The sequence below is a fragment of the Apostichopus japonicus genome, chromosome 19 (assembly GCF_037975245.1).
Source record: "Apostichopus japonicus isolate 1M-3 chromosome 19, ASM3797524v1, whole genome shotgun sequence".
NCBI lineage: Eukaryota > Metazoa > Echinodermata > Holothuroidea > Aspidochirotida > Stichopodidae > Apostichopus > Apostichopus japonicus.
In genome coordinates this window covers 13,809,753-13,910,748 of record NC_092579.1, presented here as the reverse complement: position 1 = coordinate 13,910,748, position 100,996 = coordinate 13,809,753, and the positions used below count along the sequence as shown (strand labels likewise).

At 38.1% G+C, this 100,996-nt stretch overlaps 4 protein-coding genes, 1 long non-coding RNA gene and 1 pseudogene across 7 annotated transcripts in view; 3 read left to right on the top strand and 3 right to left on the bottom strand.

The window, feature by feature from the left end:
- The first annotated feature begins 15,856 nt into the window (after positions 1-15,856).
- LOC139959902 (axin-1-like) lies at positions 15,857-51,420 on the top strand. Of its 2 annotated transcripts, none has more exons than XM_071957825.1 (11): positions 15,857-16,007; positions 21,088-22,317; positions 26,297-26,452; positions 30,762-30,864; positions 31,215-31,352; positions 31,824-32,431; positions 32,687-32,794; positions 33,011-33,244; positions 35,804-35,932; positions 36,679-36,888; positions 47,003-51,420. In XM_071957825.1, exons 2-11 carry the CDS (start codon positions 21,485-21,487, stop codon positions 47,133-47,135), a joined length of 2,652 nt encoding a protein of 883 aa, XP_071813926.1. In that variant the 5' UTR covers positions 15,857-16,007; positions 21,088-21,484; the 3' UTR covers positions 47,136-51,420. The 2 variants fall into 2 exon arrangements, with proteins under 2 accessions (XP_071813926.1, XP_071813927.1); XM_071957826.1 differs by having other exon boundaries at positions 15,882-16,018.
- Positions 51,421-56,008: 4,588 nt separating this feature from the next.
- Positions 56,009-56,086, top strand: LOC139960736 (U2 spliceosomal RNA; annotated as a pseudogene).
- Positions 56,087-59,381: 3,295 nt separating this feature from the next.
- On the bottom strand, positions 59,382-69,120 carry LOC139960701 (uncharacterized). 2 transcript variants are annotated; one of them, XM_071959277.1, is made up of 12 exons: positions 68,727-69,120; positions 67,711-67,813; positions 66,912-66,971; positions 65,333-65,479; positions 64,938-65,081; positions 64,483-64,626; positions 64,028-64,171; positions 63,567-63,710; positions 63,105-63,248; positions 62,639-62,782; positions 61,945-62,229; positions 59,382-60,591 (listed from the first exon to the last, which is right to left on the bottom strand). In XM_071959277.1, exons 2-12 carry the CDS (start codon positions 67,781-67,783, stop codon positions 60,170-60,172), a joined length of 1,851 nt encoding a protein of 616 aa, XP_071815378.1. In that variant the 5' UTR covers positions 67,784-67,813; positions 68,727-69,120; the 3' UTR covers positions 59,382-60,169. The 2 variants fall into 2 exon arrangements, with proteins under 2 accessions (XP_071815378.1, XP_071815379.1); XM_071959278.1 differs by lacking the exon at positions 64,938-65,081.
- A 7,199-nt stretch (positions 69,121-76,319) lies between these two features.
- LOC139960547 (galanin receptor type 1-like) lies at positions 76,320-77,658 on the bottom strand. The gene has a single exon (XM_071958993.1). It carries the CDS (start codon positions 77,389-77,391, stop codon positions 76,408-76,410), a length of 984 nt encoding a protein of 327 aa, XP_071815094.1. The 5' UTR covers positions 77,392-77,658; the 3' UTR covers positions 76,320-76,407.
- Positions 77,659-82,330: 4,672 nt separating this feature from the next.
- On the bottom strand, positions 82,331-86,751 carry LOC139960206 (uncharacterized). Its single transcript, XR_011790417.1, has 2 exons — positions 86,585-86,751; positions 82,331-85,238 (listed from the first exon to the last, which is right to left on the bottom strand). It is a non-coding gene; the product is annotated as an uncharacterized lncRNA (long non-coding RNA).
- Positions 86,752-92,799: 6,048 nt separating this feature from the next.
- Positions 92,800-100,996, top strand: part of LOC139959489 (leukocyte receptor cluster member 8-like) — a 15,851-nt gene continuing 7,654 nt past the window's right edge. Inside the window, exons 1-9 of the mRNA XM_071957143.1 lie at positions 92,800-92,940; positions 94,316-94,590; positions 95,614-95,753; positions 96,436-96,793; positions 97,513-97,693; positions 98,177-98,203; positions 98,710-98,853; positions 99,797-100,141; positions 100,714-100,974. Of these exons, the coding sequence (XP_071813244.1) occupies positions 92,876-92,940; positions 94,316-94,590; positions 95,614-95,753; positions 96,436-96,793; positions 97,513-97,693; positions 98,177-98,203; positions 98,710-98,853; positions 99,797-100,141; positions 100,714-100,974 (1,796 nt within the window). The 5' untranslated portion in view covers positions 92,800-92,875. The remainder of the gene's footprint in view (positions 92,941-94,315; positions 94,591-95,613; positions 95,754-96,435; positions 96,794-97,512; positions 97,694-98,176; positions 98,204-98,709; positions 98,854-99,796; positions 100,142-100,713; positions 100,975-100,996) is intronic.

Genomic DNA, 100,996 nt, shown 5'->3' with positions numbered 1-100,996 from the left:
CAAACGTCCCTCAATATAACTAAGAGACCAGTGGATATAGCTTCACACCCAGCTAGTTGCTACCAATTTAGTTACATACCCCTCCCCAACCTCCATCGTAGGTCGGGAGACAAAAGTTCAGTGGGGGAAGGGGTAGGGGGCATTTTTTAGATACAGTTGAGGAAAAAACTTGTATGAGCACAACCTTGCATTTAAAAGTAATTATAGACCTCAATATCCCTCAGAGTGCACCATTTGATATCCTCACACCCCTACATTAGTGTCGGCTTCACGGCACCGAAGTGCATACCACTGCCATGATGAAATAATTTGCTTCTGGCTCTCTCTACCTACATTATTCTGAAGAAATTAGAAGTTGCCCATTCCCACCATCCTACCCCTCCCCTCCTCTCCTTCAGTACCTTGAAATCCCCTGCAAGTCACTGTTCTAATTTGAGTCTTAGCGATAGGTTTCTCTCTTCTCTACCTCGGGTATCTACTCGCCGCAGTTGCACGGACCTGTCATGTACAAGCAATGTATGACATCCGGGAGGTTCAGGAATATCCAATCATGTCGAGGAACGTTAACGTGCAAACCATTAACCTTCATGATGTTAAAATTTAAAAGAAGCTGTGTTGTACCATTAACTAAATAACTCCATGGTTATATATATACACCTCCCTGATTCTGGTCGCTAGGGGTGGGGTGTGTGTGTGGGGTGGGTTGCACTATAACGTGTCCATCTGCTCATTTTTATGATACGATCATCAAGTATACGATCCCTGGAGTTTGGCTAACAGGGGCATCGTTTTAATGTCTCCCATAGAACCTATATAACCGAATGTATAGCTGCATGTCGAGCCTTTATTGTGGACATCTTCAACGATTTACGTCAGTACATAAGGCAAACACATCCCTTTCCCTATGTTAATGGTTCGACATGTCATTGAACTCAGCGTCCATTATAGTAAAGTATATTGGCTGGTCGCCGTGTAAACGGGTCGAAGTAAAGTATATGTGCTGGTCGCTGCAGGGTAAACCGGTCGTTTAAACTACTACTGCGGATTCACTTATTTCCAAGGGAATCGGCAAAATGATGAAATCAAAGACGGACTTATGTTGCTAATGTTATACTGACCAAATTATTATATTTTCCATACTGATATTTTAATCGTTTGAACGGACTGTGAAGTAGCGGAGGAGATGGCATGTGCCCTGGTCCACCCTTTTTTGAGACAAAAAAGGAGAAGTGCCCTCTTTCGAACACGTTCCACTGTCCATCCACGTTCTCCACATTGGATTTATTTTTCTGGCGCAGGGACCCCAAGACCCACCCTACATGGGAGCCGCATTCAACGACCCCACAGCCTCACTCCTCATTAGCACCTTTGAAGTCCTGGCAAGTCACTGCATTATGGCTGCTCTCGAGTCTGGTTTTGTACGGGATTCCACGTATACAGTATTAGTGATTTTCTTCGGCCATAATTTTCGAAAGCTGCGTGTGCAAAACGTCATCCTACAGTGTAGGAAATATTCGTCTTAGTCCTTTTCCCATATGACACTCGATGACAGTGTAGGATATATTCGTCTTACAGTCCTATGCGATATATGACAATGGATGACAGTGTATAGGAAATACTCGTCTTAGTCCGATACCTTCATGACACTGGATGACAGTGTACGAAAGACTTGTCTTAGTCCTATGCCCATTTGACACTGGATGACAGTGTAGGAAATATTGGTGTTAGACCTATGCCCATATGACACTGGATGACAGTGTAGGAAATACTCGTGCTAGTCCTATGCCCATATGACACTGGATGACAGTGTAGGAAATACTCGTGCTAGTCCTATGCCCATATGACACTGGATGGCAGGGTATAGGAAATACTCGTGTTAGACCAATCAGTGCCCATATGACAATCGATGACAGTGTAGGAAATATTCGTCTTACAGTCCTATGCCATATATGACACTGGATGACAGCGTAGGCAAAGCTCGCTTAGTCCGATGCCTATATGACACTGGATGAAATACTAGTTTTAGACCAATGCCCATATGACACTGGATGACAATGTAGGAAATACTCGTCTTATATCCTATGCCCATATGACACTGGATGACAGCGTAGGAAATACTCGCTTAGTCCGATGCCCATATGACACTGGATGACAGAGTAGGAAATACTCGCTTAGTCCGATGCCCATATGACACTGGATGACAGTGTAGGAAATCGTCTTAGTCCGATGCCTAGGCTATATGACACTAGATGACAGTGTAGGAAATACTCGTCTTAGTCCTATGCATACATATTACACTCGATGACCGTGTAGGAAATACTCGTGTTAGACCTATGCCCATATGACACTGGATGACAGTGTAGGCAATATCGTGTTAGACCTATGCCCATATGACACTGAATGACAGTGTAGGCAAAAATCTCTTAGTCCGATGCCTATATGACACTGGATTACAGTGTAGGAAATACTCGTGTAGACCTACGAACTCATTCGGTTTTAATGATCAAAATTTTAACCCATACAATTTACCCTAAAAGTTTCACAGTCAGGCGGTGAGAGGAATAGCATTTACCTATACTGACAAATAGTGTACAAAGTGTTATACTATACCTCATGACTCTGACGATATAGTAACGCAGTCGTAAAGACAGGGGCAGGGGAGGGGGAAGCTGTGGGGGAGGAGTATGGTTCTGTATCCACCCCTGTCGGGGTTTTCTTTTAAAATTAGGGATGCACTCCACCGAGTTGATTGATCCTTCAACTAGATTATTTGAACTTACAAAAGGAGTTTCAGGACGGTAAATCAGATGATCTTTTTCCTTTCATATAAATATATAATAACTCTTGCTTAGATATACCTATCCCTTTAAAGGCGCGTATATCCGTGTCTATCTATACTATCTACTTCTGTGTTCATTTTACCGTGAAAATTTAAGTCTGCACTCAACTAAAGTAAGTTATGTTTTAAAAAAAAAACGGAGAGAACTCTTCCACTAGCTTTAACACTCCCTTTTTTATCCTTTACCTGTTTTTTTTTTTTTTTGACCATTTTTCCTGGTTGGTCTATTTTATCCATAACATCAAAGAACGATACCGCTCATCGAGTCAGTGCCATCATTCAAACTAATCCATTGGATGTTTGATTAATTAGTCAAACGACTTCTGTGTGCTTCATGGAGTGGAATCGTGTATGAAATTTTAATGCTTATAACAGTAAATGGAGAGGAAAATTTGATTTTTTTTTTTTTAAAACAAGTTTACGCCAGTATAGGATGACAAAAAGTTACACCTAACTATTGTATGACATTTACCGGAATGTCGGCATTTCATGAAAGGTTTAAGCAACTCCTTGGTATATAATAATGGAAAACCTCTTTAAAATGTTTTTTTGGGGGGGGGGGTATTGTTCAAACTTGTTACAGTTTATACATTAAATCCCTTTTAAAGAGAATGTAAAGCCATGTAGGTTCGTCGAATTATTCACACATCGGATTTCTCCTCACCACTTCCTATTCACCGCTTTTTCTTTCCTTCTTCTTCTTTACCTTTTTAAACCTCACATCTCCCTTTTCGCTGTTTTTGCTAATAACGGTGTTTGTCTTTCGTTGACTGTTTCGTGATGTTTGAATCTCCTTCGACACGGGACCGACCTGGAATTTTTCCCCCACATGCCTCGTAATTAGAGATTGTTTTAATTGAACACCATATTTTTAACTTCCAACTTTTCCAAATACATTCGGATCCATTGATCTCGATTGGCAAATCTTGTTTTTGCTTTCTCTCTCTCCACCTCTCTCCGTCTCTTCACTTCTCTCTTTCTGCTCTGAAAGTATAATATTTCAATTTATGAAATTTTGAACAGTTCCTGTCATGTAATGGACGTGAAATGGTGTATCTAAGTGAAGATCAAAGAACCTCGACAAACACTCGATATGTTCATGGGAGATATCACAGCCGCGAATAGATTGCAACAAATGTTCCACAATTGTACCGACAAAGACCCGAACAGGTGTTTAGTTTCACTCTTATAATAGTGTAAAGGACATCTTTTGTCGCGAAAGGAAACATTAACCATATATACACGCGCATTTATCTGAGATGCGCAACTGCAACATGCTCTCTGAAAAAACATAGGACGGAATTGGAATAATAAGAAGAAATAATTTGCGGGATATTTTTTACTTTTTTTTTTTTTGGTATGTCAATTTCATTTTTTGGTTTGAAACTTTGGAATGAACTGCAAAGTTAATGGGGGGAGTGAATACAAAGATCGGATAAGAGATGAAATACGTCGGGGAGGGGGGAGGCCGGGTAAAAGGTTGGCAAGTTGATAGAGTGACAAAATGAAACTATCTGCAGTGGTGAAGACTGACGTCGAACCCACTGGAATTTAGTATTACGCTTGGCAGGGATAGCGGCACCGAACGTCTATCATTTGGATCAAGGTGTATAAAAGTCCTACTGCGAACAGCCAAATATACTGCACATGTGCTAAATGTTGAACGAAAATGTGTTGGGAGTCAGTGTCGCTAAACATGCCGTATTCATTATGATTACCCCCTCCCTAACCCCTGCCCCCCACCCCGTTCCTTACTTGAAATATGTGCTATATATATATATATAGCCTATATATATAGCCTATATATATAGCCTATATATATATATAGCTATATATATATATATATATATATATATATATATATATACATTAGTTTGTCTACACGAATTTTATATGATTGATGCGAACTCTACTCTATATAACCGGGAAATAATTAGTACTCGTCACATGACTTGCATATCATTCCTTTTGAAGTTGACCGCCGACGTAAGCATAATGAGGCGGCAGATATCAAACGATGTTACTAATAAATAAACTATGTGAACCAACCTATTTTCTGTGTAATTAACAAGATATCCTTTACTTCCTAAATCCATTTTCCTCAGCTTCTCATTGCCAGAAAATTGTAATAAAAATCACTCAGAAAGCTCAATGAAACTAGGCCGACAATTCTATCTTGCTTTCGAAGAAACTCTGAGGTTTTTGGCTCAAACTCATGACAAAATAACAAAGTTGACAAAAAAGCCCCAAAAAAAAGGAAAAAGGAAAAAAAGAGCAGAAATAAAAAAAAAAAGTGGCAACTAAGGAAGAGAGACAGAAAAGAATGAAAACACAGATTTATAATACCTGACTTGGTCCTTTCATTTCTTGCTTGAAAATCAGCCAATTTTCGTGAGAACGTATGTTTTGTTTTTTAAATTTGATAACCTAGTTTTAAGTCTTAATGTGGTTGCCAAAAGTAGCTGAGCAATTTGATAATAAAATCGACAATGAACGAAACATGTTTAAAGCAATATACGGTTACCACTCTCTCTTCGGAGAAAGAGAGAGGTGGGGTGGGGGTTAAAGGAGGGACGAGTGGGTTGAGAGGCTTCAAGTTTTCCAATTTAACCTCCCTGATGAGAAACGATACAGAAGCTTGACTCCCTTGAGAATATCTGATGAACTCAAAAGCTGCTTCAACGGAAATATCAACAGATAACTAATGTTTTATATTATATGATCCTACTATTTTCTATGAATGACTTCATTTAGTTTATTCTGTTCTGGAGATAATTAAAAACAATTTTCCTTGATATGCTTGACCTCTCAAAATGGAAGAAGGGTCGGCTTTGGCAGAGATAGGAGCGGGATCGCTGGCGTGCACATGATTCCAAAGGTGGTGCTAATTTAGGTACGAGCAGGGAATTTTTATCGAAAGGCCAGGAGATTGCATAAAGAGGGGGTTGGGCTGGGGTCATTGAAGCAGATTTCCATATAGAGGGATGAGGGGGTCGACCTCCAGAAAAAGGTTAAGACGTCAAATGTGTAGTTTGAGGGATATTTAGATTATAAAAAAGGTCGCAAGGTAACACTTTTCAATTTTTGTGTGAGGTTGAGAAGAGGGAATGTTCTGCCTCACACCCCCCCCCCCCGGATCCCTACCTTATGGCGTTCTGGAGTCTTAATCTTCCCCAACTGATGATGTAAAACATGCAAACATACCTCCGACTGAACATCCCCCTACCCTATTGACGATGGGCATAGGGCATGGTCCTTGTCCACCCCACCCACCCCTTTCTTGGACGACATTTAGAGTGGTCACCTAGTTAAGGAATCCAGAATCCGGGGGTCAGCTTGATTCCCGGAATAAATTGTTGTAACAGGATTTGGGGTTCTGTTTTAATGCTTCACTGATATTTCTCAGACTTGGTCTGTAATTGACGAGGTCTGTTTCTCTCTCCAGCGTTCTCTTTCTTCCTATATACTAAACCAAACAAATTAACAGCATGACGTGTACACCTGATCAACGATCATACATTGTATATGCGGCTATACTCTTGTTGCGTGTGTACTATATGCAAGCTGTCCGTGTTATACGCTAATCCCGTATCTATAGCTAAACCATATTGTTAAGTACACGTGCGTGGAATAGCATCTAGACTGTAGATTTGTCGTCATGTTGGAGAGGAGAGTTCAAGTTATTCCTTCTTTTCGTTCACGACGAGGCTTCTTCTTCTTCTTCTTCATATTTAAATCAACCCTCCAACAGAAAGAAGGAATTAGACAGCACGTATATAATACGATTTAAAGATTTTCCCCAGGTCTTCATTTCCTTTAGAAAATGCAATACATTAATCCTTGTTAAAGCTCAACGCTTTTCCTTCCCTTCGCAATAACCCTTAGTGATAATGATTTATTGTAACCAATAAAATTTGCCCGTGTCTTTTCCTTTGATCTTTACCGGCAACCCAGGCGTTGTTGTAAAGTTTGTGTATTTCAGCTGCAGACAAACATTTAACGACCGTCACATCGGTTTAATCCTTCCTGATTCAATGTATAGACTCAGGATAGGAAGCCAAAGCCATAGACAAAAAAAAAGAGCCTGGTCGGTTTTTTTGTTGTTGTCGTCGTAATAACTATGCAGTGAGTCTAAATGGTTATTCACAGAGCTTTTGCATGAACGAAAGTCAATTCGTCGTGTGAATAGGAGTGGATTTAGATGGACAAGAATAAGAAGAATGAGCAAGAGAAATGTATAGGTGTAAACTATTCAAAATATATAACCACATTACCGAGGCTCTGTATACACGATGTCCTTGTGAGACCGTTCAATTGGTTATGTGGGATATTGACGGCAAAGATGAGAGAAACAGATAAGTTAAGCTGAATGATTCACCCAGATTCAACTAACACAAGGCAACACGTATAAACCCTCCTCCTATGTAGGCTTACCTTCTCTCAGCACAAAATTCGCTAAACTGGGCCGAAAACTCTTGGTACTCCCTTCAATTATTTACTTCGAGAACACCTCCCAAACACTATACTTAATTGATAACTATCTTATGTTCATTTTGCAGGCTGTTTTCTCGTCTCTCTCGCCCTCTCTCTCTCTTATTAATAAAATATCATTTGTATGTTTGTCTCAATTATGTTTGAGAGGGCTCAGGCTTATGTTGCTTACCTGAGCTTCTTTCGAATCCCCCCCCCCCTGAGTCTAATTTCTAGCTTTTACTGTATGAATCTACTTTATATCACCCTTGATTATATTCTAAATACCCCCTCCCACCCCCCCCCCCCCCGGTGAAGTATATACGTAGTTACGCTCCTGGCGGTCTTACAGCAGAAGAAAAACCATGGCATTGGCAAAATTATACATTGCATATTTTAACTTAATTTACCCGCACCACCCACCCTCTTACCTCAAGGGAAGAACGATCATGCAACCTTCTGTTACTAGTCCAACCTTTCTCGACCTCCTCTCTCCTCATAACGCCATTAAGATGTTTTGCCCTTTTTTGATCAAATTTGGAGTGTATGTCGGAATGTTGGGGTGGGGGGGGGGCTGACCGGGCTGGCTCATGCATGTTAGCAAAGAAAAAAATAGTAAGAAGCAGATTAGCAATGTTTATAAAGCAGAGAATGGGGAAAAGAAGACAAACAAATTATTTTCAAATTGGAAGCGTTTTCAGAAGAAACAAGAGCCTGATACAAAGTAAACTAAAACTAAGAGGAGGGGTAAGCTGACTTTTCAAATTTGTAGATCAACACAATTTACCTTTATATATACATATATATATATATATATATATATATATATATATATATATATATATATATATATATATATATATATATATAAGAGCAGATAAGAGCAAGCTGCAAAAGAATAATACATAGTGTTCACGAACCTAGGCCCGTATGATATGTGTTTCATCAGTTTTCTACATCGGGTTCGTGTGGTATTTGTATTTGTTTAACAGCCCTGTCAGATCCGCGGGGGTCGGGATGGGACGAGGGGAGGGGGACTTTGGATTGTATGTAGAGAGGAGTCATGGCGGGATGTAATTTCCCTGTAGGGAAACCCAAGCGAATGGTCAAACGTAACAATGAAGCATAGAACTTGAAAGAGTACAGTTTATTAATGAATTGAAGGCTAAACACCTGCAAACAAAAAGGGGACGGGTGGGGAGTGGGGTGGGGAGGGGGGAATACATAAAGCGAATAAAAGCATCCTTCTCTGTATGTGTAAGGTGATTAACGATAATTTGACCAAACCAACTGAGTACATATTAATCAATTAAAGTAAGAATAGAATTCCTCGAAATAATCCAGTTTAGCTTCGCTACCAAATCATTATAGCAATACACTATTTGCTAGGGATTAAAAGATAACTTACTATTTTCAGGCATCATGATCAGGGCCAAGTCGCGCTAAATGGACAGCAGGGGGTTACGTGCCCCGTTTACGAAGTCTTCATTTTTCCTTAATAACATCATGAAAAACAGTTATCCAATATTTCCCCTCCACTTGTTGCCCCTGACTACAGGGCTTACCTCGTCAGACCTGCATATATAACAAAACACTGTTTCTAATAAGGAGTTATATTTGCATGCTGAGGCACATACATGTAGAATAACTCAAAATTATTGACACAATTCTTGAACTGTTTTGCGGAAAACGAGATAGTAATCAATGAATTGAATTCCATATTCAACATGTCTTCGATCTCGCCTAATTTTTATCAAAGTTTTATAAACGATTGAATGCAAATTAGAAAATATTACAGTTTTAATTTATATGTATTTATTTATTATTTTCTTTTATTTTGACATGAATTTCGACTGATCAAACTCCAATTGATTTAAAGTATATACCTGCTTGCGCCCCTGCCTTTGGTCACGGCAAAATTCAAGGTCGGAACTTCCTGTTCTTACCATGTTACGTTAATATGTTAATATATAGCCACCATACATCCCAATTTTGCTAACATATTATGTACAGCCGAAGTAATACCATTTCAACGAGTTAGTCATATGTACATCATAGAGAATATTATATCTCATAAATTTAAATGATATTGTTTCGTTTGATTTGCCATTCCAGTCATCTTGTCTATTTTGATTCTTTCTTCACGCAAATTCGGTGGATTTGGTGGTATAGGCCGAAATATATATGGTCTTTACTTACACGGTAGAGTATAGCACTATGGTTTTAATCTTTTTGTATTATCGAATATCATCCGAATTCAAAATGTGCGCATTATGTATAATTCAAATTCAATACAATATGCAGCTTTATAGACCACTGATTATTTATCTTGCCTCTCTGCATATCACTTCACACCACTTTGCTAAATAAATTGTTATGAACGAATGAATAACAATAATTCACTAGTGATAACTCATGGATTCATCGATGACTTGTATTTGTGACGTTGTATATCTCCGAGTGATCTTGTCGGTAAAGATCAAAGCAGATAGTATCAATGTAATGTTACTTGATTATTGTTTTGTTGCGCTTGAAAAGAGATTCTCGGGCAAAGGAGATTAACTAGCAGAGAACAAGGTCACACGAGCAGCAATAATTGCATTGTACTTCAATTTGTCACGCACAAGGGATAATATGAAAAAGACTAAAAAAGAAAATGATAAAAAAAAATTGGGGCAAAAAGCGCCGTTAAAAGGAAGATGAGAATTTCGGTGAATCAATATAAAAGAAATAAAAAATTGGGAGGGGTAGGTGTTTCACGGTCTCTTTTAACTGCATTAATCTACACGAAATGTTGGGCTGTTCCGCGTCATTTGTTTTCCACATGACTGGAAGTTAAACGAGTTTTTTTTCCTTCTTTTTTTCAAATTCATGATGGTAAGTTTGCTCGAGTGAAATCTGTTGAAGTTATTGTCTCCTTTAAGTAAGTACGATAGGAATAAATTAATCTAAATTTGCCCCCCCCCCCAAAAAAAGAACAAGTATCTAATTCTGTCAGTAGCGAAAACGCTTCCAAACGCAACTACTACTAAAAGTAGAACGAGTAACTGAGCAGAAAACGAAGAATGGTGATGGCTGGTAGGCCAGCAGCAAAGCAGTTCATGTTAATTTACCAATGATTGATATGGGGGCAGGGGAGGGGGTGGGGTGAGGGAGATTTGATGGGTGCGAGTGTGTGTAACATCAGAACCAAAATCATTCATTAAAGGGATTATTCCGGTGTTAGACAATGTGGTAATTATCATAGAGAGAACTTGGATTCCATACAGTGTATAACTTGAACCACCCGCAATATCAGTATATCTTCTCCCTAACTGGAAAATGTTGTTTTTGAATGAAGATATTTTGACTGGCTCTAATCCTCCCTGGATGACTCCTGGAAGTAAATCACAGTATAAATGATATTTGACTTCATGATGGTATAGGCCTAGGTGTTCGTATAAGGGTTTTTATTTCTATTAGTATGATACTGTTCTTAACTTATCGCTGAAATGCAATACATTTGGAACGTGTGCTTATACTTATAGCTGTCAATGTTCCCTGTGTTAAGAGATTCATCAAAACAACTTTTATTGTAGGAATATTGATATATATCCCTCTGTGGAAAAAATGGGTTTAAAACGGCGCGTTGTGAAAGAAAAAAAGGGGGGGGGGGGGTTGGAGTGCTTTGAGTAAGCTATTCCTGTTTTGAGTATATGCTTATAACAGCCTATATGTAATGTTGCTAAGGCTAAGTCGACGATGACGCCATCCCCGCCTTCCATGCCTACATTGCCATAGCTATATGCACCATCGAATAGTTGCATCCGTTAATAGGCGGGTGCCAGGGCCGGATTTAGCTTGTGGGGGGCCCGGGCCAGAATAGTTTGGGGGCCCTTTCACGATAAGGCTAACTATCTAATCGGAGCGCCGCCATAGGTTGGCGCGTAGCGTGCACGAAAATTTGGCAGAAAATGCTTCCCAGATCGCTGGAAATGGCACTTCCCGGGCCTTGCGAGTTGCATCTAAACATTTTCAATATTAATTTTGAAATCTCATGTACTGGAAATTGACTATTGTCACAATTAATTTGTAAATTTTTGCTTTTGTTTTTACGTTGTTATTTCTAATGCTCCTACATGAATCAATATTCCGTTTTCCGTAGGAATCATATTATCGGTGATTGATAGCTAGAACGTCATCCAAATATATATAGGGATGCCGATTTGTTTTGTGCAAAACCGACAGAATTAAATTTGTAAACACAGAACACAAGAAGTATGTTATAATAACATCATCAACTCCCGTCACACGAGTCCCGTCACTCCTATAGTCCCGCTTCACCTCCGTCACATACACAAGAGACAGAGAGAAAGTAGATAGAGGGAACTGATGAACTTGCATGTCCACATAATATGAATATTGAACATACGTGCATGGTACGCGGTGTTTTAATGAATAAACATGAAGTATACTTTACGTAACTTCCAATGTCATAACATATACCACATGGTCATGATCCAATAATTCGTTCAGGCTAGACGTTATACTGCAGATTGATAATGACATGACTTACAAGTGATCAGTTTACACATGAATGAAAGGAACCAACAGCAAATTAATTTCTCACCGGTAAGCTTTATATGATTCATTCCTGGAAGGGCCTCTCAGTTTCCGCAAATGTCTACATCAATCTTCATGACTCTCGACTGGTATAACCTAGAATCCTTAAATAGGATGTCATTTTCTGTAGGCATGTCTATCATCATCATAAAGAAAAGCCGACATACATGTATAGTTAATAGAACATTGGATTGATTTTAAAGAGATTGTATCATCAACCCCCTCCCCGCCACTCCCCGCCCCTCCCCGCCCGAACAAAACTGCTAGATATGCTTAAACGTGCATGGTGTTTCAAACATTACAACAACATTCAATATTTTAAATAATATTTTTATAACATCAATATTTTTATAACATCAATATTTTTATCATCTCTATGACAGTTTTGGAAACTGTTTTCGTGATATTCATTTATCATTGAGTAAACCCTTTTTTATAAATGTTATATTGACTAGAGTTTAGCAAGGTAAATGTATTTCAAGTAATTCCGTACAATACAAATGATGTTTCACTTTGCTTCGTTTTATAAATTCCCTTTCAAGATATAGTGGTTACATTGCTAATAGGTCATATAGATCACGGTGTAGACAAATAAGGCAAATAAAACGAAAGCTGTGTGCACCGATGAGAAACTTCCATATGAGAAACATCAATTATTTACAATCAACATTGACAAAGCCCATCTCCATTAAGAAACGTAAAAATAAGCAACGCTGAAAATAAAAAAAAGCATCAAGCAACTAACCATAAAGTATCGATAACAATTGTTTGCGATTCATAATATCTTTCAGATGGAATGAAATATTTCTTACAGACGGATTTTTTTTTTTTGGGGGGGGGGGTGATCATAACAAACATCTCCCTCACATGGGCCAATGATGATGGTTGGGTTTACTTATCCACCAAAGGACCTTTAGCACTAAAAAAGTATTTAAATGTAGCCTGCACTGATATAGTTCATGGGTTAATGGTCTGTCACATATCTGAATCAACATTTTGCTCAGAGTCATCCTTGGATAAAAATGACTTATCTGGTGTCAAAATGGAGTATAAAAATCACATCATTTTGTATGCTTTTGTCTTGTCTCGGTGTGCTGACCACTTTTAACCGAGTCCTCAAACTTTGCACAATCTCTCCACTCCCCCCTCCTCTCCCCTCCCAAAAGAAAAGACTGATGATATAAGACACGTTCATATTACCATGCAGGAACCCCTTTGCAGAAGGTGGTTTGCAACTTCGACAGATCTTTGCCCTCCATAAAATACAAAGTATGTGAATCCTTAATTATAACCACGACAATATCTTCCATCGTCAGCGATTTCTTTTTTTCTTTTCATTTTTTTATATCTCAGACGCTGAATCTGCGTCAGTTTCGTTGTCATAAAGGCGTAGTCAGCAGCTCTTGGATAACTCATGACACAACGAAATACCATCTGTTTCGGTTGGGAACTGTGAAAGAAGGTATGTAATAAACGTAAGTTTGTTGTGGGGTGCCTGACCGCCTTGACTGCCCTCCAGAGAATAAGGAATGGGTAAACCAGCGCCAGTTAAAACCCAAATTGACATCGTAACGTGCGGTGATATTATACCCCCTGTATATATATATATATATATATATATATATATATATATATATATATATATATATATATATATATATATATATATATATATTTATATGTATATGTATATATATGTATGTTTGTATATCATATCTAGTCATCTTGACCCCTGGTTGTTGAAGCCCAAACTGTCGCTTTATACCAAACGGCTGGCTTTTCCTGAATAGGCATAGCTTTATGTCCCACCAAGATGTGAAATCAAACTTTGTGTATATAGCTTCCCAATAAAAGAAAGAAAAACCGTCATCATCGTTAAACTCCGACTGAAGTCAAACTCAAAAGAGTGGCATAAACTTTTGGCCAAGTGATAAATATACATTTTAGCTGAGAGTTTACGGGCAAAGCAGAATTCCTGTCTACTACGGTAAGCCATGGAGATATAATCGCCCAGTTACGAGTGGGTTTATTCACCATCACCGTAAGAATAACGTTGCCTTAGTTTATTGCATGAATTGACCCTGCAGTTTGTGGACGATGAGTTGATATAGTTATATAAAGAAGGTTATACACTGAAGAACCTCCTTGCATGGTTACATATACGGTACAGTAATTGGGGAAATTGACTAACTATAGCAGCGCTATTTGGGAATTGGGTGTTCCACACTGTAAGCACTGCAGGCCCGCAATACTGAATGGGCTCAGTTGGCTCGAAGTGCGCGGTAAGGGGAAGGAGGGGAGGGCGAGTCGTCTGTCATAATTGACCACGCGACCATCTGTAACGTCCACTCATAGGAACCCCCTCCCCCCCCCCCCCCCGCCAGTGAAGCGTCTCCTCCGTGATTTCCGTCTAGCCTCCGAGTCCCTTCATCGCCTCACATCGCCAATCCAGTCTTCGAAGCCAGTCACCAGTAATCGCCTCCCTAAAAACATGCTACTTTACTACCATCATCCAGCCTCGTTTCTCTCCGACCCGGCCCTCAAAGTTCATATTTACAATTCCCAAATTTTCAGATCTCAAACCATGGAGTCCTATTTTACCGACAAGGGGCTTCCGCCCCTGACCCGCTGAAGCGCCTATACGGCGGAAACAGCTTTTTACAAGATATCGTATACCAAATGTCTAATTCAAAATATGACGTAGGCTGATAGGCCCTATACATGTGCAATGCTGATGATGTTACACACCCTTGCAAATAAATGACAAACTGCTTTTTGACCTCCCGGACTATCAATCATGGTGGCGACGGTGTGATGCATTTCGTCATATTTGGCTTTCTTATATATTTATTTTTTATTATGAATATATCTCGTCTGAGATTCACAATATTTCTCTTCCAACGTTCTCCTGAGCAACGAGCAAGTGAGGCCTGCGTAAAATGACGTTTTCTTCATGTTGTAAATAACTGCAGGTTACTATCACGGTTCTACTCGCCTAATTTCTTCTCGTAACGAACTAAATTACCGTACTATAGAACTTCAGAAGCATGATCCCCTTTCACAAAGCATTTAAAATTTATTTAGAAACGATAGTGTTACTCACAAAATCTATTTTTTTCTCCATAACAAGGAAAATATGAAAGAGAACCCCTATAGATAACATTTGCTTTGCATATAATACATAATTCTGTATGCACTGTTCACTCAATTGTAAAACAAACTTAATTAAGTAGTAACACGCCAAGGTAAAAGAGATGGCCGCCACCACAGTGATTTCCTACAAGATATGTATACACACTTCATTGAGCGCTTGTTGTCCACTAACGTACCTTCTACCAACAAAATGTTATCAATAAACTACATCAAAAAAAAAATGAAATGCAGAACTTTGTTCTTCATGGTTCCCTACGGCGCTGAGAAAATAAGTCTGGCGTCTTTTCTATTCGTAAAATAAAAGTTAAACGAGAAATTTTAGCCCGTAGACACACCACGTATGGGCCTTCTACGCGAAGGGCAACAATTTTCCAATTTAGTACGCTACAATGACAAAATGACCTGCACTTGAATGCGGGATATTCTCAAAGGATTGCGCCGGGCGGGTGGTATTCTGGCTAATGGGACCAAATTATTGAAACTATGCAGGCGAGAAAATGTTTGTAGGAAACGTTAAGCTTTTTCGTAAAACTTTCTTGCTTTTTTCTTTCTACGTACGATTTGATAAACAAGAGTAATTTTACGCCACGCAACAAGCGAATTGTAATTAGGAACAAACGGTCTCTCTCCTTTTATCTACAGTTCTAAATCGTTGAATAGAGCAATCTCCCCTCTAACAGCAGTATGGTATAACCCAAATAGCTTCAAAATTAACGACTCTGATTGGTGCGGCTTCTCCTTTGAGTATACGTCACTGTCCTTTGGGGAGCTCTGTCGGTGAGGCGGCCATGTGCTTTGATCTCTTGGCGCATTTGAAATACATTCAATAGTACAGTATGCATGCTCAGAGGACTTTGCAACGCTGATGGATACGCTAAGGAAATACTGTTGGAATACGCAATAATTATCGTTTTTCTGTTAAGGATTTCGTGAAAAAGTCCAAGTGAGTATTCTGTTAGTGTCACAGCAATGTTCTGCATTTCTCGAAACTATTCGAAATTAGCCATTTTTGCTAATAATTCCTTCGAAAGGTATTGCAAAACTCAATCACCTTGTACTGAACTGCACAGTAAGCCTATGTTGGAACAAGCAGCCTTGTAATGTACACAACAGTGTCAACGTTGTGGCTTGCAAACTGTTCATAGTACACAGTACTATAATGTTAATGTATTGTGTGTGTGTACTAGTAGAACTAGAATTTAAGAAGCCTAGATAAGATTTCGGTACAACAAGGGCTACTGTGAAGGAGGTGTGTCACTTAAAATTCATGTGCAGCTAAAATTTAAATTCCCAAAATATGAATTATACCTAATCTATCGGTAACGTTTGGGGATATATAATTGAAACGTTCACAGTAACATACCTTTCTCTGTATTGTCTTACTGTTATCATTTGTACTGTGTCTAACAGCAAGCCTAGGCTATATAATATTACTGTTCCACCTAACCCTAACTGTAGTATAGCGTAGGGTATTGATCAGAGATGATTGAAATATTTTAATGTATAGTTTCCCACATATTCTCATAAACTGTGATTGCTGAAAATATATTCAAACAACTTTTGAGCCAACAACTGCATTTCAATAGTTATGAAGATATGCATGACTTGAGGTAACACATACTGGGGTTTGTCTTTCCAGAGAAAAGTGAAAACTATAGCTAGGCATATCTGGGCCAGCTAATGTTTAGCTGTAAATAAATGCAGTGTTAGGACGTTATTTGGATTACATATTTTCCCACATGATTTATAAAATAGGATGCATATTAGCCAATCATGGATAACATTTAAGGGGATGTCCTTGATTATAAATCATTCTCTGTTGTATTGCCTGCATGTTATTTAATGTTGATATTTTCGTGTATCACTCTTATGGCTTGTTTATTATGAAACACTAGTGTATTAAGGTACCAAGCGAACTACATATATGTGTAGCAACTTGACAATTTGGTTTTACATGTTTTACATTCTTTGATAATACATAGCCTAGGCTACATTATTATGCATGAAAGCTGTTACCTGCATCCTAACTACATGATAAGAATGGATGTTTACAACATTGGCAAAGTAATTAGAAAATGAGTATTCCTAGATGTCAGGGTCTCATGTATTTCTCCATGTAAGTTCATAACCTTACAATGGCAATACTATACACACTGTTGGTAGTAACCTCCATGGCTATAATATTTGAGTTTGAAATATTATATCTTGCTTGAAATTACTTTCTTTGAAGTAAATAACTGAGTTACCCAGTTAACTTGCTACACTACTAAAGCCCTTGATAGATGTATCCAGTAGTGTTTGACAGATTCTCGACTGTCGTGCTGAACAGTTTCCAATGTCAAATTTGAATCCATATCAAATTCTAAACTAGTTTGGGGATAGTGTTGTCTTGTGGGTTTGAAATTATAAAGCTATGGGTCTGAGACCCCTTAGTCATATTACCCTAATCCATTAAAGTTGAATATTTATCACAAGAACCAAAATGATTCAGCCCTGTTCATAAATTCCTCATCCAGACAGTCTTCATAATTAGCAAAAACCGCATCATGATGAGAAAAAAAAGCAGGCGTTAGAACTTTTCAAAGTTTTGTGCCTTATTGTAAAAGCAAGCTGACCAAACAAGCTTTATTTAGCATGGCAAAGAATAAAAAGTATTGTAGGTGAAAAGTCATATGCAACCTTACCCCCCTCCCCCCCCAAAAAAAATGGCCCCTGGAGTATATTATTTTGCATACATTCAAAACCTAGTCATAACAACATTTTTCACATTTTGTGTATTAGCAGTGGAGCCTACAAATGAGGCACACAGAAGGAGACTTCCCCTTTAAAGTTGGTGCTTTTTTGTTTGATTCTGTCATCCTTCATACATGAAGTAATTAAAGTTGCACAATATTATCAAATACTGGCCTCGACTTAAACAATTTTAGCCAACTACTAATAAATGCCGACACTGCATAAAAAATCTACTTGCTAGAATCATCAAAATTCCCATTGACATTTTCCTAAAATTAATACAGAAACGAAATATGCCTATTGGCAGAAAGATGCAAACGATATGTGTTTTTCTCTCTTGGTGACAAACTGAGAAATCCACCGGCATTAAGCCAGTAAATTGCCTGAGATCTGAGGCCTAGCATGATTAGATGCCCCCCTCTCCCCCCCCCCCCTCTCTACACACTCACACACAATCCAAAAACTTCTGTTTGGAACCTCCTCATTACCAAAATGTACACCATTCATAGCATTATAGGAATATGCCACATGTTTAATACAATTTTGATATTTCATTGGCAAAACCTTTGTGATTTTAAGGAGATAGTTGATTATGTTTTTAGGTTCAGGTACCATTCAAATCTGGCACTTTGAAGGTACATGTATGTCAATGACAACACCAAATGTAGAGCTCTTCAAATTGATATGCCAAAGTGCTATTGATATTCAAGAACCAAGACTTAAGTGTTATAGATTTTCCAGATTTATGAAAAAAACATAAGACGATTTTAAGATCCGAGCTTTTCAAAAAATACTATAAAAGGTCTTACAAGAAAAGTACATGGCATACAATGAAACTTTCCCAATAATTGCATATTCGGTGTGCACATAGAAATGTAATGTTAGAATAGTTGTAAAATTATATAAATTTCCAATGTGTATCACTTATAAATGCAACACCAAACGAAATGGCTTTTGTGAAATTTATGCTAACTCTTTACAAGTGTAAATATTTGAGTAACCAAGAAAAAAAAAATTCCTTTGCTTTTTGAAAAAAAAAAAAAACACACATCATTGCAAGCAACCTACTTAGGTGTTGAGTTGATATAGGCAATGGAGTGAATTACATTACAGCAGTCATACTACTCGTTGCAGTACTCACACATTGCACAAACATACACGCAGAGATGAGGACAATAAAACAAAGATGAAGAAAACAAATATAATACTATACATTACAAACAAGAAAACAGTTAAACTTTGTGATTGTTAGATCTCTGTCGTAGCAGCAACACTGCCTTGACTCCCCACGTCATACTAATGATACTGTAATGGCAAGGTTATGCTCAAGTTTTACTCTTTGATTCAATTTACTGCGGAGAAAGTTTGGAATCTTGCGAGGTATGCTATTGCCCACAAGCAGTTCAGAGCCGCTGTGTTGATGAAACTTTGGAGATGACCCAGAGTGCCTGTGACCTTTGACCTTGTAAACAGCAGGGGTTGTGGAGATGTCATAGGTGGATGTAGATTCGATTACAGTGTGGGTAGTCCATGGTATCTTTGTGAGTCCTGTAGGTAGCTCTCATTACAGTGTGCTGCAGAAGGTCGTTGAAGAGCGTACACTTTGGCGTACTGAAGTACACGCTGCAAAAGTTCATGAATCCTCAGAATGTTACATCAACACGTTTCAAAAGTTCTACAAGATTGTAACTTCAGTCTCAAGCTTTAAGCAAGTAGATAATTAGAGAGGGGATTCGTGTGGATTTGCACAAACGTTAGAAATTATGCTAATAAATGTAATATGTGGAAACTATAAAGTTATGCACATGCTTCTTATTCTCATATTTGTTGGTCAGTGATAATTGGAACTGGGAACAACAACTTCTGCATTTACATAGTTTCTTTGAATTCATTTACCACTGTAAATTGTCATATTTATGTAACTTTTTACAATGTGTATTGTTCTCCTTCAAAATGTCAATCCCAGCCATTTCAATAGAAGTAAATTGATAATTTGATTGTTCAAAAGTTTTAGCAAATAAAGTGAGGTTTATTTCAAAAGGGGAAACTCAAAGCAACGGTATTACAAACGATGTCCTCTTTGGCATCACCTGACTTGACTGTCGTTGGCCAACACTGTTTTGGGTGACAGTCTGTGGAAGGGTCTGTGTAGACTGACAGACTGTGTTGGTGGAGATCTGAAACGTCTGAGATAATGGAATCCCTTCTTTAACTGGAAAGTTAACATACTCTTTTAAGTGTATGACAAAACTGTTACTGTATTTCTCCTTAGAGGCCAGGATAACTTGCATCAAGGATATTTTGACCATCAAATTTATCCACACCAATATACATGTACAGTATATATAGTGTTATTGTCCATTCTTGTATGATTCTTCCGCTTGTTACAACTTACAATGGCCAGCGAAATGAAGAACTTGTGTCAAACGGCAAAGTTTATACAGTGTGTAAGGCTTGAACAACTGTCTCTGTTTTCATTTTGAGCTTATAAAGTAGAGGGGGAGGAACCTTTTAATGTAAAATGTAAAAATTCTCTTTCTGACAATTTTTTATAATAGAAAGTCAGTATTATACTTTAGTCTCTGAGATATTGTGACTTCTCCCCCCTTCTGAACTTAAAAAAAAAAACAGTCTGAATTCAAATTCCCTAATTAGTATTACTTGTGTTTCTATCTAGAAATGCTGCACAAGATTCCTAGAAAGTCATCATTAAGTTTTCTATGGACAACAATACCATTTTATAAGCTTGTCATATTAATTCCTAATCTCCTCTCTGCTGCCTAATTCCCACAACAACAAAAAACTTGTTTTCTGCCTAACTGTACATTAATACCAGATTTTGTGACCCAAACATTTCCACTAGCCTCAAATACCAAACAACATCTCTATTAAAGGCAGGGTAATATACCTAATTGCCTTTTCTCCTGGTTTTTGCCCACACTGGCAGTACAATGGGAGCTGTTCATAAGCTTTTGTACTGAGTGCATGCATGTGTGAGGAGTATTGATAGGACCATGCAAGCTTTACTGTAAAGCATACCAGAGCCAGGAGATTACAGCTTGGCTCTCTCTCTCACTGTTCAGGCTATTGAATGTATGCAGTGTGCACACTAAACCACACCAACAGGCTCTATTGTGCTGGACTAGCCAATGCATACAATTATCAAGTACTGTGGTTGGAATTGTATGATGGGTGTTATGTAACACCCCTCTGGGTTATCAGTGCTACATTCAAGTGGGGTATGGAAATTACACATTAACTGGCTTTCTCCTTTGTTTGTGTTTCTCTAGGTGCACAGTGCTGTGAAGAAGACCTTTTTTTTTTCTCTTGGCATCCTCGGATAAAGAGGGTTTTTGTCGTCGTGAACCAGTGGACAAAAAGGGGGAAAAAAAAGGAAAAAAGAAAATGGCCAGAAGGACTGTCCTAGAAATGCCCGAAATATGAAGATAATTCCTGTGATTTAAAATATGATCCATAGCAATTATCATAATTTATAAATATTCTGAAAATTCTGTCGCCAAGTTGATTAAATTTTTGAAACCATTTTGGGTCGAACCCATGGCGTAATGCATACCACCAAAAGCCTGTGTTAGATAGAAGGCTGAAAAGGGGAAGTCGATTCCATTCAAGCTAATGGTCTGCCGTAGTCTATTTTTAGACACGGCAGGAGTGTAACATCCTTCAGCCATGAGCTCGGATGTGTGTAATAATATTGAGGACCCAGTCTCAGGCTTGAATATTAATAAAATTCTTCCAATCAGCGAACGGCCGCCGGTCCCGGGGGCCGTCAGTGACTCTTGTAGGCCCAGCGAGGCGGCGAGTAACGATGGCAAAATACGGCAAACTCTGAGCCTCAAGATGGCGTCAATGTGCACCAGTGTGAAGGAGGAGCGGGACTGTGAGCCGGAGGGATCGGACTCGGTGACCCCGCCGTACACAAAATGGGGGGAGAGCCTGCACTCCCTCCTGTCCGACTCGGACGGTGCTGCCCTCTTTGGTAAATTTGTGACTCAGGAGAACCAACAGAATACGCTTTTATTTTATTTCGCCGTGGAAGGCTATAAGAAGGATAGGCCGAACAATGAAAGGACGGAGTTAGCCAAAATAATTCACAGAAAATTTGTCAAACTGAACGGTGAGGCTAGTGTGGACGTCTCACCTATTGTAAGGACAAAGGTCGCAGAGGCCATACGAAACTCGGCAATTAGCCCCGGCCTGTTTGACAGTGCCCAACAGGAGGTTGAACGATGCATAAGGGAAACGTCGTACCCCATGTTCCTCAAATCAGATTTATACGTGCAATATGTGAGCAACGGGGGCATCAGCCCGGACTCGACGGAGAGTACCAGTTCAAGCGGGTCACATTTACCTCAGGGGTACCTGCCAACCCTACACGAGGACTCAGAACTCATTGATGTCCCTCTAAAGAGGAAGGACCCCTCACAACCCTTACCTCTCACACAGGAAATGCTGCTGGCTACCAGATGTCAAAGGTCAAAGGTTGGAAACAAAAAAGAAGGGTAAGTCGTTTTGGTTCTAACTTCTTGGTTTTTCCTCCTACAATTTGAAGTTGTCATTTTTTGCCCAAATGCGTCGGTTATGCAGTTTTGTGAATCACGTTCGTCGGCATTGATGGGTATGTACAGTGCAGTGGTTGACAAGGGACACCTGCCCACTTTCATTCTACAATTGCAACCAATCACAGGGAAGCTTACTGTACTGTTAGAGTAGCACTAGTCTTTTATAGTGGTTAATTTGTTCCAGCCTGTACAGCATTTTGAATCTTATCAGTGTTGACAGGACTTTTGTTTTCAAAAATTATTTTGAAAAATTTATTCTGAAATGTAAATCAGACTGATTAAATGGCCCCTGAAAATACCAAGATTAAATACTAAAGTTACAGTTACAGTGCTGGTTAAATGTTCTGTATACTGTAACCAATTACATTCATTGAGTTTATGTTAAGACAGTTAAGTACTATTGTGCCGTGGCAAAGTCATCTCTGGATTGCAGGATTACATTATTTAAAATGTAAATGAACATCAGGTTTGAAAGACCAGTACATACTTGTTATCCGTTCAAATTTATGTCCGACTTTACTTGTTTGAGGGAGTAATAAAGTACTGTACTATATGTACTGTACAGTAGCTGGAATAGTACTAGTGAAATGTTATCGGCAAGAGGAATTTGGTTACGGACCTACTGCACAGAAGTATGAAGTGACGTACAACCAGCTACTTTTAAAGAACAGGATACGTTTCACCCTTCAAAAAATAGTGCTTGTAAGTGCCTTGATATCAAGTGTCCAAGTGTTGGAAAGAAGCCTCATTGACAGAAATCTACAGTGCACTGTACAGTCCATCGGGATTATTCCCTCATTGATATCTCCACCAATTGTGGCTATGCCAAAGTCTGTAAACTCTGGACTAGTAATACCCTTGCAATACCCCTAGCAATGCACCCAAGGTACCATTGCATTGTAGTAACGTTTTAATTTAACTCACCCCTCACACATGGTCTCCTTTCATAGCAAAGATTTTATTACCTACAACAATTTGTGGCCACTCATAATCTCATATATTCCTTAGCTAGTGCTGCTATCTTGGATAACCACAAGGTGATAAAATTCAACTTGAGAAAGGTTTTATTGCTCCACTGTTGTGTATCAAGCTCTAATCTATAGCAGCCAATGCTAGCTGTGTATATATATAATATGCTAGTAGCTCTTCCTTTCAGAACTTGTTTGTGAGGTAGAATTTTATGGACCAGAGCAGGCTGGCCACTGGTTTAATGACTGGTATCATCAAGGACTTACTAGTAATACAGTATACATATGTAATATGCTGTATGATGTGCTGTGTGTGTAATTTTACTATACTGTGTCTGTGTGTCATTTCAGTACTGAAACAAATTGTGCAGTAACATGGTAGGATTTAATCGGCCTATTCTCAGTATTCTGTCACATTTTGGGGGGCTTTCGTAGAAATACTAAACCTTATGAATAGTTTAAATTCAGTGTGAGCCTTGAAGTCACTAATCACTAATCACAGTCGTTACCAGACTCTTTCTTGGCCATTGATTTTGAAGTGATTCTGTATGCTATTCTGTTTATTGCAATCACATATAAACAGTGTACCCATGTCAGTCATTAGAGTTTCCCTTTCAACGAGTGAAGTAATTAACTAATTATAATAAATGCATAGTCCTGTAAAAACTTTAAATACGAAAAATGATGGCCACTTGATTGTTGAGGATCGAATAAAAAAAATTTAATGACTTTCTCTGTTTCTTTCATTTGGTGTCAAATGGTAGGCCGGGCATCTCTTTGCAATGTTTCAATCATCTTTAGTAGCAATTGCATGGTCTAGGTTTAATTAGAAGAATTTCCAACCAAACTCTGAAAGCTCTTTCAATGTACATAAGGTCTTATCTTTGCCAAGAAATAAGTACTGATTTATAACATCTCCCTCCCCTCAGGAATATGAAGTTCAAATATATATTTTTTTTTGGCTCTTTGATGACATGCTGAGAATTGAAAGTAGAGAAAAGTAGGAACTGGTTGGAAAATAGTTCCCTGGCATCTGTACTTTTTTTAAGAATTTGGCTAAATATAGAACATGCACTAAACCAGATAAGATAAAAAAAAAAGATGTGGTGTCAATATATAATTAAATTGTACAAAATTAAATGCTGTAAATTTGGCAAACTTGTGGAATTTAGCATGATCAAGTTAAATAGTGACTTTGGTGTACTGTGAGAAGAAAAAAAAAACAGGACCGTGCAGTACTAGCATACTCGACTTCCTCCCAAGCTACAAATTACCGAGGAAATATTTTTATGATTACTAATTTTCACACCAGAGCGACTTCATTGTGTTTAGAGGAGTCTGGCTGTTAGATTCCCAGCAGTCCGCCAAGGTGAAACCTCTATCAGATTCTTCTTCAACGGTAAAAAAAAAAGAAGAAAACCTCTCCACCCGTATTGAACTTGGAGTCATGCATTCTGCGTGTCTCGACCACACATATGCTCAGCAGGGATTGTTTTCACATCCCTACAGTTTAGACCTGTGTCATTCCTGCCGTGGACTATTGCGGGCGGCTGTTGGACACTGCTGCTGATCATCATCGTGTGTACAATACTTTCGTAGCCTGGCCTATCGGTCAAAGTGATGTAATCCAAACTTGATTACTCAGTCTCCCCTCGTAAACAATGTATTCCCAATGTTGAAGTTGAAGTCCAGTCAGTTCAAGTCAGTAATACTACATGGATTGATAAATTTATATAAAAGCCTAAAAAGGTAAAACATTTTTTATGGAAACTTTTCAAAAGTCATTTAAAAAAAATTCTGGGGAGGGGGAGGGGAGGGCCCGAAGGGGAAGGGGAGGGTAAAAAGAGGACGGTACATTTCAGTGGGCAATAGGGACATACTGTACAGGCGCTGTGCTGACCATTAATGGTTCTCTACATAGTCAAAAATTGTATTGCTTATCTGTATTGGTATTGCAATGCAACCTGCAGTATAGTACATATACATGGCTTCCGTGCTGAGTTGAGTTCAACCCGGCTGTTGTAAACAGACAAAATAGTGCTCCGTATTTTAGCAGTATTCAGCTGGTAAACCAATTAAAAGCAGCTTCCTTAGGTGATTTTGATTGATGCCCCACTCCACTAGTATGATACCAAAATAATAAAGTTCGTATTAAATATTAACTTTAAAATAATGGTTTAAGTATCAGTCCAAACAAAAAATTTGAAATTTGACAGTTTGCCTTTTGTATGCAGTTAATTATAATTCAATTATGAGGAAAGTGTCTGGGTGAGACTATGTTAAGCACCAAATGGCAGATTAGTTTACTGACTCATTGACCTTTTTTTTTTTTTTGTGAAGGAAATATTTAAGATGGTTATCTAAGTAGTTGTCAATTTAGAGTAACATACCGCAGGTTTGGTGTTGCATTGCTGAATCATGTTTACTACATACAGGGTAAGCTGATTTAACCCCTGCGTGGTTATAATAACATACAGTAAATGTGATGGAGAGCTAATGCAGATATGTCATTCTGGAATTTCATTTCTTCATGGCTTGTTGATATTGTTCAAATCAACTGGTTTGGTTTATGGATAAACTGGTTTTTGATTTTTTTTTAAGTTTAGTTTTGATTTTGCTTGGAGGGTACCGCTACCTAAGGTCCCACAAACTGTATATATTAACATATTTATCAATTAATTGGTATGCCCCCCCCCTCCCCCATGCCCACCCCAGAAAAAAAAAATCCTTTTAATAGAGCGATGTAAAATTGTTAAAACATTTTCAATATGCAACAGACCTGTGTTAACATGTATGCACTGTCGATACTCACCATTCAAGACACTGTTCATTGTATCTTACATGTCATAATTATCTAACACGTGTATGGAATATTATCCAATTGATTTCAGATTTGCGTGTTAGCAGTCATACTAAATCGCGTTCCTCTGAATGACTTTCATATTTCACAGGCAATTTCTCAGGGGAAGTGCTAGGTCACGTGCCAGTCCGTATCACCCCATCTATGCTGGCTTTGCACCCGCTGCTTCGACCAACGACTCGGAACTACAGAGTCTCTCCAGCGATGCCATCTCAGACGATACTATGTCACTGACCGATTCCAGCGTGTAAGTATTTATCATCATCCTAAATAATACACTCCTCTCTCGATCCTGCTTCCTTACCTGTGTGGTACCAGCATTCCGGGTTCGGGAAACCGAAGTAACCCATCCCCTCCCCTCTCAGTTGTGATAGGTTATGGTTTCATCTGAGGTGCCAAATGGCACACCCCATCTAGAGTCGTATTGACTGCTTGGTGACTAAAAAAACTAAAAAACCCAAATAATTACCTTAAAAAAACCTCAATTATGAGCTTCTGCAGGCCGTTTGAAACTGGTGTGTCAGTGTAGTAGAACTATAGGAGAACATGCTTTGGTGCGTACATGTCTGATTCAAGGCTGCAGCCAAAACCACATTTTTGCACCAGAATCAGTCGACATATGTGTATACTTACAGTACATGTATTGTACTTTGGTCAATGTTGTTTTACACTTAACGTTTTCAATCTCAGTGATGAAGAAAGGTCACTATGTTTTCCTTCAGGTATGTTTTAATCTCGCTTTTGTCCAGCTCTCTGTTTGTTGAATTTCAAGACACCTAGCTAACTAGCTCTCTAGGTGTTATCCTGCTGGGCTTTGTTTGGCTTTAATGATGCAATATTTTCTGTATATATACAGTACATGTATGCAAAGTTACCACTTGAAATGACTGAAAATGCTTTTCATGAAGTTAGTTCACTGCAAATAAAACTTCTTAACTCTTTAACAACCAGATAGCAGTGCTCCTTAATAGCTCTAATCCTGGAGTGTTCAAACCCTAAGTATTTATTCAGGGCTAAGATACTATGACTCCCAGTATTGGCATAGTGATACCCTTGCAAAACCCACAATCGCTGCGATGGAAATTCCTCCACATTTTAAAAATTCATCCCGCGGTAATGCCACGAGAGGTAAATACCGTAACCAAGTAACGCAGTCCGCGATGCGGTACCAGCAATGTTGAGCATATTGCCTGATGAGCAACAATTAACTTAATGCTGGATTTCTTAGAATCTTAAACTAGGGGTGCTTGTATAATTGTACCTGCTGATTGCACATGTATTTTTTATAGGGAGAGAGCTAAAATATATACATGTTGTACACTGTACTATGCAGACTGTTTGTATCTTGAAGCGTACATTAACTGCTCTACATGTCATTATTGAAATTTAGTACATATATAATTATACTTGTACAAAGCAGCTTGCAAGCACATAGTTAAATTCTTCAACATTTACGAAACATTCAGCTAAAAACATGACTCAAATTTAGTCAAAGGCACAGTACTCTCTAAGTCCTCCAGTGTAGTATTACATGAGTGGAGAACATTGATAGGGGGAAGGGGGAAGGGGGGGGCTTCAGTATGATCATGGATACACTTAGTATTGTGTGACAAACATTTTGTATAATACTGTACAATAGGCAGACAGGTTTTAGGGGTTACATTCTAGTATAGTAACTTAAAAGCCATATATTTTGTTGAGCCACTGTTTGAATCCCTGGTTGGCTGGTATGGACTAGGCTTCAAGTATTGAATTAACCCTAAGACCAGTTTTGATAACCCTCCTGGCATGTTGAGTGGAGATGAGGTCAAAGGTCAGATTGGTCATTGAAATTCTCCTCCACATCTCCCAGTATCTTCAGGTAATTGCTGACACATATTAAAGTTGATTTTTTTTATTTAATCTTCCAAGTTATTGGACTGTGCTAGTGAATGTAAATATAATTAGGACCATTATATAATTACATGATGTAGGTTGTAAAAATGTAAAAGAACATTGCATTAGCTGATAATGGAAATAAATCTGTCGATTAATACTGAAAATACCGGTCAGTGAGACTTAGGCCGCCCTGTAAGTATGGTGAGATAATTATGCTCAAGACGTCATGAGGGTTTGTGTATTTGGTTCCATGCTGGAAACGAAGGAACCTATGTGGTCATTAAGCGTGTGTGTCATGGTGCGTCAGTGACACTTGTTTGGGTCCGCGATAACTCAACTAGTAAAATGGAAGTTCATTTGACCGCACATACCCCGTGAATTGTCTTCATCATTAAAATGCATTGAAAAGTGCATAACAATGTTGTACACTATTCAGTTATATCACTCTTGACAGAAATTGAAAAAAAAATTATATAATTTGGTAATTTTTGGCTTGAAACCCCCAAATTGAAGTACAATTAGTGCATTCTTTGTGCATGTTGATCTAATACACTTGTTGTCATGGAAACCATTTTGACACCAATCACAACATAGTACTTTGATTGTATATATAAAGCAGCCATCCATGTAAGGGCGAGTGCCTTAGTTTGGAACAGGTGCTTGGTTTAATAGGATACTGTGCTTTTTAAGGTGTTACTATCCTTCCTTTCTTTCTCTCTTTCTGTCTCACATAAGTGACCTATCTAAAAATACCTTTTTCTGAGGAACTGTTGTCTTACCCTATGGGATACATTGGTCGCTTCATGTGTATTCAATTCATGCCACACTTTGGGTTACCATCATTCAGCTGTTTTCCCATATGCACCATTTTAAAATATTCATTGAGACTTAAACTTGACATAGAAAGAAAAGGAAGGCAAAAAACCCCTCAAAAACATTGTATTCTAGTAAATTCATTTCTTCGCTTTTAAACAGATCCCTTATACGTGATTAAAATGTTTTTTTGTAGAAAATCAAAGAAGAAGGGGGGGGGGGGAAGAAACAACTCAAAGTACTTCTCCGTGTCTCAAACACTGTCACTTTCTTTTTTTTTCCATTTTTTTTCTTCTTAATCTTTTCCTCCCTCAACTGAATGTCTTTTTTGTGGAATAGTACAAAAGTCATGATGTACAGTAATTGATTCACCCTTAACTCTAGTGATCCTCTTCTACAGCGTTTTACCCCTCTTCCAGCAGAGGGGGGGGGGGGGATTTATTATTGGAATTAATGAGCTCAGATTCTGCATGGTTGTGCATGGTTTGATGGCTTCCCTGTTTGAATTGTTGTAAATTATATGCAGCACTGTCGCTCTCTCAACTCTCTTAAATCTCTCTCTCGATGAGATTTAAACGTCGAGTGGTGAAAGGAACAAGTATAACATAAATAATAATCCCCCACTTTGTGTCCTTAACAAGAGTAACAATCTGAACATAATAACTATGTGTGTGCACACCTCTGCAACGAATGGAATAGCTCGTTCTCTCTTGGCCATGTATATACATGTTTTGCCTAGGTGTTTCCCATCTGTGTCTCTTTTTCCGGAATAAATAAATTTGTTTATTCCCAATTCCCCTCAAAGCAGCAATGTGGCCTTTGTTCATCGGACTGAAATTTCTTTTCTTTTATCAGAGCTGGCAACGAATTATCAGAGAGATTTCCTTTGATCTGCTCGTAATTCTTACAAACCTGAAAAAGGGCATTTCTTTTATTTCTTTTTTTTTGGCATCAGCTGTGGGTAATAAGAGAATCTCATTGGCTCAGTGCAACCAGCTAAATCCTTGGCAGGCTTGGATAATTTTTATCAATTGGAACTGACCTTAATTTTGCTGTCGGCCTCCCTTTGAGGTGCTATTGTTAAGAGACTCGCCATTGTTGGCGCGCGCTTACGATCGGTGGATTCGGCAGAATGAAAAGAAGTATTTTTCCACTGTCAATTTGGGTGTTTCTTTTCTTTTCTTTTCTTCTTGCTTAAAATTTGCATTTTTTGGTTAAAGTTGGATAGATTGGTTACGGTCCGTTATCATCAGATCGTAAAACACTATATAGTTAGAGAGTTTTGAAACAGTGAAAATAAACAGCTAAGGGTACAAGAAAGAAGCGGTTAAATTGATACAAAAATAGTTAAGCAAACCTTTTGTCTAGTTTCAAGTAAACTGATTGTAAATAAAGTCTCCAATGGCAATATTGACATAAAAATTTCTTCATGGTTGAGTTTACACAAAAGCGGGGAAATTTGTCTTTTGCTTACGTCAAGTTAAGATCACCAGAATTCAGTGATATATCTAAAAAAAAAATGATCTACTCCTTTGTAGTTCTTGTTTTTAACTTGTGTATTATGTGTATGATGCATGTATGTATGTACGTATGTTTGTATGTGTGATGCCACAATTTTAAACTCAGTACATCTCACAAAGGCAAGCTTGAATGGATCACAAACATTGTATGTGGATGCACCCTGTTGCATTTAAGAAGTGAATGATTTGTAGTGTATGTGGAAGGTCATTTCCTGTAGAGTTTTAATCTGTGAAACCTTTCAAAATACAACTTCATGATGCTACATTGCTACAGTTATAGCCTCTATGCGATCATATATCTACATATATATTAAGTGGGATGTTTTTGCTTCTTGTTTATCGCAGAGATGGCTTTTCAACGAGGAAAACTCACAAGAAGAAGATGAACCAGGTCATTCGCAATAACATGCAACAGAATGGTCGATTGAATACGTTTCCGGAGATCCCTGTAAGTTATAGTCCACCAGTTACAGACCTCTTGATACAGTGCATCTCTTCATACATGTGTGCGTAGAAGCATTTTCCCATATATTGTCAGACCCTGTAATTTCATGGAAACGTAGCAGAGACGATTTAACTAGTTACACGAATCGTAGATGGTATAAAATCACAGAAAATTCAACATTATCCACACCAGGTTCCATTTAAAATGTCAAGCCAGATATTCTTTAAGTGACTCTTGATGGCATGTGCGTTTCATTGGTTGATCGATCGAATCAGGTTTTTTCCATACATGTGACCTGCTCTCCTCTTTTTATCAAGTTTTTTTGTTCTCTTTTTTCCTTCGCTCCCGTCTAGCTCATGCATCGGCCTCCGAGAGATCATATTCCTCACGCCCCGAACGATTTTGCCAAAGTTTTAATCGAGAAATTAAAAGTTTTGGAGAATAAACAGATTCAGGAGGATAAATTAAACGCCAGGCTCCGAAAAGTTGAGGTAAGTCTTTTCAGAGGTCAAATGTGGTTTTGGAAACTGCCAGCGTTATTAAGGACCCTTTCCTTTATCCTGAAGTGATTTAAGCCCTTGACGACATTTTCAAAGCAAAAAATATCTCTCTCACACACGTCGAGAATGTTTTACAACCTATGACGACAGGTGGATTTTGGCATCTGCCAGAAGATGAAGTCAATGGGTTTGTTTCAATCATGACATCAGTGTTAGTTTGTGTTTGATAATCTTCCTCCTCTCTTAAACTCCCATCTCCATCAACCTACCCAACAAAATGAATTTAGTGATTCACAGAGAAACTCTCTGCTACAACTTTGAAACATGAAACCATTGTTTTCTAATGCATAATTCTTCCCCCCCCCCTTTTCCCTACCCATGTTCAGGTACTATAATATATATATTTTAAATTATATTTGACCTAAACTTAAAGGGATTGTTTTTATCATTTCTGTACTTTAGGAAGAAGACATGGACTTAATCAAGTCTGCTGTCCCTTTGACGACCAAAGAATCAGAACCGTTTATCCCCGGTCTAACCGAAGAGGACCCCAACAGTATTCTGGACGACCACTTACACAGGGTGTTCGATGACTCTGCCAAGCAGAGCCCCAGCGGCCGCTCGTCCAGATCCCGGTCACGGTCGCCCGATCACGCTTTACCAGCCAAACTTTCGCAGATCACAAACTCATCGGTACTACCTCAGACCTTACCCCACGGCAGGAACTCGCACAAGGGTCAACTGCGTCAGAAGAACAGAGAGACGGGTTTCCATCTGACCGAGATCGCCGTGGATACCGCCAAAGTTCACCACCACCACCACTACAAGCACTCGCACAGTAAAGTCCGTATGTCGTCCAGTCAACAGGAGGCTATGCAACAACATATCCACTATGCAAGATATTACCCCGTGGATAGCAGCCCTTACTCTTCGGAGAAAGTCGTCGTGGAACCTTCCAAACACAAGAACAGGAGATCCAGCAAAAAATCCGACGTGTCCTCCACCACCAAGACGACTGATAGCGGTATCTACGAAGGCCCTCCTTCTCTGCCCTCGGACAGTGAAGTCAAGTATGTAGATCTACTCTTCTTTACCCTCGATTGTTCAATCATTTTTTCTGCCGTCTTTGTGTGTGTTACAGGGTATATCATGTACCTAGTTTTAATGGATGCAGTGCCAAAGAACCTAAACTGGTAGCTTTGAAATGTAAAACTTTTGCATCTTCCTAGTGTTTCTATTTTTGACTAGATTTGCACAAGGAGTTACGACTTTTCCTGTAGCAATATGTTGGCATTTTATTTTATTTTTTTCCTCACTCCACATAGTCCCCACAAACGGATTGAAGATTGGCTCCACCACTCGACATCAAACAGTAAATCTAACAGCCACAAGCGAAGTCATCGTAGCAGCTCTCAAGACTCTCATACGTCAAGGTAAGCCATCTTTAATGGTTTCCGTTCGTTGTCATCTAAAGCAATCGAATCGCAACCGTGCTGCCTTTCATTTCTCAATTAACCTCCGAACCTCCAAGTACTTGGGAAATCTTACAGATCCTTACATCATTTGATATCATTTCTGTGCAGTAAATGAGTAAAATAAAAACAATCTTTAAGTTATTCCATTCGACGTTATTTGCTCTTTATTTTCAGTCTGCAAAGAAAGACAGGCGGTCACTCAACGGGTAGGAGCAGCGTATCATCTCAGGAAAGAACCCATGTTAATTTCAATTACGGGGGTTACGTCTCATCGTACAAGGTAGGACACATCCCCAACCAACCATTCATGCAAGATACCTCCATGCCCCTGATGCAGCCACCCGAGCCGAGAGTAGTCCTCGAGGAGGCCAGGAGGAGAATAGATATCAGCAGTAAACAGAAATCTAGGTGAGTGTCTTAAAAAAAACAGTGAAAAGATCATAATATAGTTGTGAAAGCATATATTGTACCATTAATATGGTACGCACAGGAGGGAGACCGACCTAGTATTACGTTCCTTCTTGCCTGCCTGCGTTCTCTTGGCTTATATATACATGGTAGGGAAGAATTTTATTGTATGGTGGAGGCAAAGCGTGCGTTTTGATTATATAATTGAGTAAGGTACTGTTCTACCCGTCTGCCCTGATGGACTAAATCTACCAAACTATGTTGTTTTTTTTCTTTAGCTGTTCTGTATTTGTGTTATTAAACTTAACCCCAAGTGTGGTGGTCATGGTCTCTTTAGTTAGATCATATGCAACTCCTACTCAATCCTTCTCTCTTTTAAAAATTTATAAACTGAACAAGACGTTGCTTTGTGTTGTGAATATATACTTTAAAGTTTGTCAAGAGGATTTCATCTTTCTTAGTTTAGACGGTTTCTATAAAAACTCGGAATGTTAACCATTTTTCGCTCGGAACGATTATTTCATATGTGTGTGTGTATATAATAGTGTTTGCACCGGGTATCCGGGTACCCACCCGACGCGATACTACCCGGTTCCCAATTTATTACCCGAATCCTGAAATTATAAGATATCCATGGAATACTTTCGTTATTTCTGTTATCTTCGACCACATGGTAGCCGAACACCACACTAAGTCAATGGGAAAACCTGGATACCCCGTGCAAACACTTATATATATACATGTATATTTATATAAATATATAAGTTAATATATTGGGTTACCTTAGGTTGATATCAAAAGACATGACATTCTAAGGGAGGAGCCGAGAGATTATTATGTGAGCATATCAAGACAACCCACTGTTTAGAAAGAAAAAACCTTTCACAATCCAGGTTACCAGGAGTGAAAGACCTCTGTTAGAGGCATCACCTCTCACTGTGCCGAGCCCGGCAGTAAAAACCATGGGTTACAATAACATCCGAGTATATCGGCATACATTATTGTTGATGTTGCTGCCATCATATGGACATATTTTAAATTTGTGTGGTTGAAGTGGCCACAGCCAAACACACTCTTCAAAGTCGATTGCTCCAAGCAAGTTTTGAGGTCTTTAATTCTCTCCATTTCCGGTGCCTTTTTTTTTACTCTTTTTTTTTGTCATTTATCTTTTTTCTCCCCTATTTTTTTTTTTTTTTGGTGGACTGTTTGCCTCACATTTTGTAAACGTATGTTGATGTCTGTGAGAGGGTGTTTCAGGGTGAAATAGCTGCATCGAGCTCGCGGTCGATTTTTGGAAAATGGCCCCGAGCAAGTTTTCAAATTTTCAATACAGGTGTATGAAAAGGGCTTGGAAGTAAAATCAGAGTCTTTGAGAAGATTTAAAAGATGGAAAAGAAAAAGTGTAATTTCAATGAAAATATCAAGATTGATATTTATTCAGCGGATAGAGTTACTCTCACACACTCGTTACTAGAGGGGCATTTTGGGTTGATCTGAGGGAGAAAAGAGAAAAAAAAAAAAAGGCAAAATTTTTTAACACTGCATTCCCATACTATGGACTGCAGACTTTAAGTGGAACTTCATTCACTCAGTAAAGGTGATCTGAGAATAAGGAAAAATACAGAATGTATTTTGTTTTTGAAGATCTGTATTGAAACAAAAATCACTGAACTTTGTAATTTTGATGGTATTGATAATGGAAAAAAAACAAATGACCAGAATTGAAGTGAATATATAGTTATACAGAAAATGAGGTGGAAACTTGAGGTGTTATATAGTTTCGAAAAACAGCGTTAAAGAAATTGGCAATTTCTGGTTTCAATTTATTGCTTTCTAGGGGAAGTCAATCCCTTGATATAGATATTTATGCTATGCCATGGCATCCTGCACAAAATGGTTTTAAATTCCCAACAGGATTGTCATAAAAAAACACAATTCATTGAAAATGATAAACAACAAGAGCAATCCCACAGAGGTTTGTACTGTCATGTTTCCATGACGACCTTCTAAATTTAGTAAATGGTGAAAAGGGGTCATCAGGAATGGTAGCTGACTGCTTGCTTAAAAAGATCCCCTTAAGCAAAGATACAAGAAAAAAAATCTTTTTTAGTTGTGGTTGGGACAAGGAAAAAAGTCCAACAAACTGGAGAAGGGTTTGACTTGTTGAAGTGTCTGATCACAGGAGGACGACCTGTCTGAATAAAAAAATATGATTGGGTTTATGCTGCTCTGTACGTGTAAAGTAGCTCATAACGATTTTGTTTGATAATATTGATCTTCGGGTTTATACTGCTGCGTACCTGTAGAATAGCTGTTAACGATTTTGTTTGATTATATTTATCTTTGGGTTTATGCTGCTGGGTACCTGTAGAATAGCTGGTTTGATGGCTTTGATTTTGTCTGATTATATTAATCTTCGTATCGATGCTGCTGCGTACGTGTAGAATATCTGGTTTTGATGTGTTTGATTATATTAATCTTCAAGAGTTAATGCTGCTGTGCCTGTAGAATAGCCGGTAATGATTTTGATGGTTTTGATTTTGTTTGATTATATTACAGTTCCAATACTTCCAGTAAGAAGGATAGAGGACCGTCTACCAGCGGCTCGTCAACGCTGACGCGATCAGGGCAAAGCAACAAAATGGTGTCCTCATCCACAGAGGACGATCACACTCTCGGAAAAGCAGGGTAAGGATACAGATATATATAGAGCAGTGTGGTATTGTGAAGCTAGAATATGCCTGCATAATGCCAGATAAATAATCTACTTTACTTAAACTCGACTTCAAAAGATTAGCTGCTGCGATATGTAAAACAATAGATAGCCAAGTGGCTCCCAAGACATCACATTGTAGGGAAAGATGTGTCCATCGTTTAATCAATTGTGTAAATGTATGTATTCGTTGCTGCTGTCAAATATTGCTTACATAACAAACCACATAAATCACATTTAACGAATCTTTCTACGCCCGCACTGATCTCTCAGAACATCATATTTTGCGAGCCCTTTGGTCATTTGGCAGGCAAGAAGGGGCTCGCTAAAAATGCTACCTATGATGCTCTGAAGTTTCATCAATCTTGTACAGTGGGACCTTTTAGAGTCAACATCTACGTATCACTTTACACACATATTGTAACATTCAGATATGTGTGTATCAGTTATCATCATCCGATTGAACAGGGAGGTATCCTTCAGAATGTTGCCACATCTGGTGAGCCATTTGGCATGAGACAAAATACTGCAAAAATTCATCCCAGAGCTAGAGTAAAGCAATTGGAATACATAGTATACTCGGAATAGAAAAAAAGCACTGCAGTCGGTTTAAAAATGTCACAATTATTGACTTTGTAAGTTATTAAAGCTGCAGTGCTAACAAAACTGTGCTCATTGGCAAAAACATATTTTCATATTTTTTTAATTTTTACTCTTGCAGGAAAAAGTCATCTTCCGCCTCATCTTCATCGTCGGGCCGGCAAGGAGGCGGCGCAGGAGGCAATGCTGCCACCACTACCAGTGAAAAGGACGTCACCACCGTGGCATATTTCCTAAGCCCCGACCCCATTCCATATAGGACGACTCTCCCCGGAAAGAAGATCACCCTCCGCCAGTTTAAAACTCTCATCAACAAGAGGGGAACATACAGGTGAGTCACACAGTTCTTTGACGTGCACGGTCATGAAATAATGCCCGGATTATGGAGCTCATGGATTATAAGCATCCCAGAAAATCAGATTAGATATCCCATACCAGTGTTGTATAGTTTTAAGAGTGTATGATCAATAGTTTTGATGTACATGCCCCAAACGGCTACATCACAAAATGGCCCAATACATAGTGGAGTAAGTTCCACGGCACTTTTTATGGTACTGCGTTTCGCATTTGGAAAAGAAAGAATACATCAAACGAGCAAAGTACACTAATCTATATGTATGTATATATATATATATATATATGTATGTGTGTATGTATATATATATATATATATGTATGTGTATATATATATATATATATATATAGGAAATTTTTGCATTTATCCAATGTTATTGTTTTCATATCCCGACCACCTCTGCCGTCGGTGTGTCTGGGTACCCCAAGCTCCACTGTATTTGATTAGGGCATGTGTGGAGTCTTTGGCAAGACTTGGTGACTACTCTCTTTGTTCTACCAGTCATTGAGACTGTTTGGCACTTTCTTCAGAATCTTACCAGATGGGAAAAAAATTCCACTCAATCATATCATATATGTGGAATGCAGATAGAAAAGTTTAAAAACTGTTTTGATAGCGGGAGTATGTTTCTTTCTTCTATTTTTTAATCCTGATCATAATAAAGGATCTGGCATGGTTATGCCAAGGTTTTTAACTCCCACAGAAATTGTCTTATTGATGTCAGAAGGGAAAGTTTTAAAGTGATGAAGCAATCCTGTTGGTTTAAACCAAAAACATGTGTCTTGCAGGTGTTACATAGAAAGTAATAGTATGATTGAAGAAAGATGTCCCATTGGTCTTTGAGTCATTCATGTTTCTGTAAAAACAAAGAACTTGAGAATTGTCCATGGTCATAGGTTGTAGATTTTTGGGTTTTTTTTCTTCTGTTGGGTCAGTAGTAGTTTCAGTCAGTCATGTAGCCATGTGTGAGAAAGCTGTTTGGATGTATATGTTACACAAATTGGTCATAGCAAAGCGAAAACTAAATCTTCAACTATTTGTTATATATAAAGCTGAAGTGCCCTGATGAGATCATCATCCATTCTGCTTGTTGCCAGATGCATTTTCAAAATATTACAAAATGTGAAAATTCATAACTTTGCGATACCAAATGCTATGAAGATGGGCTTTTCTGCCGAAAGGTACAGAAAATTGTTGTCAGTATTTTACTTTGCAATCAACTCCAGCCACCACAAAATCCTTTTTTTAATATTTTCACCTTCTTTGTCTAGTATGTCAAATCCCTTTTGCCAGCTTAGACTGACAGGTTGGGGGACTGAGATCCGAGAAAGGCATCTTGTGTTTTTGTTGAGCAACTTTAAACATGAAAGAGAAATTAATCCTCCATAACTGCCAACCCTTATGATTATATTAATGAGGAATATGATCCCTGATATTATTATCTTTAAAGCTATCTGCAAGGGTTTCACTAGCGAAATTCCAAACGGCAGACCAGTTTTGCATATTTTCGTAAGATCTAACACGAAGGACACTATGTATCATTCATTTGTGTCAGAGTTCTGGTGTTTTGAGAAAAATTGGAAAGAGGAAAATGCAACCATTAAACCCTTCTAGACCCAACGTGAATAAGGGAATAATTATGTAGCCGAAATAATTGTAATATCCATCACAGATTTTCGTTGATTTTGGATCATCGGTTTTAACTTGAATTAATATGGCCTATCCCTGTTTGGTTTGGTCAATGCTATGTGTGCCTCTGAGAGAGAATGCCACTAAATGTGATATCACTTCAGAACATTGCCAAGTGTATGGAGCTTTCTTAAGGCCAAATCATACCAATTCAAAAATTCACACAAAAAGATGGCATGTGGTGAAAAAGGTTGGTGATTCCAGAGCAGAATACATGTATGTAAATATAGATAATTGAAATTGTATATATATATATATATATTAGTGCTCATAATATCACTTTGGTGAGTTATATCCCTTTAAACATTATTCTATTGTGAGGACATCGATCAGGTTTGAAACTGCTAAGGCGAAAATTTCACGATTTCTTTCTTTCTTCTGTTTTGCTTTGCCCTGCCATTCTGCATTTCTGTTGTCACGATTTGATCACAGTTGTTTGAACCCAAGTGATGAATTACCTGTCGGGCCGTTTCCCATCTTTGGTGTCATAATAGGGGGTGTAAGCACTCTTTCACTAGGTCAGTGAACCTCACACACTGGTCTATCCTAACAGCCAAACAACCAGCTACGGGCAATCATTTAAAAACTGTATCCATGGTTTCTACTACCGTAGTTACCAAAGTAAAGGAGAGAGAGCAAGAACAATTTTTTGAAAGAAGGGCACAAAATGAGGTAGCATCTGATTATGAGAACCTTTACAAAGCCTTCCCCCCAAAATAAGAGACTGTGCTCTGGGAATTTTGTTTCGTTGGAAGGAAAGAAAAGCTATGATAACATCTGGTTGCTGTTCGTGTTGGCTGGAGGGGTGTAAGCAGGATAATGGTATAACCTTATGTTGACTCTAGTTGAGACCTGGCTGCCTTGTCAAAACAGTTGACCGGAGTGAATCGCTCACAGCAAGTGAGTGTTTAAGGGTAGGGATTATCACAGAGAGCTCTGTGGAGAACTTCTTAAAGAAGATGAAAAAACGACTGCAAGTCACAGTGGGAACTGCACGTATTGGATGCGAAATGTACCATTGTATGGAAAGTAATATTGCAGCCGGGTATAGGACCACATAACAGATTTTGTGTTATATATTGGTTAGATGGTATATGTTGATATGGCTAGCATGGGATTCCATACAGATGTGGGCAGTCACATGTAGGTGTGAGTGTTATGGGAATGGAAGCAGTGATGTGACAGGGTGTGGAGTATGGATATACACATACAGCTCAAGAAAACAAAAACTGCTATGGTATATATATGTTATGTATATGAGTACACATGTTATGTAAGTATGGGAACACTCACAGATCTGAGCAGAATGACACCACATAAAAATTTCAAAGTTCAATGATATTGGAAAGATGTAAAAATGTAAATATAAGGGGATATATAGGAATTTACAGAGGTATGGGGTGGTTTGGGTTATATGAGAAAGCATATTGGAGTGTGAGAGCTCTTTACAGATTTGTAAATTCTGGGGTGTGGAGACACTGATGTGAGTGACATTGGGCATAGGAAATTAATTCACACAGCTCTTTGCAAGTGCTTATGGATACGTGTCAGAGCCAACAAAGTTTTAAGTTGTATAGGACAATATAGAAAACAACTGAAATGGCATAATCGTAGTATAAAAATATAACAATCCTTTATTATTTAAAAATGAATTTACTTTTTAAGTTTGAGAGTGGTCCACTTAGAACATACTAGATAACCCCTATCTCGGCAAGTTATTTGCTTGGCGTTCGTCAAAAATAGGCTTACGTAGATTTTTGGTGTTTGATTTGAAGTGATTGATTGTAAATTCTAAATAATGATAAATTGATATATGTCACGTAAATGGATGTGACATTTAATTTCAAATTCTTGGTGATTTCACCTCCCGAACCAAACGTGCTCTTTTTGATTCAAGTCAATCCGGTCAATGTAAATAAAGGAAAATATCAGAAAATAGGTCACTTAATTGACTTAAAAATGGTCTCCCCCCAAAATAAGTCTCTGTATTAAATAATTTTCTGTTTGCGAAACAAACAGTTGGTTAGACACACAGCATAATGATCCTTGTTGATCACCGTACTGTTTGTTTTGTTTGAACAAAAGTATCTTGTTTGATTGTTGTAATATGATAGGAATTTGGTCATTTTTTAGTACCACTCCTCGGGCCAAAGTGTCAATGCCCTCCTCAATAAGGGGAATTAGGGCACAAGGCAGTGGTCAATATACTGGCTAACCTGAACCCATAATTAATTCACAACTGAGAATGTGGTATCCGTGTTCCAGATTTGTTTTTGTGTCTTTTTTTTTGGGGGGGGGGAGGTATTGTTATATTTCTTCCCATCTTAGCAACAATTTATAACCCATGGGGAGAAGTGGACAGTAAATTGTACCTTGTTATCTCTCTTGCGCTGTTTTGGGCGGTTAAGGGAGTGTAATGTCCTAGTTTTGATAGAATACAGTATTAATAAAAGTTGACTTTAGTTTGGGTTTTGGGCTTACACATTTTAATGTTGATTATAAAATAAAGTCGATCAAAGGAATGATAAGGTTAAACAGCTCTGTGAACAAGAAAAGCATTTGGGTGCAAAGGTCATCAAACCTGGTCCAGAATGCTAGCGCCCGGTGTAAATTTGAAAGAAAGTGTGTCAAAAGTACTTTTCGTAATGACCTGACCCTTGGAGTTATTTTCAGATATTGAAAATTGTTCAATTAGACAAGAAATTGTTGAGGTTGCTGTAAGAAAGTAACAAGAAATTGTTGTGGCAGTTTTGGACATGGGTGACCATTGTTTGTATTTCTAGCATATTTTGTGGCTATACTGATAACTTTGAAATGTTTTGCTTTGTTGTGTCACTAAAATTTGAATGACTCTTGCAAGTTGTTGATGTTGTCTTTCAAGATTCATTGCGGAGAGAATCTTTTAGCGAATCAAAACCCAGCCTTTTAGATTAGAAGATACTACACAAACTACCCGATAATTTAATCCCACTCTCCCTACGCCCTACGCCCCTCACCCCATCAACAATATCACAAAGACGGGAGGGGGGGGGTGCTTCAAGACAAGAGTGAAGCCTCTCGATTATCTCGGCATTGAGTGATCCTCTTTAATTCAATTTCCGCTCTATGCCCAAGACAGACTGCAAATGCCTTCTATTTTATAAGGGGAAATATATCTGGTCCTTATTTCTCTTTTGGGAATATAAAAGCTGATGGTTGGTCTAGTAGGAAACACTTGATTGCTTTTCCACCTGAGTGAAAGATCACCCTACTTGAAGTTTATGGTGTAAAGTTACTACCAGCTGAAGTTTTTTTTTTTTTTGGGGGGGGGGGGTTGGTTAAGTATGTAAAGTCTTCCTTCGGAGTGGTATTTTTTATTGTCGACTGTGTTTCTCTTTTGATGCTGGGCGGATGGTGGTGAGCGTGTCGCTGCACCATTTGGTACATCTGGTCATTACCCCTGTACTCGTTTTCTACCTCATATTTCTTCGCTAAGGTCTCTGTTAAATGCCAAGGAAAGACAGATCACTTTGTTCACTCCTGCTTGCCATATTGCCTTCAGTATGTCATTTGTCAGAATTAGGACAGGTTTTGAAGGTTAGCCATGTTGAATTAATTTGGTAAAAATGTTGATTACATATTCTTTTTCATGTAACTGTCTGAATAGTATTTAATGGATGTTATTTTTTTTTTGGGAGGGGGGGGGGTTGAGGTTGGCAGTGAGACATTTCTTTATTCATCCTCATTTTGTGTATTGATAGAGAGTATTTCACTTCACTAATTTTTTATCAGAGTGGTATCGTTTACTCTTAGATTTTCGAGACAGCTATGAGGATTATGTAGAACCAGGACTGTGATTAACTGAAGCCATTTTAATGTCTTTCTATTACCACTCAAGTTATTTGCATGCTTAATTTGCATAAAACTAGGATAGAATCAAATGTCATCAATAGCTTACTGAGTAAACCCTTCATTTCAGAGAAAAGACATCTAGGAGAGACTGTCTTAGTTTCAGCCTTTTACACCTTGTCTTGAGTAATACATGGTAGACTTTGGTGAAATTCCAGACCTTAATGCAGAAACTAGTAATTAAGCTAAAAATGCTACAAACAAAAAGTTTCATTAAATAAAACTGCTGGTGGTGTCAGTGTGAAAATGCTAAAAAAAAAATTAAAAAAAAGGAAGACAACTAAACATGAGAAGAATAGTTAAAAGTTTGAGTACTGGTTGACTGTATTTTAAGACTTTTTTAGAATATGGAAGGCTATATTGGACGACATTAACACTTGAACAGTGAGCGATCCAGTATTCCAACATAAACAGACAGACAGAGTTACTATTACATCACCGTAGCGATAGATTCTTCATTCTTTGGCTATATGTCCCATGCATTTTCCTTTTCTATTCAAAATCCCGACTGTAAATGACTAAATGTAGGCCAATTGTGTAGTTACTGTGGTTCGTTGTTCCACGTTTAGCCTGTACTACACATCACTGCTATAATGCAGTGTGCAAACCCTATACAGTGAACAGCAAAACTCTTTACTTTGAGAAAGACAAGGTCAGGCCTGCGGGGGTTTTCTCTTTTATCTCTGCCGCCTATTTACCCTTTGTGTGAATTTCTGTAGTCTGCCGGTCGTCATCCATTCAAAAAAATGAATACAAACCAATTTCATTTTCAGTACATGGTCACTCTTGAGTCAGCGGCCTGGCCGATGCTGTGTATTAAACACAGGCATAGTTTAGTACAGAGGGTTCCACAGTAAATTTTCAGTTGGTTTGTTTGTGTCGTGGGTGGTTGTGGCAAAGGCCTGATATTCAGTGTAATATAAGGGCCAATAGAGGTAGAATGTTCTCAATAATCACATTTATAGGAATGGCTAAAATAGCTGTTGACAGCTGTAGTCAAGTCTGTTTCGTTTTTGCTAAAGCACAGCATGTTTTGGGCATTGGTCATCGGTCAACAGTGTCTTTCAGAGCAAATGAAATAATATCCCGGTGTTCAAACTAGGGCACTCACAATGGACTATGACATCATATGCACCTTAAACATATATATATATAGAGTATAATAAAAGATTCAATTTTTTAGTTAATTGTCCAAATAAGTTCATCACCCAGTTAATCTTTCTTCTTTAGTTAGTAAAAATTCAACATGCTAAAAAGCGAGTCAAAATTTTTCAAATGAGTTTGACTTTTTCCCTTTATTCATTGAAATTTGAATGTTGACTCGAAGTAACATTGTCGAACTGCCTCGTCCTAGGATTTAAAGTATCCAGAAAAATTTTGTAGAAAAACTTACCAAAACTAACACAACAACTAGCTGCAGTTAAATTCCAAAACTTGTCCAAGTGTGGATATTTTTTCTTTCATTTTACCAGACGGATCAATGTACAGCAATTCTTTGACATAACAAGTTCTACAAATTAATTCCAATTGTTTATCATATGATCATGACATAACAATGGGTTCAAAATAGGTTAGCATATACAGTACTTCCCCCTAAATTTTTGTTGGATTCTCACCCTTTTGTTAGGAAATGATATCGTCCCGTTGTCGGCATAACTAAAGAGTCCCGATTTTCTAAAGGTCTTTGTGATGTTCAAATACCGCTATTCTTACGATACAAAGACTCAGAAGAGCTTCACATGCAATCTGCATCATTAAATGTCACCATTTTGGAAAACATGATATTCACCTTAAATTGCCTAAAACAGAATGAAAATGTTAGGAAATTTTATCATGTACAAAACTGGTGTATAAAGCTGTAAATATGGCAACATTTGATATGTAATCCTCTGTAGTTTTCCAAAAGTGTATTCATAGGGGGAGGGGTGAACCCCTTCCCGAGGATGTGGTGACTCCCATTTGATCTGTCAAAGAAATATGGTGACATGATTAGTTTTCAAAGGAGAAGCAAAACACTGCCAGTGCTCATCATTAGGTTACCTGAAAGAGGTCTCAGTGCTGGACACCTGCCCCAATATGTAGGGAGAAACTTGTTGTCCATTTTCAGCATCGGGGGTTTCATGTTGTCATTACTTGATATCACGGGTACAACCCTTTCTACTGGATGCATAAATATATGTTCACAGGAAACATTTAAATTTTGTAAATTAAGCCAAACCAGACATGGTTTTGGATATTTATGACAGCTGCATGCATAAGTTGATGGCGACACCAAACCCTAAGCACTTTTCACGTAGGGGCTACAATCATCGAAGCCATTTAAGGTGCACGCTCCAGCTAAATCAAAGCCCTGGGTCGTTGTTGTTTCTTCGTCGCAGTAGACGTAAGGTAACAGCTCACTCCTGCACTCTCCATCAGTTTATTATTATTTCTTCTCGGAGTTATTTTAAGATCCGGATGGTGAAAAGATCCAGCAGCAATTAATTCTGGAGGATGTCAAGTGTACTCTACTGAGGTCACCGACTCCAAGGTCCCCAATTTTTTTGTAATTTTTTTTTTTTTTGGTTAAGGAGAGGTTTTCTTCCCCCTGCAGGGGTTCTTGGGAGATTATGTTTCTTAGAAGTGGCCTTGGGGCTTGAGGGTGAAGCCTCAGCCACAAAATATGCCTGGAGTCCTGTGGAGTTTACTTCCAAAAAAAAATATATATCATAGAAAAAGGAAGGAAAGTAAAAAAGGAGAAAGCATAACCAAAAAAAAAACAAATTCTGTGAACTAAGTACTGAGGAGAAAAATTGTAAACAGCGTGAAGAAACATTGTTTATTTCCAGAACCTTTTCCATATCTCTCAGCTATTTTGCATCAATCGGCTAGCCATTGTAAAATTCAGCAAGAATTGGTCATGGAGAAAAATTGTTGTCAGTGTGTGGAAACTATCAGCAGTTTGTTCATTTTTATATGTTGGAAAATTGTTTAATACCCTCTTTCCCCTACCCTTTCCTCCCTTACCCCATTTGAATCCTCCCATTACCCCATTCAGATTCTCCCCTACCCCATTGCTGATTCTCCCCTACCTCAACCAATTCCATTATTTTTGTGCATTTGGATCACTCAGTTACAAGTATTGCCCTGTAGCCTGGCTGTAATGAAGCTGGAGAGAAAATGTAAGTTAGTTTATTCTTGTATAAGTGTGTTTGCACAGCTTCACATATTTTCTAAAATTTGTGAACCCAAAGATTAAAACACTGGGGGAAGGGGATATTATGGAATTGGCAGTCAAGAGTTTGTTCCCAAAATATCATCGTTTATGTATATAGCTTAAATTTTTCAGAAAATATGCACAGGTACAATGGGAGAAAAATTACCAGTTTTGTGTTGCCATTTTTTTGTCACTGTTATTTTAATTAAAACAATAAATGCTCTCGATAACTTAGCCGTGACTTTGGTTTTGTATTTTCCTGAAAATATTCAATATATTAGGCTAAAACTTGCACTCCAGATTGCATGAAAAAGATTACAAATTCCATTGCTGTTATCACTTTCAAGCATCATAGATCTGTGGTATATATGTGTGTGGTAGTTTAGACACTCAAATGTTATTTTCACCCAGAAGGTATTAAAAAAAAAAAGGAAGTTTGCATAATTTATGCACCTTGAACAAGTCTTGCCCGTAGGGGACAGATGTTGACTTAATCTCCCTCAGCGATCTGGTTTTGGAAGCTTACCGGAATTGTCGGAAAAGCATCGGCCTCGTTTCCCTAGCTTCATCAGCACCCTAGTGGCCGTAAATTCCGAATCAGCTTTCGTGATATTAATTTGAATAACATCGAAGACATTTTCTGAGCGATATTAGGAACGGCCATTTTGTGCTCTCATGTGAGAGCGATTTATTTATGTGCTTGGTGTGTAAGGTTCAACTTTTGTTTCAATTCCGTTCGTTCTTTGGCCAGATTCTCCTGAATGGCGATTTGTGGATGGTTCTTGTTTTAAGCGAGGTATGACGTACAAGTTTATTGGAGTGTTAATTTGCAATGTTTTTATGCATGCGTTGAGCTGCTTGTAGTTTCTGAGAAATTCTGGCGACTGGCTTATCTGGCTTTTGATACAAGTGAGAATTATGCACCAAAGAAAGTTGGCAGTTGCTATGGTAACGCAATGTTGTGGGTAGGCAATAATTGCCTAAATCATCAAATCCAGAAAAAGACCTACAGTATATTTATACTTTTTTAGGTTAATCGTTCAATCTCTTGTTCTTTTCAATTTGAGTTAAAGAAAATGCTTCCTTCTTCACAGAAAGCATGACGGCATAAAAAAAAATGAGGTTTATAGGACAGATACAAAAGCTTTTTTATTCCTTTAAATTTGATAAGTTTAAATGAAAGCCTAGTTGCAATTAGGGAAATAAAGGATGCCATTTGAAAAGGTCACTCAAGTTTGAAAACAACTTGGGATCACCACAGAATTGTACACATGTCAGGATTTTGACTCGGTTTTTTTTTCTCTTCTCACCCTGCAGGTACACCTTTAAGATGCCCAGCGAAGAATTTGGTGTGGTTCATCAGATCATTTCGGACGACGACGCTGTCCTTCCAGTCTATGAAGGCAAGATTGTCGGCAAAGTGGAGAAAGTGGAGGGCCAAGAGACATAGATGTAGGGGGCGTTCTGAGCTCAGCTGCTGGAGGAATAACTTTCAACGAAACTTGGAAATTTTGCCATGATGGGATAGGATTTCTGAGAGAGGAAAACAAAAAGAGAATTAAGATGGGGGAATTCCCCTCAAATGTATCGGTTCTAGTTACTCATCGGTGCGTGTGTGAGGAACGACTGGAATATTGGTGTGCTTGCGTTTCTGTGAGTGATCATAAACTCACAAGTCCGAGCAAATCTGCTTAAATTTGGGTTGTAACTCACAGTCATTAGCCAGGATGGTCTTGATATGGCTTAATATTATTGTATTTTAAAATGACCTGCCTTACATTCATTGATCTGTAGAGGCTTTTCTTGTTTTATTTTTCCAAAACTCTTCTTTTTTTTTTTTTCATGCCTTCATAGTTTTGTGAGAACTCTATAAGAAATTGTCAAGGCTGCTTCCCACACTTGCTCCTTCCTCATTGGTTGTGGATTGTATTAATATTCATGAGTGCTGAATATGCATTAATGCTTCCAGAGTATCAGTTTGGTAACAAAGGGGGTGGGAAAAGGGGGAACTATTATGTTAAGTCCTATTACTGGATGTTTTTAATGTCATTATTTGCAAAGAAGAAGAAGAAGAAATAGCTATGAAGTTTAGAAGACCACAAAAGACATTAATTAATAGGCTCGTTAAACCCGCCTACAACTTTAGATAGGGGGCGTGTTGTATTATCGGAATTGTCCTCGCAAATTAGGAGTATCTATGGATTAGGATATTAGTGACGATTGTCTTATAATTATGCCATACGAATCACGAATCCTTGTTGACGTAACAGTTCTGACTGAAACATTTATATTTATTTTTTTATCCCTGGATTATTTTTTTGGAAAAAAGACTAAGTATATCATGTCGATTCCCAGATGTTGGTCAACGGGCTGACAACAAACAGAATATCTAGTCATATGTAAAATCTCCAAAGAATTCCAAAATGTCAGAGCAAATGCAGCTTCCCTACCTCAGATTATTGAGAGAAGCAAGGTTGTGACTGATCAACAGCCATTGCTTCTATCCATGTAAACTTTGAATATAAGATATGTGAGGAGTCGAATTATCATGTATTACATGTCTGTGACATTAATTCAGGTCAAGATAATTAAATTAGGTAAATTAAAATATGTGTATCAGGAAGAGTATTTGGATTGGGGGAATAAGGATGAAGTAAGGGACTCCATATTACCCTACTGATACTGCTTGGCTTGAGTGAAGGAACCTTTAAAACCCTAACACATCTGATGAGAATATCCCTCGTTTAGAAGTTTTGAGTGAAATTTTACTGACTTTTTTTGATGACAGAATTATCCTCAGAATGAGGGAGAAAAAATTCATAATCAACTGAAGAAAACATTTGCAAATAATTTCTGAGATCAAGCGTCCTTCTTGAACAGTTTAACGACCTGCCGTCACAGGGCTTGGCAAGAAGCATCGACGAGGCTTAAAAAGCTACTTCCTTAAAAAAAGAAATCTTTTTGATGTTAATCTCCTCACATCCCAGTTTGCTAAGCTATTGTTTGCAAAGAAAAAGTCATAAACAGCTTGCATTCCCGAGGTAAAAATCTCTTGGAACTGTTTGACTGTTTCCCTTGATTGGGTTTCTCTACGGATTTAAATTGGCGACAATGGGTATTCTCGCATTTTGGGGATTTGTGGTTGATCGCCCAATATTATTAGAATTTCATCTTGACATATGAAAAGACAGTATGGGTATTTTGGCAAGTTTCTGGCGCAATCCATCTTAATTGCTAGAAGTAATTACGGCTAGGCCCCCGTAGACCAGACTTCTTTTTTCCCTCTCATTAATTGGCAACACTTGCAATGATTGCTGGCTGCCAGGTTAGCCTGAATTTTTCTATGATTAACTTTTAAGTGTCACCTCAGGCAAGAAAGTTGGCAATGGTTTTCTCCCCTGTGACCGAATCCCATTTAGGGAGAATCCAGGAGAGAAGTGTGTTGTGCCGTAATTACGGTTTGTGTTGTGTGCGTTAACCACGGCGTGGAATGCCGCTGTCAAATACACAATCTTCACATGAATCTAAGGTGATAAGATTCTTTTTTTTTGACAAATTCATCGAAATAGAAGATGCAAACGTCTTTTGTGTCGGTGTGCTCGGTTACCATAGAGACAAAGTATCAAAGATGCTTTTAGCATTTATATTCTAAGAGAAGTTTTTTTTTTTTTTTTTTTTTTTTTCAAATGGTGACTGTATTCTCTCAAGGTTGTGTGTTAATTCTGTGGTATTCTCAATTTTTTGTCGCTAATAATCGTTACCTGTATTCAATTAACATATTCAGTTATGATGTTCTTATTTACTACAGGACTCACTGATAAATACCAAGTCATATCAGAAAGTCTCAAAAAGACTGCAGAAAGATTTTACGGATATCTCTTCGGTTAAACAGATTGTTGGGCAGAAGTAGGTCACTCTGTGACACTGAACCAGGAGTCTGTAAATGCTATGACAAAGCAAACATTTTCTCACTGTGTTTGAGGTTAGGACACGAGTCCTCAATACATATATATACAATCAATGATATGATATGCTATGCTATGATATAAGATACAATAGGATACAATAGGATGCAATAGGGTTCAGTAACACTATAATGCAATGCATAACTTTCTGACAAAAATTGGCAATTTCATCCCTTGTACACACACATCAATGATTTGTTGCCATGGAGATGTTGAGGGTGACTGCAAACTTCTTACACTACCGACATGACTTGATTCTTGTCAAAATTCTCCCCCCCCCCCAAAAAAAAACATCATAATGTCATAAAAACTTTTTCAAAGTTTTATTTTAAATATTATTTAATTTATGTATTCTTCTCGTCGTCGTCTTCTTCTTCTTTGCACGCCAAAACCGGTTTAAACTTGATCTGTTTGGTTCATCCTGGAAATGCAAATATATCAACATTTCTTAAAATTAAACAATACTGGCAGACTCCCTTAATTAGAAGTGGATCAACCCATTTGGGCTTGTTCTGATCAGTAAGACTAACATGGCTGAAATTTACTTTATAAACTGAGCATATTTTTCTTTAAAAAAAAAAGGGGAAAAATAAGTGCTGGAAAATATCATATTTTCAGGATATTTCAGTCCTCAACTCGGAGACTCTTTTGATCTGATGTCAAATAATCAAACTTTTTTAGCAACTGTTTGTGCGTACATCGAGCATCAAAAAGTATGTTTTAGAGGTTATTGTATGTCCCTCCTATGACTTGACATTTATATGCAAAGTTAAGTTTGATTTGCATACAGTCCCCTTCCCCCCCCCCCACCCACATCCCCCAAAAATTAATTCCAATTAGTTACTGTAGTCTGCCTTTTCTGTTTTCCATTAAAGAGTCACCACAAACTTGTCTATTTATTGCAGTAAATTAGTAAAATCATGTTCATAACTGGAAAGCTCATGGATTTATTTTGTTAGGGGTGTGTTAGGGGTGTGTTAGGGGTGCATAAAAAGATATATATTGGGTATCAATTGTTACTTACATGAGATACACATTCAAGAATTTTGCCAGGGTTGTGTGTATGGTTTTTGTTTTTGTGTGCTTGTAAGGGGGGGGGGGATGGGTTTATTGGGGTACTGCTTTGTTTGTGTGTGTGGAGTATTTCATAAAATAATGACATTTAGGGCCGTTATCATATTAGGGTTTGTCATATTGCTCAAACGTTTTATGGAATTGGGTTTTTTTTATTGGGTTTTTTTTTTTTTTTTGATCTTTGGTGGTTTTATTCTTTCTTTGTTTCTGGCCCCTCAGAGCTGCAAAAGTATTCAACCATTGTTCATACTCTTAGGGGTGAAAGGACTACAAAATATCAAAACTGTTCTCTTTTGAGCGAACATTTAGGGGCATTGTTATGAAGTTTTGTTTTGATTTTTATTACTGACCCATTTCATTTTTTTTCTTTCCATCTTTGACATATATATATATTCTGGCATGTAGGTGTTGATATGGTTTTGTTATTGTATTATATATGCCTTTATTATTATGCAAAGTTCAGTGTTTCTTTTTTTTCTGTTCCCACCCCCCCTCCTTTTTTTTTGTCCCCCTCCCTTCCTTCCTTCCTTAGAAAGTAATTACACATGTATAAAGTAAAAGTATTAACAAATGATTGGGAACCTGATCGTCATGTTGGTGCGAGTTTAACACCAGCATGTGCGGCAGGTTTTGTACATATGAAGGAGAAGAAATAAAATCATAAAATGTGTTATATTTTTAAAGTGCCAAGCATAATCCATTGTTTCTGTTTTCTCTTTGCTTGTCGTATTTTATGCAATTTCTCGTCCCTCTCCATTACCCTCCCCACTCCCCTTCAACTATCAATATTTCCTCTCCCCATCCCTGCCCCACCCCACCCTGTCCCAGCCCATAATATCTTAGGAGAAGCAAACACGAACTAGGCAGCCCTGTTCTTAAAGCAGCTTTCTATCCTCATTTTGATAAATCATAGGTTGTTAAAATGCTTTCCCAATGTAGTTCATATCCTTGGTTAGTCAACTATCGAATTTATTTTTTCTTCTTTCAAATTTGCTCTTTACATGCGATTAGCATGCTCATTTGGAAATTTTTGGATGATGTAATGTATAGAAGCAAATAATGTTATTATTTAACTCACGAACCATTCCTTATTGAAGAAATCTAGAACGCTGGATTAGTCTGATCGATATACGCGTTATCTAGTATTGATTATTGCTAAGTTTACATAGCAAGTGTTAGAATGCGGTATTTCTAGTGATCCCCGGTTCCATATTCCGCCATATCTGTTGTATTGACTTTTCCAGTAGTATTCTGGTACATGTAACATGAGAAGCTGCATTATTCTGGGGGAGGAGGGGTGTTGGGGTGTTGGTTCTGGCTATTATTTGGGGTATATATACCCCCTTCCCACAACTTCGCCACTGCCAGACTTAGATCGACGATTAACCAGTTACATAATTCGATTGGCATCGTAACAGTAACGCTGTACCTTCTGAAATGAACGTTTTTTGGTTATAGAAAACTTGTCCCACTCTGAAATCTGTAATATTCTATCTGGTCATTAAAGCGAGGAGGACAGTGGGTTGGTCTGAGTAATAAGGTTTTCCATTCGTGTAGTTACCAAAGTTTGCACGTCAGAGATATCAGGTTGAATGGCAACTGTTATTCATTCAATGCGGTACAGGGTCTTGTGGTCATTAATTAGGGCACCCTTTGTGTTGACCCTTTAATTTGTGACAAAGGCTCAAGTCCATTGTGTTGACTCTTGTATTGATCGTGCTGCACAGGGGGGAACATATAGGCCTTTACTTTAATCACTGTGTGGTGGGCTTTGGTTCTGTGAGGGTTCCGCCTTCTTGGAAATGACATTTTTTTTCCAGCTATTTTCCAAGTTTAAAATAGGATCAAGTTTGCAACATACAAATTGATTTGGTGAAGTCCATTTCTGAGTAACGTGATTCAATGATGCGGTCATGTCGGGTCATTAATGAACATATTTAACAAGTTCCTTTCATCTGTATATGTTTTACGTCACAATTTTCTTGACGTTTCGTACAAACTGCTTTGTAATACCAGATTTGGGTGTAGCTTGATTTTACTAGTGTATGTTATCACGTTACGACTATTTTCAAGTCATATGGGCTAACATTATAAACGTTTAAGTAGTGAATATACTGACATGTCCCCACTTGGTCTGAGCATGGAGGTCTGTTTTACCTCCATGGTCTGAGGAAGTTGGTGTATTGCAGATCTCCGGTTTAAATTTAACACACAAAGTCTTCATTGAGTTCACCAAGTCCACAAGCGAGTATCAATAATAAACGTATTGATTAGGTCTTTCATACATCACATCAAATATTAGGTAAATAAATAGAACGACATTTTCCTGCAAATACGCAGTATTGTAGTGCGCGTGGAGTGCTTGCAGTATTGAGAGAGCTTTTCGGTTGCTCATTGTTTTAGTTTATTTGGGCGAACAAAACATCAGGGAGTAATGTATTGTCATGTATGTACCTACATGTATGTACCTACATGAATGTACCTACATGTATGTACCTACATGTATGTACCTACATGTATGTACCTACATGTATGTACCTACAAAATGAGGGAATTTGTGTGCGCCGTGACAGGCGCAGAATAAGCTGGCAACCCAGGTAGCCTTTGAAACTGCAAATGTACAGAGACTGTATGAAACTTGAAGTTTGAACGTTCATTCATGTAGGTATCATTCACTTGGCAAGTAATGCCAATATTGTAGCGCGCACTATAATAATAATAATAATAATAGGCATCACAACAGAGGAGGGTGAAGGATATCAACAACCCCAAGGAGTGTTAGCTCAGTGGTTAACGCCGGTTCCTTCCAATCATAAGGTCCCGGTTCGAGTCACTCCAAGATTAATGTATGTCGTCCAGTTACAGAGTTGTTGACAATTCATAATCATGGACGTTAAATCTGAATCTAAGAGACTGACTTCGGTCAGCTTGTGGCTTTGATAAGCCAATGAGACTTCTCCGCAAGTTCCTGCTTGCAGGAGGATCTAAAATACAATACAATACAAAAACCCCGTCTTTGATTAGGGGGGTTGAAGAAATGTATATGGAAAGCGCGCTGCCTCGAAAACGACAAATGGGAGTGGTGGCGCTATTTATGTTCGCCAAAAGGAACCTGTATTCCGACACCGACTAGAGAAACAGAGTAAGAGCACGATATACCAGCGTTCGTTGTAATTCGTTCGGAGTAATCAAGTAACTTTACCACGAAATTTTGCTCAACGTATACTCTTCTTCCGATCAGAATGGTAAAGATGGCGTCCTTGTTAACGGAGAGCTGCTATAGGTCCTCGAAGGACGTGTGATCAATTCCCCGCGATTTATTCTCCCGTTTTCGAATAGTTAGTATGAGCGATGGTGATATTGCCAACATATTTGTACTTAGGACACTATCAAGTTATCAACATGGAAGACCTGGTGGACTGTATTGAGGCACTATTGCAATGTTCAGCACGATTGCATAGGAACATATACGAATAACTATCGTCCCGATTCTTATACAAAAAGCATACAGACAGAAAGGCAGCTTGAAAGATGAATACAAGATAACGATATTTTCTCAACAAATTCGAGGACATGACATTGTCGTTGCTTCATCATGTCAACATCAGGGCGGTGTAAAGGGGGGGGGGGTGGGTGACGGGGACGGTCAGTTTGTAATTGTACGTTTCTAAGGAACACGTGGAATATGTGGTCATCTTAACTATCATTTAGTGGCGCTGTATATGTTTTAATAATAATAATAATACAAATACCCAAAGTTTCTGTAATACATCCCCAGAAACAAGGATGTTGATCCGAAATAAATTATTGATGGGCAAATTCGGGAATAGTTGGATCCTGGGAAACGTGTAACGATCCAGAGACATCACATGGTATAATAATTAAGGGTATATACAGGGACATTGGCAATCCGAGACGGCATACATGAAATCTATAGTGACATATCACCAGAAAACGGGGACGACAATTTCATCATTTTGTTTTCTCAAAACGACTTTAAAAATATAAACGGAAAGAGATCGAGTAAAGTTGCTTAGCAAAATATGTCACAATGCAAAACAGTCGTGTTGCATTAATGATTTGGTTGCATCACTTTGTGGGAATTAAGAAATTGACCCATAACCTTAAAACAATGAATCATCAATGAGTATGCCTCAGGTTTGAACATGAGTAACATTATCCTAAACTTTCATTACATTTGAGCACTGGTATGAACGAGATCTTAAAGATGGGGACGAAGGCAGGGGGGGGGTCTAAATTCCCCGACTGTGTTAGGTAGGTGGCTGAACCTTTATAAAAAAGGGGCATAGAGGCCGAATCCATGAAAGGATGTCTAAGGGTGTTCGCCCACAAAATAAATAAATAATAAATAAAATATTATACGTCAAATTGTGTATTCTGAGGCATATCTAGCCAGTTAATTAGGTCTGTAATTAACTCTAAGTGCAAGGTTATGTTGATAAACTCTTGGGATTTTTTATGGTGGGGAGGGGGTGAAAAGGGGCTGTACACCCGTAGCAATGCTCTAATCCTTATCCAGCTGAAATGTAAAAGATTCCTCGACTGAACCATATTTCTCCGCCTTACGGTGGAAGGTGTGTCCCCCTGCCCCCTCCCTCCCTTGATTTCTTGATTTACATTTCTCTGAATAACTACAAAGTACTGCTATGCAGTCTTGTGAAGAAGGGAAAAAAAAATGATCGTTGCAATGAGCATGCCCATTACGTGGCTCTAGTAATAAAGCAATGTAAAAATGGGGGCAGTCATCCACAACTATAAGCCATGACTCGCAATTATTGACTATTGTAATTTGGAAACGAATATTCTGCTTACAGCAACAGCACTGCTGACCGGTGAAATCGATTACATGATCTTCAAAGTGTCGCTTAATCGATATTAATACAACAAAAAAACCATCAGATGAAAACTCAATGTGTTTACTTTTAAAGACAAAAAGGACTCTGCTGAGCAATCTACTAAAAGTGGCCATAACCGTAGTTTATTGTTTTTGAGAAATTATTCTTAAAATAAGAACAAACTTCGCCCAATCGCCTTTTCAGTTTTTGTTTTTCCCGAAAAGGAAAACTATGGAGTCACTCTTACCAACCTTTCAAAATTGTGAGGGGGGGGGGGGGGGGATCGCGAAGTCGGTAGTGACTATTACGATTAGATTCGTCCAACACGGCAGCATACAGAAACGTTGTACTCAAAGCCGAAGCATCCGGAGTCTATGCATGCTTAGTTCTTCGATACCGCCCTAATAACTTTCGGGGAAACATTTCATACTGCTTCTCGGCCTTTTGGCTAAGATCATGTGTAGTATCTGTTCCCTTTCGAGGGGGAATGGTGATGCACACCCGACGATGATCATACAGTCACAGTCCCGATGCTAGGTGACTGAGGTTGAGAGCCGATCAGTCGTTTGGTAGTTTGGTTTAAAAGAAGAGAAAGACATGTCATATACTGTAGTCTTGATTGTCACTTCATATGGTGAAATATTTAGCTTGTGTAAAGGAACATTTGTAAAAACATAAAAGGGTAATAACAATACAACCTGCAATAATGACAGTGTTTGTACTGATCTACAAAATATAAAACTTAATATTGTCCCGTCTTAAAACGACTTATAATTGACTAACAGGTTTCATATTATAACAAGTTTATGTCCATTATTCATTCAGAATGCCGCATAATTGTAATGCAATATTATGCCGTAGCTTCCATTAGTTATATTACAGGGATTTCGTAAATAGTAACGCAAAATCTATTGGTAGTGGGAATGGGCGGTATATTGCTCGGTAATAATTGTTTGGTAAAAAAACCAGAATGCAAAATGCATTGAGGTTTCGATGACTTTAATGCACTAGACTTCTGCTTGTTAGTATAACCAGAACTAGCTGTTACAATAACACTATGACATGCTAACACAGGTCAGTCTACTGTACGTGGTTATACACACCTCCATCAAAAGCAATAGGGTTCTTGTACTCAATGTTATGAATCCACACACCAAGTATTACAAAACCAAACCAAATCTCTTAATAACTTCGCACATTAGGGTTGCAGAGGAGTCCACTTATGGACAAGTTAGATTGGAGAATATGCCCACGAAACTTCAAAGAATCAACTTGAAAGAAGCTAATACAGGTCACTGTAGGCCAACCTGAGGTCAAAGGTCACCCAAATGCAGTTCGACCATTGTATTACAATAGCGTAACTCTCAACCCTGTCAGTGGTAGTTTCACAAGTTATCGGGAAAAAACGCATTTTGACCCATAAATGACCTTTGGTGACCTTGGATCACATCACGGTTATTTTGGAAAATGTGTCCCTACTTCATTCACAACTTGTCCTAATATACCAGCCATGTCAGACTTCGTGACTAGAAGTTGTTGCAAAAATTAGCAAAGTTGGGAGTTTTTGGCACATAATCAACCTTGAATGACCTTGGATGACCTAATGGTTTTTATCAAAAATGTTCCTCTTGATGATGTGCACTCTGTCCTAAAATCCCAACCTTGATGGACATTTGGTTCTCACGTTATTGCAAAAATACTAGTTTTTGACCCCTAATTGACCTTTGTTGACCTTGGATCATATTACCGTTATGTTTTGAAATGATCCCTTACCCCATTCACAACTAGTCCCAAAATATCAACCATGTCGGACCCGTCAATGGTAGTTTCACAAGTTATTGAGGGAAAAAAACACATTTTGACCCATAAATGACCTTTGGTGACCTTGGATCACATCACGGTTATTTTGGAAAATGTGTCCCTACTCCATTCACAACTTGTCCTAATATACCAGCCATGTCAGACTTCGTGACTAGAAGTTGTTGCAAAAATTAGCATAAGTTGGGAGTTTTTTGCACATACTCAACCTTGAATGACCTTGAATGACCTAATGGTTTTTATCAAAAAATTTCCCCTTGATGATGTGCACTCTGTCCTAAAATCCCAACCTTGAGGGACATTTGGTTCTCACGTTATTGCAAAAATACTAGTTTTGACCCCTAATTGACCTTTGCTGACCTTGGATCATATTACCGTTATGTTTTGAAATGATCCCTTACCCCATTCACAACTAGTACCAAAATATCAACCATGTCGGACCCTGTCAGTGGTAGTTTCACAAGTTATTGAGGGAAAAAAACACATTTTGACCCATGAATGACCTTTGGTGACCTTGGATCACATCACGGTTATTTTGGAAAATGTGTCCCTACTCCATTCACAACTTGTCCTAATTTACCAGCCATGTCAGACTTCGTGACTAGAAGTTGTTGCAAAAATTAGCATAAGTTGGGAGTTTTTGGCACATAATCAACCTTGAATGACCTTGGATGACCTGATGGTTTTTATCAAAAATGTTTCTCTTGATGATGTGCACTCTGTCCTAAAATTTGTTTGGCCTACAATGTACACACATAATGTTATTGCTAGAAATGTATCAAAACCAACCTTTGGCCCCTCATAACTTGAGAACTGGGTGTCCGATTGAAGCGGGAGTTGGTTTCCTATATTCAGCACAAAAAGCTCTATCATATGTCAGCAATTTTTTAAACTTATCTTTGTTCTATTTTGTTTTGCCCCGTATCTCCTAAAATGAGCATATTTTTTAAGATTTGACCTTTGACCTTTTGACCTCGCAGTCAGATGTAGTTTGACACGCTGATTCCAAAAAGCAACATGACAAGTCTGTGCGACCATCCTAACTGTACTTATTAAAAAACAAAAACATTGACCTCTGATAACTTCGCACACGAAAGTCGCACAGGGGTCAACTATGGACCATTTTGATCGGAAGGTACCTTTGAGATCCGATTATGGCCACGAAAATTCAAATAACCCAAAAAACTGATAAAGGTCACCGGAGGTCAACCTGAGGTCAATGGTCACCTAGATGTGGGTCGACTCCCTGATTACAATAGCGCAACTCCCAACCTTCACGGACATTTGGTTCTCAAGTTATTGCAAAAATACTAGTTTTTGACCCCTGATTGACCTTTGTTGACCTTGGATCACATGACCGTTATGTTTTGAAATGATCCCTTACCCCATTCACAACTGGTCCCAAAATATCAACCATGTCGGATCCTGTCAATGGGAGTTATTGCTTGTTTTAATATTTTGGTTTTTGGCCTCTAACTGACCTTTGGTGACCTTCACAGGCAACACAAAAAATAGGGCACATCTACTCAATGTGGTACTCATATACACCAAATATTAGATTGGTCCAAGCTTCCCTACTTGAGATACCGTGTTTACAAGCCAGGCGTCACACACACACACACACACACACACGCACACACATACACGCATACACCCATACATACACACATACACACACTCTCCGCCTGCATGAATGCATAGGTTACGATTTCATCGAACCAAAAACCGACAAAAGAGACAGATAATTAAATAAAGAGAAATTGTTTGTATTCATTCTAATCAACAATGCAACTTTATCATCATGCATTCGCGTTGTCTACCATTTGTATGCATTTGTATGCATGAACCCGGCCCACTTTGATTACCTTGGGTTAAGTTTTTGTCCAACCTTCCTGGACGCGAAAATACAAGTTATGTCATGATCATATAATACAGGGTTTCCCTAACTTTACCCCCCCCCCCCCTCCCAACGAACCCCCTGTGGATGTCAGAGTTGTCCAAGAACCCCCAACTTTTCGAGACACGATCTGAGTCATTATTATACTATAATACGCATAACAGTGCTTCGTAAAAGATCAAGTGCATTAGTGTGATATTGTAATGCAAAAAAACAAAAACAAAAACAAGAAATGAACAAATATTTATATAGAAACTTCAAGATCAGATCAGCTCTTTATCTTCACGACGTACTTTCATGCGTACACCAACTTCACCAAAGTCATGAGGCCTGTGTCTGTTTCATAATTCAGTTATTTATGACATGCACGGTACGCTACTACAATGCAACATATGCGTATGGAACGCGAAAAGAGTTGGACTTTTGTACATTACTAAATTATATGATATATCAGATTTTAGTCCAACGAAAAGTACTCTAGTTTTGACTTTCAGAAATTTTTCTCCTGGGATGGACTGACGCACCCCCTGGGGGTTCCTGCACCCCACTGCAGTTAGGGAACCCCTGATGTAATAGGTTCATGCATTAACGGCGTTCCTTGTCGCTGATGACTTTTTCACAAACAATGTTATTATTGAAATATTTACAGTCATGGATGACTCACCCGGTGAATATTAGACAGAAAAAAAAGGAAATTATTAGTTGATATTTTTCTTTAATAATCATAAGAACGACATTTATTTAATTAATACGAAATGATAAAATAATAGATTTTAATAGTTTACATCATCGTTAGAAATATGTTAAAAATATCTCTTTTTTATCTTTTTTTTGTCGAGCACCAAAAACAAATCGATTCTCTGCCCCCTTTTTCTTACCGCGAAAAGGATGTTTTCTGATAATTAATACATATTCCTTGTAAGGAAATATTCGGCGAATCAACATCGGCAATGGCCTTAGAATTAATATGACAAGTATCGATTCCTTTCACAAAATTAAATGATTTGCAAAGTTTATTGAAAGAACATTTGGCTGCACAGCGAAGAATTGTTCTAATTTCTTTATACGTTGTTATTAGGTAATTATTAAGACATCCATCGGTGACGTAAGTGTAAGTAGCAGAGCCGTAATTTGTAAGCGCCCTCTTAGCGCCCTCTAATGCCAATGGTGAACTGGTTGCTTGAGACGTGTATCCAGTGTTCATTCTTCCGGTGACGAGAATTGGCGATAAGAATTGTGGTCGATCTGAAAGTGTTGATTCCACGTCATAGTTTGACGTGGTTACCGGGAAAGGAGCTGGAGATGAAAAGTTGAATGACAGAAAACATATGTAGTATTTGTTATTAAACATGATATGAATTCAATCCGTATACTATGTTATAGGACATGTGAACCCTGCACCACTGATCGGGTAGCAGAGAAGAAACGGATGATATCTGAATACATAATGTGTATGGCTGATTAGTGACTTTTTTTCACTCACTTCTCTGCTTGACTCACTTTTTTTTATTTCAGCTTATTTTAGATTCAACGATTCCAGCTTCTAGTTCAGAAATTGATTCATGCACTTTTTAACTAAATATCTTATCACACACAAAACAAATAATTCCTATTATTATATCTTCCTCATGGTCACCGGACACTCAAGAATATCTATTATTGGTGATTTTACTGTAATTAATTACAGGAAATCGATAAGACAGCCCTGCCTCTGAAATGTCAGCAGTTCTTAATTCAACAAACGTGTAGTTATATAGGTAGATAAGTGTATATATATATATATATATATATATATATATATATATATATATATATAAGCCCAAAACAGACGTTACAATATATGTTGCCATATGCGGTCAGTCTATTGTAGACATGTTAGTCAGTGGTGTCGTCAATGCTGGCGCTAAATTTGAGTCTATAATGTTAATTACTTTTAAAAAGTAATTAATTTTTTTATATGCCCACATCCATAAAAAATTAGTCGCTCAAAAACATGAAAGTATTATATAATCTCATGCAAAACAAAAAGGGGGGGTGGTGGGGGAAGGGGGGAGGGAGTTCCTTGCCCGTAAAACTTCATGCTTATAAACAGCATTAATATGGTATTTTTGGAGGGAAAATAGTGGCGTTAATGTATAAAACATAACGTCAAAATCTGCTTGAGACTCACAGATGAGACGCGTCGGAGACACGTACGGGAACGTATTTGTTTAGAACTACGATCCGATAACCGCGGAAGGTATCGTACTCGGCGGCATTGAAAGTCATCGTTACTTTTACTAAATGCTCCAAAGTTAAACAAAGAAACTTGACAAAGCCTTTTGCGGACACTCCTCAACAAATTTTCCTCATATTCCTCAAAATATATTTCTCACTGTAATATCTCAATAACTCAGTTGTCTCAATGAACATCTGTCCACACATGGACATCATTTGAAAAGGATAATTGTGAAGTTTGTTTTAGCAACTTGCGCATGCTAACAGCTCACGTGCTAATGCAATGATGCCATTTTCAACGGGTTGCACGCTTGTTAAGAAGAGAGCTGTAATTTCGCGCGCTCCGTCGTGCACGGAATCATCGCAATTACAGAAACATTGTTATACATAGCTTACGATATATTGATTGGCGAATGAATGACAAAATCTTACCTTTACTTAACGTACGTGGTACCGATTTCGTCTGAAGTGTATTTATTTGAGAAGTCGTACTACTAGTAGTAGTTATGGTAGTACTAGTGGGAGCTCCAGTACTTGCAGCAGAAGTAGATTGTTTGTGTACGATAGTTGTTGATTCTAATTGTGCCGGCTGCGCTGTTGTCGTCATCTCTTGCATACTTTCCTTAGTTACAGCAGGTTCCTTCTCAGCTGGCTTAGTTTCCACCGGATTTGGATATTTTTGTGACTGTGCTTCAGTCGCAGTGTTATCCGTTTTCTCTGAGGAGATATTAAGAATGAACCATGATGAATATTTCCTGATAAAATGATGCAAAACAGGACCAGATTGCCCATAAATGGTTCCTGGCCCGGGCCCGTTGCCTCAAACTAGTAGCTCCCAAAATTAGAAGCTAAAAGTATCATGGAAGAGAGAGAGAAAGTGACATATTACGAAAATGAGATTCAGTTGGGGACGTTCATCAATTGCTCTAAGAGAGAATCAAGGACAATAGGAATAATGCTCCCTTTATAACAAACGTTTGCAGAAATTTTTCCACTTCGTTACTTCCCCTTTGTGGATATAATTCTCCCATACAACGTTGTCTATTAATCTGATCACCGAATATCAACAGGAAAGGGGTTAAAATCTACTGGGATGGGAAAGGGGGAGGGGGTTGTAGTCACTCACCACTACCGACAGCAGTTCGTTTTGTAGTCACCTCTTGCACACTTTCTTTAGTAACAACTGGCTCATTGTCAACAGGTTTAGTTTCCACCGGGTTTGAAACTTTAACTACCCGTGATTCAGTGAGAATGTTCATCGTCGATTTCTCTGAGGAGAGAAAGAAATGTGGCGATGAATAATAGTCACAACTATATGAGCATTCTCAACAAATTTCTATGGAGTCGCCGGAATGTTTTGGATGCGCTTTTACGTTTTCTTTTTTTTTTGTAGTTTGAACTGGATTAGAAGCCTTACCTAGCTGTGTTTCTATAAGGGCGTTATTCGTTTTCTCTGACGAAATACAAAGACGGCACTTTTAAAGAGGATACACCAACAAAGTGACACTGATATCGCGATGGAGTCAACAGAAAGATTTGGCTTGGATTTTCGGTACTATGTAAACAATTGGTAAAGACAGTTAGTGACTTACCTCTTGCGGGATCGAATCTTTTTGTTGTCAGTTCTTGCACACTTTCTTTAGTAACAATTGGTTCATTGTTAACAGGTTTAGTTTCCACCGGGCTTGGATCTTTAACTACCTGTGATTCAGTGAGAATGTTCATCGTCGATTTCTCTGAGGAGAGAAAGAAATGTGGCGATGAATGATAATCACAACTATAAGAAAATTTTGAGCATATCTCGATAAAATCGCCACACTGTTTTGGATCCTCTTTTTATTTTTTTATTTTGTTGTAGAATGAAGTGGATGTGAAGCCTCACCTAGCTTTGGTTCTATAAGGGCGTTACTCGTTTTCTCTGACGAAACACAGAGACGTCACTTTTTAAGAGGATACACCAACAAAGTGACACTTAAGGCGCGATGTATTAAACAGAACGATTTGGCTTGGATTTTGGGTATATAAGCAACAGGAAAAGACAGTTAGTGACTCACCTCCTGCGGGGTCGAATCTTTTTGTTGTCAGTTCTTGCACACTTTCTTTAGTAACAATTGGTTCATTGTTAACAGGTTTAGTTTCCACCGGGCTTGGATCTTTAACTACCTGTGATTCAGTGAGAATGTTCATCGTCGATTTCTCTGAGGAGAGAAAGAAATGTGGTGATGAATGATAATTACAACTATAAGAAAATTTTGAGCATATCTCGATAAAATCGCCACACTGTTTTGGATCCTCTTTTTTATTTTTTTATTTGTTTGTAGAATGAAGTGGATGTGAAGCCTCACCTAGCTGTGGTTCTATAAGGGCGTTACTCGATTTCTCTGACGAAACACATCGACGGCACTTTTAAAGAGGATACACCAACAAAGTGACACTTAAAGCGCAATGGGGTCAACAGAAAGATTTGGCTTGGATTTGGGGAATGTAAGCAATGAAAAGACAGTTAGTGACTCACCTCTTGCGGGATCGAATCTTTTTGTTGTCAGTTCTTGCACACTTTCTTTAGTAACAATTGGTTCATTGTTAACAGGTTTAGTTTCCACCGGGCTTGGATCTTTAACTACCTGTGATTCAGTGAGAATGTTCATCGTCGATTTCTCTGAGGAGAGAAAGAAATGTGGCGATGAATGATAATTACAACTATAAGAAAATTTTGAGCATATCTCGATAAATTCGCCACACTGTTTTGGATCCTCTTTTTTATTTTGTTGTAGAATGAAGTGGATGTGAAGCCTCACCTAGCAGTGCTTCTATAAGGGCGTTACTCGATTTCTCTGACGAAACACAAAGACGGCACTTTTAAAGAGGATACACGAACAAAGTGACACTTAAGGCGCGATGGATTAAACAGAACGCGTTGGCAAGGATTTTGGGTAAATAGGCAAAAGGAAAAGACAGTTAGTGACTCACCTCTTGCGGGATCGAATCTTTTTGTTGTCAGTTCTTGCACACTTTCTTTAGTAACAATTGGTTCACTGTTAACAGGTTTAGTTTCCACCGGGCTTGGATCTTTAACTACCTGTGATTCAGTGAGAATGTTCATCGTCGATTTCTCTGAGGAGAGAAATAAATGTGGCGATGAATGATATTCACAACTATAAGAAAATTTTGAGCATATCTCGATAAATTCGCCACACTGTTTTGGATCCTCTTTTTTATTTTGTTGTAGAATGAAGTGGATGTGAAGCCTCACCTAGCAGTGCTTCTATAAGGGCGTTACTCGATTTCTCTGACGAAACACAAAGACGGCATTTTTTAAGAGGATACACGAACAAAGTGACACGTAAGGCGCGATGGATTAAACAGAACGATTTGGCTTGGATTTTGGGTACATAAGCAAAAGGAAAAGACAGTTAGTGACTCACCTCCTGCGGGATCGAATCTTTTTGTTGTCAGTTCTTGCACACTTTCTTTAGTAACAATTGGTTCATTGTTAACAGGTTTAGTTTCCACCGGGCTTAGATCTTTAACTACCTGTGATTCAGTGAGAATGTTCATCGTCGATTTCTCTGAGTAGAGATAGAAATGTGGCGATGGATAATAGTCACAACTATAAGAATTTTTTTAACATATCTCGATTAAGTCGCCACAATGTTTTGGACTCGCTTTTTCTTTATTATGTAGTTTGAACTGGATTTGAAGCTGCACCTACCTGTGATTCTATATGGGCTTTACTCGTTTTCTCTGAAGATATACAAAGACGGTACTTTTGCTTGGAATTTGGCTTGTCAGCAAAAGGAAAAGACAATTAGTGACTCACCTCTTACGGCATCGAATCTTTTTGTCGTCAGTTCTTGTAAAGTTTCCTTGGTAACCACGGTTACTGCTTCGTTTTCAACTGGTCGGTCTATTACTTCCACTGGATTTGAATCTAACTTGGGTTCAGTTGGGTTGTTATTTGTTTTCTCTGAGGGAATTTAATAAAATCATTTCTGAAGCCTTTTATACGGTGGTCAAAGAAACTGTAGCTGCACCCGATACACATAGAGAACACAGTTACTACTGTAAATCTTAAAGTTTTGTACCACAGTAAAAACTGGATCGTGCTATAATTCGGTAGCATGTGCTATTAGGATTACAGTAAGAACTGAGGATATGTGTAATTCAAACAAATCCAATTGTTTGGGATTGGTTGGTATTACAAATATCCTCAGTTCTTACTGTAAACTTAATAGCACATGCTACCGATTTATCAGATTTGTCAGCACGCACCAGTATTTACTGTGGTACAAATCTTTAAACTTTAGATTTACATTAGTTATACTGTAATCATGTGTGAATCGGCTGGTAGAATATATCATGTGGATGCTGATCCCTCTACAACCTTCATCCACTGACGCAGCTGTTCTTTAACGTATCACCCACTCCCTCTATAATTAACATTCCACTCGCGACCTGCAACAATGAAGTGGGAACATACGCAGAATAGACGCAGAATACTACTTTAAGTTTGGAGTAAGGCGTTTTAGGACGGACATGCAGAAATCGCCTCAAGACACTTTTCGAAATTTATGTATGCCATAATAAAAACATATTGCACAAAATAATCACTTCGTGTCGTCATCAGACAGAAATATTTGGATTCTGGCTCCGGGAATTTGAAAACGAGAATGGACAGGTATCTCGAAATGTGTATTATGGGGCCTTTCGTCTATATGATTTTACATATTTGCATGGGTGCTCGAAATTGATATTCTTAAGCAGGCTTATTTAATATGTAATTCATCATTGGAACCAATTATATGAACAATAAAATACTGCTTGTATACATTATAGTCCAGAAGATCTGTGTATGTTTAATGTGTTGAGGACTGATCAGTTTAATTTCCATTTTTCACTGCAAAATTGAGACGTGCAGCAATATGAATATTACACTATACAGTCATAGGGTTATTGTTAGATTCACGTCCCACTTTTCATTAGTTTATTTCAATATTTATTTTCAGTAATGGAGATGGGTTTTGCAAATGCTGACTCTAACATATTGAAGCTCTTTAACATGGAGAATTTGAAGGCATTGATTTCAGTGTCAATATACTGTTAACATTCCACCTTGAAAAATATATAGAAAAACGAAGAGTAAGTGTACAAGTTCAGATCTTATAGTGGCACTATATGACGTCACAGATTCACAAAATGACATTTAAACTAATATGTCGCCCAAACGAAATAGATACTTTCTTAGCTGCTTTGGGGAATTGCTGCTTCACAAAGTTCCCTATCACATAAGCTAGAGATGATGGCTGGGGTGGAGTCTCCTTTATTACTTCCAGTAACACCCCTCCCCCCTCCAAAAAAAAAAATAAGAATTGGCAGGGAATTATGAAATGGAACATTACCTGTAGTGACAACAGTGGGTATTGGTTGATTTGGAGCCGGTAAGTTGTTAACTATCACATCTGCCAATTAAAAGGTAAAAGAAAAGTGCTTATATGTGCCTTCACCAATCCTACACACTGGAGTATAAAAACTCGTGGAGTGAACAGTAGAGCGTTGGAGGGGTGATGAAGGGGAGGATCTAGAGAGAGCCCGGGTTATGGGTCCCCTCTTTAGAAAGTTTGTTGACACTAAAAGTTAGCTGAAATCATAAATATTGCTCAATACAAGGTACATGGTGGTAAAATAATGTAGCTCGCTTCGCCTTACTTTTCACCAATACTTTGGGGGTAATATCGGTATATAAGTGATAAACTTGTCTCCTCGGTCCCTTCTTCACATTAATCCTACATACACCCCTTTAGGGATTGGTATATTTGTATAGCCTAAAACTATAACTTTGTATTCGAATTTTGCCAGTTAGTTTCGCTAATATAAACACGAGATTGTTCGGGGCTGTGGAAGGTAACACAGTTTGTCCCCATTTAGATACCTAGATTTAGCTATAATGTGTGTCTTTGAATGAAAGAAAAGGTTTGTTAATATTGATTTATTCAAAACGATAGGTTGCAGTATAAATTTGGTATATAATCATGCATATGTGTATTGCCAACATCACAGCCTTCTTTATGTTTCTATGACAACTTTAAAAATTTGTTTTCAAAGTGTTCCGTATTCCAATTATTAGAAACAGAGTAATGGCGATTGAGTATTTGACTGCAAGAAAGGTAGATATTTAATAAAAGGAAGTTTAATGCCCACCTTGATCAGCAAGAAACTGGGCTCCAACAGGACTGCATGTCTGGATTATCAGAAGAATTGCTACTTTGTACATTGTCTTTTATTTTATTCTTTCTCTTTTATTCTAGGATACAAAGGACAAAACATGCAATGGATATAAGTAAAATGTTAAAATGAGAGTTACCGTACTTCACATTGAATAGGAGGAAATTAATTTGACCTATATATATATATATATATATATATATATATATATATATATATATATATATATATATATATATATATTTATATATATATATATATAAATTAATATATATATATATATATGTATATATATATATATAGTATGGACCACAATATATATATATATATATATATATATATATATATATATATATATATATATATATATTGTGGTCCATACTGATAAGATAAAAGATAAACAAGCGAATATCTTTAACAACGACATACTGCTATATTTCGGAGTGGTCACCACTCCATCGTCAGGCAACTGTACAAGATCAATTAAATACAAGGGCTAATATACATCCGAAGACGACAATAGTGAGATAAGCATGAGTGAATTTGTAAACTAGGAATGAATAGAATAAACCAGCATGAAAAAGTAAGTAGGGATTAAAATAGCTCCAACCCGTGGCTCGCTACGTTTCTATTCAAGTCAGCATTTAAGGCTTTTATTAGGAGACTCTCTTTAACCTTCCTCCTGAACCACTGGGGTTCATTACCAATAGCGACACAATGGTCAACAAAAGTAGGCAGATTATGTTTGTGCGCAGTATATATATATATATATGTATATATGTGGTATATATATATATATGTACATATATATATATATATACCACATATATATATACCACGTATATGTACATATAGGCCCTATATGTATACATTACATTTATAGTATTTAAATTCCCTTGCTAAAACTGTTCTTCTTGAAGCACAAAATCTAAACCGTTGTTTGCATGGAAGGTTATAAACTTTATCAAAATAGAAAATGATATATATTTTACCTTTTAACACGAAAGAGAATGATGTCCGAAATAACGGCTTAGTCTGGCTATCTTTTATATATTTAAATCTCCTCTTGGAAAGTTTCGTCTATTCGAATCTTTGATTAAGACCATTAAAGTTCCTGTGAGCTGTAAACAGTGTCACTAAACACTTGTCAACAACAGAGAGAGAGAAATGAAAAGCGTTTATAACAAGAAGGTTTTGAGTTCCGTTCGTATTATAACTAAATTTAACACTGAAGCTTCCGTATTGTCTTGAAAAGGATTCGTTCTTATACCTGCTTCGATTCTGTCAGCTGACGAAATTTCTCGGTAATAAATAAATCGAAATGTTTGTCCGATGATCTGAATTCAAAGGAATTTTAATAAAGTCGTGTTATCAAGTACCAAACTCCCGTAAATGACCTTCCCCTATACGTTCAATATATGAGAGTCTTAAGTCGGGGCTTTTAAATCGATCTCTGAAGTTTGGACGTAATGGAAAGAAAATTGGTCAGTGTCAGTGTTTACAAAGTAGTTGGTTTTCGACGGGGGAGGGGAGAAAAGGGGGGGAGACCAGAAGATTGGTGCCAATAGATTTTTGTCATTTTGGAGGTCATGCGCAGTTTGCGATATACTGCTTTGATCGTTTTGTGGACGTTTTCGTTCCAATATATATATATGTATATATATATATATATATATATATATATATAATATATATATATATATATACATACATATATATATATATATAGTGGTTAGGGTGTCCGTATATAAAGCGGGAGGTTGTTTCCAACTCATTACGATTTCAATTATATATATATATACATATATATATATATATATATATATATATATATATATATATTACCCAGGTTTCCCATATCCCCTATAAGGAATCACCGGCGCATTGTACACAATTACTTAAGCATATAGGCTCTAATGTATCATACGAGTGTAAACCCACTAACTGAAGAAGCCCCGTATTAGCATGCAATCCGGCTTGCACTTTTGAACTCAAACTATTATCTAAGTTGCTTTAAACAATGGAGTTTTTAGGCTACCGTTGTAACTTACACAAATTACTTAACAAATAATAACTACCCTCCCTCTCATCCAGCGTATTTTCTTCCTAGGACGAATAAGGTTAATTTGCATAAATGGGCGGCGCTTAAGTCATACGTCATAGGATGATGATCTATTGGTACGTCACAGTTTGAGTTTGTTATACATTCTCTCTTACTTACGTCAAATTACTTTATACGTTTATAGCCCCAGGAATAATAATTTAAAAATCATTTATATCGAAGGAAAAACTTTATATTATGGCCAGAGACAAATTTGGCCTTAAGGCGCATATATAAATGATACCATGCTATTGGGTTCAAGGCGGTGTGGGTCGATGGAAACTACAATGAAAAATTGGGGAAGCAAAGTGTACAGAGTAAGGTATCTTCTCTGTTTATGTACTGCACTAAAAAGGGGTCTTTACTTTACCATCCTAACGTTAGGGGAGCTTGACAGCAGTGACGCCTATAGCCTAGCTTTACACTTCACAGAGAAGTAATATTTGCCCTCAAACAGACCCATATCGTCTAAAAAGTTCTATGGGGGGGGGGGGGAGTGGGCTCCCAGCCAGCCTGCTTCGATGCATAAGTAGCACACAGTGTATGTTGGCCGCAAGTCAACATTTGAAAACTACAACCAATTAAGATGGGTCCATATGCTATCAGCGAAAACTATCAAGAATACTAGCTGTTTGGAAGCTAATTAGGATTCCGGCAGTTTTGAGCAGCATATGCTGGAAAAGGTGGCAAGTGGTTTACATTCAGTACTTGGGCTAATGCATCTTCACAGTTTACGTTCAAGTTCTAAGTAGTTTCAACTCTTATAAAACAATGTCCAACCGTCTGCTCTGTATGTCATGGTGTCACGAACACATTACCAGGTGCGGTGGAACCAGGGACATATTGGGGTGGGGTGGGGTGGGGTGGGGGGGGAGGGTACAGCCCATTCTTCCTTTTAGACCTCACCCAGAAGTAATTATTAGCAAAAAGTTGCGATTAGACCTAATTATAGATCCAAATATGCCTCAGAATGCAGCACTTGACCTTTCCAGGGAGGGATGGACCCCCTCTACATGAGAGTCCACTTCAACGTCCCGTGGCCACACACCCCTCTTTTCTAAAATGCTTCATCCGCCTCTGAACACTTGTACAGAAGGTGAGAAGAACAACCATATTTTAAAAATATATTAATCAAACATATGTTTATCAACTTTAAATATACTTTGCGCAATTATTTCGAACGCTTGAATTTTGTTTCAATTAACCCAACCCTTTTTCCCGAGAAAAAGATCATAATAAATCAATAAACTTTAAAAAAAAGTATAATGTTTTTGGTATCAAACAGAGGGCAACGAAACTTTGCTGGCAGACCTTTTCAATTCAGTTCTCATGAACAATATCCGTGAGCTTTATTCTATATCTTTATCACATGTTTTCAGCTATATTCTTGTTTGTGTCAACTTCAACAAGAATGTAGAAATTTCATCAGAATTTAGAGAAACAAGTATAGGAAAGAAGCGATTATAGCTTGAATTAATTTGACCTTATAAAGTGTCATTTGATATCCATTTGTTATACATTAAAAATTACCCACCGAAATCGAACAATGACTCGAAGAGCGGAAGGTCAACCTAAGATTACCTATTGTCATAATAATAATAATGAAATAGTTAAAATACCATATTGTGTTGATAGCATTCTACGATTGTTCGAGTTGAAAAGGATAAGAATATCGATATTTTCTAATCAATCGAAGTAGTTTAATATTGATATTATTGACATCGTATATGTATTGGAAGTATAGAAATTACTGACGTATAATACTGGGAAAGAGTTCTAAGCGATCAAAATGAATATATGAAGTATAACTTCCGACAATAAGCAAACCAGTCAAATTAATAAAATGACAAAGTCCAGTGATAAACACCGTCACGGTAACTTTCTGATGGAAGCGCTGAGCAGAAGTAACGGTTTACGTTATATGTTTATACACATCATTTTTGATCTGGTGTGTCGTTTAGGAGGGGCTCATAAAGTAATTAACTCCCAATTAACGAAAGATCTGTCGATAAAAAAATTCTTGTATATTTGCCTTGCTTTTCCAGGTTTGATCGATACAGTTGTCTGGATGTCTCTTGAGTTAAGTCTTTATATGTCGCCTTTTGGCAGAGACGGTATTAGCTAAAGGCGTACAAAGTCACTTTCGAATACGATATTGGCATACTTTAATTTCCCTTATTGAGACACTTTCAATTATTGTTAGTCATCCTCATTAACATTGACAGTTAAAAGTTCCGTTTTATATCGATTTATATTATATCGATGACATCCCGGTAAGGGAAGTAAGAAGATACATTTAATAATGTACTTGAGTAAGTTCAAGACGAGTGCGATAAAAGAAACCTTTTCTTCTTATTGTTTTTTTTTTCGTCCAGTTACAGAGTTGTTGACAATTGACAATTCATAATCATGGACGTTAAATATGAATCTAAGTGACTGACTTCGGTCAGCTTGCGGCTCTGATAAGCCAATGATAGCTTCGCGAGTTCCTGCTCACTTAGTTTCTTTTTTTTCAAAGGAACGCCAATAACAACAACTTCAGTCCCTGCAGTATCAACGACAGAATTACAAATAGATGACGTCACGACCATCGTTCATGTTTGTTAATGTAATATCTGGTAAGTATGGTTAATATATACTCAATAACGATTTGTAAAAATTAACTTTAATAACCTTCAAAAGCGAAATTTAAATTTCATAATTTTTTTGGTTATCGAAGCCTCGCAATGACTTTAGACTTTTAACTATCGCTTGTTGTTTAAAAACTACCCTGAATATTTGTATTTGTCGTCAGTGTCTGGCTTATTTCAATAATTTTACCATATTTACCGAAAATATCACTCAAAATAAGGATAAAATTTAGAGTTAACGCTAATTAGGAGAAGTATTGATTAACGACTAAAATGGTGACTTTAGGCAGAATTTTAGTCTCGATATGTTACCGTCCAAGATAAAAGAATGTTTTCACTGTCTCACTATAGCTCAAACTTCAGTTCCATTATTTTAAAAGGGCGCCATCAACAACTTCAGTCCATGAATTATCACGACAGAATTACAAACATTACGTCACGACCACTATTCATGTTTCATCTGGTAAGTATGGTGATGACATCATTCAATTTGCTGTTGCCAGATGCAATTTAACAAAAATACCACCAAGATTGAAAAGTTTATATCTTTGTCAACAAAATACTCTCAGGTCGTAGTTTTGACCTTAATACGACCTTAAGATGACCTTAAGATGACCTGGAGATGACCTTGAGGTGACCATTGACCTTAAGATGACGTCCAAGACAAAAGATCTAATTTCAGCGCTGGTCAAATTCAAGATATAATTTCAAGATATTCAAGTTTCAAGATATTCACCTTAAAATATGCTTAATCTCTACAATGCTCATTTAAAGCTAAATTGATGATGCCGTAGGCTTATCGTTGCAGGCCTAAATGATCATGTTAAACCCATTGTTTTAAAAATGCTAATATCGCAACCACATCATGTTCGTTTAAAGTGCACATTTTTATAACATTGTCCTTGACAAATGTTCAATGCACTGGTAACCAAATGGTTTGACGTTTGTTAACCCACATGAAGTACAACTCGCAACGACATTTTTCACCCCCTCCCCCCTTATTTTTTCTCTTAATAATCTCTCAGATGAGGCATCTTCATCTATTTACAAAAAGACGAGGGAGTATTCTGTTCATTCTGGTGTGTCTCTTAGAAACCACACGTTCGATGCCATTGATCGAGTTAGTTCGCCAGTAAGATGTGGGGTGCTTTGAGCACGAAGATATCCAAGGTTCGTTCAACTATCTTAAAAATGGATGAAATCTGTGAGTTGAATATGGCTTTAGAACAGGGTTGTCCAACCTCCGGCCGGCGGGCCACAGTCCGGCCCGCCGCAGGGTTGCGTACGGCCCGCCAGAGATGCTCTACGGTGCGAAATTTTAGTGAGCAGATTTATTGATAACAATTTGAAGCTATATAATTAATCATTCGAACCTTCTGGGTCCAAAAAACTGCATACAGGTCAGTTTGTATGTCACTCTCAGCAGAGTGGGGGGGGGGGTCTGGACTTTATTCATCTGTTTTATCAGGAAGGAAAATAAATCAGTGCGCTCCGCGTGCAGTGCTCACATATTGTTGCCTTGAGCTTCGGGCAAAAAAATCGAAAAATCGAGCGTAGGTTTCATGCGGCCCCTCCTTCATCATAATGATTCCATGTGGCCCTCCTCTGCAAAAGGTTGGACAGCCCTGCTTTAGAAGGTACAATCTTGGCCGACGATTATATCGTACATGCCTCCTGTAAGCGTTGTCAGACATAGTGGAACCTATCACTATTTAATCAAATCCTGTTTGAGGTGACTGAAGGACATAACAATATCAAAAGAGGTCAGTTAGAGGTATATATACAATTTTGAGCAACAATTATATGAAAGTAAATTTAAACTGCTATAGCATTATCAGACACAGGGGACTTGCAAACGTTCTCCAATTCGATTGGAGGATGTGACGTCATAACCGATCGGTTCACTACTAAGCCTAGATACAGCATATTCACAACCATGTCCACATATGAAAGAATTTTTTTGGGGGAATGGATTGAGCATGGTATAAGGGCCAGATGACTTTTATGTGAATAATATTCCGTTGGTTTCAAAGATGATCTCCTAAGAAAAATAGTATAAAGGTGGGTGTTTTTTGGGGGTGGGGGTGGGGGGGTTGTTTAGTTTGAGCCTCTCACATGCATGATGATATTGCTTCATTTCTGATAGTGGAAAGTTGTTAATATTTCAAGACTTTCATTTTCTGCATTCACCGTTTTTTTGTGTACTTTTCGTCCCTTGAGTTGTAACTAGAGTATTTGTGAGTGCAAAATGTCTGAAAATGGTTGATTTTAATTAGCAAATACATACTACTGTTATATGTACTTCACTCAGTAAGCACTGTATTAGCGGAGTGTTAGCTCAGTGGATAACGCAGGTTCCTTCCAATCATAAGGTCCCCGGTTCGAGTCACTCCAAGAATAATGTATGTCGTCCACTTACAGAGTTGTAGACAATTGACAATTCATAATCATGGACGTTAAATATGAATGTAAGAGACTGACTTCGGTCAGCTTGCGGCTTTGATAAGCCAATGAGGCTTCTTCGCGAGTTCCTGCTGGCAGGAGGATCTAAAATATATACATACATACATACTGTACAGCTTGGCAGGGGCGGCGGAAGATAGCTGAGTTTGGAGGGGTACCCAATTCGAGGAATTGGAAGGGCACGTGCCCCTGTTGCCCCTGGCTCGTCGCTCCTATAGCTAGCTTGGTGTGATCACCGATAGCTTGATATTAATTAAAGTCACTTTCAATGTCAGGAATAAGAGAAAAATGTTTGAAGTATGGAATGAAGAATACAAGTTAAACGAAAACAGAAAGACAGACAGGGAGAGAGAAAGAAAATTTTTATTTCTTTCATACGAAGCAATTGTATTGCTAATGAAAAACGGATTTTCCCGTTATTGTTTAATTAATTGTTGTTTACATTCACAGAATGATGACGAAGTGCGAGAAGGGAGAGAAGGGGGGGGGGGACATAAGTTCTGTCGCTCTCAAAATGTCTGTTCCGCTTAAAGTTTTACTTAAGACAAAAATTAATTTTGTGTCCATAGACTGTAATAAAACACTGTTACCAGTCCAGATTGTACATTTTGTTAACTCTTTTAACAAGTTTGACGAAATTCTCCTTTAAACAGCTGAGGTTCATCACTTAAAAAATGACTGCATAATCTTATACACAGACCAGTAGGTCAGTTCCTCAGATGAAACACAAAACTCGATGTGACAAAAATCAAACTTTGATGGCCTCAGATTTGACATCTTAACTGCTTCCTTGATGGTAAAAACAAGGTCAGGTGCACTTCATTTCAGTGTTGCCTATATATGTTAGGCTAAGCTATCATATCATATCGAAGTCACGAATCGAAATGAGAGATATTCGAAAAAACTAAATCAGTTTGGCCTGTTGACTTCTAAGCTATAGAAAAACAAACGGTCGACTGGGGATGTCATCAAAGGAACATGTGCTTAATCCATATATTAGGAATAATCCACTTCTTGTTTTCTATATATTTTAAAACGTTCATAAATGTGATATGTCTCCTCAGGGAGCTTGAAGCTTCCCCATGGCCTCATTAACATCCTTAATTATTACTTTGATGATTACGAAATTTTTAGAATTTAATTTCTTCCTGTAAGTAATTGATTTGTGCATATATATATATATATATATATATATATATATATATATATATATATATATATATATATATATATATATATGTATCTAAGCTGCTTACAAAAATATAATTTTCAAATCTACTTTTAATTTTGGAATTTGGTCTGATGGAGGTTGGGGGTAATAAATGTGGAAAGGGGAGGGTAGGGGTAAAGCCTAAAGTCTTCCCCTCTTATTATTTTATCTAATGCTTCATGCAATCAAGACCATTATCCTGATTGTCTTCTCAGAATGTATGCTCAGCTATATTCATGTTTACCATATGGCAGAGTGCACGGTTTGATTCATTTTATTCTATATACTAAATAGTACCGATACGATCGACATCTATATGAAATCCTTCGTGCGATAGTTAATATTGTCCGTTTGGCGTTCCTTCGAAACTTAGCAGAAAGAAATATGTATATTGTTGGATTAACACAGGAATTGCTACAGGCAAATATGGTGGTAATCATGTAAGCAGTTAGAAACGTGCGTGCGTCTATACTTGTACCAACAATAACACTTGCTAAATTGACAATATTCAGAGGCATCCAACATATAATAAAGGCTGCCACTAGTAATATTATTATCGTTGAGAGCCTTCGAGCAGATGACCTCAATGGATGACTCGGAAATCTTTCGGCGGAGAGAATTACTCTTCTGATCACGAGCAGGACTCTTGAATAGTTGAAAGCCATTAGCGTTAATGGCAGAAGGAAAGTTAGAACGAAGGAAGCGATGTAATATGAGGCGCGCAATGTACCATCAGACCACTCGTCGTAACAGATAGTATAGTTTCTGTTGCTAAGGACAAGTATATCCACATTGTACAATAACAGCATTGGTAAATAGAATAAGGCTGAGCATCCCCATATACAGAACACGATCAGTTTATGTCTTTGATTGAATACGATATTGGTAAAGTATTGGTTCTCCCGATGACTGATCACTCTTTCAAATGAAAGAGCAACTAAGAAATAGACGCTTGATAACATAGAAGAATACATCACGTAGGAATACCATCGGCACATCACGTGATCCGTCCGCCAGGCTTTACCGTCACTAAAGATGAGCCGCCATGTTTCAAAGACGATGACACATAGAGAGATGATATCCGATGTACAAAGATTCAAAATTAGAAATGAAAAATACGATCTGTGTTTCCGGCTTGATCGTGATGACAACCCTACCGTTAAAACGAGTATGTTGCCCAATAGACCGTACACAAATAATATCATTATAACCAATAGATAGCTAACGCGAAAAAAATAAACCATGCCGTCCATTTTGATCGCTGTATATCACAGTGAGAGCATTATAACAGAAGGAAAATATCTTTAAAATAGAATGCCATGTATAATTCCTTGTGAATAAGCACTCCTATATATATAGCCTACACACCCGCTGTAAAACACGTCATAGTTATCACATGTCAATGCTGCTTGTAGATGTGACAGTTGTGTGTTTTTACTATATTCGTTTTCCAATTCCGTTAATAATTAGATGTCATAATGTTTAGGCGGACAAGCACACTGCATGATACAATGATGAGACAGATGGGATATTCAGTCTCTGGCTGGATAAATCCTTCATCCAAAAATGTACTGAAACTCGACTTCCTGCATGCCTGTCACCTTTCTAACGGGCTTGTGAATGCTTCACAATATGTATACGGTATGGAAATGCTGGAACCATTTCATTGAGCAGTATAAGATATAAACTATGGTCAAGAATATCACTTCAGTGTCCAAATTAACAGTTATAACCTGTCACCACGTCGTGATGTTCAATCTGTCCAAATATGCGATGAGATTGAAGTGTGGAATATGGGTTTGAAATCAGACCATATATACTCCTTGACAAAAACAAAATTATAATGTCCGCTCAGGGCATAATATTCTTCGCTCTACTGGACAATGGCCAAAGCTCATAAAACAAGTAAATTATAACAGTCGCTGTGTAGTGGATGAAACCAACCGAGATGAACTTTTTTTGAGTTAATGATCTTCAGGTAGTCTTGTTGTAAACAAGTCAAGATTCAACAGTATTATGATCACTAGTGCATAAAGTAATCTCCAAATATTACTATATATATATACTGCCTAATCATCCAGCCCAGCGATCACTAGTGCATGATATTAAGGGTCACGCGACGCCACAATATGTAAAATATGGAGGAATCAGCCAATACAACATGTAAATATGTCAATATTGTGCATAAGAGAAAGGAATTTGGCAGTCTTTAATCTTGAGGCACCAATCTCGACTATTAATGAAAATTAGAAGGGACATAAAAAAAAACATAAACTGTTATTTTAGTCCAGCAAAATCGCATCAAGAAGTTAGGCAGAAGTGACGCAGAAAAATAGAAGGTTTTGGTAATGAAAAAATAAGAGATAACATTAAATGTTTGGGACAAAAAATCTTCTTCTATTTCTCTAAATGTTGTACAATCCATTATTTATAAGCTGCGCTATGTTTCTTTTTTAATCCACATTAATCCCATAGTAAGATTGAGTAGGCTTCCTCTTTGAACATGATATACATAGATTGGACAAACTAGGTGGCACAGAGTTAAAATTTGTATGTAAATCAGTAATCTTTCCTCGGTGGTCATGTTTCAATATCCACAGACAAAAGGGACATAACTGGAGTCACTATAGAACCACCCTTAATGATATTACCCATAATGTACCTTACCTTTACCTTTGTGTTACAATTCCTAGTGCTGAAAAATTGTATATCTATATCTATATATATTTATATATATATATATATTTATTTATTTCACCTTCAAAGCTATAAGAATTTTTTCCAATTGTCGATGATTTTGGCTCCATACTGTCACTCAGAATCATTCTCGCGTACAACAAATGTATTTTCATTTCCTCTAAGAAGCTTGCTTCACTGAACAATGTATTTGCCACGTTTCGCTTCAAAGTTGGCATGTTGTATAGTGATGATGTTGAACAAAACCACGCATTGACTCTATTTTCTTTTGCGTCAACTTCCAAAGTAGAACTTCAGAGACAAATCATAAATGTTGCATCATGCATGCAATTGTGTATACCAAATGCCAGGCTATACCGAATACTGTATACGAAAAAGTTGATTCACGTCTCAGTGGACACAAATTCGAGTACGCGGTCATAATAATGAAGCCCCTGGTAATCCCTTTTTCTTGCCAACTATACGAGCATCAAGTTTCAAGATCGAGACACGAATCGAAGCAGAAGACATATTGTTTTCGAGTTAATGAGAAAGGATACTCTGTGGTTTACTGTCATCTTTCCAACACGATCGAATCAAAAGAAAATGCCCTGGCAAAATATGTATGCTTTTATGCTGAACGAAAACACGTTAAAAGTGACAGCACCAACAACAACAAAACGTCTAATGAATGAATAATACCCACAGATAAACTTCCTTCTTTCATCTTTGAAACTATAACCATTGCATTTCGTCCGCAGAAAGAAATAATTAATGTACTTATCTGTTCTCGTTACTGAAACCGTTGCGTGCATTCCTCTGAGACATCGCAAATTGCATTAAGGAATTTTGGTGTTACCTTTGGGAATATTCATTCTATACCGTACATGGGTCTGGCAACAGGCGTTTTTCAATTTCCCGAATGCCGAAGCATGGATCGGTGTCAAATTTAATTTCCTAGCTCGTTTTCTCAGATTAAAGGTAATGAATATGAAATATTGTTGAGGCGTTTGTATTTACTAACAAATGCAGCCGTATGATGCCCCATGGTCACATTCGATTGACACGGGCGTATAGAATGTACAAAACAAGAACACACAAGAAAAATAACGAAATGTGAACATTGTTATAGGTTTTAATCGCTTGTTTTCATTCAAATGCGACATAACTTTATTTCAACATTTCATCTCAATATGTCCCCCTTTTTCCTCAGAGTATGGATCTTTGTCTCAAACATCGACTTTTATTTTCAAGTGGTAAACATTTAAAACCGAACTTAACTTGATATATTTCGATCTTTTTGATGATTTCTTTACTCGAAGTTTTGGTTTCTTACCTCAGAATTTCAACTGCTTTTTCTTCCGATATATATGATACGGATATATTTCGACTTATTCCTTGATATTGTACGTTAAGCTTATAGCACCGTTATATTTAGTTTTTATGGACATTAGTTTTGCTGTCGTTTGCGGGTTTTTGTTTTTCTTCAATGCAAATTGTGGACGTGTTATAAAAGGTGCGAGGGGAAAGCTTTAAAGCCTCCCCACCCCCCCCCCCATGCCCGGCCCGCGAATATTTTTTCCCCAAACTGAACTGACACTGAAATTATTTCCTCGATTCTGATTGGCTCTAAGCGAGCACGTGATATACTTTAGTGTTCAACATGGATCCCTCCATACTCCGTCAATATCAGAATGATCAACACAAACAAATTCAAGATATTCACATTAGCAACTTTCCAAAACTTTTGGTAGGTATATATGAACGAAAGTATATAGTGTTCTTAACACAATGAAGAAACTATTCCCAACTACTGCGCCCATTATAGGCAGTCCTCGATCGTTTGTTTACTCGCTTGACTCCGCTCTACACAACACATGTAATGTAGCCTATTGTACTGTGTATAGTATACAACACAATAAAACACAGTGCAATTGTAATTGTATACATGTAGCCGATGTACATATGTACGAGGTGTTTGTGTACATTCGGAGTTGCGAAACTTTTAGTTTTATAATCATAAATTCAAAATGTATTCAGTCAATGAATCATGATAGGCCTAGTCGAATATGCAGTGGCCATGAAGACGGCGAGCGAGTGGGTGCCAGCCAGTGAGTGTACACAAAAAAAGGCATTTGTCGATATGTCTGTGTCCTTTGACTTGTTAACTAGTTGTATATAGACTTATAATCTATACGTACGGAAACCTCGCTGAGAGCCAATCGGAATCCAGGAAATAATTTCAGTGAGTCAGTTCAGTTTGGGAAAAAAATATTCGCGCCCGGCCCGCCGTCCCTGCATCATGAATGTGTGCTTGAAAAAGGACGAGTCAGGCCTCAATGGTCGGCGTCCAGCCTTTCAGTTCATTTAATCACTCGATTGAGGCCTCGGTGAAACAAATAATTCCAACAAAGACCATGCAATGTTTCAGATGTCAAAAGTGCAAGTTGAATATTCAATTCGTATACGTTACGAACACCGTAGTTGTGTATGTACGCTATTTATCCTAATGATAAATACTAATGATACACACTGAATGTATAGGACTCTGTACCACGAACAACGCCATGACCATGCACGTATACGTATTTCTCAGACTCTTCCTTTGTCAAGCTTATACACTTATGACGTCGAATAGGTTCCACAAACCAAACAAATATCAATAAAGAGACCAAATAATACGTTTACGTAGATCCCCATTTCAACATTTAGTCGACATAGTTTACAACATGGGTGCATGCATCGTACGTCTGTCAAAACTATGCCACTCAAACAGTACATGGACAGTGTGGTTACGATTTCGTAACCACGTTTCTGGCTGCATGCATATTCATTATTACTGAATTGATATTCATGAGATATATCGATGGTAACATTGGCCGCGTACTAATTATGACATGCCGGTGTTATTCTTTACATGCTGCTTTTATTCACATTTTATGGCACAGATGGCGTTCCGTAAAAAGGACATCCTTTCCATCATATAGAATAAATATTATGCAATAAAAATCGAGAAATGGGACGTGTATGAGAATTTTTTTTCTTGGAAGCCACTTTTTTTTCGGTTAAACTTGCACATAATTTCGGGTCAAATAACCCTTTGTTTTGGCAAACTTTGTGACAGGTGCTTCACTCCACTGTTTTTGAATAAAATATAGGTAGAGTTGTGACATGATTTTTTTTAAATAAAAAGGTCAAGCTATTATTATCCTTCTGTTAATCATCTGATCAGGGAACTACTACATGGGGCAACCATCTTTTTTGTACCGGAGGGGGGGGGGGGTGAGCTGAGATGATATGTCATCAAGGGGAGGGGTCTCAGGGGGAGAGGAACGAAAAACAACGTATTATAGCCAATGTTATATTACTACCGTACTTGACTAAGATGCGGCGTTGTAATAAACTGAACATCCTGTGTGGACTTTGACAATGATAATGACAACTGAATGACAATAATAATGAATGACAATGCATAAATACACAATACCACATACACATATGAAAGAAAACAATAAGTCAAGGGAAAAAATATTTTTTTAATTATACATAACAAATTCGTGCGTGGAAATGGAGAAAACAGAAATACGATACTTATAGAAACGTTTTCCCCAGAAATATTAATTTGTCAGAAAATGTAGGCCTACTGGAAATATTTGGTGAAAGGCAACAAAAACCACACACAAATAAATACATACTAACACAAATTGATACAGTCAGTCACAATATAGTTACTTTAATTTGGGTAAACATAGGTTGACAATAAGTTTTGCTTATACCCCTTTTTGAAAAAATACGTAAAATCTTGCTATTTATTATGCTATCATCCAGCGAATTCAAAAGTTTAGCACCTGAATTTGAAACACAAAGTTGCTTCTTTCTTGTTCTGACATATATTTGTTTAAAATTGTTGTTGTATTTTTGGTCTGGTGTAATTATATACCTGCCATATGAAATTAGTAGAAAGTAAACTTGTCAATTTGATGGTAAGCATACGGTGTGATACGCTTTAAATATAAACACACATGTATAAAAGTCTACAATATCAGGTAATAATAAAAGTTATAATCTGGTAAAAGAGCTCAGAAGTATATGATCTAATAATTCTAATAACTTTCTTTTATTGTTATATTTTCATGAGATCAGAAACAGAGTTGATGGTTATTTTAATTTCTTGTTGGTCGGCCGTCTTTACCAACGTTGTAACTTGTCCATCCAGAGTCCAGCAGCTGATGACTTTTTCATGCTAATGGGTTTGGTTAAAAGGCTGTGGTTTGCCCAGGTGAGGTCCTCCTTAATCACAATATCCTATATCGCTCTGCTGTAGCTGTACTGGGCTAATCTTTCTTTTGTCGTGATTATAGGATGGTTTCAGAGGCATTCTCCCCAGTATTTTCTTTTATTCCAAACACCCGAACATTGTTCCTTCTGGAGTACTGTTCCATATCATTTAGTGATTAGACCCAGATTAGTGATTATCTGGGTCTACTGCTGATCCTCCTTTAGCTTTGTGATTTTTTTGGTTTAGCTCCAAATTCTCTTTCTGTGACTCCTCAAGTTTAGTTTCTATATCAAAACATTTGGATTCCAGTTTTCCATAAACCCACAGATACCCTCAATTCTTTTCTCAATGGCTCTCAGCGCACACTGTCCAATGGCTCTCAGCACACACTGTTCAATGGCTCTCAGCGAACACTGTTCAATGGCTCTCAGCACACACTGTTCAATGGCTCTCAGCGAACACTGTTCAATGGCTCTCAGCACACACTGTTCAATGGCTCTCAGCACACACTGTTCAATGGCTCTCAGCACACACTGTTCAATGGCTCTCAGCACACACTGTTCAATGGCTCTCAGCGAACACTGTTCAATGGCTCTCAGCACACACTGTTCAATGGCTCTCATCGCACACTGTTCAATGGTAGATTTGAATTCTTGGCTAGACAAAAGTTCATCGAAGACCATTGAAGCGACTTCTGACAATTTTTTGCTGATTCTGGTTCTGAGTTCTTGTAGCCATTCTTGAAATACAACTAGAACAATATAGCTATACTATTGGTAATGTATAACAGTGGAGGTTTAAAGCAGCAATGTGCGTTTGGGTCGCCGTTTTCCACTTTTTGGACATGTCCATCGAGGTTTTTTTACATATATAAATCACAAAACAGCAAACTAAGATATTAGCCAAGTTTATTCCTGCCAACAACGTTAATTGGCGAGTAATTAAGGATATTTGCAGATAATGAGAAAGTGTCCACCGACAAATTCCACATTTAAAATTAATCGCATACAGTTCCCCAAACCCACTAGTTTGAATTCAACCAATCAGAGATGCAGGTTTAGTTATGAGCCGTTGCTAAAAATAGATGCAAAGCTTTGCGTTGGTACAACCAGGGAGTTGTTATGGAACTCCCTGGTACAACTGCTATAAAGACTGTACACAAATCAAGCATGGTGTTGTATTACGTATTGCTCAATGACGTTCGTATAGTGTTTAAATATTCATATCATGGGCGAGGTTTATTGGGATCACAACGGAAAATATCTTGTAGAAAAACAAAGTTGAAAGTTGTACATTTTTTCGACTTTTATGCCACCATTTGAAGTAAGATTTAAATAGATAAGCTAGTTTATGTATGTCGTTATGGCATCGTGCCGGGAGTCGATGAGGTTGAGAAAAATCATAGAAAAGGACGCAAAATGATGCTTTAAGTTCTGACAGGATAGGCTTCATCATAAATAGTACAACATGTATGTGTTAGGATACACACTGACTCAAGGGTTGAAACTCCAAGAAAGAAATGTTCTTATTTCCTCTAACAAAGCTAATTCTTTATGGTAAATGCGGTATACTAAATCATGTTTCTGGTGATGATTGCACACTCTACTTATTAAGCCTCTACAATTCAAACTATATAGTGCTGTAAAAACGAACACATTTTCAGAGACAGTTTTTGTATTTCCATTCTATCACCAAAAATTTTTGGAAGCCCCAATGCTCTTTGGCTCCAACTCACGACCATCTATTAGCCCCAAATGGTTCCGTATTTGACCTTGACTACCATCGCTTCTCCATTACTGGCCGCTGTGACTTTGAAACTGATGTCCTCTATTTGCGGAAGGTTGTCCCATATGAAGCCGTTAGAAGGACTCCAGACTGTGACGTAGACACGATTGGCAATCGGAGAAAATGGAGCGAACGCTCCAGGAGGAATTTTAGCAAATCCAGCTTCTATAAACTTGTTCCAAACCATGTCCATACTGAGAGAACCACCAGCCTGGAATTTACCACGAACCCCGAGATTCGCACTGGAGCTAAATTTTGTAACATGGAAGCGCTCAGAATCCACCTTAACAAAAATAGTCTCCTTGTAGGCATTAGCCATATGAGTGGTTGAGTTTTGGCCCATGGTTTCAGGAAAGAGTTCTAAAGAAAGGAAAGGAAAGGTGGGGAATAGATAACAAATTTTCTTTTGGTTGTAACATTCGAAAATTACAGGTAACATATGATGGTGGTGTATAACTCAAGTTAGTATATAAACATGGATAGCAAAATTAAAGTTCCTTCCGTCTGCTGGGTTGGGAAATTATGGCACAGTATACACCATCCATATATAGCGGTTATGGTTGGCCACAGTTGACAAAATTCGAGAGTTTATGCAGACATACATTCCATTTAATGCTGACATAGATTCGATTTTATGCACACATAAATTCCATTTAATGCAGACATTAATTCTGAGCCAATCAGGAGGCTGTTTTTATATGTCTACATAAAATGGATTTATTGTGGGCATAAATTCGAATTTATATAGACATATATTCGAATTAATGCTGGAATATATTCAAATTAATGCTGGCATAAAATCGATGTGTGTGTAATATATATGCTGGGAAAAGCTCATCATGTTAGACTACGCAGAATATTGTCCATATACTAAAGATACGAGATATTGATACAACTAAAGTAGAATCCTGATTTGTGCTATATAGTTCATTTATCTTAAAATGAATCATCACCGATGAGAGAAGTTGCATGAAAAACAAACATACAGGCACGTATAAGTTTGGAACGAAAATATTCATAGAGCCTCATTTGTCAATTTTTCTCTCTCACCACAAGCGAAGTGGTTGTTTTTCTCAAACGAAGTACGGTTTTGCAAAATTTATTATCATATTCCGTTATGGGGTCAGAAATAAAGTAAAACAAACATGTACAATAATCTAAAGAAGAACAGGACTCTCAATAAAATTGAACGAGTAACACTATTGCCTCTGTGTTGTCTTATTTTCTCATGAACAACTGCTTTAAAGTCTAGTGTAATTCCGAAGTTTAGTATGGTGGAGGGATAACGAGGGATAACACGCCCTCTCAATATCGGCAATATCGGCAATATCGCCTCAATGATAAGATCTGCAAATTCGGCCCTCCCATGCAAACTGAAGGGTGTTCATTATAGCAAACCTTTAAAAACTGAAACTTGATCGATTGTGCAATCTCATGTTATCCCCCGTTTGTGTGATGTCGGTAGAATCCCTATGAAAGTTCAACTTAGGTCTCGTTTAATTTTAGGATTTGGTCCTACCACCGCCATCTTTGATTTATGCATGTGCACGCCACTGAACAGTTCCCCTGACTATACAACTTATAGAAGGCTTCGTAAGTACAAAAAGATATAAAAAGGCTAGACTTGTAACTCTGATTCACAAACGAATAGCCTATAGTTAGGATTTTTGAGAGCACTGAAAAAAAAATCAAATGTTTTAACTCACATGATGATGAAATCCTGGGTAGAACGTTGGGCAAAATGAATAGGAAAATCCGTCTGCAGTATACCGTGACACAATGGAATATGCAGTTGCATGAACTATGGACACGCTTTATTAAATCATATAGCCTATATACATCCGGCGATATGGAAGTTGATCAACAAACAAAAATCGAATTAACTTTGTACTATATTGCTGCAGTGCATGCTAACAAAAAACCACCGTATAGATATGGTCCAAAGCAGTGGCGGAGAAACAGGGGGGTTGGGGGGGGGGGGGGGGGTTTAACCCCCCACTTTTTGAAGAGGGGGGTTGGCCTACACAATCAACCCCCCCTAGTTTATGTTATGTGCTACAAATGGCATAATAAATCAAATTATTAAATTTGAAATTGTTAGTCTTTTCAACCTTTTACCTGGTAGGCTACATCAACAATTAACGACCGAAAACAGAGTTAGAATTGACCCACACATTATTTCTAGCCCCTTTCCCCCAGCTTGCCCATTGGAACTTGTAGCTCATAGCGCTAACTTCACCCCACAACAGACATACACAATATAACGTTTCGTTGCTGTTGAATAGCTTTGAAACTGTATACACTTGCCAACTTCAACGAGGTGAAGGAAGGAAAAGAAAAAGAAAAAAGAGAGAAAAGGAGAAAAGGATGGAGTAGAAAATACGGCAAGAAAACGGGAAGAGAAAGAGAAACAGTGACAAAATTATTCGAATTTGTAAAGCAAACAGCAGATATCACATCATATCAGTGAGCATTAAAATGGCGTTCCACGATAAACAGCCTCCAAACCATGGGCGCAGATCCTGGTGAGGACAGCGGGACGCGCCCCCACCAACTTTTTCAGTAGTGGGGGCATGATATACCGTGTCCCCACCAATTTGTCTTGACCAATAGGTGCATTTCAAGTTCCCCTGTATTGATTTTTGGCGCAGTTTGATCCAGCATTGTGCAAATGACATGCAGCAGTTCTCATTTTATTGTATTTTATCCACAGTTGTTAAATATAGGACGGAAATCGCATTTGCGGCAGTCCATATTTGTTTTCTGGGAGAGGACCCCAGACCCATCGTATATACAAAAGTCTACTTGGATTATTTGTCCCCTGATTTTCTTTCTGCAGACGCCCATGTATTTCTCCAAACTAAATTTCTAAGCCATGGGATCTAAAACTTAAGGAGGTTTAGGAGCATCATTAGGTCTGGGAAGTGTTATTTCCGGCGATCTGGGAGGTATATTTGCCCAAAAAAATCGTACGCTACGCGCGAACCCATGGTCGCGCTCCGCTTAGATAGTGTCATAGACCAGACACACGTCCCCACCATCACCCAAGACTGATCGCCCATGCTCAAAACTGTCGATGTGTGTATAGTGTTCGGTTTAAGAAATATCTGGTATATTTTTTTTTCCTTCAACGAAATTTTTTAGTAACCGTCTGAATTTTCGAAAATTCCCTAACCAACATTCTTCATCATACTTCATCATACTCGTACAATTTTGACCCGTCTGTTAGGGTTTGAAGGAGGTTTTTCTATATCGGTTGTCCATAGATGATATTTTGTGCAACATGATGGGTATGGGTATGTTTTGAAGTGAATTTATTCACGAGAATTGTGAATTTTCAAATTCTGAACAGTGGGGCTGACGGATATTGTGAGCCGCGATGAAGAATCACCTACAAAAGCAATGATCCACAGGATATGTGATGAAGTCGAACGTGATGTGTGACTGGTGACAATCTTCAAAAAGGTTATAGATGAGAAAAAAAGTATTTGGAAAAAACTTGGTTCTCAGGCAAAAGTGTACATATGGTTGGTCAGTTTCAAGCCCGAGAAGTGCCATTTCCGGTAGAAATTTGCTTGTACGCTGCGCGCCAACCAATGGTGGCGCTACGATTAGATAGTAATACGCGCGCCCCGGGTTAGAAAATCCTGCATACGCCCCTGGTTAAATGCAGCTTTTCAAGGCCTGGGCAGTGCCATTTACTGCAATCTGGGAGGCAATATTTGCCAAAAAAGTCTTGTGCACTTCGCGCCAACTTATGGTGGCGCTCCACTTAGATAGTGAGCCAGCAGTTATGACTTTTTATTTCATCAATGGCCTGCAACCCCCCCACTTCTGACAAGAAATCTCCGCCACTGGTCCAAAGTCTGAACAGAATGTAAATTTAATCACTGGTCCTGAAATGTATAATTACCTTAAGTGATTGTATTTCCATATGTATATACTGTGAGAGCATAATAGTCACACACACACCCACACACTGCGCTTGCTCGCATGCAGTTATCATTGTTTGTATAAGTGTATCAAGCTTTGCTATATATCATTCATTTTCTAATTGATTTACATACTAACCCAATGTTGCTTTTATCGTTCAGTTCTAATATAAGTGCCATCGGTTACATAAATACGTTAATCGTTTAGTTAACTTGAAGGAACATTCTTCTAATTCGGTTAGAAGATCCCGCATTTATTCTCGTCTCTGTCATAGATACATAGTCATGGTTATCCTATATATGCGTCATAACCGACATTGTTAGCATGTCACTGTTCTGAGTCCAATCTTTATCGTACTTATTCAGTGATTATAGTTTCGTAATAACTTAGTATCATTATGTAGATAATTTATCATGTTTTACAGTTGGACCACACAAATACAAGTGAGGAATAAATTCAGAAAGATAACGCCTGTCTTTGCCTTTTCATGGTTAGCTGGTTGTCAAGCAGTGCATCTTCGACGAGCATTGACGGCAGCACAATATCATTTCAGGTTCTTTTTTTACAAAGTAACGAAACATCCAGTTTCACCAAAAACTTTTAATTTTGTAACACATAAACTGAAAGACTTAGATACCCCAAATTAAGAGGTCTACCGTTTCCCAAACTTTATTTATATATCGATAATTACTTCATCAATAATTATGCCACTTTAATCCAATCAAAGTGTGCGATTTCAGGGCCATCTCACAAGTCTAAGCTTTTCAATCCCCCTGGTTCGAAGTTCTTCCAAGGGTCCAAGATAACGATCCTGGGTTTCTAACGTTTTCTTAAAGTAACACATCATTTAGTTTAGATACAGGAGCCGGTTATAATGTCTCATCAAGAGTCATGTACGTTACCAGGGTTACACATTCAGTGCTGAACATTTTTTATTCTTTCTCGAAGTTGTAACCAGTGGCGTAGCTACGGGGGGGGGGGGGCGACAGCCCCATGAAAGCTTGTCGCCCCTCCCCCACTGGGATTTTGGGTGTCGAAAAAAAATTACATGCATGTGCGAAAAATATATCATTGGTCTGAGTGGTCTCGAATCTCCATGAAGACCACTCATGAACGACCCTTCGACCGCGGACCGGCAGTAAGCTATAGTTGCTGAAAAAACCTGACGTGACATAGCGCATAGGCCGAGAAAACATCTACAGTAGTCGCACTGTATTGAAAACGCATGTTAACGACCGTCGAATTATATCATTCCTGCTCTAATAAATACAGGCGCGTAGCCAGGGGGCGAAGGGGGAGACAGCTCCTCCCCCCCCCCCTTGAACATTTTTTTTGGACGTTTTTATGATATCGCTAGTAATTTCTAAATAGAAAATGCTTAGATGCAACTTGCAATGCCTGGAAAGTGCCATTTCCAGCGATCTGGGAGACATTTTCGGCCAAAATTTTCTGGTGCGCTTCGCGCCAACTTATGGTGGCGCTACGCTTAGATAGGTTCCAATGCCGAATCTACGGCTCTGAAAATGTGCCTTCAGGTTTCCCCTCCCTTCGAAAATCCCTCTCTATACTCGCCTGAATAAATACTAATACAAACAGCCAACCAGGATCATGTAACCAGTGCACATTAACTGATCAAACAAGCTAGTGAGCTATACTATACCCTTATAGAAAGGTGGTTTCCAGGTACTGGAATGCCAAAGAAGATGTTAAAAGGTAAAAAAATGCTGACATCATACAGGTTTCTCACATTATTGCTCGCATCATTGCCTCGATACTCTGTTACATTTTCAATCGGGTTTTCACTTCTGGGACGTGCCCTGATGCTCTTAAACATTCAGTGCTGAACATTTTTTATTCTTTCTCGAAGTTGTAACCAGTGGCGTAGCTACGGGGGGGGGGCGACAGCCCCATGAAAGCTTGTCGCCCCTCCCCCACTGGGATTTTGGGTGTCGAAAAAAAATTACATGCATGTGCGAAAAATATATCATTGGTCTGAGTGGTCTCGAATCTCCATGATGACCACTCATGAACGACCCTTCGACCGCGGACCGGCAGTAAGCTATAGTTGCTGAAAAAAACCTGACGTGACATAGCGCATAGGCCGAGAAAACATCTACAGTAGTCGCACTGTATTGAAAACGCATGTTAACGACCGTCGAATTATATCATTCCTGCTCTAATAAATACAGGCGCGTAGCCAGGGGGCGAAGGGGGAGACAGCTCCTCCCCCCCCCCCTTGAACATTTTTTTTGGACGTTTTTATGATATCGCTAGTAATTTCTAAATAGAAAATGCTTAGATGCAACTTGCAATGCCTGGAAAGTGCCATTTCCAGCGATCTGGGAGACATTTTCGGCCAAAATTTTCTGGTGCGCTTCGCGCCAACTTATGGTGGCGCTACGCTTAGATAGGTTCCAATGCCGAATCTACGGCTCTGAAAATGTGCCTTCAGGTTTCCCCTCCCTTCGAAAATCCCTCTCTATACTCGCCTGAATAAATACTAATACAAACAGCCAACCAGGATCATGTAACCAGTGCACATTAACTGATCAAACAAGCTAGTGAGCTATACTATACCCTTATAGAAAGGTGGTTTCCAGGTACTGGAATGCCAAAGAAGATGTTAAAAGGTAAAAAAATGCTGACATCATACAGGTTTCTCACATTATTGCTCGCATCATTGCCTCGATACTCTGTTACATTTTCAATCGGGTTTTCACTTCTGGGACGTGCCCTGATGCTCTTAAAACCGCTAAAAACAACAAATTTGCAAGACAATACTATCGCTGAGAACTACCGGCCAATCAGTCTATCACCCTAATAATATTTCAGACGCAATCTTTGATGTCAGTTTTACATATAGTTCGGTCATTTCAGTATGTTAATTGCCTGAAAGCCCAGTCAATCTTTCCTTATTTTCCACGCGCAATTTGCAGATTTGTCGAAAAATGTCAATGCCGGTGTCAAACTCACAAAAGATATGTCATGGTATTTCAAAGTAACTTACCAGACTGTTTTTTTCTTTCTATTTTACTAAACTATTTTGATGACCATATTCAGACATGGGATCTCGATATAAAGGATGTTGAGAAAACTTTACAGCAGCTTACAAGGCCTGGGAAGTGCCATTTCCAAGACACCTTAGTTTCATACGGCATGGGATCTACATTAACACGTCAGTGTCGGTGAAGACGCACGGTAACCAACATGCACTTCTGGCTGGACTGAAACTTTACAAATTTACCCTAGCAAAGCAAATAGTGCGTTATAAATGCTCATCTATATACATATACATGTCACTCGGTCGGTGACAATCTTCCCATCAGGCATTTGCATGTCACGCCTCACATCCTCACAATACACAATTACAAACAGCAGGAGAAGTATCAATATCATGTTTCTAATAAAAAAAGTTTAGGAACTGTTCAAACTGTCAGTACAAGTGCTCTGAAGCATAACATGAGAAGACAGTACGAATGATATAACAATTGTATGTACGAGTATAGTCAGTATAATAACGCATTGTCTGATTGTTAAGCGTTCAGATGGACAATCTCAAAGTATTCGATTTCTTTCTGAGTTCACTGACAAATGACGTCTCAGTAAGGAAATTCAAAATGGGGTACTCTTTTAGACGTTTTCCTGTTTGTACGCCGAAATCACGTGACCCAAGCAGGGACGTTGAGCCTAACTCCAGTCATATGCACTTTTAGAAACATGTTGATTCTCAACCACAGAGTTTTATTTCTCTTCTTTGATGTAAAAAAGCATCGATCGAACAATCGAACGTTGACCTGAATATACAACCAAAATTACGAAAGAAAGAAAGAAAGAAAAAAATTGACTAACAGTAAGAAAAACGTTACAGACGGTGTCACAGAAAATCTCATGTATGCCCACAAAATGCATGCGGTAACCTTTCTTCGATCCCAGGTTTATAGCTCCATGCTTCGATTTTCCACGTCTGTCACGGTAAGTAGTCAATCCTACTCTTTCTGGAAGGTCTCCCTCTCGTTTATTATGCAGTAGTCAAATTCGTTGCATGACGTCACTTTTACGCCGCAATGACTATAGGGAAAAGAGAGATGGCTTGGAATCCGCAAAATCAAGCGACCCAAGCAGCTCAATGGTTCGTATTTTCTTTAATTACTATCTTGAGATACTCTATGTTAAGTGTCGTGTTTTTATGTGTAAATTATGTTTGACCGTGTAGAAATGTTGACAAAAATGATTCTCAAAGTAGCCATAGGCATTAGGTGATTAGGCTTTCTAGCCTAACATTATGTCAGTATAGAAAAGAGACAAACATTGTGTTATTACTAGTTGCAATTAATCAATGGTGGGATAAGGACATCTATGTTTCTTATTATTCCATTGATAATTCCATTTTGTCTAGGCCTACTTTCGGAGTCAAGTCTCTCAATTTCCCGGGTTGCATTGTTACATTTTTACAATTTCAATAGAGGTACTGTACAATTATTTACACAAAGTACTACTAGGCTACTAGTAATGTAGCCTAAGTTGTTTGTCCCTTGACAAAACACCTGACTAGGCTGCTGTAATTGTATCAAACTCTTTTTAAAATTAATTTAAATTTGCAAGGGATGTGAAGCAGCATTCTCATGGTAATCTGAGAACAACATACAACTCTGTTGATGTAAAAAAATGTATTAATGAAATATAATACAGCCATCTTGTCCACATCCACTGTATTGCTACATGAGGATTGTGTCCCAGGAATGCAACACTTAACAAATGTTTGCGTATGACTATGAGCAGTAAAAACATGCGATGGGTGGCAATACAAATGTGTGTTTTGAACAGACAATGCTTTAGTATCATGACCTCTGCTGATCCATTGGCCTATGAGCAATGAAAGCAACATTGTGTATAAGTATCATGACATAAGCATGCATTTAGTTTTGCATATCCTGGACCTAGCCTACTAAATATATTCTCAGTAGCCTCTAAAGCATACTTTCCATTTTGGCATCAACTTCAAGGATTGTGAGCCAGACCTATATGTTGAAAGGGAGGGGGAATTTTGAGGGTCTCTGAGTGCTTAGGTGGCTCTATGTTGAAATGATGATTGATGTTCAATTGCTCAAGTATAGAACATCCCATCCTGAAACAGGCTTTTGCCCAAGTTATATAAAATTTCCAATGCAAAAGGAACCCCATATATAATGACTAAATTCGAAAAGATGTTTTCCATGTGAAATATAGCTGATGAAATTATTTATTGAACTGTGATGCCTTCATCTCTGAGTCATGAATCTAAATTGTAACAATCAATGCAGACTTTGAAACTGTCTCTATGAACAGGTAAAATTGAAGTTATTCAGGGCCATTTCAGAAATTTGATAATAATTTATGGACAGCACATAAAAACATTGGTTCTCCAACATATTATTTTCATGTTCAGTTAAATGAAGGGGGGAGGTTCAAGAACTTTAATCCAACAGAAATTGATGAATTCTCAATCTGGTAAATTGCACCTGCAGGGCTCAACAATTCAACCCAACTTCAGGGCCTCCAACGCAACCTAAAAGCTGGGAAATTGCCCTCAAGGCCTTGGAAGCAGCCAGAGGTGAACTTGGAAACAAGAGTCTGCAAAGTAAATCCCCAGAGAAGAAAACAAAGACGGATGCAAAGAATGGAAGTACTCCCAATGTTCCGATTCCCCAACCACCTCTTCCACCAGAACCACAACAACAACAACAACAACACTACATGGCTCAGCAGCACCAAATGATGCAGCAGCAGCATCAACAATATGGTAAGAAGTGGGTTCTTTCATTTATGGCAAAGGCATAATTAAAAACAAACCCAAGAATCGTCATTGCCCCATGCCTCCAATAAATCTATACTTTGTGATAAGGAACTTTCCCAAAGAGCTACGGAAATTACTTCCAGGTTTTAGAGATATGTGTGTTGTTGCAACGAGTCATGACTAGGGTCCACAAAAAATTCAAAAGTGTAACAGACTCGAAAAAGTTTAATCAAGGTATTCCATATATGCAGAGATAATACAGTGAGTCAGCCATAACCATCGGTATGATGACTTGACACAACATGGAGTAAAGTGATCATTAAAAACTATAGAAATGTCATGGTATAAATGTCATCTCAAGTGGGGCTGCTGTCACTTTCATCATAGTGTGATGTCATAAATGCCACTAGATGTTGAAAGCATATATTTTCCCTTTGCTTGTATGTTAATATTTTGATGGTGAAAAAGAAAAGCTGTATTGTTATTGACACCAGTCCCAGGTTTAGGTCAGTAATGTAAAAACCTTTAACATTAAAGAATCTTGACTGTAAATAGTACTACCCCTACCAAAGAAAATACACAGAGTACTGAATAAAGCACACACAAAAAAAAGTTCAGTACTGGTGGCTCTGTGATATCATTTAAAAACTTACTCAGTCTGCAATCCATCATTATGATTTTGATTGTTTGTGTTTGCTTTTCATTTAAAGAAATCATTCTGCTCTTGCAATAACACTTTATTAACTAGTGTAAATAGGGCAGTAGTGCTATCTCCAGTGCTCAAGAATTTGTTTGCATTTTCAGTTTGAAAGCATTTTCCTTTACTGAGATAAATGACTTGCATTTTAAGTTGGGGAGGAGGCAGTGATGGGGGGGGGGGGGGGAGAGGGGTTGGATTTGTCAACTAGTTTTCTTTCAGCTTCTAGTCACTGCATACAAGTCATCATAACTGCATGGTTTCATAATCTTCAGTTTCAAATTACACATCATTTTAGAAACCCTGTCTTTCTTTCTTTCCTCTCACGACAGCAAATTACTACAATCAGTATGCAAATATGTACAGACATGGGTATCCTGGTGGATATGCCGGTTATGGCATGGGACCCAATATGCCCAACCAGCAGCATCAGCAGCAGCAGCCCATGATGCCAAACTATAACATGGGACAGGTAATAATTATGACTATTAATGTGATATGATTTGAAAACTAGTATTACACATGACTCGCATGTACATAAACAACATCAAATGATGATTGCACCAGTGTCTTACTTTTGGGGAAAAATCCATCTTCATTGGTCGATTCTCTGATATATTCAGATATCTTTTCTGAATCTATCACAGTTTATGGATATTGGATGCACCAGTGAGTCCATCTACTAATCTAGTGCTGCGTGTAACAGTCTTTAAATTTATGTTTTTAAAGTGAGTTTTACAAAGCAGTCGATTACTCCTTGTATTTGCAAGCACAGTGCCGTCATCCTGCTTGGTTTTCATCGTTGTTGTATCAAATTTGAAAGGTGAAAAGAAGTTTTTGCCTTTCGACTTGATCGAAATTGGTGACAGCCGAAATTGTACTCTTGTGCTCTTCCAACTTAGCTATCTGGCTATTGGTAGTGGCTGCTCGTAACAATTCCTTTGCACCAGTTATGAAGCAGAAACTATCATATGATATCATGCACTTGGGTAACAGCTAATTTTTGTTTGATATTCCTTTTTGCCCATTTCTTAATCTTAATTTCCCAGTCAAAAAAAAAATTATGTTGGCATTCCAAGTCTCCTTGTCTGCTCCTACTGGCACCATGAATGACCAATGCAAGGTTCATATTGTAATTTTTGATTTCCCAACAGCCAAATATGTATGGGCAGTTCCAGCCCGGTTATGGCTTTCAAAACCAGTTTCCACCAAACAGACCTCCAAATTTCAACCACACCGGTCCTCCACCGGTCCCCAACTACATGGGCCCACCACGACCTCCATGCCCTCCAGGTACAGGTCCCAATCAGATTGAAAGTGGTCAACCTAACAACTTACCAAAGGGAGCACCTAGTGTTCCGGGTCCAGAAAGTGGTAAACAAGGACAGTCTTCCAACAACAATGTGCCAGATGTTGGGAAACGAATGGCCGCTTCAGCAAGCTATGCAGGTGTGACCAAGGAGGGTAAGATGAACAAGCCTTCCAGATGGAATCAGGATCACAAAATGGCAGGTAATTAGTTCATACAAAGTCTTTGTCGGTAGAAAATTAAATCAGCACGACGTGCTGAAAGGTATCACAATCTTCTGGTACCATACTAGACTCTATAAAGTAAGGACGGGTGGGTACATGTTAAGAAGATCACACCAGGAAATAAATGACATTAGGCATCGTTTGATATTAATAAAACACATTAATGTTACGAAATGCTATGAAGAGCCTTTTGCAACATAACAGTCCAATGCCAAAGTGCAAATGACAGCCTAGAGACCGATTTTCTCTGGTGAACGATAATGATTTAGATTTTCAGTGACAATCTGTGCCTTTCACATGCCATCAAAGATTAAGGTTGAATCCATTACCTCTGCAATCTCACTTTATTGTTGAAAGCAGATAATCGAGGCTTAGTAAATAGGAAGAGTCCATGATCCTGTTGTTTGATTTATTTATCTTGACCGGTTGTCATTGTTTGTTTGTAGCTCCTGTCAAGTCTAAAGAACATTCTCTCGGTTATTAGGTAAATAGTGCTCAGTTAGAAACTTGCATCTGTTGTCATTCCCGGTTTTGAGATATCATGCCACAGGCAACCAGTCTCATAAATGTCAATATCCCATATCAGAGAATGTAGAAATGCTCTCGAATTGAATATTGTGTAGAACTTTACCATTCGCCAGTTTTCTGTATGTTTACTTTCCATTTTTTTTTTGCCCTTTGTTTTCTTTCTTGGTCAGCTGCTCCAGGAGCTCAAGGAATAAAATTCAACCTTCCTAAACGACAGAACTTCATCCCAGCTTCCATTGCAAACAAGGGTCCCTTTATTGGACCAAAAGTTCCCTCCTCACGGAAACCTGAATCTGACATGACGCCGGGAAATAAGCCTGCACCAAAACTTGGCAAGAAGGGTCTTCTAAAGTAAGTCTTATATCCTAGTTACAGAAGATGAAGTTATTCTAAGAAAGAAAGTATAGTAGCTGTGCATTTGGATATTGGCAAGCAAAGAAAACATGATTTTTACCATTGAGATAACAGCTGAGGTCAAAGTGTTGTGACAGATAGCGCTTACCATTTGTAGTATACATGTCAAATGATGAGTCACTGTGTATATTTTCCATATGCTCCATCTTAAAAGAGTCAGATTAAAACTTGTGAAGATAAGGGGGAAAAGTGCCTTCAAGTCCCTTGTTGGGACTAATATACCACAGGACCAGGAATGTTCAGCTAGAAGAATAAGCATAAAACATTGATATATAATGTGAGATAAAGTGACATTATTCAACAAATTCTTAGTGTGTACCTGTATGGCCGTAGACACTGTGAATCTGGCTTATCTTTAATGTCGTTCTATTTCAAGACTGTTTTCATTTTTTTTTTTTTTGCTTTCTTTTGTATTAACAGGCCTGGGGACTGGCCAAATGATCTAAAGTAAGTGGCACCTTCTATTGTTTGTTATTAAAAAGATTGTTTTAGTGTTTCCAATTCAGATATTGGTGATTTGGTTTTCGGTTTGTACATTGGTCGAAAAATAAAGACAGTTATTCAGCAAAGTTTCTACCAGATGAAATGGTTATTGGCGGGAAAAATGAATTTTTGTGTATCAGATTAGTTGACAGTATTTTCTCCTAGCTGGATGTCATTGCTCAACAGTATTCAAACCAGATTGGTATAGTACTGACAGCCCTGGTTATTCCAACTTGGTATTGATTTGTGATCTGATATGTTTGAACAGCAGCAGCCTGTTTTGCTTCATTATATTTACTTTAAAGTACAATGCATAGAAATATCTTAGCAATGAGTAAGAGGTTGTATGAATTGTATGAACCCTCTAAAGTATTTGACGTGGCAAATGAACGAGGGATGCCGTCTTGATCGTATCAGTTGTCTCGGGGATGGATAATTGTAGGGCGAACTGTCTATTTTTATTCTTCCAGGGATTACGTGCAGCAAGCGTTTGCTCATTGCAAGACGGAGGCGGAGAAAGACTCAGTTGAAGATTTCTTACAAAAGTTATTGACAAGTGTCTCGGGAGATGGATCACTTCTTGACAGAGACTGGGCAAATACACCACTGCCTTTGTAAGTATTGTGTTCTTTATTACATACTGGTTAAAGAAAAGAATAGATACACAAGGTTTACCTCTTTGGGGGATTTGTTCGTCAAAGAGATATTCAGTTGGCGGACAACGTGACACTTACGTGAGAAAGAAAAGCGTATTCCAAAATGATTTTTGAACCCCCCCCCCCATCTTGCTTGAATGTAATCTTCTTTGACTTGCTAAACCCTCAGTTCTTCCTCCCTAAAGTGGGGATAACAGTAGGTGATCTGTGAAGTCATAACTGATGGCAGTTGTTCTTCAAAACCTCTGCTTTTCATAAATCTTATTTGTTGATTTTATCCTCTAAATCTGATATGGTTTGAATGTTTACTAAGGTTTTCTGTATTTTGGAATTCCAAAATGCAAATATTTTGTTGTCAAAGCGACATTTTAATCTGTTAATAAGTGAGATCAATGTTATAAAAGAAAAAAACCCAAAACATAAACATTCTCAGCTGAATTACCATGACGACATTTACTCTTGCTGTTGCCAAAAGCATCCACAAAATTAACACCAAGATGAATAATTCATATCTTTGCCTTACAAGATGCAATGAGGATATGGTTTCGATCTTAAGATGCAGAAAATTTTCAAACTTTTTTATTAGACAATTTCAACTTTGGCTACTGGAATATTCCTTAAAGGCTGGAAGGTCTATCTCAACACATCTCTTCACATTACTCATTGTTTTCTGTTTCCCTAATTAGAACAATAAATGTCATCGAGGTTATGTCCTCACAGTTATGTATTCATAGTTAACCATGTAGACAAATTTGTTTCTCGATGGGATACTGGGTACAATTAAAGTATCTCCTGAATTAGGTTTAAAATAGTTAAGGAGTTTCTTCAAGCTTTTGTAGCATTTTGATAACTTCAGAATTTGTCTCGCAGATGTCAATCGACTTTCTTTCCTTTCTTGTAGGGAAAAGAAAGAAAACATGCCGACGACTGTGGCGGCACCCCCTCCCGTGAATAAGCAGCACGCGGAACAGCTGAAAGCATCCAGATGGGAATCGGGTATGCAGAACAGTAGACCTCCACAACAACCACAGTACGGCCGTATCGGCAACAACAACCAGCGGTTCCCAAACAACAGAGACAGACAACCAAGGTCCATGAGATACGGGAAGTATGACTACGATAGCAGTGAGGAGGAAGCCCTGGGCAGGTCCCGGAGCAGGTCCAGAAGCCGCTCCAGGAGCAGGTCTAGAAGTCCTTCAAGATCTCCGTATTACAGGAAGACCAACAGGAGAAGAAAGTCTAGAAGGTAAAATCAAAGATGGAAAGGATAGCAGCAGTAGTATGCAGAATTTTATTAGATTTATTTAGATTTATTAGTCATATCAAAAGGCATTTAGACTCAACATTGACATTTTGGTTGTGGTCTATTACGATAGTATTTTAATGCATTTTCCATGAGACAAGGCAAACGTGACGTGAAATGTGACAACAGTTTTGGTCTGTTGCAAGCTGAAGTAGGACCGGCAAGAGATAAAAAAAAAACTAATAGTTTATTCTGTTATTGTCTGAAAAATGAGACTTGTTACATCACCACATTACTACCATTTTATTGACAAAAAAACCTTGAAATCTTACTTGAGAATCACATGACAAGAAATGGATTAAAGATTAGTTCACTCGTCAGTATTAACATTTTCGTTCACATGTTCTGCCAATGTGACAATGATTTTATCGTTATTTTTTTTTTATCATCATAAATGGAATGCCACCAGGCTAAGTGTTGTACCTTCTTGGGATGACATTTTCTCTTGAATTTGAGCGACTGAGCATTTCGTCGTGTCAATATGCATTACCCATAATCCAATGTTTTTAACTCAGTCGTAGCTCCAGAAGCCGCAGCAGGAGCCGCAGCAGAAGTCGTGGCCGGGGAGGAAGCAGAAGTCCATCCCAGTCATCATCGGATTACATATCCCTCTCCAGCCCCCGCGAGAAGACGCGGGGTAAGGGAGGCAGGGGGAGAGGAAAAGACAGAGGCAGGGGACGAGGAAGAGGCAGGGGTAGAGGACGAGATGCAGGAAATGAGGAACAAGACACTACTTATAATCAAAGGGGCAAGAAAGGGAAAAGAGGAAAGGGAAGGTGAGAAATAAGGTTGTCAGAA

Coding starts and splice junctions, on each gene's coding strand:
- LOC139960547 (XM_071958993.1), bottom strand. CDS start 77,391: ATGGACGGCATGGTTTATTTTTTTCGCGTTAGCTATCTATTGGTTATA.
- LOC139960701 (XM_071959277.1), bottom strand. CDS start 67,783: ATGTACAAAGTAGCAATTCTTCTGATAATCCAGACATGCAGTCCTGTT. Junction 65,082..65,332: donor AAGATTCGATGCCGTAAGAG/GTGAGTCACTAA, acceptor ATCTCTACTCAG/AGAAATCGACGATGAACATT. Junction 62,230..62,638: donor ACGAACTGCTGTCGGTAGTG/GTGAGTGACTAC, acceptor ATATCTCCTCAG/AGAAAACGGATAACACTGCG.
- LOC139959902 (XM_071957825.1), top strand. CDS start 21,485: ATGAGCTCGGATGTGTGTAATAATATTGAGGACCCAGTCTCAGGCTTG. Junction 26,453..30,761: donor TCACTGACCGATTCCAGCGT/GTAAGTATTTAT, acceptor TGTTTATCGCAG/AGATGGCTTTTCAACGAGGA. Junction 32,795..33,010: donor CAAGACTCTCATACGTCAAG/GTAAGCCATCTT, acceptor CTTTATTTTCAG/TCTGCAAAGAAAGACAGGCG.